This window comes from Amia ocellicauda, chromosome 22, assembly GCF_036373705.1.
Source record: "Amia ocellicauda isolate fAmiCal2 chromosome 22, fAmiCal2.hap1, whole genome shotgun sequence".
In the NCBI taxonomy this organism is placed as follows: domain Eukaryota; kingdom Metazoa; phylum Chordata; class Actinopteri; order Amiiformes; family Amiidae; genus Amia; species Amia ocellicauda.
The window spans coordinates 11070165-11208137 of record NC_089871.1 but is presented as its reverse complement, the minus strand read 5'-3'; the positions used below and the strand labels follow the sequence as shown (position 1 = coordinate 11208137).

The window sequence follows — 137973 nt, the reverse complement described above, 5'->3', positions numbered from 1 at the left end:
GATGCTTGTTTGCATCCAATTGTAGACGTAGACTATTCTGTTCAACCAGGTCAGGCCTTGAATTAGTTTTGTAATCCTTTCCCTTGCTTTGAGATGCTTTTAATGTGTGTATGAGGTGTTAAATAAACTTGATGATGTTTGATGACCTGGATCTGAAGTGTGAGTCCTCAGGCGGGCTGGTGGAGTGTGTGTAACGGTGGTTCATTTTGCAGACTAGTGTCCATTTCCTCTTACTTGTAGCCCTTGAAACTCCAGTGGTGGTTTGTGTGTGCGCATTGCGTGTTCGTTGTAAATTGTGACTCACCCCCCACTTCCTCCAGTTCCTCCAGTTATCTGCGCTACTGTTCCTCAAGCCCCAGCATGTTCGTGTTCATGTAGAGAGGTCAAGCCTGCACGAAAAAATACTGAATTCGGGTTTAAGGAGAAATCTCTGAAATGGTGATGGTGGGTATCTTGAGGTTTGAGGATCTCTCTTGCTACCCCAGTGTGAAATGGAGACATTCACACACTCGGTCCCCCCATGCTGAGAGAATCCTATCGAGAGAGAGAGGGAGAGAGTGAGAGGGAGGGAGGTAGTTGGGGGGGGGGGGGGGGGTGTTCAAGGAGGACTTATTGGCTTTACTCCACCCCCCCACTGCACAGACACCTCCCTGCCTACCCCCTACTGACCCCCAGGAAATGGCCTGAGAATTGGCAACAAAAGACTCCTCTCCCTGCTCCATTCACACCCCCCTGCATTTTCCTTGCTCACCTCTGCAGCTGCTGCCCCCCCTCCAGGCCAGGGTGTGAGGCACAGGAATTGGACACCTTGCCTCTCGCACACCCCACCATCTCCTCTTTTCTCTCCATAGAGACGCGCCTCTCTCCTTTTCTCTTTTTCTGCCGCTTGCTACAAATAACCCTTCTCCACTCCCCCCCACCCTCTCTCTCGCTCTCTCAAGGCCCTGTCCCTGGGGTCTCCACTCACGCCCCCTCTCCGAGTTTCATTTACTGACAATCTGAAACTGAGATTGAGGCAGTATTTTTAGCCCCGGAGAGATCTGGGCAGAATGGCGGAAGGTGGGGGGGGGGGGGTTGCTTTTGCATGAAGTTTCAACTTCAGATGAGTTAAAGAGAGAACAAAGCCACAGAAAGAAACAAGACAATGCTATTGGACTGTACTGGTGTGGCACTGTCTTCCCAGTTTTTGTTTAATTCTGGGAACCAGAGCACTGTGCCTCAGGTCTTCAGTCCTCCTCTTCCTGCACCCCTGTTCAAGCAGAGTTCTCAAAATATTAAATACATTTCTGGCTTGATCTTTGGATTTGAAATTGATTTGCTTTGTTAGACCAGTTAGTCCACAACCGAACAGGTCAATTTCAAGGGTCTTCATTCACTTGCAGATAACTTGGTCTCTGTGTATGTTATATGTATATAGAACTTAATTGATATTATTTGAGCTGCGTCTAAATTCAATTAAGGGCTTCAGTCATGTCTTTGAGCACTTGGTGGAGTTCTGGGGATCAGGACTCCTGTCCAGTGTGACTATAGTGTCTCTGAGTTTTGACATACGTAATTAAATGGATTTCATTAACTGAACCAGTTTGGCGATATTTAAAACTTCCTAACCAGTGTGTGTGTGTGTGTGGTGTCTTTGCCCTGGTGTATGCGTCTCAAAGTTTATGGTCTGTGTCCCCATGTGGAAGTGTCGCTCGATCAGGATTAATTGTCTGTCCCACGTGTACGTGTATGTTTATGCGAGTGTCCATTGTGTCTCTTAGTGTTTATGTGCATTGACTGTGTGTGATGTTTGCGTTTACAGTGTGCGGGACTGTGCGCATGCCGACTTGTCTCCCCCCTGGTGGTGTGTGCGTGACTGTGCGTGTCCCCCTGTGGCGTTGCTATGAGTCAGAGGATGATGGACCTTTTCCAGGGTCTCTGCTCTGTAATTACCAGCCTTGCCTCTCGGGGGCAGTGCTGAGTGACTCACTGTGCTCAGTGGGCTGCTGCCCTGAGGCTGTGGGGCTATTGTGGGGGTAGGGAACATCTACATAACCTCACCTGCACACAATTCTGGGTTCTCCAGTGCTGGTAGGACTGGAGCAACATCTTCAGACAAACGCGTCTGGATACAACTGCTTAGTCACCGAGCTGCTCTTCAGACATTACTTTATCCCTATTGATATTTTATCTCGGGCATAATAACTACCAGCAATAATATTAATGAGTGACGATGTATGCCTCTCCTGGTCACCTGTGCTGCTGTGGTGTTCGCCCCCGTGTGTGCAGTCTGTCTGGCGCTGTGGGGAATGCGCTGTGGTCGGTGGCTGAGTGTTGGGCCTCTGCTTCGGCGTGGTTTGTACTGGGGCCTGGCTTGAGCGGTGCGATGCGGTCTCTGTGACGGGCCTGGTTGACTGCTTAGACTGTAGTTTGCGGGATGGCCATATTTCTGTGTTGCACGGTAGATTTTGTATAAAATAGTGGTGGGTGTCCTGCATCAACCAAGGGCAGCCACATTCAGCCAGCTTTCCTGCAGATTAGATTAGGACCCCCTTGGTAAAGTAGTCTAGAATGACTCTCCTTCTCATAACAAGCTTATATTAATGATTGATATATAGATTGTGTGTGTATATAGTTTTCTGTATTGTGCTCCACTTCCCTCCTCTCTTCACCAGTGAGGTTTTTTTAGTTAAAATGTATATATATAGTTTTTTAATTAATCGCATTGCCCAAATGTTTTGAAGTCCTTTTGGGCATCTTAATAAAAACAGGGGGGAGAATTAAAAATTTAAAATAACGAAGACCTATTGAAATCGCTCTCCCTGCAAATTCTACGACTTTATCTGGTAATCGTATTAGATCTGTTTTAATTAGGAACGAAAATTAAAAAACCTTATGAATATGCATAAGCAGTAATTAATATGCACAATTAAACCTCTCTCTCCCCTCTCCCCCCCCCCCCCTCCTTTTCTCTTCTCTTTCTATCACTCCCTTTTTCTGGCTCTTTCCCTTCCACCCTTTCTCCTATTTTCGTGATTTTCCTTCTCCCAATTTCTCTCTCATTCCCCCCCTCCTCTGCTCTGTACTGGGGAGAGTCTCTGGGTCTCAGATGCTTGGTGCCAGGAGGTCTGTGCATCTCCACCTCTGTTCTTGGCACGGTGGGCAGCCTGTCTGTCACGTCGGCACACCACGCCACCTCATTCCTAATTGCTGCTGCAGTTTGTTACTACACACAAGTGTGGTAAACACTGTAGCTGGCGCGTTCATGTCCCACTGACTGTCCTAAGAACCGATCAATGATGTTGGGTGTTTTTTCACTGCCTCCCTTCCCTTCCTTTATTAGGCTTTTTTGGTGGTGGGGGAAGCGGTGTTTAGGGCGACAGAGAAACTGGAGAGGGGTTGCAGCATTACTGATTAGTGGGAAGAGTGTGTGGTTAGTCTCTAGTGAAGGACACGGTGGTCCTGTGCTGAAAGGCACATCGGTGGGTCAGGCCGGAGAGCGGTCCTGTCCTGCGTGAGCTGTTACGAGTCGGCGCTGTGCAGTAACCAGCAGGGCCCGGTCACACCTTTGCTCTCCTCTCTCCCCATCTCTCTCTCCTTTTTCCATCTCTCCTCTCTCTCCCCCTCTCTCCACAGTTGCTGAACTTGCAGAGATCGACCCCCCTCTTCTCTTTTTAATTAGACAACAAAATCAAAAGAAAATATGAATATTCATAAGGAAGTCACATTAATATGCACAATTATGCAAATCAGTATGCAATTAAGCCTCATCTCTCCAGAGAGGCTCAGCAGTGCTAAAGCACAAGATGGTGAGGGAGGGGGGGAGAGGGGGGGGTTATTAGGAATTTCTGCTCCAGCGATCTTTAAAGTTTCAATTTTTTTCTTCCCCTTTAAAATCCTTTACTTGGAATCGATAACATGTTTAAAAGAAAATAAAGCAAACTAGCCACTTTAGAACTTTTTTTGTGTGAAATTCTGTGGAAACGTCTCTGTACTCCTTGAAATCCTGGCCCAGTGTAATATAAATTTTCTCTATTATCCTCGCCCCCCTCCAGTAACATCTCTATCTTTCTGCTGCCTGCGAGACGAACCTTCAGTTCCAAAGAAACGTTCAAGTCACTCCTGAAACTGAAAGGGGGATAGTGATGGAGAAATTGAATCTATGTAAGGTGTGGAAAGGTGGTGTTCACTTGCGCCCCAGTGCTGTGAGCTGCGGTGATGGGGCCGCTCAGAACTTCGGCCAGGAATAGCAAGGATAACAAAAAAGACTGTCGACAGAAAGATGAAGGCAGAATGAAAGCAGGAGGCAATTGCACCGAGAAACAAGTTTTTAACATTCCAACCCACCCAGCTCCGTAGCCGGATAGGATCCATAGTAATGCTGCTACAGCTGCCTTCCCTCAGCAGTGAAGCTCAGCACCCCCTGGGGTCCTACCCTGGAACTGCGCACCCTTCTCTCTCAGCCCTCAGCAAAGACACAGCTGTCTTATTTTTTCTTCATTTATTTGTATTGATATTTAGAGATGTTTTTGTGGTGAATTTTTTTAAACCAAGCCAGAACTTTGCACTTATCATTAGAAGTCGGCTGTCTTTTGTGCTGTATTGAGTGACTGTCTAATGTGTTGGTCTCTCCCCCCCGCCAGGCCTGGATGAGCGCAGTAGTTCGGGCTCCTGGGGCCCAGGGGAGCAGAACAGCCCCTCCTTCAATCAGAGTCGGGTAAGTGGGGCCGATTTATTTTCTTTTGGATGGTCGTGAATATTCTAGAATGTCTGGATAAACCGAATTCTGCAGAGAACATGTGGCTGGATTTTTTTTTTTTTTTTTTTTTTTTCTCTCCCCTCCCTCCGTCCCGCCGTGGCTGACGACTGCCTGTTTCTCTCTCCGCAGGGCTATGGAGAGGGCTCCCACTACAGCGAACATGAGGGGCTGTCCTCGTCCCCTTTCCTCAGCTCAGGGATAAGTGGTGAGTCTCTCCTGGGGGCCACGGAGACCTGCAAGGGCAGCCGGTCCCCACAAACGCCCAGTGGGCACCGGCCAACTGGCCTTTCTGGGAGCAGATATATATTTTTTCCCCCCCATGCGTCTATATTTTGTATTCTCAAACTGATCCTAGTGTGTAAGGGAAGTGTTACTGCCTTCAGTTCAGACCCAGAAGAAAGTAGTTTGTTTTGGCCCTAAATCCTTCCTCACACCCCCAGCAGGTTCTGTTCTTAATCAACTTAATTAGCAGAGTTTGGGCCACCCTAATTGGCTACCCCCAGAGTGTGCAGGTCAGGAGCTCCCTGCTGTGCATCTTTCCTTTTAATGGTGGTGTGTGAGCTCTGTGCGAGAATGTGTAAGCAAGTGTGGCTGTGGGGAGAGATTGTGCGTGAGAGCCTGGGAGGAGGAGGAGGGAAAGTGGTGGGGTGGCATCGTTCAGGGCAGCCCCTGAGAGAGGCAGAGGAGCTTCAGTGAGAGAGGGGGGGTTGGGGGTTTAAGGGCATCCGAGCACAAATGCTCCCCTGGGGTAACTCTGGTCTGCACCTGCTCCCCCAGCTGATTTGGGGCTGTTTCATTACCCCTGCACAGCCTATAGCACCGATCACTCCTGTCTGTGTGCCAGTGCCTCCCGTCCCCCCATCTCTGTCTTCTGCAAGAGCTCTGCCCTGGATACTGGGGAGTCGTGCTGCCTGCAGGAGACCTGGGGAGGCCGCCTCTCGGTCTTCAGCGCAGCGTTGTGGTTGTTGTTGGCCTAGCAGAGACTTGGACTTTGCCAATAGCAGTTGCCAGCCTGTCCGAAGCCCACAGTGTAAAATTGTTACATCGTACTACTTTTATCCAGAGTTTTTTTCCCCTCCTTTTCCTTTGAGTCTGTAAGCGTGGTGTGCAGGTAGGCCGGCTCCCAGCTCGTGTCGGTGGTATCGCACAGCTATCGGTGTTCAGTTCTTGGGTCTCGGTGCAGCAACTCTGCTGTGACTTTGCTGCTAGGTGGGGGTGTAAACTGCAACTGATGCCCGATCCTTCTCTCTCCCCCTCACAGGTAAATCTGAAAGAGTACCTTACCCCTCTTTTGGGAGAGAGGGAACGATGCCCGGTATCACTCAGGTAAGACCCAGCACTTTGTTTTTCCCCCTGCAAAGCCACTCCACACTGGACAGCTGTGCCCTCACCATCCAGCTCAATGGCCTGGCCGTACTTTCCACTGGTGGCTTTTCTCCCAAGGCAATCGTAGAAGGGTTTCACCTGGGCATCATGCCCAGCACACGTCCCTCCTGGCACAGGTCTGCATCCCTGACCTCTGCTACACACGATGCACTGCAGCACTAAAACACACCAGGCCCTCCCCTCCCACTGCCATTTGTGTGTGTAGACCCTATGCAAGCAGCCTAGTGATGGCACATTACTGTCCTGAAAATAAATTAATGCACACTTGCTGTCTGATTTGGCAACAGACCTGGCATTTGTAACTAAGTTTGTGCTCTACTTGATGTATTAATGTTTTCCCTGATTCATGTTGATGCTATTTTTTGTTGTGCTGAGTTCTGTACTCTCCTTAACTCTGTCTGGGGGGGGCTGGCCTTCTGCAATATGAAGAGCTTTTTTTAAAAAAACAAGCTTCTTCCTCTTCCTGTTGTGCCGTCCCTGTGTCACACTGCTAATTTAACTCGCCCAGTCTGCCCCAGTTTCCTCACATTGTGCTGTTGGGAGTTTCCTGCACAGTCGTGTGTGTGTGTGTGTGTGTGTGTGTGTGTGTGTGTGTGTGTGTGTGTGTATATATATATATAATATACACAGAGTTGTCCCCTGCACCTATACCCTCTGAATGCCACACACACACAGTCCCCTACACACTCGTACGCACACTAGCATAAACGCACACCGTGCTCTACCCCATCTGCCACAAGCATGTGTGCACATGCCTGACTGGCGTAGACTGACATGCACTCCTTCCACTGTAATACTGTAAGAAATGTACCCCAGAAACCAACACCCACCTCAAACAAACCCTCGCTAGCTTTGAGTGTAACAATGTGGGTCTGTCACCCTTAATAACGAATACATTTTGTTTATAATGTGCTCTTCTACCCAGAGCACTGCAAGTCAAGCAAAAAGTCAGACAGTAGGAAGACAGGTAGTACAACCATAGCAGCTCAAACATAAGAAAATACAGCAAACCGCACAGTAGCAACAATTAACATGCAGAAAAAGGGATTTTTAAAAAAAAGTGAGTTTTAAGACGCTTCTTAAAACTAATAGGTGAGTTCTTCTCACAGCCGTGGAGCATTGCTGCAGAAGGCTGTCGCCCATTGTTTAAAGTCTGCCACGGGGCTGCGGAAGAAATCTTGACCTTATCTTGTCATCCCCTGCTTGCCCACTACCCTCCAACAGTTGAGGACCTTTCAGTCCAGCCGCCCCACACCGCTCCTGTGTTGTCTGTATATTGTATTCTGTACACTGTCAAGTCAGTCAGGTATTCCTTCCGCTGGACAGAATCGGTGTCTCTGTTGGTGTGGTGCTGACTCGACTCCTCTCCCTCTCCCCTCCCTGCAGTCTGGTTTCCTGCCCAGCGAGATGGCGATGCCCAGCCCCGACGCGCTCTCCCCCTCTGGTATGAAGTCTGCCTCTCAGTTCTACCCCTCCTACCCCAACAACCCCCGGCGGCGGCCCACGGAGGGCAGTATCGGTAAGGGCAGGGGGGTAGTTTCTAGTCCAGTCCAGTGACTCTATACCCCCTCCAGTCCAGTAGCCATTGCTGATGCCGTAGCTCTCGCCAGGTATCTGTGATGTACTGTAGATATAAACGTGTATGAAATAACTAAAAGGTCATTTATTCTCTCCAGATGGCCAGCCGAAAAAGATCCGCAAGATGCCTCCAGGCCTGCCTTCCTCTGTGAGTACCCCAGGCCCCCGCATCGCTTCGGTGCGTTGCTGCTCAACCTCTTCCTAATGAAGCATGTGTTCAGGGATTGACGGTGCCAGGAACGGGAGAGGCATTGCGTGGGCCTGTGACCCCGATCCTGAGCCCTGTGCCTGTCTGCCGTCCCCGTGAATTCACACGGCTCTTGTGGGATTCTGGAGTAAAAGGGTGGTGTGGGGGGATGCTGTTGATGAATTCCAGAAAAACAAAATCGGTATTTAACACGGGTGCATTGTAATGTGATGTGATAGTGAAACTGGGCCTTATAGGGGGTATATGCTGTGGCTTGTGTAGCTGGGTTGTTACATAGCAGTCCGTGTGTCGCACACACACTATGCACTATGTGCTGATTTTGCACCCTGAGCGCGCCCGTCTGCTGGCGTCCTCGGTCCCAAGCCGACCTTGCCCTGCGTCTGAGCCCAGATTAGAACCCCAGACCCCTCCCCCCCGCTTCTTTCTCTCCCTCGTTCTCTCCTTCCGATTTTATTTAGGTTTAGCCGACATCTTTTGTCAAGTCAAGTTAAACTGAATTAGTTTTAAACTGAGCTTATCCACCCAGCCCTGCCAGTCCCCCCCCGCCAGACACCTGTAATCCCCTCTGATTACAGAGCGCTCCCCGCCCCGCCCCTGGCTGTTGCATTCTCCTGACATTTCCTGTCGGCGTCCGTGGGACCATTTTAAACGCCTCTATGGACAGGTTTCTCTTGTAGTGCCACCTGGGCGACGGACCTGGCCCACCACTCTGGAGCAGTGCTGCTCTGGTGTGTTAAGGGTTAAAAGTTGGGTGCTGCCGTTTTACTGGTTTCCTTTCCTGGAGAAATCCTTTCCCCCCTGTTTTTTGAGAGTCAATAGTGTTTCTACTCATTTCGTAATGGCGTCTGCTGGATTTATTTATTTTTTAATTAAAATTGTATTTATTAACTTCAGTTTCAAACGGATATATATATATATATAAGAAATTCCCTAAAATCCAGGAATAGATGCCAGATCGAGGCCTGTGCTCCTGCCGTGTGCTGGGGACACTCTTTCCCCCGGTCTTTGTCTCCCTCCCTCCCTTGCGTTCTCTCCTTCTCTCTCTCCTCTCCTGCACCTTCTGCCCGCCTCTTTCCCCCCTGCCCTCCCCTCCTAACCTCTCCTCCCCCCCCTCACGCTCTCGCGGTCTCTCTCTCTAGCTCCATGGCCCTCCCCCTCTTCCCAACTTCTCGCTCGTCTTTCTCCCCTACCCCCCCTCCCCCCTCTTTCTGTTTTTTCTCAACCTCTCTCTCTCTCCCACCCCCTCTCTCTCAGCTGCCTGTAGAGTTGGATGGGGTCCAGGAATGGGCAGATGGTGCTGTAATGAGAAGTGCATCTCCCCATTCCCTCTCCACTTCCCCCTGTTTAATCAAATTACAGAAAAAAAAGTCAATTTGCTGCATTTGCATTCTGCACTGCCGCCGCGCCGAGGCCTTTATTTCTTCACTCATGCAAGAAAGAAGGGAAAAAGGGGGGAAAAAAAAGAAAACATTGCAGACAGAGCTGGGGTGGAATGGGGGATGGGTATGAGGGGCTAGGGGGAGGTGTGTGGCGGGGAGGGTTAGGATTTTGTCTTAGGGTCTTAATGTCTCCTGGTGCATCCTGGGTTGCTTTTGTGAAGTCCACCTGTGGGGGGGAAATGGTCTCTGGGTGCGTTCTGTGCTTCTGCCAGACCCCCCCCACCCCCACCCCATCCGTCCCTGTGGACTGTGGGAGATGGGAACTGGTCTGGGCAAAATGTTTCTCTCTCACACTCGCTCTTTCTCCTGCAGGTGTATGCCTCGACCTCTGGAGAGGAGTACAGTCGGGACCCGGCCAGTTACCCCCCCTCCAAAGCGGGGGCGGTGTACCCCGGATCCTTCTACATGCAAGGTGTGTCCTGCGGGGCGAGAAACGGCAACGGAACATTTTAAAGCAGTTGCCGATGCTCTAGTCAGACTCTTTTAGTGCTATTAAATTCTTGTCTGCTGGTTTGTGCTGACTGTCTCCTCCCCCCCATGCTCAGAGGGCCTCCACTCCTCATCTGACCTCTGGAGCTCATCCGGTCCCCTCGCCCAGCCCGGGTACACTGCCATGCTGGGCAGCTCCGCGCACATCGGCCAGCCCGGCACCTTCACTGGCATCAACCCTCAGGACCGCATGGTCTGTGTGTGTCTGTGTGTGTCTGTGTGTGTGTGTCTGTGTGTGTCTGTGAACTGCACCACAACAAATGTCTCTCCCTCCCCTGCAGAAGCGGCAGCCCCTGTCCCTCTCCCCACAGAACTACCCTCTGCACGGTAGCGAAGTGAACGGCACCCTGCCCTCTGGGTTCCACTCCACCTCGGGGGGATACGCAGTCTCTAACCACACACCCCCCATCAGCGGTGCAGACAGTATCATGGGTATGTCCAGTCTCCCTTCTCCCCCCGTTTGCAAGAGGAGTTGGTTCTGTCTTGTATCTACTCTTGGTCACTTTTTGAGAGCTTGTGGACAGTTCTATTTCCTGCTTAGGGGTGTGCGAGCAAACAAAGGCAGAACACACACAGTGATGGTTTCACTGCTTTCTCACAAAATATTAAGTTTTTGTTCTTTCTCCTGTCAGCCAATCGCGGCACCACGACAGGCAGCTCTGGAGATGAGATTGGGAAGGCCTTGGCTTCTGTAAGTCCCGTTTTTAGTGTGTTCATGGATTTTATTTTATTTCTATTACTGGGGCTCTGGCGAAGAATGCATTTAAAATGTCAGTACACATGTATACACACTAGTGGGGTTGGGGAGAAAACACATGCACCACTTCTGAAAAATATACACGCACACACGCATGTTTAAACTAGGTCAGTGAAAAGCGCACACTGAACAGCAGCCTGGGAGCAGGGCTCAGTCGCAGGCCCATCGGCATCTACGCACAACACAACTGTTATCTGTATCATTAATCCCCTCCCCCACTGTTCAAGCCACTGCTAACTCTTCAGATTGGCCTTGTCTGACCCGTCTGTCACTCTGTTGTATAGATCTACCCTTCGGACCACAACAGCAACAACTTCCCCTCCAACCCTTCCACTCCAGTCGGCTCTCCCCAGGGCATCCCAGGTGAGGGGGCTGGGGCTCACATGGGGGTTATGGGAAGTGGATTTTTTAAAAATATATTAAAAAAAAAAAAAAAAAAAAAAAAAAAAAAAAAATGTAAGCAAACGCTGTAGGGAAATATTTATAAGTAAATAATCCTTTTGAGTTTTGCATTTAAATCCCCATCGTGTTTTCTCTGGGGTGTTTGACCAGCTCTCAGTCCAGCCATCGCCTCCTAGAGTCCACATACGCTTTAATCTCCACCGCATCTGCCTTACTGGTCCTGTTCAGTTCCTATGAGGACCTGCAGCTCCACCTAGTGGTAGAAAGTCACTGCAGCAGCATTACACTTCAAACTACTTGATTTCCAATCTCAGTCTTGAATGGGCAACTGTAGTTGTATGTATTGATACTGTAGTGACTTGAATTGCTTCAGTAGTTGACATTGTAGGGATTATTAATGTTGTCGTTGTTGTAAGGGCTGTTTTTTCTCTCCTCCATGGCAGCCTCCTCTCAGTGGCCCAGACCCTCCGGCCAGGCTGCTCTATCTCCCAATTATGAAGGAGGGCTGCATGCACTGGTAAGCTGTCAGGGTGGGGGGGGGGCTGTGTTTACAGTTCAGTCTTGTTCCGTCATTGGTTTAGAGTTGTGTAGAACTGCCACGCTGACCGTCATTCTCTCTGTCCAGCAAAACAAGATGGAGGACCGACTGGAGGAGGCCATCCATGTGATGCGCAGTCATGCAGTGGGCCAGGGGGGGGCGCACTCCGACGTGCAGAGTCTGCTCAGTGCCGCCATGCAGAACGGGGTGGGGGGCCTTGCCCAGGCCTTCTCCAACGCCGGCCTACTTGGCAACCGGCACTCTGCCATGGTAAGAGCCCAGTACACCAGCGAGATCAGTAGTAGTTACCAGTTGTATGGCAGTCGGAGTAGAGGACAAGGGCTTGAGCTCCAGTTTTGACCCGCTCTTCTCTGCATGTAATTGCTCAGTTCTCCACCTGCACAGAGCTGTGGGAGTCTGTGGTTTAACACTTGTATATCGATATCTGCAATTCTTCTCTTTTGTTCCCCCCCCCAGGGCGGTCACCATGAGGATGCAGCCGGCCTGCCCCCCAGCGCTGCTCTGCTGCACGGTCACCACACCCTGCCGCAGTCCGGTGCCCTGTCTGACCTCAACCGACAGCCAGAGGGCTTCACCAGTATGTACAACCCCTGAACACAGCCCCTCTGCACCCAGACAGGAAGCTGAGAGTGTGTGACAGACATGTGCAGAGACTTGTGACAGACATGTGCAGAGACGGTGGTGGTGGAGTAAATCTAGTTGGGCAACACACCGAGCGATTGGACGCACCTGTCCCTGCTCACCCCTATGTATCCATATTGGCTACAGTCTCCCTTCCTTCTGTCGACCTTCACACTTTCAAACTCGTTCTCTCCCTCCCCCTTGCAGGTCTGTCTGGGGGTATCTCTCGCTCCACGCTGTCCTCCAGCAGCTCGGACATCAAGCGCGAGGACAAAGATGACGACGAGAACTCGTCCATCGCAGACAAGTCAGACGATGAGAAGAAGGAGAAAGGGTCTCGCACCCGAACAAGGTGCCCGCCCCCCTCTGCACACACGCGTGCTGCCTCGCAGCAGAGCGCAGTGCGGCCGCCGTCACGGGTTTTGTAGGGTTTTGTTGCTGCTAGAGCGAATTAACATAAGGGGGTGGGGTTTCCATCAGCTCAGTAGCATCAGACCCCAAATCTGGCCTTTGACGTTTTCATGGGGGTTGACTTCAGCGGAGAAGTTGTTTGCAGTCAACATGCAACTGAATAATACTGATGATGACTATTAAATTCGCATCTGTCTTTTGCCCCGGGAGGCTGGGGCCTGAACTGTAACGTGCCTAACTGTGGCTGTGCTCTCGCCACCTGTCCTTCGAACCCACTTTCAAGGCCTTCTGCCGGCCCTCCTGGACTCCGAGCCTCCCCACATGGGGGCGTTTGCTCTTGGGCACACTGAGTTCTACTTCCCTATGGCTGGCAGTAATTGGCACCACGGGGATCGAGTCCAGAGAGATGACATATTAGCAGTAGTAGCAGTGTGTGTTGTGAGATGCCTCCTTCATCTAGGAGTGTTTTTTTTTTTTTATTATTTTCTGTTTTGGTGCACATGCCGTGTATGTTCCTCTACATGCGTGTGGGGCCTCACTGCGGATCTGGCAAGCGCGCTATTGCGTGTCTGGTGTCTGTGAATATTTATCCCACATAGGTGGAGAATAAATATGATTTTAAATGAGAATTAAAAAATCTCTAGATCACTTGCGATTACCAGTAGTGTCCAGTGACCTGTATTTGTTGACCCTGATTGATAAATTACATAATGTGTTCAGAGTAATGCTAAACCTTAACAGGGGTTGGTTCCAACACATTGAACCTGTAGAACACACACACACACACACACACACACACACACACACACACACACACACACACACACACACACACGCACACATTATCACAGTAGTGTTGAAATGCTCTGTTGGACACCTGCAGTGCTGGCTGTCCTTGTCACTCAGGGTCTGATTTGTCATCTTGCTCCCCATTGTCACATTGTTTTCAGAAAAGAGACGTTTTCCTTCCAGACCAGCTCAGGCCTCTCAGACCAGGGACTGGAGTAAGTGTCCTCGCCCGCTCGCACGCACCTGAGCTCTGGGCAAGCACAGGAGGAGGAAGGGGGTGGGTGGTGGGTAGTCTTTGTTAGGCATACGTGTGAATATGTAGGTTGTACAGCATCCTGACACATTACAATGAGCAGCCTCCAGTCCATGCAAGTGTGAAACAAGCCCAAATTGAGTGCAGGTTTCTGTCTTTGCCAGCTGGATGGAAAATGGTAAAGATGGGCAGATTTGGGGAAGGGCAGGACTGTAGGTAGTTTTGTATTTCCACAAATGCTCACTTGAGGCTGTTGCTTTTTTTTTTACACTTTAGTGATCAGATAGTGATTTAGTGAGGTCAGAGGTCAAAAGCCACAGTTCTCATGACCAGTAGACATGGATCCAAGGGACCGAACCCCTCTATAAATACACAACCCTGTATACATCAACCTTAAACTTGATATACTGTCCATCCTATGTGGGATAAATAAGGGAACTTGGGTTGGCAGTGTGCTGGGTGCAAAACAATGTCAGAGCTGCGCAGACACAGAAGCCTGCAGAGCAGCCAGCTGGGGCCACAGCTGCGCTCTCTGGGTTGGAGGCCCGGGTGTTTGTAGACATGGGCAGAGAGGGGGAAGGTGCTGTGTTCTGGGAAGCCATGGCAGGGGCAGATCAGTCACAGCAGCAGGACGGTCAAGAGACTATTTGGTTGGTTTTCTCTGGGTTAAGAACTTCCACAGGACTGGGGAGGGACTGGACAACTGCAAACACTGCGTCCGTCAGGCTGCTCCAGAGCACCACCTGCCTGTGAATTTATGGCAGAACACACTTTTAAGAGGGGGAGGGGGGAAATACAAGAGATATACTGGGGTTGTGCAGGTTGTTAACAAGAACAACCTCTCCCAGGTTTTGGTTCTGACTGAGTTCCTCCAGTGGCTCTTCTAACGGGCTGCCTGTGTCCAGGATCAGCTGTCCAGAGTGGCTGCCGATTCTAACACGGCAGAGTCAGTGTGTCCGAGCCAAGGACAGAATAAAAGTCCATGAAACGAGCTGAGGAGAGCAGCCCTGAGACTGGGGCAGCTCAGCCAGCCCCTCATATTGTGTGTGTGTTTGTGCGTGTTCAGCTGCAAGTCTGCATGTCAGTGGTAGAATGGATGCGATTGTTTACCTGTAGCTCAAGAGTCAGGGGTACTCCTCTGTCCCCCTCACTCGTGTGTGTTTATAGATGCGTTTGTATATAATTGTGTGTGTGTGTGTGTGTGTGTGTGTGTGTAATATATATAATTACACACTCACCTAAAGGATTATTAGGAACACCTGTTCAATTTCTCATTAATGCAATTATCTAACCAACCAATCACATGGCAGTTGCTTCAATGCATTTAGGGGTGTGGTCCTGGTCAAGACAATCTCCTGAACTCCAAACTGAATGTCTGAATGGGAAAGAGAGGTGATTTAAGCAATTTTGAGCGTGGCATGGTTGTTGGTGACAGACGGGCCGGTCTGAGTATTTCACAATCTGCTCAGTTACTGGGATTTTCACGCACAACCATTTCTAGGGTTTACAAAGAATGTTATGAAAAGGGAAAAACATCCAGTATGCGGCAGTCCTGTGGGCGAAAATGCCTTGTTGATGCTAGAGGTCAGAGGAGAATGGGCCGACTGATTCAAGCTGATAGAAGAGCAACTTTGACTGAAATAACCACTCGTTACAACCGAGGTATGCAGCAAAGCATTTGTGAAGCCACAACACGTACAACCTTGAGGCGGATGGGCTACAACAGCAGAAGACCCCACCGGGTACCACTCATCTCCACTACAAATAGGAAAAAGAGGCTACAATTTGCACAAGCTCACCAAAATTGGACAGTTGAAGACTGGAAAAATGTTGCCTGGTCTGATGAGTCTCGATTTCTGTGGAGACATTCAGATGGTAGAGTCAGAATTTGGCGTAAACAGAATGAGAACATGGATCCATCATGCCTTGTTACCACTGTGCAGGCTGGTGGTGGTGGTGTAATGGTGTGGGGGATGTTTTCTTGGCACACTTTAGGCCCCTTAGTGCCAATTGGGCATCGTTTAAATGCCACGGCCTACCTGAGCATTGTTTCTGACCATGTCCATCCCTTTATGACCACCATGTACCCATCCTCTGATGGCTACTTCCAGCAGGATAATGCACCATGTCACAAAGGTCGAATCATTTCAAATTGGTTTCTTGAACATGACAATGAGTTCACTGTACTAAACTGGCCCCCACAGTCACCAGATCTCAACCCAATAGAGCATCTTTGGGATGTGGTGGAACGGGAGCTTCGTGCCCTGGATGTGCATCCCACAAATCTCCATCAACTGCAAGATGCTATCCTATCAATATGGGCCAACTTTTCTAAAGAATGCTTTCAGCACCTTGTTGAATCAATGCCACGTAGAATTAAGGCAGTTCTGAAGGCGAAAGGGGGTCAAACACAGTATTAGTATGGTGTTCCTAATAATCCTTTAGGTGAGTGTGTGTGTGATATATAATTTAAAGTGTTAATATATACAGTTTGTGTGCATGTATATTTATATATGATGTGTGTGCATGCGTCTATGTATTTTGTGTGTGTGTATTTTATGTGTGTGTGTGTGTGTGTGTACACTGTTGCTGCCGTGAGGGTCACTCAGCTGTCTCTCTGTCCCGCCCCTGTCAGCCCGGACGAGGAGGACGATGAAGACCTCCCAGTAGAGATCAAGGCGGAGCGTGAGAAAGAGCGGCGGGTGGCGAATAACGCCCGCGAGCGGCTGCGGGTGCGAGACATCAACGAGGCCTTTAAAGAGCTGGGGCGCATGTGCCAGCTGCACCTGAGCAACGACAAACCTCAGACCAAACTGCTCATTCTGCACCAGGCCGTGAACGTAATACTCAACCTGGAGCAGCAAGTGCGAGGTCAGTGTGGGAGAGTGGGGATGTGTGCCCCGTCTGCCCCCCCCCTCCACCCCCAGGCCCCCCGAATCCCTCCGGTCTGCCCCCCCTCCACCCCACCCCACCCCCCATAGCTTCTGTTTTTTTTTTTGTTTGCTGTAGAATCAGACGCACACCTGCATCACGTGTGAATTAACAAACATAGTGGCATGGGGCTCGCTGCACTGTGTGAGGTGATCATGTGTGTTTGTGTGTGTGAGTGTGAGAGCTGCATGTCTTACTCACACGCCCCCACCCCCTATTTTCTCCTCCTTTTCAAAATTGGCACCCTTGAGTTGCTGCTCTCTTTAAACACTCCTGTCGCTATCCCTCTGCTCCCCCTCCCCCCGTGTCATGTCGCCCTGTCTCCGTTGCCGTCCAGTGGGGGGGGTTGTGTGCAGCTGTTAACCTGATATTTCCTCCTTCCCCCCCAGTGTTAACTTGTCATGCTTAGGCTTATTTGTGGTGGTTTCCCTGCCGCTGTGCCCTTGCCCTGCGGTCCTGCTGGCCATGGTGGTCTGTTCTCTCATTTTCCCCTCTGGTTTCCTTTACAGTTGTCAGCAGAGGTTTTGTTGATTTTTATTTTATTTATTTTTTTAACTGCGAGTCAAGTCTACCTTCAGCTCTACCCCCCCCACCCATACCTCGACTTCCAGCTTTGTAACACCTAATGTGTGTCTGCCTTTCATATCTGGCAGGGGTCGCTCTTCCTCTCTTGCTCTTCCCCCCTCAACTTCTCCTTTCCTAGCGCTCTCCTTTTTCTTGCTTTTCCCTCTGTCTTTAGACAGTCCCCCATTGACCCGTCGACCCAAACGCTTGCTGTAGTAGTTCAAACCCCCCCATCACAAGGATACACGTACAGATGATGTGATTTTGTGGCCTGCGTTCACTCTGTGCTATTTTAAAAACTGTAAAAGACGAATGAACAAACTAAATCGGCCACAATAAATAATGGCGCCTAATAAATACAGAAGCAGTCCTTGATTACAACAAACCTCTGCTCTCGCTCGCTTTCGATACTATTAAAATAAGTAAACGTGACTGTTACATTATCACAACTCCACAGAACATCCAGTGTTCTTCAGCCCTACCCCCAACCCCCCCCTTCCCCCAGCCACACTAGGAGTAGCATCTCTGATCAACAATGATCATATCTGGACATCCCCGAAAGGCGTGTGATTTGTGTCCAAGGAGGTGGCATCGGAGTGCAACCATCCCCTCTCTCCCTCTCGCTCGCACTTTCATTCGGATCCAAAAGCAGTTGGTAGTCGCTTTCTGGTGCCGTTGTCCTGGTCGTGCCTTGGGCTGCTCCACCCCCCGCTCTCTCTCCGCAACAAAAACGCAAACTCTGATCCGGCTCCGGAGGTCTTCCTCGTCTCTCCCTCCATGGTGGAGCTGTCTGTCTATGTGCCAGTCCAGGATGTACAGTATTGAATTAGTCGGTCATCTGCCCTGACGGATGGGATGGGTTTCACTGGTTCTCCTCTGTTACCCAGTCAGGCTTTGGAAACCCATTACAATTACTATGGGCCTCTCCACATCCATCCTGCAGCACAGACAGACCAGCACAGACTGACAGTCATGATGGCAGAAGTGGCAGCTCTGGGGGTCCGCCTGGGGAGTGAGGGGCTGCCGTTAAAGCTTGTTGAAGCCTCTGGGGGTCCTGGGTGCAGTCTGCGCTGTTGAAGGGATGGGCTCCGTCCTCGTTGGAGCAGGGGACACTGGCTGTGCCGGCGGCCCACACGACCACGGCCCTGCAGCGCTGACTGCCCGTTCTCTGTAACCAGTCCATGAACTAAAACCACGCCCCTTCCCCCCTCCCCCCTCGGCAGCAGTGCAGCAGAGGAGGGTCTGACGCCGGAGGAGAAGGAGCAGCGTGACCGGGAGCGGCGCATGGCCAATAACGTTCGGGAGCGGGTGCGGGTGCGAGACATTAACGAGGCGTTCAGGGAGCTGGGCCGCATGTGCCAGATGCACCTTAAGACCGACAAGGCCCAGACCAAGCTCATCATCCTGCAGCAGGCAGTGCAGGTGATCCTGGGCCTGGAGAAGCAGGTGCGAGGTACGGCTCCGCTGACCGAGCTAGCTGCTGCCCGCCACGGGGGGCCGCCGTGCCCCCGCGATGCTCCACCACTCCACGCAACTCCACACAACTTCCCTCTCGCTCGCCGCTACTCCTGCTGCCGCTTGTGCCCCTGTCTGGCTTCGACGCTTCCCGCTCTCCCTTGTTCTGTCCTTTACCCCCCCCACAGAGAGAGTGAGGTGGGCTTTAGTGTGTGCTGCTGCCGCCGTCACCCTGTCTGCTCTCATTTACATCTCCCCCTCTCTCTGCCCCTCTTCCCCTCTATCCCCCTCTCTCTCTCTTTCTCAGTGAGCCCCACTGCCATTTGATTCTTGATCTTTATTTGCAGTTCATGTTTTTAATTGCTGGTCTTTTGTTTTGCTTGATGTGCTCCATCTGTCAGTGAACCCCCTCCCCACCTGCACCCTTAGCTCATCCTTCCCCTGTTTTTTGGTTTGATGTTTTTATACCCGTGAAGCAGTTTGAGCAGTCATGATGTCACAGTGTCCCTGTGGGAGCCACTCACAGATTCCTGCTCCCCAGGGAATCCAGTAGTTTTTATTTGAATTAAGAATTTGGAAAACCTTTGTTAAAAAGGACAATATTAACCAGTCTGCGTTCTTCCCTCAGAGCGTAATCTGAACCCCAAGGCAGCCTGTCTGAAGCGCAGGGAGGAGGAGAAGGTGTCGGGGGTGGTGGGGGACCCCCAGATGCAGCTCTCAGGGGGGCACCCTGGCCTGGGTGGCGAGGGTCACAACCCAGTCAGCCATATGTAACACCCAGGTGAGTGGGATGGGGGGATGCATTTGTAGACCATGTGAGCAGCCCTCCCTGCAGCCCCTGCAATGTGCAGACCAGTCACTGACGGCTTCTCTCTGCTCCTGCAGATCCTGTGGGGTTTCCTGGGCTCTCGGAAGATGTGGCCTTATTTTCTTCTTCCATCGCGACTCTCCTCCGCGTCTGTCTGCCCGTCTGTCTGTGTGTGTCAGCCCTTCACACAGAGACGCGCACACAGACGCCCAATTACTGCCAAAACTGACACAGCCGGGCTTGCTCCTCTCCACACCCGACCAGCGCTAATGTGAAGAGAACAGATTTTTTTTATTAATGTATATCTATATATCAATATATCTATAGATAGATATATAGATATATATAGATATATAAAAGTGTATTTGCTTCCATTATATCATATGGAACAGGAGTGTCCTTCAGAAACCGCAGACCCTTTCACTGCCGCGAGAGAGAGGTAACGACCCAAACAACAAGGATTTGTGCCTAATACTCATTGTTTGTTTGTTTGTTATATATATATATATATATATATATATATATATATATATATATATATATATATATATATATATATATATATATATATATATATATATATAAAATGTAATATGAAAAAGAAAACTCAGACATAAACATTTACCGAAATGTTTGGAACAAACTTCAATTTTTATTTTTCTTGTGGGGGGGGGGAAAAACTTTACTCCGATGTGTAAGTAACTGACTCTTACGTAATACTACTTTTGTAAGTCTTGTTTGGTTTTTTTTTTTTTTTTTTTTTTTTTTTTTAATATAAACTTTTCCCCATTTCCTGCCAAATGGAAGGCTGGTCTTGTTCTTACATAACATGGACGCCCCCAGCAATGCAGACTCCTGATTGAGAAGGTCAATAGAGACTGAGACACTAGACCCCCATGATTCTTGGTGCTGGAGAGGGGAGGGTGTTGGGGATGGGGGGGGATTTTACTCAACACCCCTCCCCACCCCCCCAGACACACACACGCAACCAGAACTGCTGCCCCCCCACCCCCCCTCTCCCCCAGTAGATGAGACAGATGGTGGGGTTGGTTGTTTTTGTAGAACAGCTGCAGTTCGGTTGCCAGTCCTGGGGGGGTGGGGGAGCTGGACGAGAGAAGAGGAGGAATGAGGGAAGGAGGGTAGACTTTTGTATGCGTTCCTGTAAACCCCTCCTCCCCCAGTGGTGAAACTGGACTGGAGCTCATGCCAGTGAGATGCATTTGAAGATTGCAGCAAAAATGAGCAAGAGAGAGATGGATGGGGGCGAGGAAGAGCGCCTGCAGGGGAATTGCCGTCTTAAAGCCTGGAGATCGGTGACTCCGAGGCCTGTCTGCAGGGGGCTGTTTACATGGGGGGCTGCTGGGAATGACCCATCCTTGCCAGCACCCTCGGAGGAGGAGGGCCACCCAGACATCGACCCTCTCGCCTCCCCTCTCTACAGGAGTTCGACCAAGGCCCTCTGCATGGGCTCCCTGAATCCCTTTTCCAGACAACCCCCAGTGACCACCTCGACAATGCACCACCCCCCTTCCCTGTGCTGGACTGCCATTTGAAGACCACTTTGGAGAGAGGGGCTGGGGGAGGAGAGGGGTGGACACTGGTGCCAACACACACTCCCTCTCTTTCTCTTTTGCTCTCCATCTCCCTCTCTCACTCGATCACAATTTCAGCTGTGGAGGGACAGGCTGGATTGAAAAGACTGGGCAGGATGACAAAGGGGTATGAAAATGGACCGCAGGAATGATGGAGAAGTTTATTTTCTTATGGACTCAAGACTGTTGCATGGAGAACAGCTACAAACCCACCCCCACCCCCACAACTCCCTAGGCATCAGTGCTGGATCCCAGAGACCACAGGGATGCCGAACTGGTCTTTAATTTTATTACATTTCTTTGCATCTGGAAAGATTTGAAACTGAAATCTTAATGCAAAGCAGACAGTGGCACCTTGCTGGTTCGTGTCCTAGTCCTTCCTCCCGCTCCCCTCTCCCTGCTACACTCATGTTTTGTTTCTATCCTCTGGCCTGTTGTGTGGGCAGGTTGGGGAGGCGGGAGTGCAGAATAAGGTGGGAATTTCATTTCAAGTCCAGTCCAAGACTTTTGGGCTGAGGGGAGGGGGCTACTTTATGTAAGATGAGCAAAAAAAGAAAAAATACAAAGAAACTAAACAAGACAAAACTATATTTTTTATTAGACTATACAGTGTAGATTTTTTAAAATAAAAAAATAATAATAAAAAAAAAAATAGTTGGGAGTTTAGTGTGTAATGTAGGAGATTAAATGAGAAATAAAGACAAGGCCTCTTAATGAATTCTCAGAACTGCCCCGAGGGGGACAGCTGTATCTTTTTAAGAAAAAAAAGAAAAAATACAAAAAAAAATAATTGAATCCTAAACCTGTTATTGTGTACAAGTGTATAGGCTGTGTGTGAGAATCTGGGGTGGGAGGGGGGCAGGGCTGTTTGTGTGTGTTTGTGTGTTGGGGGGGGGGGGTGAGAAGTGCTCCTGTGGTAAAGCAGATGGTTAAATAGTGGACTGACCCCCTCCCCCCCCCACAGTGTAATCTTTGATAAAGTGAGGCGCGGCCTGAGAATCGAGCGGGACGCTGCAGTCCTGTGGAGGGGCTTCCGCAAAGTCCGAATAGTTGTCGATCTCTGGATTCCAGTGAGGTGGGTGCCCTGGTTAGTGTTATTGAACCTACTTGTCCTTTAGTCAGCTCCTGTGTGCCCTTTCATTGGACAGCCCTAATCAGCCAATAGTAGTGTGTACAAACTCAGAAATACACCCTCACATATCAAAACATGCACACCCATGTCCCCCCCTAGCGTGACCACACGCCGCTGCCCCCCATGTCTCTCTCTGGCCTCTGGAGTCAGAATTTAGTGTGTAAACAGTTGGGGGTTTTCTGTCCCTCAGTCGAGGGAAAACAAAGTATAAAAAATGATAATTTTGTCCCTTCACCCCACGGCACCTCCTCCGTGCCCTTATTTACCCCAGCTGTAGCCTCCAGTCCAGAGTGGGGGGAGCCAGCGTTGGACACCTCTTGGGGCGGGGGTTCAGTGTTCCTAGAAGAGCTGACTATAGCAGAACAAATTGTTGGACCTACAGTATGACAGGCCTGTCACAGTGACTGTAGTGTCGGTTTCCTGTAGTACTGTCGTTTTACCACGGGGGGGACACTTCCAGCAGTGGTCAATCCTAGCGATTCCACTGCACTCAGTGCGAGCTCTAGAAAGTGTTTAATTTTTAAAACCGAAAAAAGAAAATCATTAAAAATAAATTAAAGCAATAGCGTGGCCTTTTCATTCTCAAGACTCCTGACGTCACGATAGGAGAGTGATACCTTTATCAGTGCCTGACATAAAATTTTGTTCCTTTTTTCAACTTGAGAATAGTTTTGTGTTTCGTTTTTTTGGGGGTTTCGTTTTTTTTCTCAGACGTGAGACGTGCTGCGGAGATGCGCAGCCAACCCTGTGAAATGGTTTTTAAATGCATAAATAAATGGGTAAAACAGAAGGAATTTAACGCAGATATAAAATGATAAATTAGGCATATTTTTCAAAGCATCATTTTTTATATAAATGTAAAAAAGAAAAAAAGAAACACACTAGAGTAAGAATGTTGTTTTGTAGATTATTTTTTTGTTTTTTATTTTATTGTATTTTTAAAAATAAACTGTGGATTTGAGTTTCGTGTGCTACTGGTCCAGTAGTGCAGTGGAGTATGTCTGTCTGTTAACTGTCTTGGCAACACCGCAGTTGTTGGTGACAACGCTGTACTCTGTGTTCCCAGGGCAGATGCCTGGCTCTGTCTGCAGACCTCTTACCCCTGCCCCCCCAACCCCCCACCCACTTACCCAGTAATCTCCGGCTGAGCCCAGAGGCGCCAGAGGAGAGCGAGCCCAGCCTCCCCCTGCACACACCCTTTCTTCCCAGGTGATGCGTCTGTGTGGATGGGTGCTGTCCGCCACGCGTACACACCCCAGTTTACCTGCGGGAGCCCCGTTTATTCTGACCCCCACTTCGGAGACCCTTAGCTGCCTTCAAGGACTGATGATTCTCTGATTTTGTTGTTTTTGTTCTGTCCCTGCTGTGAGGGTGGCTGCGTGGTGACACTGTGGTCAGCAGACAGGGAGGGTCGATCTGTAACTACGGGCAGCAGCTTAAGCAGCTCTGTACCTGCACAACATTTCTATTGTAGCAACTTATACATTTTCCCCCCCTTTTTTTTTACAATTTTCTCCTGATAGTTTTATTTAGTATGAAATATGTGGGTGTCAGTGAATGTAGGAGTAATTTACAAGTGCAGTGTTCTGGTGCCAAACCGGACACTGCAGGCACAGAATTCCTTGTTTTTTGTGGAGGGGGGTTGAGAATGAAGCCATGGACCCCCCCCTACCCCAACCACCCCCCCCACACACACACACACACACACACACACACACACACACCTGCCCCGCCCTCCCGCAGCAGACTGTGGCGCCCGGCCTCTGCGTGGCCCTGGGGACACTGTTCTCAGAGTGCCTCCAATTCCACACTTCTCCCTCTTGGTTTTGTTTGTTTTTTGTTTCGTTTTTTATTTTTTTATATATATAAAGTAGCTATTGAGAACTGTCCTGTATATAACAGTAATGTAGCAATAAATGTGCCATTTTTAATAACAGAAATATACCTTTTTTTTTTTTTTTTCCAATGTCTGTCTTTTGAAACTTGTATACTTAAAAACAAAAACAAGACAAAAAAAATGATGAAAGAAAAAAAACAAACATTGTAATAAAGGTTGTACCTTAACCTGAGCCTTTGGCGTCCCCTCGTCGTCATTTCACTGAGCTGCCCATGTCGGCTGTCCCTGTGGGGAGGCGTTAGTGGCCTGACTGGGGTCAATGGGGTAGAAGTGAGAGAGAAAGAGGGGGAGGGTGGCAGTGTGTCCAATACTGGTCCTGAAGTGTCCCTGTCCACTTCGACTCATATACATCACTGATTTGCTCTGTCTCTCCTTTCAACTGCTGACCATTACCATGTCCACAGCTGACAGACTGATGACTCTGGAGTCTCGGCTGTGCAGAACCACAGCTCCTGTTCAGGGATTAGTGTGTGGTTAGGCATTGCACCAAAGCTGATGGTGATTATGATGTGTGTGTGTGTGTGGATATATACACTCACCTAAAGGATTATTAGGAACACCTGTTCAGTTTCTCATTAATGCAATTATCTAACCGACCAATCACATGGCACTTGCTTCAATGCATTTAGGGGTGTGGTCCTGGTCAATACAATCTCCTGAACTCCAAACTGAATGTCTGGATGGGAAAGAAAGGTGATTTAAGCAATTTTGAGCGTGGCATGGTTGTTGGTGACAGACGGGCCGGTCTGAGTATTTCACAATCTGCTCAGTTACTGGGATTTTCACGCACAACCATTTCTAGGGTTTACAAAGAATGGTGTGAAAAGGGAAAAACATCCAGTATGCGGCAGTCCTGTGGGCGAAAATGCCTTGTTGATGCTAGAGGTCAGAGGAGAATGGGCCGACTGATTCAAGCTGATAGAAGAGCAACTTTGACTGAAATAACCACTCGTTACAACCGAGGTATGCAGCAAAGCATTTGTGAAGCCACAACACGTACAACCTTGAGGCAGATGGGCTACAACAGCAGAAGACCCCACCGGGTACCACTCATCTCCACTACAAATAGGAAAAAGAGGCTACAATTTGCACAAGCTCACCAAAATTGGACAGTTGAAGACTGGAAAAATGTTGCCTGGTCTGATGAGTCTCGATTTCTGTTGAGACATTCTGATGGTAGAGTCAGAATTTGGCGTAAACCGAATGAGAACATGGATCCATCATGCCTTGTTACCACTGTGCAGGCTGGTGGAGTGGGGGATGTTTTCTTGGCACACTTTAGGCCCCTTAGTGCCAATTGGGCATCGTTTAAATGCCACGGCCTACCTGAGCATTGTTTCTGACCATGTCCATCCCTTTATGACCACCATGTACCCATCCTCTGATGGCTACTTCCAGCAGGATAATGCACCATGTCACAAAGGTCGAATCATTTCAAATTGGTTTCTTGAACATGACAATGAGTTCACTGTACTAAACTGGCCCCCACAGTCACCAGATCTCAACCCAATAGAGCATCTTTGGGATGTGGTGGAACGGGAGCTTCGTGCCCTGGATGTGCATCCCACAAATCTCCATCAACTGCAAGATGCTACCTATCAATATGGGCCAACATTTCTAAAGAATGCTTTCAGCACCTTGTTGAATCAATGCCACGTAGAATTAAGGCAGTTCTGAAGGCGAAAGGGGGTCAAACACAGTATTAGTATGGTGTTCCTAATAATCCTTTAGGTGAGTGTATATATCTATATACATCTATCTCCATCTATCTATCTATCTATATCTATATATACTATGGATATATATAGATAACGATCAGCCATAACATTATGACTACCTGCCTAATATTGTGTAGGTCCCCCTTTTGCCACCAAAACAGCCCTGACCTGTCGAGGCATGGACTCCACTAGACCTCTGAAGGTGTGCTGTGGTATCTGGCACCAAGACGTTAGCAGCAGATCCTTTAAGTCCTATAAGTTGCGAGGTGGGGCCTCCATGGATCGGACTTGTTTGTCCAGCACATCCCACAGATGCTCGATTGGATTGAGATCTGGGGAAGTTGGAGGCCAAGTCAACACCCTGAACTCATGATTCATCAGACCAGGCCACCTTCTTCCATTGCTCTGTGGTCCAGTTCTGATGCTCACGTGCCCATTGTAGGCACTTTCGGCAGTGGACAGGGGTCAGCATGGGCACCCTGACTGGTCTGCGGCTACGCAGCCCCATACGCAACAAACTGCGATGCACTGTGTGTTCTGGCACTTTCTATCAGAACCAGCATTAACTTTCTCAGCAATTTGAGCTACAGTAGCTCGTCTGTTGGATCGGACCACACGGGCCAGCCTTCAATTTGGCCCTTGTCAAAGTCGCTCAGATCCTTACGCTGTCTAATATATCCCACCCACTGACAGGTGCCATGATAATGAGATTATCAGTGTTATTCACTTCACCTGTCAGTGGTCATAATGTTATGGCTGATCAGTGTATATGTCGATAAATACAGACAGATCAGTAGATAAGCAGGATCACCAAACGGCCGAGTTCATGATTAACGATGCATATTTTGGGTGCCCAACAGGCTCCCAAAATAAATAATGAAATTATCGTGAAGTTGCATTAAAAACAATCTGAATTGACTTCATTTTTTCGAAATGAATGTTTTTGAGTATGTTTTTGAGTATTTGAGTATTAGTGCAACTGCAGGTCCCGAACCTGTCCCGAGGTGTCCGGTGTTACAGCTCTGATAGACGGGTATGAACAGACGACAAAGTGACCAACAGAGACAGACAAGGGGGTAAAACCTGATTTCACATTTTACTAAAAAAATTAAAAAACAAATAGATGTACTCAGTTAAGGTGCATTGTGGGTATAATTTGTTCATTAATTTACGTCATCCGACCGCTGAGAAGACCTAAAGGACCCCACTTCCGAGATGTGTCCTGATTTCTGCCTGCGTGCATTTAATCACTTGGGATCCATAAATATAAAATAAACTATCCAGATTCTTATTTTATATTTTATGTATTATTTTAATTGGAATAAATCTATTTTTAAAGATTAGACAATTACACTACTTCCACACAGGCGCTAGTGAGGCCGATGGTCCTCAATCCGCCATTTAAATCTGCTTCGCTGGTCAGCGGAAGGTCAGGACAAGTAAGATGCTCACCAAACTGATCGGGCCGAGATACGTGCAGATCGCCAAGTCCTGGTAAGAAGCGACTGGGCCGGCCGGTCGTGCAGCGTGAGACGAGCGGTAAACTGCGGAACCGGGTCAGGCTGAATATCTGTGTGTCCTATAATGAGGCCGCTGCTGTCCCCGGTGTCGCTCTGTCCTCGGACACTCCGCTCCAGTAGCACCGGGTGACTCGGATCCGCCGTAGAAAGATCACCGGACAGTGGGCTTACGATAATGGGTGGTTTCGGATTGGTATTTAAACCGTAGGTATCGACTACGACCTTCGCAGTCGCTGTATAAGTCGTCCAGGTGCCCTTTGAACGGTACGGTGGCCTGGGTCTGCTGGTACCACACCAGCCAATGCGTTTTCAATGAGTCCTTTTGAGTCAATAACTACAGTACAGTAACAATCCCCGCAATTATGTAACCTATTCTAGGCGTTTCCACAGACTTGTTCTTTAGATCAGTTTATTCTTCTGTCCTGGCGCTGTGGAGGGGATGAGGTGTGTCCTGTGTTCCTGCTGGGGGTTTGTGTCGAGAAAATTGCGGTGTTGGATTGTGCAGAGATGTTGACTGCACCCACAGCTGGTGTGTGTGTGTGTGTGTGTTTTTGTGTATGTATGTTCGTTATGACTCATGTGACAGTCCTGTGTGCTCTTGCGTTGATGGACAGTTGAAGATTGTCACAGTGCCAGAGCAGCGACCCTGCCAGCCTCCAGTCCTGCCCTACTGCAACAGCATCGTGCACCGGAGCGGACTGGCAGGCCCTGGGTTCGATGGGCAGAGCACAAGCAGAGCTGTGTGCCTTTCATGTTGCCCTGAGAAGAGGCATCTGGCCTGCGTGACACCTCTCTCTCTCTCTCTCTCTCCCTCTCCCTCTCCGCAGGGCTCCCACCCTGGCCGGCTGGGGCTCGGTGGGCACAGTGACGCTGCTCTTCGCCACGGACTGGCAGGTGATCATGGGCTATGTGCCCTACATCAATGGCAAGTTCAAGAAGGACGAGTAGCTGTGGAAATGGCACGGATAATAACATTAAGGTATTATGTGGTTTTTGATGATGATGATGGTGTTTTGGCTTCCGGAAGGGGGACTGCAGGGGAGGACGCAGAGCTGGGAGTGGACAGACCTGGTCCTGCAGAGTCCCCTGTGTAAATAGTGATGTGGCCCTGGGGCCTCCCTGCCCTGCTGGCCTGTGTTTGAATGGATCTCTCTGGTACCACATTGAAACCTTAATTGTATTGAACTGTAATTGTATTTTTATTTGTAATGCTGGCCCTGTACGTTCCTGACCTGTGTGTCCTTCTGTCTGTGTGCAGGTGTGCGGGTCGGAGCGGGCGATGCTGGAGCAGGGGCAGGGGGACGGGGACGATCGGCACGGGCCCAGCCGGGACATCCTGACCACAGAGACTCACTCTCTCCTGAGGAGGGGGGGGGGGGGCATGGCTTTGTTTTCTACGTGCTGTATTTTGGGGGGGTTGTTTTATTTATGTGAATATTAAAATTTTCAAACTATACCTGTATCTCTGGGCTCGTCTGGTGTGTATTTATTAGATTGTTTCACCCCCCAACCCCACTCCCAGTCCTTTTCTCCACTGTGAGCCAGTGGGGCTGCAGCCTTTGGAGGAGCTGAGATGCGAGACTTCGCTTTTGTTCCTGCTGAGCTTGAGGAGGACTTCAGTGGCACGATTATTGTTTTAAAAACGTATACCCCCCTCCCTGGTCTGTGGCATGTTGTATGTATGAGTCAGTGTGTGAGTGCATTGTCGGTGTTAGTGTATGACAGTGCATGTATTTATGTGGTGCTGTGAGTGTGTCTGCCTTCATGAGACTGTGTTTTTGGTGTATGAGTGCAGGTATTTAGATGTAGCTGAGAGTGCATGTTTGTATGTGCACGTCCATGTGAGTGCATGCATTTATGTTTGAGTACATGTATGTGTGAGTACCTGCATGTATGTGCAAGTGTGTGTGAGTAGATGCATGTATGTGCGACTCAGTGTGTGTGAGTGCATGCATGTATGTGGGAGTCGGTGTGTGTTAGTGAGTGATTGCATTTATAAGGTAGTGAGAGTGTATGTATGTATGTATGTATCTTTGAGTCCCTGTGTGGGAGTGCATGTATGTATCTGAGTCAGTGTGTGTGTGTGAGTACATGTATGTATGTGCGAGTCGGTGTGTGTCAGTGAGTGATTGCATTTATAAGGTAGTGAGAGTGTATGTATGTATGTATGTATCTTTGAGTCCCTGTGTGGGAGTGCATGTATGTATCTGTGAGTCTGTGTGTGTGTGAGTACATGTATGTATGTGCGAGTCGGTGTGTGTCAGTGAGTGATTGCATTTATAAGGTAGTGAGAGTGTATGTATGTATGTATGTATCTTTGAGTCCCTGTGTGGGAGTGCATGTATGTATCTGTGAGTCAGTGTGTGTGTGTGAAGTAAGCAGTTATATCAGTGATAGTTTAATTCCAGCTGTGCTAATCCAATTGTGTTTTGTCTGTTAGACTAGTCTTCCTTTGTGGCTGTGTATTAATAATTCTTTGAGTTCCTATGTGTGTATTAATACAACGTTGTGTGACGCCGGAAAGTCCCGCAATCCACAACTCCTCCCCCTCCCTCTCTCCCTCTCCCCCTCTCTGTTATTACCAGGCCTTATTAATCTGCCATTGCTTTACTGTGTTCTCACTGATGATGCCCTTCATCTCTCCACGCAAAGGGGGAGGGGGAGAGAGCGCTTAAAACACACACAGGCGCACAGACACAGCGCCGCGGAACGGGATATACCGAGAGAGGATGCAAAATGGACAGCGCGGAGTGAGTATCAAAACACACACACATGCAATGCAACGTTATAGTCAATGAGATGCTTATGCAGTTCAAAATAAATCAAATCAATATTAACGTGAAAAAACACTCAAGGGTAGATGTAAAATATCAAAGACCTGCGGTTAGTTGACATGATCTCAATTTGAATGAGTATATTTTGTTCTTGAACCCGGGCGGGCAGGGGGAGAAGGACCGGGGCTTGCATGTCTAGGGAAGCCGAGGGGAGCAGCCGGGGCTGACAAAGCGCTGTCTCTGCCCGCTGCATGCTGCGCGGCCGCCGTACGAGTCGATGTGCATTCGCCCAAACAAAGGGATACATGTGTGTGTGTGTGTGTGTGTGTGTGTGTGTGTGTGTGTGTGTGTGTGTCGGGGGGGGGGTATTAGTGCATAAGCAGAGGGCGAGAGACAGCTGCCACACTATTCTAATAACCGTGTCATTATTATTATTATTATTATTATTATTATTATTATTATTATTATTAGTCTCCGTGTTGTTATTGCAGAATGAGATATCTACACACCCGGCGTGTCATTCGTTCACAGTGTGTAGATGTATAATCAATGGGCTCATGCATATTTGTGTACCGGTAATGTGTATGCAGGGTAGTGTAGTGTATAGTGTGTGTGTGTGTATGTAGTGCATTCTGTGCGGGTGGGTGTGCACCTTGTGTATGTAGTGCGTTGTGTGTGTGCACTGTATGTATGCAGTGGACTGTGTGTATGTATTTCATTGTGCGTTTGTGCACTGTGCGCTGTAGTGTAGTGCATTGAGTGTATGTTTTTAATTGTGTGTGCAGTGTGTGTATGTATTTCATTATGTGTGTGTGTGTGTGTGTGTATGCAGTGCATTGTTTGTGTGTATGTAGTATCTATGTGTGTGTTGTGAGGGAGTGTGAGTGTTTCGCACCCATTCCCAGATGTCGAATACATTCTCACTAAGTTCCAATGTTGCACCGGTGGCTTAGAAAGTAACTTAGTAACTATGACACATTTTATTTTTGACTCTAAAATTCGAAAAGTTTTATATTTTGTGTTATTAGTGTTTTTATATACTAGTAAATGTATGTATGTATGTATGTATTTATTTATTTTTACCAAATATCTCCATTGTTTTAAACAAAATGTACATATTTGATACGATTGAGGATTATCGTCTATATTCAATTCGGACATGTACCTTGCAATGAAAAGACTCTTATTTGAACGCACAGTGTGTGGGAGCTCTACGGCACTATTTCTCGCAATGGCCTCTGTAGTGTACCCTCTCTGGAGCGGATGTATCCTTCTGTGCCCCCGGAGTGACGACCGAGGAGTGATGCGGCTGCGAGGGGGCGGAGGGATCTCCAGCGCGACAAAGAGAGAGAGAGAAAGTGATGCGAGAGAGAGAGAAAGAAAGAAAGAAAGAAAGAAAGAAAGAAAGGAAGGAAGGAAGGGCCTTACATGACAGACAGACAGACAGCGAATCAATGAACAAACACAGAACATAAAAACTGGCTTTTTGTTTGTTTTATTTAAAGGGGAGGAGGGTCCCGTTTTATGATTAATAAATAATAATAACAATAACAACAGTAGCGGGGGGACAGAAACCACACAGCAACAAGAACAGCATCAGCGTCGCGTCCATCTCGGCGGAGTAAAACTGACCGAAAAAAGAAAAGAAAACAGAGCGAAAGAGAGAGAGAGAGAACCCGAGTGGCGATGGAGCGGAAAAGGTGGGGATGTGCGGGTCTCCCCCAGGGCTGGAAAAGGGAAGAAGTGACCCGAAAGTCCGGCTTGTCAGCGGGCAAAAGCGATGTCTATTACTTTAGGTACTGAGCGGAGGGGGGGAGCGAGAAATGGAGGCGGGAGAGAGAGAGAGAGAGAGAGAGGGAGAGAGGGAGGGGGAGTGACTTAGGCAGCGGCGCCGGGTTGGACGCGCTGCTCTCGGCGCAGACACGCAGGCAGGCCGGAGTTTCACACAATGCGCCTCTGTCTCCGTGTTTAAGCCCGCGTCGTGAGCCTGGCTGCCGTGCTGGCCGAAGCCGGTGTGGGTCTGCATTGTTTCATTTCCCTCCGTGTGAACGCGTTCAGGCGGCAGCGTGTGCGCCTTTGTTGTGTCTGGGAAGCGCCCCGCCGCTCTCATGAGGACTATTTTGAAGTAAGTAAGACTAAGAAGAGGGTCGTGGGGGCTGTGTGTGTTTCTGGTCACATTTTCTGTGTGCGAGACCGGGGGGAAAATGGAGGGGCCACTGCAGGAAACACGCGTGTATTGTTCTGGACACGGGGGAGGAGGGGCGGTGTTTATAGTATAATGTAAATACCCGGCATGCTTTGCGCTGTTTTAAGTGGGCTTTTAGACCGGCCAAGCAGATGCGGATTGAATAACGTCTCCATCAAATCCTGCTGATCTCGTTTTCCGCACGGAAGCATGGCCGTGGAGGTGGGTGCAGAGCTGGGGGAGATGGATTAGACTCACGACTCACTGTCTGGCCCGGCCCCCCCAACTACGATTTGTTGTTGTCTTTTAAATGCACCGCAATGGCAACGTTTTCGAGCCTGAAACCAGCATCTCACAGTTGCTCTGCGGTTGCATTGTTTTCCCCCCTCCATTGTAGTTACTCTGTTTATGTCCAATGTGCGTATTTCTCATTGAGCGGTTGTGTAGTGGACTAGTCTTGATCCCTCCCACTGACAAGTAAGTCTTTGAGGTCTTGTGTGTTGTGACGTCAGTGCTTATGTTACCCAACCGTCATTTGTAACTTTGCACATTGTTTCAGTCTATTCCTGTTCTTCTCTTTGTATAAACCTGCAGGAGTGTGTGGTGTAACACAACCAGTACAGCACAGTAAGACACATGTGCATAAACATGTCTAGAAGTCTGTCACTTGATGCTACTCTAATTGTAGTTCTTGTCTTCAGGAAGGAAGTCATGTCATCTTTTTGTTTGTAGATCAGAAGCTGACATCTGTTCTTCAGTGTAGTTGAAGACAACAGTGGCAACAACACAACCAGTGTTGTAGCTGCTGCATTCACCGCTTTTTACTTATTTCTTATTACTTCTTTCTGGGGGCTGGGGGGGTTAGTGGTGGTAGTTGTAATCACAACCTTCATCTTTGACTGGGAAAACAAACACCTGCATTTGTATAGGTCTGGTAAAGTGAAAAAGACTCCTTTTCCAAGTGTTGCCTTTGTCACTGCTGCCTTTGAACAACATCAGTCCACTCGATTTGTAATGGCTGTGAATACTGTATGGTACCACTGCTGTAATATGAAACTGTATAGTATTATACTCTATGACCCTTGACCTCTGGGCTTTGAATAACCATCTACTTAGTCAGCTGTGTGTTTTTTTTCTTGTTTTTTTTTTCTTAGTTGTTTAGAGAGCACTTGTGTAGATGTGGAAGAAAGCTTTCTCACTCATCTTCTGCTTACCTGTGCTTCTACACCAGAACACTTTTTTTTTTTTTTTTTCTTCTCCAAGTACCCCCACTACTCTGTTGTACTCTTGTATTGTACTGAATGGGGTCATTATTTTTCCCGACGCAAAAGGCTTGCGTACCAGTGCTCTAGTGTCACTTTCTAATGTTGTGTGTTGATCCAGGGAGAGTGTACTGATGATCACATTTGAATAATTTCTCCATGCTGTGTAATTTCCAGTCTGTCCCAGTGGTCTGTTAGGCCTAATTAATAGTCTAAACCTGTATCGCTGCCATGGGGTTGTCCTGTCCAGACACTGCACTTTGAATTGACCGTGACATAATGATGCTAAAACTGTATAAATATAATCTACAAATCTCCCCATACCTTTATAAACTCGGCACCCTGATGCTGTTGTTAAAGACCTACAGCTGGAAAGTGATTCCAAATGAGTTAGAAGCTCAAGCAGAGGAGGCAACAGACCCTGAGCTGTCCTAACAGCAAGTCTTTGCAGGCACCTGTCTGTTTGAGTCACTAGTGTCCGTCAGTGCACCCTCCTAATGTGTCCCCCCTCTGCTCTGGCTCCCTCAGCCCCACGGGAAAGAAGTTCCGGAGCAAGCCTCAGCTGGCTCGCTACCTCGGCAACTCCATGGATCTGAGCTCGTTCGACTTCCGCACGGGGAAGATGCTCATGAGCAAACTGAACAAGAACCGGCAGAGACTGCGCTACGAGAACAACAGCCAGACCAAGGTCAGAGAGGCAGGGGGGAGCGCGTGCCACCGAGCGCGGTGTGTTCGGGGGTTAACGTCTCTTTCTTTCAGTGCTGTTGTCCTTGTGTGTCGTTAGTGTGTGTTTCTCCGTGTACGGTTCGTGTGTGCTGTTGTGTTAATGTGTGTGTGTGGTTGTGTGTTCCAGGGTAAGCCCGATCTGAACACGTCCCTCCCAGTCAGACAGACGGCCTCCATCTTCAAACAGCCGGTCACAAAGGTCACCAATCACCCGAGCAATAAGGTGAAGACTGACCCACAGAAAGCTATCGACCAGCCGAGACAGGTGAGTGAGTGAGTGAGTGAGTGTGTGTGTGTGCGTGTGTGTGTACTGAGCGACGCTGTGTGAGCCGACTGTGCTGATTGTTTGTGTCTGCAGCTGTTCTGGGAGAAGAAGCTCAGCGGTTTGAACGCGTTCGACATTGCGGAGGAGCTGGTGAAGACCATGGATCTACCCAAGGGCCTGCAGGGTGAGGGAGCTCTCTGCCCGCCTCTTATTCCCCCCCTCTCCTCTCTATCTGCTCCCCTTCCCTTACCTGTTATCCCCCTCTCCTCTCTCTTTTGCACCCCCACCTCGCTCTCCTCCTCTCTCTCTCTGGCGGAAGATACTGACCTGCTCTCGCTCCTTCTCCCCTACCCTGTCCCCACCCCTGTCCCCCAACCAGCAGGCGTGGGTCCGGGCTGCACGGACAAGACCCTGCTGTCGGCCATCGCCAGCGCCCTGCACACCAGTGCCGCGCCCATCACCGGCCAGCTGTCAGCCGCCGTGGAGAAGAACCCGGGCGTGTGGCTCAACACCGCGCAGCCGCTCTGCAAGGCCTTCATGGTCACCGACGAGGACATCCGGTACGAGCCACCTTTCCCCCTCCCTCTCTGTCCCTTTCCCCTTATGACGGTGTCTCTCTTCCTCTCCGTTTTCCTCTCTTGTCCTTCCTTCCATCTCCCCCCAGCTTCTTAATGCGATCACCTTCAGTGTCAAATACATTGAACCAATTAAAGCCATTTCCTTCCGTCTCTGTGTCTCTGTCCCTGCAGGAAGCAGGAGGAGCTGGTGTACAGTGTGAGGAAGAAGCTGGAGGAGGCCCTGATGGCAGACATGCTGGCCCATGTGGAAGAGGCGACAGGCCAGGGGGACGCGCTGAGGGAGGAGGACAACGACAGCATGGAGGAGGTATAGCGAAGGTGAGAGAGAGCGAGAGCGAGCGAGCAGGCAGTGTGAGTCAGTGGGGAGAGGGAGGGAGGCAGTCAGTCAATGACTTAATGGTGAGGATAGGAGAGGGAGAGAAATGGAGAGAGCGAGGGATGGATTGAGGGAGAGATTGTGGTTCAGGCACAACAGTATGTAGGGAGAGGGGGATTCTGTGTTAGAGGAGAGGGATGGCGAGGCAGTGTGTCTTTGTGGTCAGTGGAGAGGGATCCGTGTGTGTAAGTGGTTATAGTGGGGGGGGTGGGTACCTGTATCGCACTGCTTGTTCTGCCCTGTTGTTGTTTTGAGCCCTTGTCTTAGCCTGGCCTCTTTCTGCCCTGCAGGGACAGGGGGCGCTGTAGAGCAGCCTGGATCACACAACCCCCCCAATGGCCGCACCGTCACCTGACCTGCGGATGACCCACCCCCTCTGCTCCTCCTCCAATCTCCTGCTGTTGCTCACTCCTCGAGAAAGAGACACTTTTACTACAATCTTCGTCACTGATTGGTTAATTGAATGGTTAGTCTTGGTAACGGGTTCGGGAATCGTGGGAGGAGACGGAGTGATGCAGGTTTATAAAGCTATTCCCTTGTTTTATCTAATTTTTTAAGCTGTATTTTTTTTGTTCCTCCTGTTGATGTTTTGGCTTTTATACTTGTTTCCCTTTATGGACTGAGGAGAGAGAGTGTGTGTGTTTGGAGAGGTAAGAGAAGAGTGACCACCCCCCAACTTAAGTCACAGGAGTCCTGGGCTTTAAAAGGTAGAAGAAGGGAAGCAATGACCCAAAACGGAAAGAACAATATTTTCGCTCTGGCTGCACCTGTAATAGCTCTCTCTGCTGCTCTTCTCTCCAGTGACTGAGCCCCCTGTATAACTGAGGGGTTAGCTGAGGGCTCTTCCCTCCCTTAAACACACTCCCCCATCTCCTCCCACAGCGAGGTTTTCTGGGATATAACCCCGTCTTCAGTTGCCCATTAATAAAGGCACCTGGACCGTACACACACCCACACTAGATCAGCCTCCTGCAAGAAACAGAGCAGAGCCTGGGGGGTGGTGGTGGCGGCTGGGGGGGTGCCGCAGTGTGAGGGCAGTTTTCAGTTACAGTGGGAAGGGGGTCAATACACCAGCATCACAGTACTGCCCCCACCCGCTCATTGGCAGGTCTCGGGCGTGTCCTGACTGGCGTCTCTGAGGTTTGTTTTTTTTCTTCCTCGGAGCTCTGCATCAGTGCGTCTGAACTCCACCTCCTCCTCCTCGCTGCTGTGTCTGCATTTCCTCCAGGTAGATCTCCTCATGGCTTTTATTTTAACGGTCTTGAAATCACAATTGGGTGCACTGGCGCAGGATTTTAAAACTACAGCCGAACGCCGGTCCTAGCTGTGCCTCCGGCCGCCAGTGTACGGCAGGGACAGACCCTGGGTCCGGGCAGCTGCTCGTCTCTGAGCCAGGTCTGGTCTCACGTCTCTCTCAGACGGGCAGACGCATGTCGATGTGCATGGTAATGAGCTTTGCGTAACAGTTGCGTTGTATTAAAAATGAAAACGCAAGCAAGGTGCTTTTTTTGTTTTTGTTTTTTGTGCTCGCTGTCCTGTAGAGAGGTTAAACGTCATGTTGATTTAGTTTATTTTGTGCGGTTCATGGAAATTCTGTACAAGAAAAAAAAAAAAAAACTTAAATTCTTGTATTTTTATTTTTTCCTCTTTCCAAGTGCAGAGCATTCTCTCCCTCTGTCTCAGTCACTGAACTGTTGAAATTCACCCGTCTCTGAACTGCTCCTCCGCGGGGGCAGATGCGGAGACCACTGTAGCCCACCAGCCGCCCGCAGCAGCGGTGCTCGGTGGGTGAACAAACCACTGTCTCTGTACAGCACTGTGTGCGTGTAACGTACATGTTTATAAAGCGTGTTGTCCCAGTTAAACAGCTGTGTGGTGAAAGCGACACTGTGGAGCAGTGACACCTGGTACCCCCTCTCTCTCACATGGGACCCTGGGGAACGGCACACCTCAACAACTGGGTCTGCCTGTGGCCCAGTCTTTACCAATACATAAACGGTATCTGTGAGTCACACGCACACGGTTATATGGTTCCCCACCGGGCTGGTGTCACCGCGGTGGTCGGGCTGAGGGAAGCCGGCCCAACTGCAGCCTGCTAATGATGAATTTTGTAAAATTAAAAATCTAAACTTTGATACAAAAAAAGGTGTTTATTTGTGCTTTTTTTATGTGAACTTCAACTGTGAATACGTTTATCCCATTTCAAAACTCACTCAAGTGCTTTTCCTGGCTGTGGGGGTGGGAGTATGTTGTGTGCATGGACTGAACGTCCCAACACAAACCTGCTTTGGAAAAGGTACAAGTGCACACACAATTAAAAACTATACATCCCGTCCATATACACAAAATAAAAAGATTCACAGCTGGTTTCACTGCTTAGTCCTCCCCTCGGGCTCCCTCAGTAGACGCATGGGGAAGGCCGTGTGTATGCAGAGACACTGTATGAGCTGTAGTCTGTGTTTAGATGGAGGGTCTGTGCTTATTCAACCCCGGTCGCCTATCTGATCGTATTCATAGTCTCAGCTCCCAGAGACGCTGGATGAAGTATAAGGCGGGCGTGGGCGACATCAGTTGGCGGCATCGAGCAACTACACGCCTGTTTTCATCCGATGAGCCCAAAATATTCCCAAATCTACAAAGGCGCACTACTAGCAATGGCCACGTTTTTGAGCCGACACAAAACGGCGTTGCTTTGTCAATCATAATAACTTGAGAATGATGTGGAGAGGGAGAGAGAGAGAGAGGGGGGGGGGGTAGGGGCAGATTCACATGGAAGGGCGGGAGACCGACAGACAGATGGACAGACGGACAAAAATGACATCAGGGAGAAGCCACGCCATGTACGTCCCCCACCCCTATTCCTCCCCCTCCCTCCCGTGAAACGACGTCGTGCGTGCCCGCCCGCCCGTATGCGTGGCCTTTGAACCCTTTTGTTGTGTCGCGGCTGACGTCACGCTGTGTGCGGGAGACGGACGGAGCGGCGTGCGCCCAGGCTAGACAAAGGAGGCAGACGGGGCGAGAGAGAGAGGGAGAGAGAGAAAGGAGGGAGAGGTAGACAGGCTGAGCAGACAGACAGATAGGTAGGTAAACACAGCGGGAGGGGAGGGAGCGGTAGAAGAGGGGACCCAGAAAAACAAGCGGCAACGCGGACCGAGACAGCCGGGTGACTCGGCTCCACACACACACACACACTTTCTTTTTCCAAACGCCCCCCAAAACCAGCCGCATCCCCTTCTTTTCCGGACTCGGGGAAAGAGGTAGAGCGGAGAAGAAAGGGGACATAAAGGAAGGGGAGGGGGGAGAAAGAAAAAGTACAATCCACCCAAAAAAACGACAGTACCGCCAAGGCTGACCCAACACCCCCAGTTGTAAAATAATAATAACTCATCGGGTCAGGAGTGCCAGAGCGGCGCCGCGGTGGACGCGGTAGCGGGGATTGATTTTATGCAACCAATACCGACAGCTGCGGAGAAAGGACGCCAGCCAGTTGATCCTTCTCTCTCTCTTCCCTCCTGTCTTTTTCTCTTCTCCAGTTTCTTTTGTGTTTTTGCGAGGGAACACAGCCACGGCCGCCCAGCACCGACACGGGAACTGCCGGCGTGACTTTCTCTCCGTCTTCGATGAACTAAAGGACCCAAAGAGCAACTCTGGGCTCCATCCCGCCGCGCAGGAGCCCCCGGAGCCGCAGCCGCGCAGGCGTGTGTGCATTCGAACGATGACCGCAGATTCCAGAACGGCGAGGCGCACCGTTTGAAAGGACGATTTGAAAGAAAAGGAGAGGAGGAGTATCCCAGCGAGGGCAGACACGATGAGCACACAGCCCGAGACGGAGAGAGGGAGACACTAGGAAGAGGAGAAGAAAAGGGGTGAGTGCGGGGAAGAGGAAAACACGCCAAAAAAAAAAAACTACCAGGAAGTACCGCGATCTAAACAAGAACCACCAAAAGTGCAGCATTGCCCCCGGGCTTGTGTAGCCCTGTCTGGGACAGCTTGCCAACGCTAGCGTCACCGGGGTTGAGGAGCATTGCGCCCCCGACCCTATGCCAACACCAGGGCACGATGCCTAGCCCCCTCTTCCACCCAGACATCATGGATGCCGAGGCAGGGTTGAGCAGCCCCGACCCCGAGTCCCAGGACCCCGAGGGCCAGCGGGAGGCTCTTCGCTACGCCCTGGACCGGCTCTCGCTTCTGGCCGGGGAGCGGATCGACTGCGGCGGCGGCGGCGCAGGGCTGGACCCGACCCGTGTCCAGGACCCCGCTGTCCACGGGTCCCCCTGCGGCGGGGTCGGGGGAGGAGGCTTTTCCAGCCTGCAGATGCTCGATCACCACGGTGGCGGCTCCCCCGGCTCGCCGAGCTCCTGCTCCCCGCCGCCGGACATCTTCTGTCCCACCGGTTACCCGATGGTTCATGCCATGCTGGCGGACGGGGGCCGCAAGAGGAGCGTGAACATGACCGAGTGCGTCCCGGTGCCCAGCTCCGAGCACGTCGCCGAGATCGTTGGCAGACAAGGTAAGGACAAATTATTAATGTTCGTAATAAACTAATAAATGACCCACGGAGGTTAATAAGGGCACACCGTCCACACGGTTATGTTACAGAGCATTAATACAATGGGCTAGATCTAGATTTCCTCGTGTTTTTTGCACGACTTCTTGCACAGTGTGGCCCGGCTGTGCTCCAGACCGAACCCCGAGTCGAGGCATCTTTCCGGGCTGGTGGTGCTGATCGTGTGGCTCTGGCACGCCACCGGTACGGGCAGCATGGGCTGTTGTGTGGCACGATACTGCTAACAATATAATTGGTATTGATGTTGTCTGTACACAATCGTCTAACTCGTGCAAGCTGGTACAGAGAGCAACTTCTTTGTGTGCATGCGTGTCTGCGCACATCTCACTGCACACACAAAGAGTGTACAACTAACATTATACAAAAATGCAACTGCATAGCTTCCTTTTTGATTAGTTGTCATTTAATCGTCGTTATTATTAATATTTATGTATTGATCAATTTTGTAACGGTTTTCTGGTGAATGGGGCTGTCCTGCCCTTGTTAGGTGTCATTTCTTCCTCCCCACAGTAAATGTCTGACTGTTATTCAGGGTGAACTGGGGCGGCTGATAGGTTTATAAATAAATGCATGGCTTCGCTCTTTGTCTGCAGTTGTCTGGTCGGCCTCTGTATTGAAAAGTTTGAATGCTTATTCATCGGGCCCACCAGTGCTCGTGTGAGTGGCGTGTTTTTGCAGCAGGCGAAGCCCCAGTCGGGCTCCTGGAGGCAGGGCTGCTGGACTGGGCCGAGTCCTTTGTGACTCGGTAGTGATGCCTCTCCGCACGGAACCAGCCCTATAACGGGGAGGGGGAGGGGGCTGGCAGACGAGCCAGACAAAGCGGCAGATTGTGGGAGTCTAGGCATGTCTGCACTAGCCTGCCTAACAAAGGGAACAGACACGCGTGGAGCTTCTCCCCCCTTCCCCCCGGATATTGCCTGCGAACTTCTAGAGGCAGACTGGTTGCATCTTTTATGATAAGATGGGGTGTATTTGTGCGTGTATAGAGCATGCATTTTAAATCATAAGCCATTTGAATATGGTGGTGGGGAAAAGTTTTTGTGCATCTTCGCTTCAGTGCAGAACACTGCGCCCTGATCCGAGCGCTGTGCTGAGGCGGTCAAAGGAGCTGGGGCGGGGCTGTAACTCTACAGCGGGAAGGGCAGCCACGCCGACCCCCAGCCCCCGTCCCATCCTCAGCACCGCGATCGGCCCGTCTTCACTGTGAATGTCAGATCGGCGGAGAGCTCCTTGGTGGTGGAGCTGCCATTGTTCTCTTTGTTTGAAATAACCATGCTTGCTGCCTGCCTGGATGACATCACAGGCTCGGCGCGCCATTGGCTGTCCCGTACGCCCCGCCCATTATTTAAAGGCGAAGTGTTATGTGTACGTGTGCGTGCGCCGCTTTTGCGTCTGACGTGGTGATGCGTTCACGTCTGGCAGTCAAAGGAGACGTCCCTCTGTGGGGTTTTGCTTTAGTGAGAAATAGTGTACAAGATCGTCACTGCAAGTTTTTTTTAGTTTTTGTATAATGTCTCCACTTCTACTACAGTGTATCAGTATGAGAGTGTGAGTCTGTACTGAACTGACACCTACCCCCATGTTTTTCTTTCCCCCCCCCCCCCCCTCAGGCTGCAAGATCAAAGCCCTGCGCGCCAAGACCAACACCTACATCAAGACGCCGGTGCGGGGCGAGGAGCCTGTGTTCATCGTGACCGGCCGGCGGGAGGACGTGGAGACGGCCCGGCGCGAGATCCTGGCGGCCGCTGACCACTTCTCTATGATCCGCGCCTCGCGCTGCAAGGCCGGGGCTGGAGGGGGCGGCGCAGGAGCTGCTGCGGCAGGAGGTGGGGGAGCAGGAGGCGGCGGAGGAGGAGGGGGCAGTGGGGGAGGAGGCTTGCCAGTGCCTCCCAGTTTGCCCGGGCAGACCACCATCCAGGTGCGCGTGCCCTACAGGGTGGTGGGGCTGGTGGTGGGTCCCAAGGGTGCCACCATTAAGCGTATCCAGCAGCAGACGCACACCTACATCGTGACGCCCAGCCGCGACAAGGACCCCGTGTTTGAGGTGACCGGCATGCCCGAGAACGTGGACCGCGCCCGCGAGGAGATCGAGACGCACATCACACTGCGCACCGGCGCCTTCCTGGACCTGGGGGGGGACAACGACTTCCACAGCAACGGCACCGACGTCAGCCTGGAGGCGCTGGGCGGGGCACTGCTGGGGCTGGGCGGGCCGGGGGGAGCAGCGGCCGGGCTGTGGTCCAGAGCTCACCACACCGCCGCTGCAGCTGCTGCCGCTGCCGCTGCCGCTGCTTCAGCTTCTGCCCATCAGTCCCAGCCGCCCCCCCCACCCCCACCGCCACTCCCCGCTGCGCTGCATCACCTGCAGCACCACGCCACGCTGGGGGCCCGGACGGGCGGGGCGGCCGTCTTCCACAACGGAGAGGCACAGTACAGCGGAGGAGGTGCCGGGGGCCGGGCAGGTCTCCCCGAGAGCGGCAGTCCGACCAGCCCCTTCAGCACCGGCAGCGGGGGCGGTGGCGCTGGGGGGCTGGAGGAGCTGGGGTTCGAGTTTGGCAGCGGGAACATCTGGGCGCCCTTTGTGAATGGATCCGGGGCGGCGCCGGCGCAGCAGCAGGCACAGCAGCAGAGACGCAACAGCAGCGGCCTGGCTGGGGGGGGCGGCGCCCTGACGCCCCGGCTGTCCCCCACCCTGCCGGCCGAGCACCTGGAGCACACGCTGGCCCGGCGCGCCCAGAGCGACCCCCTCAGCGCCCTGTGCTGGCTGGCGGGGGGCAGCACGGCCTCCTTCTCCGGGGGCAGCAGTAGCAGCAGCACCGGCTATTCCTCCTCGTGCTCCGCCTCCTCACTGCCCGGCGGCTCCCCGACCGACTCCGAGGGGGGGGGCAGCTGTGGCGGTCTGGGGGGGGCACTCCTGGGTCGACTGAAGGGCCCGGGTTCGGGCCTGACGGGCGGGGTGGCTGGCAAGGACTGCTGCCTGTGCTTCGAGAGCGAGGTGACAGCGGCGCTGGTGCCCTGCGGACACAACCTGTTCTGCATGGACTGCGCCGGGCAGATCTGCCAGTCTGCCGAGCCGCACTGCCCCGTCTGCCACACCCCTGCCACGCAGTGCATCCGCATCTTCTCCTAACCGACTTGTGGGGGGCTGTGGGAAGGAATGGAGGGAGGGAGGGAGGGAGGGATGGACAGATGGACAGATGCAGGCTTTGGCTCTATAAAGACACTTTCGGACTGGGACTCTTTCTTGCTTTCTTGTTTTTCACGCCTATCTCCCAGATGCTGGAGGGAGTGAGTGAGTGTGGGAGTGTTTTCGGGGGAGGGAGCGTGACCGAACAGCAGGAGCGCCGTTACAGAACCGGGGCACAATCCAGGGTAGCGGGATCACAGCAGTGACTCTTGGGACAAAGCCGCCACCTGTATTGATTTCGTAGAGAATATCCATAGTGCTGATGCTGATGCCATGTGTAGCAGGTGTTCTGCTTCAGATCTGATAAACAAATGAGTTTCTTAAACGCAACAGGTGTGCTTATTGGAGAGAGAGCCGGTGTTTCACTGCCCACACCTCCATATCAGTCTGAGGCTCGGACTTCTGCTTATTTTGTTTGAATGTTTGTCTATATAAATGCATCTATACAAATGTATTCTGTGCAGTAGATCTCTGCACATGTTCAAACAGGAGTTCCATTAGTTCACCATGTTTCTAATTTTGTAGGTATTTTTCTAAATTTAAGATGCAAAAGATGTTTTTTTTTTTTTTAATCTATAAATGCTGATGGGGGGAGGGGGTTGATTGATGGGTGGGGCTTTAGGAGATTTAAACATCTCTTATTTTTAAGCGGAGTTCTATCCTGTAAAGCTTCTATCTGTGTGTATATACATATGTGTATAGATTAATATTTATGTGTATGTTCAGCGCTCTACCGTGTTAAAATGAGCAGTTTTGATTATATATATATATATATATATATATAATATATATATATAAATATATATGAGAGAGAGAGCTAGATCTATATATGCAACACAACCGCAAGCACAAACCCGAGCAGACACTAAACACAGCAGTACCTGGTGGATCGGTCCGGACTTTGTTTGTCACGCAGACGCTAAACGTACAGGGCTGCCGTTTGCACTAAGGATGCAGAAAAGGTTGGGGGTGAAGCAGGTAGCGTGCTCATTTTATTGTGGCAGGGCTCTGTCTATGCATATAGAGCAATGACCGTTTTTTATTTTATTTTTTATTATAAACTGAATAGAAAAATCTCTAAAGATAACTAGTGATGAGAATCAGACCACAAACATCACTAGAAGCTTTTTTTTTTTTTTTTTTTTGGTATTATGTGTTTGTGTGTGTGTGTGTGTGTATATATATATAAAAATCTCTGGGGGGGAGCAAACGACAAAAGTTTGTTTTATATTCTAAAAGTATATCTGTATAATTAATTTTGTGTAGTAACGGGGAGGCTTATTTCAACAGCAGAGGGGGAGGGTCTTTTTATTATGGTTCCATCAGTTCTGGCCTCCCGTGGCAGGGGGCAGCGTCTGTCTGGCAGGCAGTGTTGCAGTAGTGCAGTCTTGCATTCCCTCGTTTGACGCAGATCCATTCTGCAAGGTTACATATTTCTACACACTACACACCTCCTTCTCTCTCCCTCTCCCCTGCCTTTCTCACTCCCTCATCCTTCTCAATATCATAATTGGGTTTAAATGCACCGCTAGCCCTGTCCCAGCCCCTCCCTCTCTCTCTCTCTCTCTCTCTCTCTCAGCTTTCAGAGAGCTTGTCTGTCACTCTTATCCGCCCCTTTCCCGGCTCATCCTGCTGCAGTGTGAAGCCGAAGGCAGACTTTTGGCCTCCGGTGTCACTCGGAGCTCCGACTCCACAGTCCCTGAGGTCTCTGTTCACCTCATTAAATACGAGTGTGTGTGTGAACAGCCGTGAAAAGCTCTCCTCTCTACAGTCCCATCTCTCTTTCTTTTTTCTACTAATTCAGGGCTTCCTGATCCACAGGTCTGCCCAGTACAGTCTGGCACAGGTGGTCTTAACTGCAGCCCTGAAATGATGGAATTTAATAATGTACTAGTAATAACAACTAATAATTTTTGCAGCAAATAATTAAATGGCAAAAGCAGCAGCTAGTTCACACAGGGCTTCCAGGATCCTGACCTCTCGAGGCCGTTGGGCTGGTGTACAGGGAATGGCAGCTCTGAGCCACTCAGGTGTTTGGTTCCTGATGTTTCGGGGGCAGTCGGCCCTGTGTCTGTCGCTCCGCACCGGCACATAAACATGGCACCCAGACGGGCACACCGTGGACTATTCCCAAAGGGTGGAGAGAAAAAAAAAAAATCTTGAGGTTTACAGTGTTGTGCTGAAAAGTGATTTTATATTTGACAGTTTCTCATTCTCTCCTTTCGCTCTTATTGTTCTCGCTCGATTTCAGCCCCTCCTGTCGCTTTGAGTATTTTATACACATATTTTGCTAGGTCTTATTTTTTTATTTTTAGTTTTTTAAGGGGACGTGTGTTGGGGGGGTGGGGGGGAGGGCTCTGGCCCAGGTACACCTGAGTCACAGCATGCTCACCCGGGCGCCTGCGCAGGGCTGTCCGTTCTGACGGTGGGGAGGAGGACTGTATTTTAGGTGTTAAGCTCACTTCTGCATGTCACGAAGCCATTGGGCAATAACTAATTATTTTTTGTGACTTTTTATATTTTTTGTTACTTCGTGGCTCTGCTCACACTTTGAGATATCCCAGATGACAATGTGACTCTTTATAATTATCTAATTACCTACACTAAGGAAGTGTAACAATAACTGTACAATGCTTTATTTTGTTCACTGTGTTTTTTTTTTTTTTTTTTTTTTTTTCTTTCCTCGGTTTCCTGTGTACAACATTGTAGGTGATTTATAACAGAAAAGAATACTTTATTGAAGAAATTAAGAACGAAATATATTTTATTTAAAATTTTATGGACCTTTTAACCTTTAGGCAAAGAACATATATGTATGTGTAATATATATATATGAACTGACTCAATGGTTATGAGAAATTGTATCAAGAGTTTTATTTTTTATGCTTCTTTAATAAAATAAAGACTTTTTTTTCGTTTTTTTACTGTAAATGGTCTCCTGGATGTTTGTGGTCTTTGCCGTTGTATTTTCTCTTGGCTCTCCCCCTCCCCAAGATGGTCTCCAAAACCCACCCCCCCTCTCCAACATGGCTGCTCAACTTTCTTGTGAAAAGGCTCTATAGCAGTGTTCTTCATCTTGGCTGCGCAAGGGCCTTGGACTGCTTATGGAATTCACTCCACCCTGAGCTCTTAATTGGTTAATTGAGCAAGCGATTTCGTGCACAGCCAGTCCAGTGTAACCCTTCCCCCTGGTCTAATGCAGTCTACTAGTTTCCAGTAGACTGTTTACAAAGCAGTCCAGTCAGTGACTCTACAGCAGTCTAATCCATTCCCGTCCAATCAGTGACTCTGCAGCAATACTGTACAGTCCCTCTCTCTCTCTTCCAGATCTTGCTGAGAGTTAACAGTTAACTTGCCAGTCAGGGACTCCCGCGTGTGTCACACGGTCTCTCCTAGCGGTGCAAAGGGCACTCTCCTGACTGCACACCTCTCTGCAGAAGAGACGGCGAGAGAGAGACTGAGGTAGGGAGTCCTAGAAATATATACATTTGTTGGTAAATTTGAAAAGCCTGCGGCCCTGTGCCCCCCCACCCCAGATCAGACCAGTTTCCAGTCTCGCGTATTCCCAGACCAGACTGACCCGAGCAGACTGGACCTCCCCGCTCCACAGTCATCATGTCTGGCACAGAGCTCTACACCAGGGTAAGACCCAGGTTGTCTTGTCACTGTCTGTCTTTCTGGCCATCTCTCTGTCTGTGCCTGTTGTCTTGCTTGTTTCACTGTCTTTCTCCTTATTTCTCTGTTATATGTCTGTCTTTCTGTCTGTTTTTCTGCCTCAGTCTCTCTGTCCGTCTCTGCCTGTCTGTCCTGTTAGAGCAGTTCTCTTGTTCCCTTATGACACTTTTAAGCTGCCTTCTTGTCGCTTCCTTATTGGGCACGTATTTCCATATTAAAAACGGGTAATGAAATAAAAACAGCTTCATTATTCTTGGGGTTATTGCCATTGTATGACTAATACTAATACTTACATATATTTATACTAACTGACATAGTAGCTTGAATATACCTGCTATTGAACTACAGCTGCTAACCTACTAACTTTTACATACTATTCCTGATGCACACAACTCCTAACCTGAATTATATAGTACTGCTGCTACTGTGATTACAGACTATCACTGATTGAACCTGCACACTACCATACAGTAATCATATCCATAATACAGACAATGTATCTTCAGACATTTTAGATTCTAGTTCATTAATGTAATAGGCAGGGCCCCACATTTTGTGTGTCTTGGGTTCTTAAGCTGGATTTCAGTTTCAGGTGCTAGTATAGTAATGGCTGGCTGTTCATGATTAATCCTGGGTTTGACAAGGGTTAATCAGGGATGAATGAAACAGGCTTTCTTCTGATGGGCTCCACATGGACTGCAGGGCCTCTCTGTGACATTAACGCTGACTACCTGTCAGTGTTTCTCTCGGTCTGAGTGTTGTGGGGGGAGCTCCTCTTCCATCTTGCAGGCAACTGCAGTAACCTGAGCTCTGAGACCGGGAGGGACAGGGATGACAGACGTTTAATTTTTAACGAGAGACGAGAAATTTATGCTGATCAGAAGCCAAGTGTGTGCAGGGAGGGGCCACCCTGACCTCTGACCCCCACACAGAGCATGTGTGTCACACTACCAGGAAGCGTGTGTGTGTTTGTTTTTCATGTTTGTGTGTGGGAGAGTGTGGGTGTGTCACAATACTGATCTGCATCGCCCCCTCTCCTGTCCCTCAGGGTGCGAGGGTGTGGCTGCCTGACCCGGAGGAGGTGTGGGTGTCGGCGGTGATCCTGCAGGACTTCAGGGGGGAGGGCAGCCTCCTGCTGCAGCTCCCCGATGGTCAGGTGAGGCTGGGGGGCCAAGGGAACACCACACATAGTGATGTGCTGTGGAAGGGTCACACTGCTGTGGCGCTGGCACGACTGATACCAGCCCTGCTACTGATATGGATAAGTGACACTGCTTCTGTCGCTTTTGCAGCTACTCAACCACTACTACAGCTATTCTTACTCCCTCCATCCCTCCCCCACGACAGGAAGTGCAGTACCCAGTGGCCCCGCCCTCAGCCCTGCCCCCTCTGGCCAACCCCGAGGTGCAGGAGGGGGAGAGCGACCTGACGGCGCTGAGCCACCTGCACGAGCCCGGCGTGCTGCACACCCTGAGACTGCGCTTTCTGGACTACAGCTGCATCTACACCTACTGCGGTGAGGGGGTGTAGAGCTCAGACCCTGACCCTTGACCCCTGACCTCTGCCCCCTGATGCACTGTTTGTGTTGTGTTTCAGGTATTGTGCTGGTGGCCATTAACCCCTACGAGGATCTGCCCATCTATGGCGCCGAGGTGATCGATGCGTACAGCGGGCAGGATGCTGCCCACATGGACCCTCACATCTTCTCTGTGGCCGAGGAAGCCTACCGCCACATGGCAAGGTCAGCCACGGCCTGGGCTAGAGTTCCAAGGGGTCAGAGGTTCAGGTAGAGGGTAAAGGGACAGGGAGGTGAGCGCCCTGCCAAGCACAGTCAGGCTCTAACACTGCCACAATGTTTGCCCCTCTGCCTCTCATCCTTCATCCCTTCTCCCTGTCCCCGTCCCCCCCAGGGAGGAGCAGAACCAGTCCATTATAATCAGCGGGGAGTCCGGGGCGGGGAAGACCGTCTCTGCGAAATTCACCATGCGGTACTTTGCGGCGGTGGGGGGGTCGGCCCAGCAGACCAGTGTGGAGGAGCGGGTGCTGGCCACCAATCCCATTATGGAGGTGATGGGTGATGTGCTGGTGGGGGGGCGTGGCCATGCAGACAGTTACGCATGTTTTTGTTTGACAATTTGAGGCGTGGGAGGGGTTTGGTCAGTGTGGAGTGAGGCCAGGTTCTGACCCGTTTGACCCCTGCGTGACCCCCAGGCCATCGGGAACGCCAAGACGACCCGGAATGACAACAGCAGCCGCTTCGGGAAGTACATCGAGATCGGCTTCGGCCGTCACGGTGACATCATCGGGGCCAAAATGAGGACCTACCTGTTGGAGAAATCCAGGGTTGTCTTCCAGGTGCCTGACCCTGACACAAAACAGCAAACAGAACATTAATTAAACTTCACTGATTGATTATAAAGAATGTGGCCAATTATTAATTGAAAGGATTCTTACCCCCACCCCCTCCTCTGTCCCTCCTGCCGTTCTGTCCACTCATTCCTTCCTCCGACCCCCCCCCAAGGCCTCTGAGGAGAGAAACTATCACATTTTCTACCAGCTGTGCGCCTCCCGGGACCTGCCTGAGCTGCGAGAGCTGAAGCTGGGTGAGCAACCCTGACCCCTGACCCCTGCTTCTTTGTGTCAGTCAATCAGTCAGTGTGATGCTGACCTGGTGTCTCTGCAGCTCTGGCGGCACAGTTCCGGTACTCGAGTGGCGATGGGCAGGCGCAGATCCCCGGCACTGATGACGCCGCGCAGCTGGAGCGCACACGGCACGCGCTTACCATCCTGGGTCAGGGGCTGTCAATGCTTAATTGACCGTTAATTGCCTGACTGATCATAAACTGCTTATCTGACAGACATTATGAATGGACTGGAATTCTTTGTGTTTTTGCCTGCAGGTGTGCGTGGTGACCAGCAGATGGAGCTGTTCCGGATCCTGGCTGCGATTCTTCACCTGGGGAACGTGGAGATCAGAGCCAGCGGGAGGGACAGCGAGAGGAGCAGTATCAATGTGACTGACACTGTCCCCACTGTCTCTCTCCCTCTCTCTCCTCCTTCTCCCTGTCTATATTTCTCTCCCTTCTCGGTCTATCCCTTCTCTCTCCCTCTGACTAATGTCTATGCGTCTCTGTGCTGATGTCTCCGTGTCTCTGTGTCTCTATGTCTCTGTGCTATCAGGCGGACGATGTGTCCTTGTCTCTGTTCTCCCGGCTCCTGGGCGTTGAGCGCTCTCAGATGGGCCACTGGCTGTGCCATCGTCGCCTGGTGGTTGGCGGGGAGACAGTGGTGCGGCCGATGGCGGTGGGGGCAGCGGGGGGAGCTCGGGACGCCCTGGCCAAGCACCTGTACGATCGGCTGTTCACCTGGACCGTGCGACGGCTCAACACGGCTTTGCGGGCACATCGGCGGATGCCTAAAACCTTCATCGGGGTCCTTGACATATATGGGTGAGGGAGCGGGAAGAGGCTATAGTGGGTGTGGCTATAGTTGGGAGGAAGAGAGGGGTTGTGAGAGAAGGTGTGTGTGAGAGAGAGAGAGAGTACAGGGGAAGGAGAGAAGGATGGAGGGTTTAGGAAAATAAATTCACACATACTGACCCTCTCTCTCTCGTGCAGGTTTGAGATGTTTGAGAGGAACAGCTTTGAGCAGTTCTGCATCAACTACGCCAATGAGAAGCTGCAGCAACAGTTCAACCAGGTGTGTGTGTGTGTGTGTGCGTGTTTGAGTATGTGTGTAAGTGTGTGTCTGGGTCCCAATAATTCTGTGTGATTCTCTCCCCTCAGCGTGTGTTTCAGCTGGAGCAGGAGGAGTACGTGCGGGAGGAGCTTGGCTGGCGGCGTGTGGGGTTCAGTGATAACGGGCCCTGCATCGCGCTTATCGAGGGCCCGCTTGGCCTGCTGGACCTGCTGGACGAGGAGTGCCGGGTCAGCGCCACACACACTGTCACACTCTGCCATAATCACACATCCACGCACTGACTGCCTGGCACACTGAGAGGGGCACAGGGTGACTGACTGTCTGTGTGGGTTCTGCCCCGAGTCCAGATGCCGCGCGGTTCTGATGACAGCTGGGCCCAGAAGCTGTATGAGCAGCACCAGAAGCACAAGCCCAGCCCGCACTTCAGCAAACCCCGGCTCTCCAACACGGCCTTCATCGTTGTTCATTTTGCCGACACGGTAAGCTCAGGCTACCCACCACGCCAACGACACTCCAATGACACACTGATGCCATGCGTACAGTATGCAGTGTACAGCGTGTCGGTTTGCGTGTGTTTCAGGTGCAGTATGAGTGCGAGGGATTCCTGGACAAGAATCGGGACACAGTGTTTGAGGAGCCCATCAACATCCTGAAGGCCAGCCAGGTACTGCCTCCCTCCTCCACCTCCTCCCTCTCTCTCCCTCTCTCTCTCTCTCTCTCTCTCTCTCTCTCTCTCTCCTCCTCCTGCCTCTCACTCCTCCTCCCTCTCTCTCTTGCCCTGCCATCAAGTAACTAGAAATTTAGCATCACTGTCTCCCACGATCAAAAGTGACTTATTGATTAATTGGCTAATGAGCTAATTGAGCCTCAGGTGAGCTGACTGACACCTCTCCGCCCCTCCCCCAGTCTGAGCTGGTGGCGGAGCTGTTCCAGGAGGAGCCACCAGAGGGAACCATCTCCCCATCTGGATTGAAGTCCGCTGTGCCCAATGGGAGCCTGCGATCGGGGAGGAGGGGCGGGCTTTCGGCACACAGGGAGCACAAACTGACAGTGGGCTGCCAGGTGAGAGGCGTGTGACTGCAGTATGTACCTGCACCTTACCTCAGAGAGACATCCTCGACTGATCTCACCTGTCTGTCTGTGTGTCTGTGTGTCTGTCTGCAGTTCCGTCAGTCCCTGCAGCTCCTCATGGACACTCTGAACTCCACCACGCCGCACTACGTCCGCTGCATCAAACCCAACGATCTCAAGAGACCCTTCCTGTGAGTCCTGAAAAAGTGTGTGTGATTGAGTGTTTGTGAGAGTGTGCCTGTGTGTGTGCATGTGTGTGTCCCCGTGTCCTGGTCACTCAGTCACCAGTCTTGTTGTGCTCCAGGTTTGACCCAAAGCGGGCTGTGCAACAGCTCCGGGCCTGCGGGGTTCTGGAGACTATCCGGATCAGTGCTGCAGGATACCCCTCCAGGTGAGCTGGACCCAGACAGAACCACAGAGCCACACTGCCTCCTGGTGCTGCTGGAAAATATCCTCACATACACACACACACACTCACTCACACAAACTCAGACCCAGATTAACCCAGTAAACTGCTGGTGTGGTACTGTGGCTCTGTCTGACTGGTGGTGTCCCATTTTCAGATGGACCTACCAGGAGTTCTGCAGCCGGTACCGGGTCCTGCTGGGCGGTGGGGGGGTGGGTCCGGATGGGGACCAGCGGGCCGCGTGTGACCGGGCCCTGGCGCAGCTCATCCCAGACTCGGATCAGTACCAGTTTGGCAGAACCAAGATCTTCTTCCGGGCCGGGCAGGTGGCGCTGCTGGAGCGTCTGCGGGCTGAGCGTCTGCGCTGGGGGGCCGTGGTTCTGCAGAGCCGTCTGCGAGGCTGGCTGAGCCGGCGCCGGTACCAGCTGATCCGCCGGGCCGTCCTCACCCTGCAGAGGTACACCCGGGGAGCGCTGGCCAGGAGGTGAGAGCCAAACCGACCCGAACCCACCCAAAGCACACATCTTACCGCAGTCATCTGTAGACTGACCGGTGCTGTGTTGCAGGTGGGCGTGGCTCCTGCGCGTCTCTCGGGCTGCGGTTCTGCTCCAGTCCTGGTTCCGCTCGGTCAGAGTGCAGCGCCTGTACCTGCGGCTGCGCTCCGCTGCAGTCACTGTGCAGGCCTACACCCGCGGAGCCATCGCACGCAGCGCATACAGACAGGTACAGAGGCGGGAGGACACGTGTACAGACATGTGACAAACACTGTAAACCAACATAACAGCACTTTCATTCCCCTCTCCTCTCCCTCTCCCTCTGCTCTCCTCCCTCTCTCCTCTCCTCTCTCTGCAGCTGCGGAGGGAGCGCGCAGCGTGCGTGTTGCAGGCCCGTGTGCGCAGCTGGCTGTCCCGGCGCTCGTTCCTGCGCATCAGGGCGGCCACGCTGTACCTGCAGTGCTGCTACCGGCGGCGACAGGCGCAGAGGGAGTTGCGCAGGAGAAGGCTGGAGGCGAAGTCTGTGGAGAGGTACCGGCAGCTGCACCGCGGGCTGGAGCTCAAACTGATCCAGCTGCAGCAGCGCGCCGACCAGCAGGTGAGACACGGAGGGGCGGAGCATTCAAACGCACACACCCTCCGCTGCAGGTGAGTGTCGTGAAAGAAGTGGCGGCTGGAAGATCACAGTTACAAATGGCAACAAAGTGTGGCAAATCTCCCGAGAGCAGGGAGACCAGTGCACCCAGCACTGCACAGACAGTGTGTTCATTATCTGTGTGTGTGTTCTCCTTTCCCCGCCTTCTCTGACCTCCCAGGCCCAGGAGTGTGCAGAGCTGCGGGGGGTGCTGTGCTCAGAGCGTGCATGTCACTGCGCAGAGCTGGCCCGCCTGCAGGGGGAGCTGGAGAGGCTGCGGCACCAGGACCAGGCCCGGCCCGCCCTGGTCCAGCTGGAGGGGGAGAGGGAGCGCGAGAGGGAGGAGAGCAGGAGGGCGCAGGAGAGGGACGTGCAGGAGATCGCCAGGCTCACACAGGTATCCCCACTGCCTGCTGCTGCTGATTGCTTACTGGACCCAGGCCTTAAATGAGCCAATTATCTGTCAGTTATTTCAATTAGGCTGCACTGCAGGGGATGTGAAGAGGAGGGTTTCTAATTACGCATTTTTTAAATATTTTTGTATTTATCTATTTCACTGGGACGATGCACATTAAACATTTAAATGTGCCCGAATTAGCCAAGTGGCAAATTTTCATCTGTTGTCCCTCGCCAGTTTTTAAAAATGAAAAGTGAGGTGCTCACTCTCTTTCTCTCTCTCTCTCAGGCGCTGCAGGCCCTACAGGTGGAGAAGGTGTCTTTTCAGGGAGAGAGGGATGAGCTCCACACTCGTTTACTGGAGCAAGAGAGAACACTGGAGGGTAGGTTTGTTTGTCTGCCTGTCTGTCGGTGTGTCTCTTTCTTTGTCTGTTTGTGTGCTGTAAATAGTTTAATGAAATGGAAGGATGCTGATCTGGTAAGATACAGGCAGAATGTGGCAATGGACAAATTGATTTCAATTTATCATTACAGTTATTGTTTTATTAGTAAGTACGTTCGATTGGTCTAGGACTTTAAACTGGAGTGTGGCTTGTTTATCTGGTATCGTTATCAGAGGAGATAATAATTGCTGAATAAAGTCCTGATATCTAGTGACCCCCACACAGACAACCCACAGCGGTCAAATCCTCTGAAAACGAGACTGGGTTGATTCACAAGTTACCACAATACTTTACTAATACGAGCTCAGATTAGTGGTGAGGTTGATCTGCATGAATCCCCCTTTGAGGCTGTTTCGTTTTATACAAGGTATAGGTCAATTAAAAGTGTAAATAGACAACATGTATTTGCAAAGATATGATAGAGACAAGCAGGGTGGATAATATTAAAAGTGAGAGTGAGAGATCTATCCAATACTCGAGTTTTGACTCGAGGCACAAAACATGGAAAATAACAAACCTGTTCCTACAATTTAGATCTCATACACAACTAGGTTTTATGTAATTGTGATTTACCTAATTCTTGACTAGTACACAGAATATACTACCTGTGTGGTTTACTGAGAGACGGTTATTCGATAGCCTGGCAGATTGATTAGACTGGAGGACGGTTGCAAAGCTTTCAGGTTTTTGCTGGAGAAGTTCTGGTTCTGGTTCCGTTCAGTCTTCCTGGATTTCATCTCCTTGGTTTCTTCTCCCAGGTTGTTCCACTCCAAATTGTGTATTGGGAATGGCTTTGAGGAATGTGAAAAATGGTTCAAACGTGACCTGGAGTTTCTAACTCTCTATTGTCGAGTCTTAGTTCTATCAATTACATTTTCAAGTCCCTCAAAGCATGACCTTACAGTCGATACCAAACCAGCCAGGTTTTCTTGCTCACTGATGTTAAATTTGAGTCTTGGAGTTCCAGGGGGGGATCTGATGCTCATGCCAGTGGCGGATCAATTAGGATGTGTGAATAATTATCTTACCAAATGTTAATATTGCATTGTATGTGAAATATAAATGATCCAATGGTTGTTGTAGCTAATGGTCTTTCTTTTAAGACCAAACATGGCTTATTCATGTTTTGGTTCTGAGGTGGAATAACTTAAGTGTCATTAAGTTAAGTTTAAGTCACCTTTTATCTATCTATCAAACTGAGGAAGAAGCTGCGTAACACTTCTGTTAGCAGCATGTAGTTTGTATTTGGGTTTGTTGCCCTGGTCAATGGAATATATTAAGTACCTTAATGTTTGGGTTTCACAACATAAATCTTCAACTGGATTGTGGTGCTGGTCTCTCTGGAGACGGGGCATGACAGCCCATTTGTCAGTTGGGGGGTCTGCAGGATGGACGTGTTATCTGTCGTACTTTGTTGAGCACAGGCCTGTGTCGTAAAACACAGAACTTCAAAATTGTCTCCTGTCATCCTGACCATTCTTTTGCCACAAACCTACATTTCTCAGTTAGGAAGGTATTTGAATTTGTGTTTATATTTGCCAAAATAAGGTGGTATGATTTACATTATATATATTTTATTTGTTCTTTGTAAAATAATTTCATGTGTGTGTGTGTCGCAGAGCGTGTGGCCCAGCAGAGCAGCAGTCTGGGGGCGGAGCTGGAGGAGCAGAGGCGGAGCTTCCAGAAGCTGCTGCGAGAGTTCAGCCGCCTGGAACAGCGATACGACAACCTGAAAGAGGAGCTCACACTAACACAGGTAACAAACACACACACTGACACAGGTAACACACTCACACACATACACTGATACACAGTCATACACTGATTCTCTGCAGGAGAAGGCTTGGGGGCTGCAGTTCAGTATCTGTCACAAGGTGGCAGCAGAGTAAAGCCAAACAAGGAACAATAATAATAAAATATCACTTTGAATGTGTCTGCATATTCTTGAGTCTATTACCACTCTAGTGAGCTGGAAAAGAGACAGGGTGGTTCTGGTCGGGTCCAGTGTGTGACGTGACAGCTGTGTTGCCCTGTGCAGCGCTCCTGGGGGCACCGGCGCTCGGACTCGGCCCAGAGTTTGGTTTTGGATCACAGCCCACCACTGTCTCCCGTCTCCTCACCACCCCCTGACCGGATGGGCTGGACCCCCACAGCACCATGGGTAATACCGTCTATGTGTCTGTCTGTCTTTGTGCATATGTGTCTCTCCATGTTTCTGTCTTTGTGTTTGCCTGTCTGTTGATCTGTCAGCTGAGTGGGACTCTTGCTCTCTGATTGGTCCTCAGGAGTCCCTGATGGAGTCGCTGGGTGTGGCTAAGGACAGGGCTGAGCGAATGAGAGGAGAGGATCTGAGGCACGCCTATGATGCAGTCCGAGTGGCTAACAAGTGAGTTCCTCCCCCGAGACTGGTGTAGGGGACAGCCATAGAGCGCTACTGTACCCTCATAGGGGACTGCTGTAGAATAATTATACAACTCTCTCCCTCTCCCCCCCTCTCTCTCTCTCTCTCTCTCTCAGGTTCTTGGAGTCCCAGCTCCTCTCACAGCGAGAGCAGTGGGAGAGGGAGTTGTGTGCTCTGCGGGGGCAGGGCCAGGGGGGACGTGGCCTGGCCGTGGCCCTCGGACCCCCACTGGACACCCCCATCCCCCCCGCAGTACAGGAGCAACTCAGCACCCTAGTTTCAGAGAACATGGTGAGAGAGAGAGAGAGAGAGATTAAAAGAGAGAAACAGTGCCTGTGTTAATGAAATGGACTGTGCTCAGTGTTTCTGTGTTCAGGACCTGCAGGAGCAGCTGGAGGCCAGAGAGCGGGAGGCCGGCAGACTGAGGGAGGAGCTGAAAGCTCAGAGACACACACTGGCACTACAGCACGCACCCACACACACAGGTCTGTTTCACAGTGTCTCCCTCTACACATCACTCACTATATATACCTCTCTCACAATCTCCCCTCCTCTCTCCCTCTCTCTCCCAGGCTCCGGGGCTGTGGTGACCTCAGGGGAGGAAGCCCTGCCCGTCACACAGAAAGGGGTGGAGCTGCTGGGGCTGCTGGAGTGCCAGCGCAGAGACGAGGGCCGGCTGATCCGCAACCTCATTACAGGTTTGACGCACTGACACGCTGGCATTGACACACTGACACACACCCGACCCACACTGACACTCTCTCTCCCTCTCTCTCCCTTTCCTGTGTCAGACCTGCGGGCTGAGCCGGCGCTCTCTCTGCCCCTGGGTCTCCCTGCGCGGCTGCTCTCCCTGGTGATTGGCCAGGCAGTGGTCAGTGGGGAGGAGACCCGGGCGCGGTCGCTGTGCGCCTCCACCATCGCTGGCCTGAAGGGGGCGCTCAAGGTACCGTCATAGCCCTGCCTGCTACTGCTGGCTCACTCTGCCACTGACTGTGTGTTTGTACCTGACCCTCCCTCCGTCTCTCTCTCTCTCTCTCTCTCTTTTCTCTCTCAGAAGCACAGTGCTGATGTGGGGATGACCGCTCTGTGGCTCAGTAATACCTGCCTTCTCTCTGACCTGCTGATCCAGTACTGCCCAGCCACCCGGCCCGCGGTGAGAGAGGTGGAAGGAGAGATGGAGAGGGGGAGGGAAGGAGTGAATAAAATGAGGGGTGTGGGGAGAGAGAGAGAGAGGGAGGGTGAGCGGCGCAGTAAGTATGTCTCACACACACTGATTCCCTGAACCCCAAACCTTCACCCTGATCTCACTGTCCTCCCCCTAGGACTCGTGTGATTGGTCCGAGGAGCCAGCACGGGTGACCCCTGACCTGAGTGAGGCTCGGCGGGCGCTGGCTGGCCTGTCCATTCAGGCCTACCAGCAGCTCCTGGCCATCACTGAGAGACGCCTGCAGCCACTGATCGGTGAGCCTGTCTGTCCGTCCATTTGCCTGCCCGTGTGTCTGTCTGCCTGTCTGTCTGTGTGTGATTGTCTCACTCTCTCTCTCTCTCTCAGTGCCAGCTCTGTTGGAGAGTGAGGGGATCGCAGGTCTCTCCAGCTCGTCCACAAAGACCCCGGCGTCCCGGCTGCGGGGGGTGGTGGAGGGGCGGGGCTCGGGAGTGGGGGGCCCCGGGGTGGCTGCGGTGCTGGGAGAGCTGGGTGTGCTGGAGGCTGCCATGGTGCGCCAGGCGCTGCCCCCCACCCTGCGCGGGCAAGCGTTCAGGCAGTTGTCCCACCTCCTCGCCGCCACTGCCCTCAACAGCCTGCTGTTACGGCGCGACGTGTGCTCATGGAGCCGCGGCCTGCAGATCCGGTCTGTGTCTGCGTGTCTCTCTCTGTGTCTCTGTGTGTCTCTCTGTCTCTCTCTCTCTGTCTCTCTCTGTATCTCACTGTGTCTCTCTCTGTCTCACTCTCTCTCTGTCTCTCTCTGTCTCTCACTCTCTCTCTGTGTCTCTCTCTGTCTCTCAGTCTCTCTCTGTATCTCACTGTGTCTCTCTGCCTCTCACTGTCACACTCTGTCCCTCTCATCCCATCCCAGGTACAATGTCAGTCAGTTGGAAGAGTGGCTGCGCAGTCACTCCCTGCAGCTGGAGGGCGCTGTGGATGCTCTGGAGCCGCTGATCCAGGCCGCACAGCTGCTGCAGGTCAGCAAGAGGTCAGAGGGCGATGCTCAGGCCATCGTGGACACCTGCACTGCCCTGAGCAGCCAGCAGGTGAGTCTACAGAGAGACGTCCGCTTTGTGCACAAACACCTCATTTTAACAGCACTGGTGCAACTCGTGAATTAGAGAGAAAAGAATTTATATCTATGTATCTTTCTGTCTGCTTATTTATAAATCTGTCCATCTGTTTTTCTGCCTGCCTGTTTGTCTCTCTATGGGTCCAAAAGTGTGGCAGGAATAAAACTCTCCCTCTCTTGCTCTGTTTCAGATAGTAAAGATCTTGACCCTGTACACTCCACACAGTGAGGCGGAGGAGCGCGTCACACTCAACTTCATCCGCTCTGTGCAGGTAAGACACACCTGTCCTTTGCCTGTGTCCTTTTCATGGGTTAGTTAATATTGAGTAACAGAGGATGGACTCCAGTTGTTTGATTGTCAGCTATGACTTGTGAGTTTATACTGCCTGACAACTGACTCTGTCTGTCTGACTGTCTGTGTCCCTGTGTGCGTGTCCGTGTGTGCCAGGCGCTGCTGCGGGCGCGATGCCAGGGGGAACTGCGGCAGCTACTGCTGGATGTGCACCGTGTTTTCCCCGTCACCTTCCCCAGCCTGCCCCCCACCCCGCCGCTCCGGGCTGACCAGCTGGACATCCCCGCCGGCCTCAAGCTCTCCTTCCTGCGCAGAGTGTAGCCCCCACAGCACCCCCTGGAGGTGCTGAGGATGACAGGCCGAAGCTCTCAGGATTAGCATTAGGAAATAATAAAATAGGAAAATATAAAGTGTATTATTCTAATAGAAATAAACAGATTTTAGTTTAACACCCAAATTCCCCCGTGTGTTTGTTCTTAATCCTGCCACACTTGTAGTTATTTTGGCGCAGATTTATAAACTCGGTACTGCAGATAACTGTAGCTGTGTGGGGGCATATTTCTGTCACAGCAGAAGGAAAATGAAGAGACTCCTGCATTTTTTAATTGATTATGTCAAACTTTAAAATTAGTTTTGTGTTTTTTTTTTTTGTCAACACAGTGTGTGTGTGTGTGTGTGGAGTCTGTAGACTACAGAGGGGAATATTGTTTAAACAATGAGGTTATAAAATTACGTGTGCAACTGCATTCAGGAGACACGTTTACAAATAAGCAACGACACAGGATCAAACGTTTCAGTAAAATAAATGGGGGAAAAAAAACAACTAATAATGAAATATACTGCTGTTGTGGGTGCAAGATAATATGACTGCAATGTCCTACAGCTGACATAAGCTAAAAATAAACAGGTCCGGATCCTGATGGTGATACCGAGACATGGAGAAGTCATGTGATCATAATGCAGAGATCCACTTTCCTTTACTGGTGTGGGTCTGCGGTGAATCGCTGTAAAACCCCCGGGACAGGACCAAAACGAAACCAAGCAACCAGAAAGGCAGGACACATGGACACATCTTCCACTTAATTGATTTGCTCTCTCTCCCCAGATTTGTTTTAAAAGAGGCGTGTCTTTTTATTTAATTATTTTATTGGAAGCAGAAACTCAGCCAGGCTGCAGTCCCCTACCCCCAGTCCCCAATAATAACAACCATAATCATAATTAGAATATTAAAACAAAAAAATTATAAACATCTTCAGTATAAAAAAAAAAGTGTTCTCATGCGAGGACCACTACACATCGGTCATTATATCTGTATATATATATATATTCACAAGGCTGAGAAAAAAACATAAATAAATAATTATTTCTGGAACAAATGCAAACCAAGAAAAGTTCAGGAGAGAAAGACGACGGTCGGCTCTTGACGCGTGCTGCCACACGGAGGCATCTACCATCATGCACTTCTTCTATTTACAAGGCGTGTGTGTCACTGTGTGGACCTATATCTGTGCGGGCGTGCATGTGTGTGTCCGTGTACAAAAGCCTCGACACACACTCGGTCACTAGATGGGGGTCAGAAGAGCATCGCGGGACAGTGCAATCATCATTAATGCCGCTGTAACACACTGGACAGCTCACGGGTGCAAAACATACACAACATAAAACCATAAACACTCTTCGTTAGAAAAAATACAGCAGAAACTGGAGGTCTTACTGCAGAATTATGAGATTGAGAATTGTTCTGTGGATGCATCTCTCATTGAAGGGGGAGAGGGGCAGGAGAGAGAGGGAGAGGCGGAAGTTGCAGATGACATTGCAGGGTTTTGTGTTATTGTGAGTTTGGAGGGGGAGGCCCAGGGGAAAACAATTGAGCATTCCCATACACACACACTCACTCACTCACTAACTCACACACACACACACATTAACCCTGAACTGTTTACACACCAGCAGGACAAGGCTGTGTTTTTCCTTCTTCTATGTATTATTATTATAATTTCTAAAGTTATGGCTTTTGATGTGCAGATTGAAACAACGTGCATTAAGTGTCGCTGCAAACTGGAGGCTGACACAGATACACACACTACAGCGCAGGAGAAATGCCCCCCCCCCCCCCCAACACACACACACACACACACACACACACACTTTCTCTCTTTCCCGTGCTTTACTCCAAGGCTGCAGCTCCCAGGGTCGCCCACTAGGGTGGCACCGATGGTCATTGTCTGTATTAGAGGTTTACGGGGGCAGCACTGCAGCCCTGACACCAGTCTGTTAGCAGTCCGTCCCTGTGCTGCCCACCAGGGTTGTGATGCAGGCGAGTTCCTCCTCTCCGTTCGGTGTGTTTTGTTGTCGTGGTTTGTTCTATTGGACGCTGTTCCCTTCAGAGCCAGGCAGGGGGCGCTAGTTGTGCTTCTTTCCAGTGGAGAAAGGGGGGATTGACTTGGGGTGTCAGGCAGGATTGGGGGTAAGGGGGGGTCACCTCTTCCTGCTCCTGTTTGAGTCTTGTTGGAGGTCCGACGTGTTTGGAAATCCAGCCCAGCCCGGCCCGGCTTGCTCTCCAGTGGAATGTGTTTGGGTGGAACGGACTCACAAACAAACATACAAAATATCATAAACAACCCCCCAACACACACAAAGCCCCAAGAAATATAAAGACACTTTGGCAATTCTAAAATAAATAAATATGCAGGCTTATTATTCACCCAGCCTCACTATTGGCATGTGTGTGTGTGTGTGTGTGTCACAATCACACTCACACACAAACAGGCTGAGTCTGCCAGTCCACAAGGGGGCGATAAAATTAATCACAGTGCTAGGAGGCTTCATTTCTTCATGCAGAACTGAGACTATGTACAGAGCAAACTGAGCCGGGCCGGTCAGACAGACAGACAGACAGACAGACAGACGTGATCTGCTGTGCAGGAAATGGGGGCAGTGTGCTGAACAGACAGACAGTTGATCAAAGGTAGTTACAAACCAGAAGACATCCCACTGGTAATGTAAAAAATATCAAGTGCAGAATCTCCTCCTATATGTATACATATGTATACATATATATATATATATATATATATATATATATATCATAAACCAATCGATCAATCCTTTGATCAATTCATATCAATACACCAGTAATTAGAATTGCCTTTTTTTCCTTCTTTCTTTTTCTTCAAATTATCTTTTGAATGAAACACAATTTGCAGAAGGAGAGAGGGAGGGAGAGAGCGGGCGAGTGAGAGAACGAGAGAACGAGAGGGAGTTGGCTCCTTTCATGGCTATTGAATCAACGACAATAATTCAGAAATCCACGTGTCAGCCCCCCCAAGACACAGGAGCAGGGTGACCAAGGGCTCCCAGCAGGGGTGCAGGGGAGGCTGCTGGGAAATGGAGTTCGGAGCCCCTCTGCTGGTGTAGTCCTCCATGGTGCTGTTCTGTTGCCCATGCCCTTGGGTTTGCATAACCTGGGGGGGGGGGGCAGGGGCAGGGCAATGTCCCAGAGCACCTTACTGGTGATCAGTCCTGTATTGGAGCTGCATCACTGATGGCTTCTGAATGGGGGAGGAGCAGGGTGAGAGAAGGGCAGGGATTGGCCAAGGAGAGGAGGGCGCTGCAGTGGGGTGGCAGCCTCTGATGTCATCTCTGTGACAGCTGTACAGTTTTTGTGTGTTTTTTTTGCATTTCAAAGTCTTTTTTATTGTGTTTCCTATAAAGTTTTTTGTTTTATATATTCTTTCTTTTTTTCTTTCCTTTTCTTGTAGATAAAATTAAATAGAAAAATGGTTTTAGTGTCATATCGAGCAGGTTTGTGTGTGTGTGTGTGTGTGCTTCAGAGACAGCCTCGGGGGGGGTTGTCTCAGAGAGAGACAGAATGGCGCGTGGGGGGGGGTGCGTGTGCAGCAGTAGCAGCGAGGCCGGTGGTTGGAGACCATGGTTGTAGCTCCGCTGGCCGTCCCTCTGTCCTGTGGTCTCTAGCTGCCCTCCTCTGCCATGGCTTGTGCGTTGAGTATCCCTCCCTCCCTCTATCTCTCTATCTCTCTATCTCTCTATCTCCCCCCATCCCTGGCGCCCTCTAGCTGCCCTCCTCTGCAGAGCGCGTGTCAGACTTGAGCTTGACGAACTCCTTGGCAACCTCGTCATTGTTGCGCTGGGACAGGATGCGCAGCACCGTCAGCCCCGTCTCGTCCATGTGGATGCGGCGGCCCAGGGGGAGCCAGCAGGCCACGCTGCCCCTGGAGGCCAGGTCCCGCAGCTGCAGCACAGCCAGCCCCACCGTGCGGTCCTCCCGTGCAAAGCAGTAGTCCTTCACACACACCTGCAGCTCGTAGCACTCCGGCCCCGCCTCGCTGCTCAGCGTGCTACAGTGGGGAGAGGGAGACAGAGACAGACGTGCTTTAATCAAACCTCTTCTACAAGAGAGCAAGAGACAGTCAAACACACACACTCCCTCTCTCTCTCACTCACAAGGGGAAAGTCTCGTTGTATTTGGGCGCCCAGCTGTTGTTCTTGGACTTGGTGGCGAACTTCCTCTTGCGGTCGCTGAGGTGCGGCCCGATGATGTGCGTCTCCACGAAGGGGCGGAAGATCCCAGAGGTCTGCCAGCGCAGGTCATTGGCTGCCACCACTGAGAGAGAGGCAGAGAGCCAGAGAGGGGGTGGTTAGAGACCCAGACACACATACAAGATGGACAGTCAGACACACACACAGACAGACAGACAGACTGACTGACTCACCCTTCACTGTGATCTTGTGCTCCCCAGTGTTGGGGTGAGTGAATATCTCCACATGGATTGACACCTCACCCACTGGGTCGTCTACACCAGAGCCTGGGGGGGTGGGGTTGGGAATCAGAAGTCAGAATGATTAACCTCCTACAACCAGCTCTCAGCCAATCAGGACGCCTCCTTCTCCTCCTGCGTGATGCACCACTCATGCCACCACGCCCCCCGCCAAGCCATGGTCCGCTTCATCATTCGCTATTTGAATGTCTGTCTGCCATTGGCTGGCACACTGTGGGAGGCGTGGCCAAAAGGAGGCGTCCTGCACTGCCATTGGCCTGTTACAGGGTCATAGAAAGGTCAGGGCTATAGATTGGGCAGCTTTTTAATTTATTTATACATTGTATTTTATTTGGAAATTTCAATTAATTAATTCACTGACACAGGATAGAAAAAGAGCAACAGAAGTTAAAAAAAAAACACACACTTAAAAAACTTAGACCCTGGATTATTAAGTGTTAAATATTGGTCAGGAGTTTGTCAGCAGACAAACACAGGCGCCCAATGCGTAGCCCTTGATTGATTTCCACCCCAGCCAATCGGTGGCCTTGCTAGGTGCAGTGCAAGGCCGGAGGAGGGAGGGAGGGAGGGAACAGGAGGGAGGAGGAGGAAGGCAGTCGGTTGATTTTGATTAGGTGTTGGGGGTTGACCATAGTGTTTGTTTTTATTTTATTTTATCCCCTGCAGGTTTTCCCCAGCAGGCAGGGTCACGTCACATGCTCAGACATGTCCAGTATGTCCCATTCCTGGGGTCCCCTGCCCAGAGCAAGCACCCAGCAGCAGCCAGCCTCCAGGCTGCCAGTCCCGGCCCAGCCTGACCCGACCCAGTCCCAGCATGACCGGCCCTTGGGAAGGGGGACTTGAGTGGAATGGACTGGACCGGATGACAGCTGGATGCTGCTGGTTCTGGGGGCAGGGGGAGGCATGCAGTGGCCCAACTCGGGGGCTCGGGCTCAGGCAGGAAGACTCAGTTTACCCGGAGGAGGAGGGTCTGGTCTCAGGCTAGCTGGGCTCACAATGGGAACCAGGCCCGCTCACTGACAGCACACAGCAGAGTATGTGGAGGTGAGGGGGGGCAGTGAGCCTGGGACAGTGGCCCCCTCCAGACAAACTGAGCAAATGCATCATCATCATCAACATCAGCAGGAGCACTCTGACATTCAGGAAGGATTCAGGCAAATCTCTGCTTCCAAGACCTTGCAAGAGACAGACCCAGGGAGAGCGAGCCCCAAGACATGGTCACACACACACACAGCTTGTGTAAGCATGTGTGTGCATGTATGTATGTCTCAGCGTGTGTTTCGTGTGTGCATGTATGTGTGTGTTAGCTGTGTGAGAGTGACTGTGTGTGTGAATTAGTCTGTGTGACTGTGTGTGTGTATTTGTAAGTTGGCGTCTCGGGGGCAGGCGTGGGTTGTCTGCTCTTGGAAGCCGGGTGTGGGGCCCAGTGTCCCCGTGCGCACATACCCTTCTCGGGGTACACTTCCTCGCTAAGGGTGTACCGCACCCCCTTCCCTCCGTGAACTAGCGGAGAGAGAGAGGGAGAGAGCGGCCGAGAGAGAGAGACAGAGGGAGAGAGAGAGAGATAACATAAAGAAGAAGCAAGAAAAAGAGAAAAAGAACATCTGTGTTTCTGTGGTCCTCCGTTCATCCCAGACACTTTCAACATCACATGTTGCAGTTATTATGTCTGATTTTGAAACGCATTGCTGCACACTGCAGGAGGAAGACATTGTGTTAAGTAGATACAGAGAGACACAGTAAGAGAGACAGAGAGGGAGACGGGTGTGAGATAGAGAGAGAGGGAGAGACAGACAGCCACACAGAAACCAACACAAACAGACACAGACAGAGGGGCAGGGTGGGGCAGCATTACCCTGTGCATTCTGGGTCTGCACAAATGTCTTGATGAGGGTGTCAGTGGCCTGTGTGTACAGGGAGAGGGCGTATCGCAGAGACTGCAGGTCAGGGCTCTTCTCCAGGAAGGTCTTCTTCAGCCCCACCCCCCCTGCGTGGAAGTATTGCTGCGGAGACACAGAGACAGAGAGGAAGGGAGGGGCACAGTCAGAGTGTCCTTCTCAGAGATGTAATGACTCGAGTCCCTGCAAGAAAAAACTTGATTGCACTGCGGTGAATGGTAGTGTTAAACTGTATGTTCAAATACGGAAGGCCGCACGCTAAAAAATATTATTAACACTGAACGTATGTGTGTGTATGTATGTGTGTATAATGCATCTGCCTAGTCTCCTGTTTTAACAATTTCTTTGTTTTTTAATATTCATTCAGAGGCAACAACAGCACAGTACTGCAGGGTTAATTTTAGTTGGAGGTGAACAAGAAAATTTCTGTTGATGTTAGCTTGTTTTTTTTGTTTGTGTGTGTGTGATATGCACAGTAACACACACACACGCACATTTTATTTAATGTTGAGAGAATGTCCCCCCAAGCAATAATTGCCTGGCTCCATAATTGTATTATGTTCTGATCTGTACAGTATTATTGCACTTTTAATGCTCTTATATTTTGTAAGTCACCCTGGATGTCTGCTAAGAAATAAATAATAACAATCACCAGCTAGGATGCACCAGAAGGGGGACACCTGTTTGGGTGTCTATTCCCAGTTTCACAAATTGCTCCCCAACATAAAACTACTGTACTTTAGAAGGGGACCCTTTCTACTATCAAAGGGAGCAGGAATGGTTTTGGGGACTTTCTTTTAAATATTAGAAAACAATCCTCAGAATGCTCACATTGCAATACAAGACACTAAATTGTGGCATGGGGTAAACCACTTTGGGTGTGCTTTCCGTGCTGGTGAATTGAAACCGGCGACTGCATTTCTCATGGATAGAACAATACATGGCATCTAAATCCCCTTTATTATAGAAGTTGCTTGATCCGTGTATCTTCACAGATAGAACAAAATAAACTGTAGTCTTTATAAGCATTAAACATACTTACAATTTACAGGTAAGTTACCTATTTAAGTTTTCAAGAACATGTGTTTCTCAATATCAGTGATTAGCAGAAAACTGAAACCAACGCCTGCATTAAAATGACTGTGAAACATAATACACCTTCTTTGACATTAACACATTATGTCTGATTTGTATCAAAATGCAGTTTCACTTGTTTAAAAACACATACACTACTACAAAATGCAAAGTATAAATATGCAAGAACATTAAACTGATGCAACTCTTAATTACCATTTTAATTGTTTGTACTGTGGATAAAAATAAACAATTTCAATACGTCATCCATATTAGAATGTGAAGTACATTTTGTTTCACTTCTTGAACTCGTCTGCTTTTGTTTTTTTATAAAGGAAAAAAAGTATTCCAAAAGTAATCTAAACGTATTCTGATTACATTACTGACTTTATTATGAGTAATGTATTGGATTAGGTTGTAGTTTATTTTCAAAACAGGGTAATCAGTATCCTGTAATCGAATACTTTTTAAAACTAACCCTCCCAACCCTGTATATATTGTTGATTGTCGGAACTAATGACTCGAAGTGACTCGAGCCAGATAGGTGTCTCGACTCAACTAGACAAATTCAGTGACTTGACTCGACTCAACTCGAATTTGGCACCTCACTGACTCGACTCGACTGGAGTCTTTACTTCTAGATGACTTGATTCGAGTCCCAGTTTTAGTGAATTGGTTACAACTCTGGTCCTTCTGTCGCTGTCAGTCAGTGTGTCAGTGGGTTTGTTTGTGTGTAAGTCTGCCTGTCACTTAAGTCAGTCAGTGTGTCAGTCAGTCAGTGCATCCGTGTGTTCGTAGGTCAGTCTGCCAGTGTCTTGATGGTGCCCTTACCTTGATGGTGTCCAGTGCCAGCTCCACCACAGCACACTGCTTAGGAGAGAGAGACTTGGGCTCCTCTCGCACCATATGGTCCTGAGAGAGAGAGAGAGAGAGAATTTTGTTTCGCATCCAACACAGCTGGCACCTGAAGGATTCAGGATTTTCTGCATACATTAAACTAAAACAAATAAGTAAAAACAGGAGAGTGAGTTCTGTACCTTGAGTTTAGAGAGCTGGCCGAGCTCCTTGGCTGCATTGAAAATCAGCTGAGTCCCCTATAGAGAGGGAGAGAATGAGAGGGAGGGAGAGAGAGAGAGGGAGGCTGTGAGATGACTGCTATTTGTGTGCTGCAGGATAATATCACAGTTACACCACAGCACAGGGAGAGGAAGCTACACAATGCACAACAGAGCCACATTCACTCTCACACAGACACACACACACACACGCAGGAATCACACCCAGCGACACACACTCCTCTCCCTCTCCCTCACAGGCTTCCAGACCACCCATAGATGCACACAACCCTGCCCACCACCCCCGACACACACACCAGGGGGCGCCACCCTCCCCTGTATTATCCAGACTGAAAAACCGGACCGGAGTGAGACACCTCTGAACTGAAACTGATGCAGATTGAGCATCAATCCACAAATAAACAAATGACCTGGAGTGACCTGCAATATCTGTATCTTCTTTATTATTATTACTAGGACGATGATAATGATTATTATTTTCTGGGGCTGGGTTTGTCCCTTTCCCTCTCCCTCTCCCTAATTCCTGTGGACTAAAGACTGCGCTCAGTGTCTGTGTGTGTCAATCCATTTCAGTTCAAAGGCAACTTACAAAATATACACATATATGTGTATTACAACCTTGTCTGATCTCACTAAGTGTCCAGTCTCTCACCAGGTCAACTGGCGACCCCGTACACAGTGTGCACATACAACGCACATGGAGAATTTACACATTCCTACACGCCAGCTACACACACACACACACGGACGCAGAGAGACACACACACACACACACACACAGACGCAGAGAGACAGAGCCAAAGGTTTAAGAAGTGAATCCAGTGGAAATGCAGTGATGTATCGCGTATCAGCCTGTAACAGGTGTGGAGTGCTGGTGTTGGACACAATTCCTTGGGGGGGTGGGGGGGAGTGCTGGTTTTGGACACAACAGTTCCCACTGTACCAAACATAGCAGGTTCACTTCTGGGGCTGTTTTCACTATTAGACAGAAATCATTCTCACGTATTGGACTGAGGCGTCCTCCAACAGCAACCCGCACTGCATTGTGGAGGACGATCTGACACTGAATGAAACGGGTGAGGTCATTAACACCCCTCCACCGCCAGCGCAAACAGTGATGTCATCAACCAGCGCCAGAAAGCCAACCCTGGGCGAGCTTTGCCTGTCCGCAGAGAAGACGCCGGGCCGGTCCGAGCCGAGCACATCGAGAGTTCAGACACTTTTCACCGGCCTGCATTTAATCGCTATGAAGAGGAGCTGTCCTCACTCTGCCATGTACAACTACACCAGTTTAATCTGAAACAGTAAAATCAGAACCGCAAGGCAACCTGGGAAGTCTTGCACATTTGGGAGCGGTTGTGTCCCACATTGAATATATCCAATGTGACTAGGTGTAGAAGAAAAAACAAAACAAGAACATGAAAAAGAACAAACCAAAAAAGCAGCAAAATAAACAATATATATATATATGTATACATATCTCAGAGTAATAAAATGCTAGGTCTGTATTAAGAAGCACATAGTTCTGTCACTCTCTCTTCTTTGACAGGCTTTGTCTGCCTCAGGATGCCCCTGGGGAATTCTACACAGCTCAGCTCACTCTCTGGACCGGACCGTCTGCTTGCACTGGGACCTGACTACAGGGTTGTGCCCCTCGTCCCTCTCCTGCTGTGCCTCCGCTGTCAGATAAGCGGGGAGAAGTGAGGGGAAGGTGGTTTGTGGTGGCAACTGGGGGAGTGGGGTCAGAGATTTATCGAGCACTCACAGTTGGATGGGGAATGGGGCAGACTAACAGGTTTTTAAAAAAATATAAAAATAACGGCTGATTGTCTCCACCAGATGTTCAGCTCTGCGGCTATCAGGGCCTGTGTAAAGGCCAGAGGGCCAGAGAAACACAGAGAGAGAGAGAGAGAGAGAGAAAGAGAGAGTGGGGGGGTGGGGGGAGATGGACACCGAGAGAGAGGCTGGCAGAGAGGGGTGGGGACGGACGGACTGACGGACAGGACATATTGAGCTATGACAGTGTCAGTTCTTACATCGCTGTGACAAGCGAGCTTCACCCTGCCCTGCAAAGAGACAACAGTTAATGACATCTTAGGAAGACAGTGGGCCACGCCTCTAGGGGGAGGGATTTGGGGGCTGTGGTGCAGCTGATTGGCTGACAGGGGATTATCCGGGTCGGGCTGACCTCTGGCTGCTGTCATAGTCCAGCCCCTCCATCATCAGCACCATGTCGGTTGTTTTCTCAGCCAATCAGAGCTGCACTTGGGTCAGATCAACCAGTAGGCACTGGGCTCTCCTACTAGTGAGTCAGATCAGCCAATCAGCAATCTTTTAGTTCATGAGACTTGCTCAACAGATGTCATAAAACAACTCCTCTGTCTAATTTATATATAAATATATATATATTGGTTCAGTACACTTATCCTGCAACAATCAGATGATTATGAAAATTATTTATATTATATATTTTATTATAACACCACCACCCTTCCAGATCCAGTGAGAGAATAGATAGATTGTACGTTATTAAAAAAACAATCCCTGAGTAAAAGAAAAAAGTGGTGGAATGTAAACAACTAACCAAAAAATGATGATAAAAATCCAAATGAATAATGATTTAAATTGCATGAAGCTTTACAGAGAGTGGCTGGGGCCAGATCTTAAATTCAAAGGCTGCATGAGTGTGTGCACGTGTGAGTAGATGTAGGTGTGTACACACGTGTGTGGGTGTGTGTGTAGGTGTGTACACTGTGTGAGTGTATCACCAGCCCGTGGAAGAAGAGAAAGACACAAGAAGGAACAAAATATTCATAGTCATACAGGCAAGAATTCATAAGTAAATAAAACCATTAAGACTTTTTCCAAAAATGTGCATTGTGTTGAAAGAGAGAAACAGAGAGATAGAAAGAGAGAAACTAAAATAAAAATAAAACCTGAGAATCCAGAGCAAACATTTCTCCATTTTTATAAAGTGCAAATAAATGTCAATTAAATACATAAATAATAAGAATACTAATAAGAACAACAGTAAGAAGAAACGACCAAACCAAACCAAGACAGATGACACAGCAGGCCTCGAGTCAACACAGACTGGCAGAAAACAGTGGAGTTCAAAGGTCATACGCAAGCAGCGGATCCACAGAGAGGCAGCGGTCAAACAGGGAGGAGGAGAGGCGGAGAGGAGGTGGAGGAGGAGAGGAGGTGTGCGGGTGGGGGGGCACTATAAAATCGAAACCACAACATTGGAAGTAAACCATCGGAGAACAGGGAACCCAGTGCACACAATGCAGAGAGCAGAGGGCAGAGAGAGAGACAGCGAGAGAGAGGGAGGGAGAAAAAGAGACTTTGGAACGAGGGAGTGGTGCGAAAGAGGAATGAGAGGGAGAGATAGACAGGGAGGGAGGGAGGGAGACAGAAAGAGAGAGAGACAGAGAGAGAGAAAGAGAGACTGGAACAAGAGAGTTGAATGAAAGAAGAATGTGAAGGACAGAGATGGAGAGAGAGAGAGAGAGAGGAGTGGAGGGGGAGGGGTTTTGTTCGGGGGGGTATTTGCAGCCACATATAACAGACTGGCCACCTGTACTGACGCACTGCAGACAGACAGACGGACACACACATGAGTGCTGTACTTACAATCATCTGTGGAGTGAGCGCAGAGGAGCAGGGTGTAACAACCAGAGATAAAGGTCAGTGACGCTGTTAACGGCCCCCAGGTCAACCAACCAACCAACCAACCTAGCAACCGACTGACCAGCTGACTGACCTCCTGACCAAGAGATACAAACTGAGCAATCACCAGAGCCAGAGAGGGAGAGAGAGGGAGGGAGCTTGGTCTGGCAGTCTCCCTCTCCCAGATGCATGGGCTCTCTCTCCCTGCTCTTCTCAACTTCCAATAAATAATAATAATAATAATAATAACTAAGATCAGTTAGGGAGGGATATGGGTCTCTTTTATTAAGCAGAAATATAAAAAAAACAATATAAATAAAAAATAAAGGCTGGCAGTGATGGAGTTGCCAAGTTGCTTACTGAGTGGAAACTCGTCCGTTTCTTGCTTGGCACTGGCAAGCAGAGTTACAACTGTGGCAAATGAGTATTTATATTATCATTCTATCTATGTTTGGATAATTTTTTGCACTGAAATCTAAACTCAGAATCACACGTTTAGCTGTATATAGAGACAGTGATAGGGTACAGATTTCCATCTCCAGTGCGTCGCCAAGTTCAAACCCACCCCTTCCTAAACATCAGTCACACTGAGTGACTGACAGCGGAGTGGGAAGTGGTGGGGCCTTCTAGGTTGGAATCTGGAAACACACTCTCACAAATGCACACACACTCTCACACACACACGCACACGCAAACTCTCACACGCACACGCACACGCACACACACACAAGCAGTCTCACATGCACACTCTCACAAGCACACACACGCACACACAGACACACACAAAGTATCGGTAGAGGATTTCAAACAATACTAGGAAAAAGAAAAAAGGTGAAAACAAAAATTAAACAGCTAAACCAGTGTCACCATCCCTCCCTCTCTCTCTCTCTCTCTCTCTCTCCCTCCCTCTCTCCCTTCGGCCTCTCTGTAGCTGGTCAGAATCAGGCGGTTTGTTAACGGTCTGCTCCTCCGGATTACAGCCCCCAGCACTCCTGACCCTGGCTGTGGGCTGCAGGTCTGCGGTCTGGGAGGTCTGACAGGGAGGTGGGTGTCCCAGCCCTGTGCAGGGGACAGCGGAGGCAGCACCAGGGGGTCCTGTGTGTCTGGGGTGCAGCTGTGTCCCGGTGTTGTGTGTGTGTTTGTGCGTGTGTGCGTGTGTTTCCCTGCCGGTGGATGTGAGCTGCAGAGCACACATGGGAGTCCACAGCGGCAGCCTTTACCTGCAGGACGTTCCCAGTCATTTCATTCTGATCTGGCTTATGCCGACAATATCAGTGTGTGAGTGTGTGTGTGTGGCATCAGTGTGTATCAGTGTGTGTGTGTGTGGCGTCAGTACACACCGTCTGGTCAGTGAGGGGCGGCAGCACGATAGTCTTCTCCATGGTGTTCATCACCAGCTTCCACAGCTCCTTCAGCACCCGCTTCAGCACCGTCTTCTCACAGATCTTGGCAAACAGAGTCAGGCTGGAGGAGGAGCCGGGAGACAGGCAGAGGAGAGAAGAAAGACAGCAGAAAGAAAGAGAGAGAGAGAGAGAGAACACAGGAGATCAGAGCTCAGGGTGCAGGGAGACTAGGTGTGATCTGTAGGAGGTCTGTAGGTCACTGGTGGGAATGGGACCTGTGAGCTGGTCTGTGCCATTTTTCTACGTGTGTGTGTTTCTAAGCATGTGTGTGTGCGCGTGCTCCAGCCCTCACTTGCTGTCCAGGAAGTCCATGATGGGCTGCAGCACATTGTCGGCGTCCTGGGCCACGCTGCTGCAGGCGCTGGCGGGCACATTGCCGGTGCCCTTCACCTGACTCAGGATATCGCCCATCTGCTTCACACACTCCTCGATATGCGGCTGGAACCTGCAGCGAGACGCAGAGACAGACGTGTACGGAATAAAACCACTTATTAATAAATACCGAGTTAATAAAATGCTGATTGTGTTACTGCACTTTTTGCAGTGCTTTAAATATTTCTTGTGTACAAAAGATTCATTTTGAGAGAGACAGAGAGAGAAAAGAGAGCAAGAGAGAAAGAGAGAGAGAAAGAGGGCGAGCGGCTCCCTCCCTTACCCGGTGGCAAAGACTCTGCTCAGGTCATCCAGCACATTGTTCAGTTTCACCTGCAGCTCCTTGAGGATGTCACTGGCCTCCACGTTCAGCTGCAACACATAGACAGAGCTGCACTGAGCGAGACAGCGACAGCGAGACAGCCAGACAGCAAGACAGCGACAGCGAGACGGCAAGACAGCGAGAGCGAGACAGCAGACAGCGAGACAGCGAGACAGGGAGAAAGGGAGACAGTGAGACAGCGAGACAGGGAGACAGTAACAGCGAGACAGTGAGAGCGAGACTGCAAGACATGGAGACGGGGAGAAAGAGACATGGAGACACTGAGACCGTGAGAACACGAGACAGCGAGACAGTGAGACAGTCAGACAGCAAGAGCGACACAGTGAGACAGTGAGATACGGAGAGAGCGAGACAGCGGGTGAGTGCGTGAACAGGGAGCCGCTCACATCTTTGCCCCCCATGGCCTCGAACATTTTCTCCAGCTGCACTCTGAGCTGCTGGATGTTGTTGATCAGGATACAGGGCTGCAGAGAAACAACACACAGTGTCAGAAATTACACACACACAACACACACACAACACACATAGACACACACAGACACAGACACTAACAGACACTAACAGACAAACAACACAAACACACACACACAGAGCACACACAGACACACACACAACACACACACACACAGACATACACACACAGAGAACACACACAACACACACGGTCAGAGGGCACACACACGGTCAGAGGGCACACTCACACTTAAACACAGGCTCAGCACACACTTGTGAGTCAGTAAGTGGGCGAGCTGTGCCCCTGCTGGAGAGAGACCCACCACTTTTTCCTTGGAGCAGTAGTTGGCAAAGTCCTTGGCAATGATGTCAGCATAGGATAGCAGTACATTACTGATAGTCTGTAGTGAAAGAGAGAGGGAGAGAGATGGGAGGGAGAGGGAGAGAGAGAGGGGGAGAATGGTGGAGAGATGGAGATTAAAGACTTCAGCCAAAATAACAGCTGACAACAGTAATAACAGAAACACAGTTAAAACAATAAGAATAACCTTTGCAAATCGCCTCATGTAGTGGCCAACAATCTGGGGGTCAGGACACTCCAGCTTCTTGATGATCTCGAAGCTCTGGTTCAGCTGGGAAAAGACGTCCACCACCGAGCAGGAGAACAGCGCATGCTCCGAGGTTTGTTGGAACTGAAAGCAGAGAGAAAGACAGAGCGAGAAAAAGGGAGGGGGAGAGATGGAAGAGAAAGAGAAACGGAAGTGTGGATGATGAGGTGAGAGAAGTAGAGGAAGAGGAGCAGGGGGAGGGAGAGGGAGACAGTGAGAGAGAGAGAGGGGGAGGAGATCAAATTTCTCAACGTTAACGAGAAAAAGAGGCAGAGAGAGAGAGAGAGAGGAGAGGGGAGAGGAGGGAGAACAGTGAAAGAGAAAGAGAGAGCAGGCTGGAGCTCCAGTTTACCCCATCCTTCTTGTCTCTCTCCAGCGCCCCGTGCAGGAAGTCTCGAGACACTTCCTCGTTCTCATCCAGCCACTGGATCACGAACGGCTCGAACCACCTGAGGGAAACCAACCAAGCGGTCACTGCGGTGGCAGCAGCCGGGGGTCTGTCCTCAGGCTGGGCAGCAGAGGGGTACTCACGCGGGGTACTCGGGCACGCGGCTCTTGAAGAAGGGCAGGTCCTTGACGTACTCGTTGTAGAGCCACTTGACCTTGAAGTGCAGGTTCATGTAGTCCGCGCTCTTACACAGCCGGTTCTTGTCGTGCTCTGAGCAGAAACACACGCACACCCAGGAGAGGAGAGAGGCGAGGGTTAGGAGTCGAGATATCACAGGGAGTGAAAAACAGCAGATTAAGTTCGCTGCACTGCACTCACCCTCCATGGCATACTTCATGTCCTGAGCAAACAGGTTCCACATGACCTCCGCACTTATCTTCCCCACGTTCAGCTCCTGGGGGAACCTGGAGGATGGGGCAGAACACAGCAGAGTTACTGTGGGGAGAGCTCTGACTGGGCCCTGGCACTGGGGGAGCTCCGACTGGGCCCTGACACACAAACTCACTGGTTGAGGCAGGGTGTGTACGAGTTCTTGTCCTCCTCAATGATGGACACGATCAGAGTGATGAGTTTGGACCAGAAGTCCAGGTTCTTGATGCTGGGGCCCTGCTCCTCGGGGGGCAGCTCGCCTTTCTTGGCCTGGCGGGGATGGGAGATGGAAGGGGAAGAGACATTTCAGCAGAGCACAGAGCCAGTAAACAGACAGGGAAGGATGAAGAGAGACAGAAAGAGATAGGGAGATTGAAAAAGACAGAGAAAGAGAAGGAGAGTCAGGGAGACAGAGAGAAAAGACAGAGAGTAAGAGTGTGAGAGACAGAGACAGAGATACAGAGAGACAGTGGGGGGCTCACCGGGTCGCTCTGGTACTCTCGGCTATACAGCTCGTGACAGTTGTTGAAGATGTACTCGTAGGTGGAGTTCAGGCAGGCCTTCACACAGTCCTTCACTACCTGGCTTGCCCGGGGGGGGCTCTGCAGCTCCTGGACCTGAGGGGAGAGAGGGGAGGGGGACACTAAATATATGTAATAATTAAAAACAATAGCCCCTTTTATATTTTTACACATTTCTCAGTGAAAACAGATGAATAGATATAGTGAGAGAGAGGGAAGGGGAGAGAGAGGAAGAGGAAATCATTACCTTCATTCTGAAGAAAGTGATGCTGGTCAGCAGATCCACTGTGGACTTCAGATCCTGTAGCCGCTCTGGGCTGCTGGCTGGGAAGTTATTCTGTGACGTAAATAAATAGACAAGTGAGGGTCAGGGAAAAGAGACATTTGAAATCTGACTCCCTCACTTGACTAACTCACCAGAGCTCTCCCACCCCCTGCCTGACCCCTGGTGTGTGTGTGTATGTATGTGTCTCGGGGGTGTAGCTTCACTCTACCCTGTACATGGAGAGGTCAATCCTCAGGGAGTTGTGTAGCTGGTCCAGGAGCTTCACAAACCTCTCTTTCTGCAGAGGACGCACAAAACAACGTACACATTAAACCCCACATCATCGACTGCTGTGCTAAGTATCTGCATATGAATGAAAAAAGATTGTCGATGTGGCTGTGGTGACCCGGCGTCAGGAGTCGATGCGACGAGCAGGTGTTGGGGCTCCTCTCACTCACCCCGAAGTTGGAGGCGGAGAAGCGGTCGGAGGCGGAGACGTTGGTGGAGGCGGTGGTGTGGGCGTAGTAGGCGTTGATGTTGGCGAGCAGCGTGCTCATCACAGCGGGGACGCCCGGGCACATGTACTTCGAAGACAGGCAGGCGAAGTGTCTGAGGGGGACAGGTGTGAAAGACTGTGAATTACTGCAGTAGGGTGATATGCGCACATGGAGAGAGAGAGGGCGGGAGAGGGAGAGAAGCAGTTACCTTGTCTCTCTGAAGCAATTACAGCTCCCTCTCCCTCCCTCTCTCTTTCCCCTTTCTCTCCCGTCCCTCCCAACCTCCCTCCCTTTGGATGGCAGCGCGGCGGTGCTCACGTCATGGCCTGGTAGATGGACTCCACGCCATAGCGCATGGCGAACTCGTCCACGATCTCCTGGGCCGTCTCCTCGAAGTACACCTTCCACGCGTCGTCCCCCTTGGCGTCCGGGATCTTCACCACCCCCGTGTTCTGCACGTCGGTCACGTAGTGGAACAGGTTCTGTAGGACGGACACACACAGACAGACACACAGGCGCCACAGACAGACACACCGGTCAGAAGACACAGGAGCAGGCAAAGACACAAACGCATTACAGCCACACAACAACACAGAAAAACAGACAGGCAGCCACATGGACAGAGACAGAAAGGGGACAGAAGAACAATAGCTGGGTTACAGACAGGAGGAGGGCAGATTCTCTCAGCTCAGAAAACAAATAAAAGGATTGATAACCAAATAAAATAAAAATAAAATAATATAATAATAATAAAACAACCTTAAATACACACACGATTAATAATAAGAGTAGACAAGGAAATAAAATAAAATGCAGGATTAGTATGAATAATATAAAATATAAACATCCAATTACTAAAATCATGAACAAGAAGGAATCAAGCCCAAACTGAGCAGAGCGGTGAGGTCCCTGTGGAGACCGGGGTGGGGGGCCACTGACCTCGTGCAGGCAGGTGTACTGCACATGGTAGGGGGCCACCTTCTCCTCTCCTTTGATCTCCACACTGATGTGCAGCCGGATCGCCCCCGACACCGCCGACTTATCTGTGCGCTTGTCTGCGGGGAGGGAAAGGACAAACTCAGCCCTCCATCCTCTACCGCTCCATTTCCCACGCCTGACTGGACCCAACCAGCTTCTTTACTCTTTCTCTCTCTCTCTCTCTCACTACCCTCCCCCCTTTCCTCTCCCTCCATTCCTCCCTCTCTGACTGCCCTCAGTACACTGACCCAGGTTGTACCACACGTCCATCTCCCCGCTCAGCGTGCGGACCTCGATGATGGTCTGTCCCAGGAAGTCGTCGGACTCCCTCTTGAACCTCTGCTTTACACGGGACTTGATGTCGTCGTCCTCGTCCCACACTCGCACCTTGATCCGGTCCGAGGAGTTGTGGCACTCGCTGGGGGCAGAGAGAGAGAGGGAGAGAGAGTTATATTGGTAATGTATTATTATTATATGTATCACCTCTGTATCTGTGGTGTGCTGTACTCACAAGTGGAAGTTCTCCTCCCACACTGGGTTGAGGTTGCCGTAGATGGTCTTTGTCCTCTTCTTGGTCTTGCCCACCTGCACGGTGACGTAGGGGTCGCTGGAGCCCGTCTTATCCTTGGCCTGGAGACCCTGGGCACATACCACTGCAGGAGAGAGTGGGGGGGAGGGCACAGATCAAACATACATCTCATCCCTTCCACCCCATTCTTAACCCTGCCTCCTCTCCTCCCTCCCTCCTTCCCTCTCTCTCTCTTCCCTCTCTCCCTCTCTCCTCCTGTCCTCACCGGTGATGCTGATCTTGGCTGACCATTTGGAGGTGCCGTCCAGGACGCTCTGCTTGATCTGCTTCATCTGCTGGGCATGGGAGGCCTTGGCCACAGCGAATACCTCCTGGATCAGCTCGAAGATCTCCGGCTTGTTCCGCTCCCGGATCTTCATGCGGTCCTTCAGAACCATGATGATGTTCTGGGTCCTGTCCTCCGCCCCGTGTTTGGAGCTCTTCTCCGCCGCCCCTGAAAGAGAGAGAGAAAGAGTATAATTACTGTGTGTATTGCTCCCCATGGACCTGTTGTCAGCGCTGTGGCCACACTGATGGACCAGTCAGGCCAATAAAGTTTATTAAGTTGAATTGAATTGAATTGAGAGAGATAGAGAGAGAGAGGGAGAGAGAGGGAGAGGGGGGGGTAAGGAGAATTAAAGAGAGTGGGTGAAGGTGAGGGTTGTACCAGTTAAAGATAGTTTGAATTTGAGAGGGGGAGACAGAGAGAGAGAGAGAGAGAGAGGGAGGGAAGGCAAACGAGAAAGAGAAAGACAGCAGCAGGAGAGGTGAACAGAGTAGAGGAGACAGGTGGTAGGGAAAACAGAAATGGGGCTGAGGAGAGAGGAGAGAGATATAGGAGAAGGGCAGTAGAGACAGAGGGGACGGGACGGGACGGGACGGGCTCCCTCACTCTGCAGGCAGTCGGCGTTGAGCAGGTCTTGGCACTTCTCGTGGCACTTCACCCCGCACTCCGTGCAGCGCATGCCCTGGCGCGCGATGCCCCACAGCAGCCCCTCACACTCGTAGCAGTAGGTGGGCGTGGTGGCCGTCCACACCTCAAAGTTGTGTGGCGTGGTGCAGGAGATGGGGTAGATCAGAGCCTGCAGGGTCTTGCGGTACACGTGCGTCTTCTGCGGAGACAGAGAAGATGGACAAATGGACAGACGGAGGGTCAGAGAAACAGACAGGCGGTCAGAGAGATAATCAGTCAGACAGATGGACAGATGGACTCACCAGCTCCTCATTATTCAGGGTGCTGGAGGCCAGGGCTGATGTGATTCCTGCCTTTCGAGACTGGACCAGAGACTGCAGAGAGAGAGAGAGAGAGAGAGAGAGAAAGAGAGAGAATGAGGGGGGCAGGCAAGTCCGGTCCTAGTGGGGGAGGGGGTTACTCTGAGCTTTTTCAATTACATGATTAAATTCATTTAGTTAATTGAAGCCCAACAGACAGGTGTATGTGATCTAAAGAGACCTATGAACCCTGAACTGGACTGGACTGGACTAGATTGATATGGCATAGACTGGACTGAACTGGATTGAACTGGATTGATCTGGATTGATCTGGACAGGGCTGGACTGAATTGATCTGGACAGTTGACATCCAGAACCAAGAGCTTGGCATCAGACCCATTCTTCCATTTAATTCAAAATCTATTTACAGAACTTCAGCTGACCAAGGGCTACCCTCCACCCTGCTGCCAAGGGCCTGGTGCCAAACCCGCCCCCAAAGACGGCTTCATCAGGACACATTGGAACTGATTCCTCAAGCTTGTCAACATCCATCAGTTTAACTGCATTTCATTCTTCCTATGAAACCATTTATGGCATTGTTACCAATCCGGGATACTCACCATTGCCTGGGGAGTGCCCGGGAGAAGGAGGAGGAGGGAGAGAAACAGGAGTTAGAACTGTTCAATTGTTTTTTGGATTTCTACAGCTCAATCAGAACAACATCGACAACACAGACAGAGAGAGAGAGAGAGAGAGAGAGAGAGAGAGAGAGAGAGAGACAGAAAGAATTCAAGAAAGCTAAAAGATTTTCAAAAAAAGAAGAGGACAAATGTGAGTCAAGGGAGGAGAGGGACAGGAAGAGACGGCGTGGAAGCTAGTGACGGTCAGAGGGCCAGAGGCAAAGTGATAGGGAAGAGGAGGGAGAAACCTAACTGAGAGACACACCAACACAGAGACAGAGACTGATGGAGAGATAAAGGGGGGTCCTGTGCCTTACAAGCTTACTGCCCCTGTATGCAGATATGTTGACTGAACTAAATGAACCACTAAATGAACATCTTCATCATATTTTTGTGTGTGTATTTTTTTGTTTTATAGTTATAAACCTGTGCACTATCACATGAACACGATAGCATGTCTGTGGCTTTCAGGGCAGGGCCTTGAGAGGCTGGGGCCCCCTAGTGGAGAGAGGAGTGAAGCTGGAGCCACAACCAGGCCCTGCAGGGCACTAACACTGTCAGGAGTCACTGAGCCACTGAGAAAACCAGCTACTCCTTGTGGTTAAACCTCATCTCTACTATGAAATCTGCCTCTTCTGAGAACTGTGCTGCTACCAGAATAGGTCAGAATATGTTATTTTTTTAATGTAATTAATTACTTCAAACACAATCGGAGTTGCAACTTTTGCCAGCAAAAATAAACAACAAAAACAAAACAAAAAGCTAGCATTTGCTAGCCAAGGAACAGCTAGAAACAATCAAAAACAAGAGGGAAGAGGGCTTGTGGCTCCAACTTCCTTATCTCCAGAACGTACCAATCAGCAACTCTGATGACCCAGCCAATCAGAATCCATTTCCTGTCCTGGGACTAAGAAGCCAATAGGTACCCAGTGAGGGAGGCTGTCCTGGTTAGGGGGTTCCTGTTCACACCCTGCCTTCTGTCCCTGTGTTCTCCTTTTATTTTATTTTTGGGTTTGTTTGTGGTTTTTTTGACAGATTAAAACAGTGTCAGGTTCGGTTTGGTTCTGGCTCTGTGGAATTTAGATTCTGGTGGCCACGGCGCCAAGTGCCTCAGTGGAGAGATTGTCTCGCTAGACGATGGCACTTACCAACTTGTAATTGATTCATGGTCTGATTTCTCAATTAGAAAAAAACTGTGTCTATTTCAAGAACCCCACACAGGAATGCATTAGTATTGTAAACACTTGGTTGGTACTAAATGCGATTGAGCTGTGGTATTCTGAAATATACATATTCCACTATATATAATATGTATATATTTTGATAATGAAGATGCAAGGCAACACACTGTGGCCAATTGCACAGTTACGGCACAGAGAGCACAGCGGCACGGGAAGGAGAAGAGCTGAGCTGAGCCCTCCTTCAGAGCCCCGGTCTCTCTCCGCTCCATCTGTCTCTGTGATATCCAGCCACAGGAGCCGGGGACTGGGACACAGCCAGCGCTGCCACACTGAGCACAACACACACACGCACACTGCAACGCACACTGGGCCTCTGAGCCAGAGAAGGCAACACAAGAAAAGCACAGACACAGAGAGAGGGAGGAAGAGAGGGAGGGAGAAAGAGAGTGAGAGCACGAGAGGGAGCTTGGGTTCCAGAGTTCACACTGGTTTGGGGTTTGGCAGCAAAAACTAAAAGAAATTCGGACTGAGACACACGACATCAGTATGTGAACAGAATTTCAAAAAACAATAAATAATAATAAAAAATATATATTTCAAGAAAAATAACATATTTAAATTGAATAAAAACAAGGAAAAAATGTACTGAACTTAAATTTCATGAGATCCAGGGAAATCTGTATCCCCACAGAGGAGCCTGGGGTAATAATGGGGTGAGCACTGGAGTGAATGAAGAGAGATGAAGTGACGCTGCTATTGGCCAGCCTGACCATTGGCTCAGTTACACCAGTGAGCTGTCGTGTCTGTCCCGCGTTCACCAATTCAACTGCATTAAAATGAGTCAATTTTGGGATGGAATTTTTTTCCCACATTTCTTTTTTTAAAACAGCTGGAATCCAAACTTCCTGCGAGCGTGGCCGAGACAGGAAGCTCAAGCCAGTGTGCATGGTGGGGGCATGTCCTCAGCTCTATAAAGGGGCAGGCTTGCCGATCTCTGCAAAGAGTCTGAATGGACCCTCCTGCCCCAACTCGCCAATTAACCAAAACCAATTAAGCACGCCTCCTATTGAGTGGGACGAGAGGGATTATTCTGCCTGCACTGTGCCTGAAAAATGTATGGTTTAATTCACTTAATAATTGATTTTTAAATTTATTTCCAAATGTGTGTTGCCTCTTTCCCAGACCGAGGCAAAGAGAGAGAGACAAGGCCTCGCCCCTTTAACACTAAGCCCCTCCCTCCTCCTCTTCCTCTCCCGCGGCAAGCTCACCAGGTCGCTGACAAAGGGGAGGGACTTGCGGCGGGGTTTAATGTCTGGCATGCTGTCAATGCTACGCAGGAAGTTAACCGCGGCTCCACTGCAGCGCGAAACCCAAAACCAGAGACACACAGAGACATCCACAGGGTCAGACAGGGCAGGCCCCACACAGCCTGGGAGACCAAGCTGGGGCCCCCAAAAAGGAATAAACCAAAAAATATATACATACATACATCTATAAATAATAAACAAACTCAACCATTTCAGCAACTCCAGTGAAAACCAACAGAGATCAACAAAGCAAAATAAGTACATACATAAATAATGCATAGCAGGCGACAGCACTGGTTTGGGGGAGAGGGGTGAGGCAGTGGGGGTTGAGTCTCCCCCACAGCAGCTATTTCAGCAGAGGAGAGTCAGGGAGCCAATCACAAGGGGGGCAAGGAGCCAGAGAGCCAATCTGGAAAAGGACTGGGGTTGAGTGAGGCAGGGCAGGAGGAGGGATGGGGCTGGGGGGCTGGGGGGCCACTGAGTCCACCAGGAAATAAGAGGAGCATGGGGGAGTCAGGGAACCAATCAGAGGAGAGTGCAGAAGCCCTTGAGCCAATCAGGACTGATGGGGGGGAGGGGAAAAGTCTGTAAGCCAATCACTAAGAAAAAGGAAGTTAGGTACTGAGTTCACTAGTAATCAGGGGAATGGGCAAGGCAGGAAACCAATCAGGGGAGAGGGGAGGGGCCAATGAGCTGTTAATGAGCAGAGGTGGAGGAGTCAATGAGTTCCTCTGGAATTAATGGAGACTAGGGCCAATCAGTCAGGCGGCCAATCAGGTAGCTAGTGGGAAGCGTCAATTAGCTAATGAGGGCTGAAAATGGTGTAGTCAGCCAGCCAATGAGAAGGCAGGGGAGAATGTGAGCTGGCTTCTAGAGAGAGCAGGAAAGAGAGAGGAAGAGAGACAGAGAGAGAGAGTGGAAGAGAAAGACCAAGCAAGAGAGGAGAGAGAGAGAGAGAGAGAGAGAGAGAGAGAGAGAGAGAGAGAAAGAAAGAGAGAGACAGCACACAGAGCACAATCAACAGAGAACAACAAAAACAAACAGCTGAAGACAGAGGAAGTGTCTCGGTGATGGAAGAGAAAACTGGGGCAAGGAAATCTGGGGGGAAGGAGAGAGATGAAGTGAGAGGGAGAAAGGATGGGCCGAGAGATCATAATGGGAGAATGAGGTCTGTGTGTGTGACGGGGGGGTTGCCACAGGGGCAGGTGGGGCATAAGTGAGAGATTAAAGAGAGAAGGGTGGGCACGAGGGTAGTCTGGGTCAGTCAGGGAGGGGTATTCCTACACACTAAAGGGAAAGAGAGAGAGTTATTTGCTGGGTGAGAGAGAGACAGGGGTATGGGGGGCAGGGGGGGCGCAGTTCTCACCAAGTCTCTAACTAGAGGGATGGCCTTTCTCTTTCGGAGATCCGGCATGCTGTCTATGCTATACAGCGCCCCTCCTGGCCTGCAGAGACATAGCAAGAGTGCTGTGAAAAACAAGAAAAGGGAATCCCAAACAATCCCCCCAGCCCCGGGGCAAACCCACCCAGCCAGACTGGGGTAATAACTGGGGGCAGTTAGGAATAGATGGTGGCATACTCTGTGGTCTGTTTCCAGCCATTGCAAATCTGGCCTCTTCACACTGAAGGGCACCAAGTCCAGACTCTGGGGCAAGAGTGGGGATGTGTTTGTGGGTTTCTTAGTTAGGGGGTAGAGGGGTAGAAAAGGCATTAAACGAAATCCACAGATTTGCCCCGATGTACAACTGCCCCCCAGCTACAAGAGGGCATTAAGCCACCGGTGCTCCTGGGAACAGCTTTGACAAGTGAGCTGCAGACTTACCTGAGTCATGACACACAGCCACCTGCAGGGAGATACACACACACTCTCTCACACTATCTCTCACACTCACACTCATAGGAGTTAGTGACCAGTCAGTGTTAGTGGACAGTGGGAGGTGTGAGCAGGAAAAATCTATTTGGCCAAAACACTGAATCACAAAATGTAAAGACCCTCAAAACGATTACTATCCTGCCAGCATTTCACTTGAGTCAGACATCCCTCAGCAAAGAGAAAGAAAACAGAGACAAAGAGAGAGAGCTGCCCCCATCCCACCCTCCTGGGGATGTAGCACATGAAAAATATAGAGAGAGGGAGGAAGATCAAGCACCCCTGAGGATTCTTTCCATATCTCCATCAATCCAACAACAACTCATTCAGAAAAGCATCTTATAACCCTATAACCCCCCCTCTCCCTCTCTCTCTCTCTCTCTCTCTCTCTCCATGAGACTCTCTCTTGCCCACTCACTCTCATTCACCTCACAGAAAAACCATAAACACCACCAAAAAAATAACAAAGGAAGAGAGAGAGAGCTACACAGCCATCATTACAGCAATTTAGAACTGGAAAATAACACAATATTAAATAAAATTAAAACCCTGCTAATTTAAAAAAAAATCTCTAGCATAAATTCCCTATTGGGGATAAAAGGTAACAAAGTACACTTTCAAGGTGCATCGTGGGACTGTAATTCATTAATTATGCGGTGTATCTGTGAAGAAAGCAGTTATAAAGCAATGACTAACTGCAAGCAAGGACTAAGTCTCTGAAATCAATAGGGGGAGAAGCAGAGGATGCTGGGAGAGATGCTGACAAAGTGGGCAGGGCGCTGGAGACACAGATCTGTGAGTGGCCTGGCACTGGACCGCAGCCTCTCCAGTTATCGGAGTCATGACCCAGCGGCCCGCGTCACACATGCAGCATCAGCAGAGACGCGCTGTAGGGTCCTGCTTTCTGTCAGCTCGCTGTCTTTCTTTCTTTAACTTAGTGTGTGTTTGAGTCCCGGTAAGGAGTGAAACTGAACACTTACCCGCCTTTAAACCACAGAGACTGGCCACCTCCACTCTCTCCTCGAGCCTGCAGAGGGAGAAAGAGACAGAGAGAGAGAGGGTGTGTTATTCTCAGAGCAATTTAAGTGATGTTCTATTCCTTGGGTTTCTACCCAGGGTTTCCTTGGCACTGAAATCACACAGCGCAATGTTATCCAATGAAGTGCAATACGATGCAACTGGCCTGTTAAGTAACACAGACATTATTCCACACTTTTAATTTTAAGCAACTTGCCACTCAGGGAGAGAGACACTCCGCAGCGCCTTGAACACACAGCAACTCGCACACACACACTCACCCACCTGTCAGTCTGCTCGGGCGGCCACCGATCAGAGAGGACAACATGAAAATCGCTATGGGAACGGCAAAAAACTGAAAAAATACAAAAATCGAGATGGGACACAAAAAACGAAAAAGCAAAATGGAGTGAAAACAAACCAAAGGAAGGTACAAAATGACAACATCATATAATGCGCATAACAACAATAATAATAGTAATAATAATAATAATAAACAATGAGTGTAATTAAATCATAACAACAGCAATGCAGGAAATAATGAGCAAACGTTTATGACAGAAAAATTAAAAACACCGCACAGACGGACGCCGCCGAGCCGCTACAGAAACAGGACTGAATGGGCATGATGGAGGAGCGGAGGGGCGGCACCTACCTCCTGTAGCTGCACACGGACCTTGTTGAAGACACGCAGCCAGTTGGCTTTGGCCCGAGTCATGGAGTCCTGTGAGACATCGCCTACGGGGTAACTGAGGGAGAGAGAGAGAGAGAGAGAGAGAGAGAGAGGGGGGAGACAGTAGTAAGAGGGAGTACAAATATAAAATAGTAAATATGATAATACAATGAGAACTTGGAAGACCACGGGTGATTCTGCGCTGGCACACAGCGGTGGTGGTTGGAGCGCAGTGCCCACAGTCCCAGGCCATGGTCCTCACCTGTCTTCCAGGGGCTCTGTCCGCTCCGGGGTGGGCATGGCGGGGGTCGGCAGCACGGGGGGCTCCTCTTTGGCAGGGGGCACTTCGATGGAGGCTTGGGACTGGAGGGCGGTGGGGGCAGGGGGCTGGACAGGGGTGAGGATGGCGGGTGTCTGAATCTGGGTCTGTGTCTGGTGCAGGGAGGGCTGTTTTTCCAGTGGGGGGCGGCCGGCGGGGAGAGGGGCCTCGGGGACGGAGGGCGGGGACAGGGGGGTGTCGCCCGGCGTGGGGGTGTACGACGACTCCTCGCCCTCCTCCAGCTGGGCCTCGGGTGGGTACAGGTCATCGTCCTCCTCGTACAGCTCCTCGTCCTCGTACAGCTCCCCCTCCGGCTCGTACAGTTCCCCGGGCCCCTCCTCCAGCTCGTCATACAGCGCGCCCTCCTCCCCGCCGTCCTTGGGGTACCCGCCCTCGTCGCTGTAACCCTCCACCGGCTCATCAGGGTCCCAGTCGGGCGAGTCCTTGCCATAGCTGACGGAGCTGTGGCAGGAGTGGTAGGAGTCCTCGGGGTCGTCGTACAGCTCGGACCCCCGCAGGCTCTCGCCGTCCTCAGGGCCGAACTCCTCGCTCAACTGGGAGCTGCCCTGGCTCAGCTCCCCGGATGACGCGTAGCGGCTGCTGCCTGTGGGACTGTGCCGGGGTGGGGGGGTTGGGGGTGTCGGAAGCAGGAAGGGTTGGGTGGTTTGGGTGTTGGGAGAGAGAGAGAGAGGTTAAGTTTGGGTAGAGAGAGATAGAGGTGGGGGAGGTACTGAGGGATGAGAGCAAGAGATACACACAATCACTCACACACATACACACACACACACACACACACACACACACACACACACAGACACACTCACACACACGATTACTCTCTCTCTCTCACACACACACACACACACACACACACACACACAGAGTAGAAACCCTATTATCTAATACAGTCTTCTCTGACAGAAAGATAGAGGGAGAAGGGGATTGCCACTAAAGCTGACAGACAGAAAGAAAGCAAGAAGGATCAGATCAGAGGAACGGATCACTGAGAGGAAAACAACCCAACTGGAAAAATATTTATCGATTGTGACTGTGATGAATTAGGCTATTAGGGAAAAAGGTAGAGAGAGAGATGTAGCACACACACACACACGCTCACACACATTTCCACTGTATTGATTCTCGGTTAAGTTATTAATAATGCATAGAACCCATTGAAAAAGAAAAATAGAGAGAGAAGAGAAGAACCAGCAATAAAGCACAAGACAGCCACAGCTTCTCGTTAAGGGCAAAGCTGCTGACTGAAGCTGTGTCTGGACGTCACATTGAAATGTGTCTACTACTGCTGGTCAAACCAGTACTGACCGATCTCATAAAACACGTTAAGTAATGAGTAACCCTGCGGCATAATTACAGTACATGTTTATATATGTTTTCCAGATATATAAACAATATATTAATGTATATTGCACATATATGAGTTATGCGTATGGGGAAATCCAGGTATTTCCCTTTTTGTTTTTGTTACTGCCTCCTAGTGGTCTTGTTTTGCAATGATTGTTATGCACATGTTATCTCATTGGAGTTCAAAGGTCAGGGTACCAATCGCCATTACAGAAGTGGACTTTGTGATTGATGCTGTGACACAGTTAGTAGTGAAGCCTGCACCACAGGGCTCTGGCAAACTGTTTCGGCCTGAGGTTCTGAAACAATGTCCCCTTGGTTCAGACAGGTGGATCGTGGTGTTTCCACACTGTGGCCCTGTGGTCATCAGAGCCCTGTGGCAAACTGCACTCAGTCCCTGTGCTTCACTGAGTCTGTGAGCTCGCCTTAAAGTGCTGGTCAATTCACTGACAGCTCCGAAGAGAGTAGAACAGAATAAAATAAAAAAACAAACACCGCTCCCAGATTTCTCCTGGGTCCTGGTCCATATGGAGAAATAATGCCTCCCCCCCACACACACACACACACTGAGGGGAACAAGATTATAATAAATAAATAAACGCATGAAACGCCTCAGAGCTCCAGTGCCTATTGTCTCCTGCAATGCAATCATCCCAGAGGGCTCGACTGCTGCTGTTTTTCAGCGACGGGAAACCAAGAACCGTCTCAGTCTTGCACAACACAGCCTCACAGCCTCCCTTCCCATCATCCTCCGGGTCCTAGTGCTCCCCATCTCCCCTGTTCATACACACTGGTGTTATCTTGTCCCAAATCCCATTCCCCATGTATTGTGTACGCAGAACCCCCCCAGTCCTCTCGCACTGCCTCAATCAATTAACCAACCAATGGATCCTAAAATCAATCAGTCTTTACTTAATATAGCGCCTTTCACACAGAAATCGCCACAGAGCACTGCACAGGGAACAATGCACGGCCTGACGCACAAGTTCAAGTCCAAATTACACTCTCACCAACACCCTCTAACAAGTTCCTAAGTCTTCCTACCCGTCAGACTGAGCGCGCTCTGTACGGTTCTGCCGGATATCGCGTCAGAAAAACTGAAGCCCCACCTGCGGCTCACCATCCACACCTGCACACAAACCTCACACGCGTATTTACAGGAATTCAGGAAAACTTAAATTACTCTATTGAAAAAGTTTGTGTCCAGAAATAGAAATATTATACATTATTTCAAAGCTATTTTTTGTTTCCCTAACCATTGCCTCTCAGATAATTAGACCTGCTTATCCCTCCAAAAAATGAAAGAAAAACCACTTTTGCATTCTGATACTGACACAAACAATCAGAGAGAGGATAGACATATAAATATATAAATAAATATATTTATTTACACAAAGAGAGAGAGAGCAGTATATACAGGACATTAGATAGGTACAGTTACAGAGATACAGAGGATTAAACTGGGTGCCGGCAGGAAGGACTGGGGCGGGAGGAGGGGTGGCGAGCGCATGCAAAACACAGCGAGGACGACAACTTCCACCAATGACATCACAGCGGTACGGAGTCACAGGCTGGAGCGGGGGCAGGAGGGAGCGGCAGGGGGTGGGGGAGGGGGCGGTGCGGTAACCCACCTATCAGAGAGGGAGTGCCTACTGTCTAGGGAGTACTGGCGGCTGGTCAGGCGGCTCGAACCCGAGACGGACTCGAGGTCGCTGCGCCCGTTGGTGGCAGAGTCTAAACTATCATAGTGTCTGGGAGAGGGGGGGAAGGCAGGAGAGGAGGAGTGTCAGTATCTGCTGCAGGCCAGCGGGAGCGCCGGTTCTCTCTGACTGTTCTGCTCGGCTTCTCCCCCCCAAAGACAGCTTCACGCAAACCGGTACGGCACGGCCGCCCCCGGGGAGCCCAGCCGCCACAACAGCACCACTGCACCGAGACTGAAACCCAAGCTCAATACGGGCTTTGCTGGCACGCCGAGTTGACGCAGGTGTTACAGATGCAGCAATAGAGTGGGGGAAACGTACAGAAAATAAATGTTGATAAGATATGATCAACTTCACAGGCGCACAGAAATCCTACATAAACACACAGACATCTGCGTCCGGCCGGCACTCAGGGAATGCCATGGCAACCAATGCTTTTAACACCTGATCTGGGAGCGGAATTGTTTGCCACGGCGTTTCTCTCTCCGCTGATTTATTTATGTAACACTTTGCTGTGTTCTGCGGTTTTTATCTTTTTTCTCTCTCTATTGTTAACTCTGTACATTATAAAGGTTAATGTTTCTATCACGCATCATTGTGCTTCACATTGTGAAACCAATCGTCAGCTTCCACCCCCCCGAGTCTCCATGCAGTGGCGCGTTGTGCCGAGTTTGTGTGAATGGTGTCTTTGAGCACACACACCATGGGCACACACACCTGTACTTTCTTGTTGCTTGTGTTGAGCAAAACCAGCAGCACCCCTCCCCTCCCATGCACCCCCCACCCCTCCACAAAAGCCTCTCCCCCAGATGCTTGTACACAGGGCAGGGGGCGGGTCCAGGGTGTCTCCTGGCGTGAGTGTACGGATTCTATGGAGGAGGGCAGCTCTGTGCCGGGCCGGGAGTCAGCACTTATTCCCAGAGGCTCCTGCTGGGGGAGGTGACCTCGGGGGGAGTGAAGCTAACATCTAATTGAAAGTAAATTTGCTGTATATATTTATTAGGCCTCTGGTACAGTATCAGGGGTCAATATATGACTAATGTACAGTGTCAGAGGTCACTACAAACCTATATAGAGTCAGAGCTCCCTGAAAAGCTCATGTTGCAGTGTTAGGGTTCACTGCGCGGCTTGCATACAGAGACAGGGGTCACTATAGGACTCAAGTGCAGTGCTGTAAACAGTGTTAGAAGTCGCTATAGGGTTTGGATACAACACCAAGGTAAATTAAGAAGTTTAGAAGAAGCAATGAGAAAATCCACTTAAAAGAAAATGAGAAACAAAAAGCTGTCAGCTTTGTGGCACCGCTGTCTGGCTGTGTTCAAAGAGCGCTACTGGGGGGGTGAAAACACCTATTCTCACACACCCTCCACCGCAAAAGGGCCGATTCCCAATCAAAATAAAAAATCAAAAAAATCAAATACGTCATTGAGAATCAGAATCTGCTGCATGTGGTGCAGAGCTGTGGGAGGACGGGGGGGCGGGCAGCTAGAGTCAGATGAACTCCTCAGAGTCGGGAGCAGCGGCATTTCTTGGGGGTGGGGGGGCAGGCTTACCTCATGGCCCGGCGGTGGTCGGCGTAATCCAGGTCGCAGCTCTGCATGGAGTCTGTGTAGGAGTCGTGCGAGCCCTGGTGCGGGGGCCGCATGGGGTACTGGTGCACCGAGGCGTTGGGCTGCGAGGTGGTGTAGTAGGGCGGCGGGATGCTGTTGCTGGTCTCGCTGCGGTAGTCACTGTCCCTATCGTCCACCGCGCTGTCAGGGTCATCGTCTGACCACCCCAGGGACGGGAGACAGGAAGACAGAGGTTAGAGACACTGCTCTTGTTTTTATTTCTGATCGATTGATTGAACAAATTCTACCGGGCACAAAATATAAAGCAACACATATAACAATTACGAAATATAAAATGATGCACTCACTCTGCTGGTCTCCCCATAGACTCCAGTTACCTGCGGGAGAGGAGAGAGCACAAGATCAGCCGGCGCCGCTCTCCCCCCGCCTCCCGTGACAAGCACAGCACTGCTCACCTCGCCCTCAAACATGTCTACACATGTGCATTCATCAAGAGCAGGGGTTTTCAAACCAGTCTTGGAGTACCCCCTGCCCTGCTGGTTTTTGTTCCAACCTAGGTCTTAATTACTTAATTGAATGCTATATTGCTTTGTTAAGTCAATTAAGGATTCCATTAAGCAATTGAGACCTCAGTTGGAACAAAAACCAGCTGGGCAGGGGGTACTGCAGCACCGGTTTGAAAACCACTGATCTAGAGTAAGAGCTACAGTCCAGCTACCAACACAACATCACAGCCTGACAGAGCAAGAGAGACACAGACAGAAACAGAGAGAGAGGGAGAGAGAATGCATGATGTAGAGAGAGGTAGACTCTTTCTTTCTCTTCCTCTCTTCCTCTAGGAAGAGAGACCAAGAGGAAGTTAAAGAGGGAGAGAGATAAACAGACGAAATAGAAAAGACCGTGGAAGAGAGAGATTGAGGGATGGAGGGATGAAGGGAGAGGAAAAGAGAGGGAGAGGATACTCACAGCATTGTGTGCCTGGGACAGGTAGCGGTCTCTCCTGCTCCTCCTGGTAGGTGTACTGAAACAAACACACAGGTAAACACTCACCTGCACAGGTAAATACAACAAACCACACCAAACATTGCGGTCTCCATTGTAGCTGGATTGGTATTTGAATCTGTATTTTTGTTTATTGCTGTATATACATTTGTAAAGGGTTTTAACATGACAGTGGAGAAAGTGACTTACATCCTGGTCTCTCATGGCATTCAGCTGCTCCAGTTTTTTGGCCCAATAGCGTGCCTCCTCCTCAGGGATATCTGAAACAGATGCAAAAATAAAGAGGTCAGAGCACTACACTGCACCACAGGTTCATATAAGGTAATAAGATAGTAATAACAATATTATTAGTAATAGCAGTAGTAAAAGCAATAGCAGTAGAAGTCGCATATCGTACCCAGTGGCAGCTCGAAGCGAGTGTCCAGCAGCACGCGGTGGAAGGTGGGGTCCTTGGTGCCGCAGATCTCGTTGTCCGTCATTATGACCTGCGAGTCGAGGGTCAACCATTCCCCGGGGCCTTCCTATTGGATGACAGACAAAGACAGAGACAGAGACACAACCCCCTTAGCACTCCAACTGCAGCATAAAGAGGCATAAGCAGACGCACACAGTATTGGTGGCGGGGGGACGATGTGGGGGGCCGTACCTCATTGGACTGTCGGATGCTGCGCAGAGGGATCCACACTGTGCCAACCATGGTGTCCCAGATCAGTCCTTTATTCCACACCTCCACCGTCAGCCCCAGGTCCAGCCGATTGATCTCACTGAAAACAGAGAGACAGAGGAGCAGAGAGAGAGAGAGAGAAGGAGAGAGACAGAGAGGGAGAGGGTGAGAGAGTATACAACAATTTGATGTTAAATGTCTGTAAATACATGTTAAAGTGTAAAATGTATAATTGCTGAATTTATGGTTCCCCGTTGCCCTGTTCCTGATCGCTGGACACATCTGTCAATGCCTTGGCAACACTGTCAATTAGTCCGGCCAATAAAGCTTATGAATTTAACTGAATTGACTTGAGAGGGGGGATTTATTGTTCTCTATATCCTGTGGCACTTCAGCACTGGACCTCCCTGTACATGCTTGTTTTTAAATTTGAATTTGAATTTGAAAGAGACACAGAGAGGTTGGAGACACAGAGGGGGAGAGAGAGAGTGTTAACATACACACACGCACACACAGTGAGTAATGTACACCTTGATAAATTCAACTTTGCCTCCAGTGTTCCCAGAGACACACAGTTCTACCCCAGGAAAAACAGATAAATAATATGCTAATATAATAAATACATAAAATAAAATAAAACACCAAAGAGGGGTCTCAGAGGCCGGTGTTTGCCAAGCCTGCAGCGGTGGCTGAGCAAGATCAGCAGGAAGAAAAGATAAAAGCAGAACAGTACAGCCTAGGTGAGTAATAATCCGAGCGGTGAGCGCCTGCTGTAGCACACAGCCCTGCCTGCCCGTCACCCTCTCACTGTGTCAGCTCTAATAATAACACACTCACTGCGTCATCAGCATCAACACTTCCCTCTCACTGTTTCTCACTTGCACTCTAACTCTCTCGCTCTCTCGCTCTCCTGCTCTCTCTCTCTCGTGCTCTCACTCCCTCTCTCTCTCTCTAATGCTTTCTCTTGCACTCTCACTCTCTCTCTGCACATTAATGATTGATAGAAAGGTGATCTATAAGTGTGACCTTACCTTACCAGCCTGATTGAAGCATCAGTGCACAGCTACCTTGAAGGTATCAGTCTGTCAGTCAGTCAACCAGTCAATCAGTGTGTTGTGTGTCAAAGATTGAGTTAGTGTGTCGAGGGCAGAGTGTCACTCACAACATGAAGTCCTGTTCCCAGCAGGGGTGGCTCCCGCTCACTGCGATGGTGGTGCTCTTCACATTCTGGACCTTCAGGGTCACATAGGTGTTGAATTTCTCTGTGCCACAGAGGGAGAGAGGAGTACAATAGTTAGTAACACAAAGTGAGGCTTTTGTTTATCATCTACAAAGCTCTAGTTGATTAAAAATGGTGCACATTGGCAATCCAACAACAGGAAAATAAATAAATTAATTAATTAATAAATAATAACAATAACAATTGTGTCTGAGCTGTGTCTGGAGAAAGGGTGTTGTGTTGTTGTATTGTTGTATTGAGAGTGACTGACCTTGGGCTCCATCCAGCTTGGCTTTCTTCACTGCAAAAGAGAGAGAGAGAGAGAGAGAGAGAGAGAGAGAATCAGTGGGGGCAGAGATGCAGGCGGTTGACACTCAAGGCTCTCCGTGACTCAGAGACGTCCAAGAGTCAGGATTCAGGGTGAGAAATCTGACCCGTGCACAATGACCACGTTGACCGCCCTGACAGGCTGGCATATCAGAGTGATGCTGCAACACTGAAGCCCACAGAGTGAGGGGTCAGAGGGCAGCTTCTTCAGCAGAGAAAATGCACGGCATCCCTTCTCACCAGCTGGACCACATGATAACAGTGAAGACAGACAGAGAGAGAGACAGAGGGAGAGAATGAGAGAGAGAGAGAGAGAGAGAGAGAGAGAGAGAGAAGGCATAGTGGGGGGGTGGATTGGACTGGTTATCTTGGAGCAGCTGGGAGCTGTAGAGCTATAGTGGAGAGGCAGGAGGGCGGCAGACTGGCACACAGTGGAGACGGGCCCGGTAAGATCCAGAGTGGAGGGGGAATCCATATTCAATTGCTCTCTTAAAGGATGTGTTCTCCCACAGCGGCACCCTGACACAGCCCCGGCGCCAGCTCTCCCTGCATATTTAATGCCTGGCACTGGTGATGCCCAGCCACCCACCTCCACGGGGGCACTGCTATTCAACCCCTAGGATTAAAACCCCCTCTCAGGAGATCGCCCTAATCTGTCAACACACTCACACACACTCACACTGACACACACACACAGGACTGGTGGCAAGGAGTAGGTGCATACATGTATATATGTATATTGCAAGGTGGCACTCAGGAGACTGGAGGCTAGACACAAGGATCTTCTTTCTCTCTCTCGCCTCCTTTATCCATCACACAGTCTCTCTCTCTCTCTCACCTCCTTTATTCATCACTCTCTGTCTCTTCTCCTCCTCCATCCTCCATCATTCAGTTCAATTCAAGGTGCTTTATTGGCATGCCATATATGATGTATTGCCAAAGCATTTACAGAGGGAGATACCAAAGATAAATAGTCACAGGAATAATATGGGGTGGGAGGGGAGAAAAAAGTTTCTCTCCCTACCTCTCTTTTTATCACCTCCCTCCCCCATCATCTCTCTCTCACTCGCTTGTGCTCTCTCTTCCTCTGGTTATTTCGACCTCTCTCTCTCTCTCTCTCTCTCTCTCTCTCTCTCTCTCTCTCTCATCTCTCTCACACGCCCACGCTCTGTTACTGCCATGTGGCATTCTGGCACGTGCTCAGTCCCCGTCTCTCTCCCTCTCTCTCTCTCCCTCTTTCCCTCTCTCTCTCGCTCTATTAATCTGTCTGTTCAGTGAGGCAGCAGGCGGAGTAGCGCACTGCACTCCTGCCACTAAAAATAACCACCAAGCTGCAAAACGGAGAGGAGAGAGGAAAGGAGAGAGAGGAGAGAGGAAAGGAGAGAGAGGAGAGAGAGGAGAGGGATGTGGGGTCAGAGGTGTAGATTGGGGTGGTCAACCAACTTCTGGGATGCCACACACAGGAACCCCAGACTTGCTTTGTTGTTATCCAAAAACACAAATGGCGCTAGTCCACTCCACATCTCTCCTCTGCTTCGTTTTCTTGTATAAAAAAGAAAATCAGGAACTCAGTCTTTTTCCAACATTGTACTGCAGACCACCCCCTGCCACCTCCTGTCTATACAGCTCAGTTTTGGATTATGACTAGTGTGCATTTTTAAAGCCACTCTGATATACATAGCGACTGACGCACGTAAGCCATGTCCTAAATTCTGAAAGAAAGAGAGCAGACTCAGCGATTTACAGAGCAGCCCACTGAACTGCACAGTGTAGCTCCACACATCAAACACAGACCCCCAGCAGGGCCCCCCACGGCCACACGGATGTGACATCCTGGCAGGGCTGCATCACAGTGTTTCCCTGCTCTAACTGTTCCCTGTTTCTTGAAGTGAGTTTGTTTTGTGACAACTGTAAGACGTCTGGAATAAGGGGGTTTTCACTGAGAGGTGAATAATACATTATTATCATTATCATAATCATGTGATAATTATATAATAACATCAATAATAATAACAACAACAATAATAATAAACTGCAGATAATCAAAGCTGCCCCAGGCTCACATCACATCAGAAAAATTCACTGTGAAGCGGCACATCGATGCTTACTGGGAGATCAATGGATAGCGAATTGAATTACACAGAGCAGGAAACTGCTGCTCAAAGAGCCGCTGAAAATAACAAATCACAGCCGGCGCGTCAGTGTGAAAAAACAGTAGCCCACCGCCAGCACCCAGACCTCATGAGCGCCCGACTGCACAGGGCAGACAGGGAAGGAGGGGGAGAGGGAAAAACAGAAAAAAGAAAAATAATTACATTTAATTAAGTACCAAATTACCTGAATGAGCAAGAATATGTAGAATAATGTATGTCATTAATTAGTATGTCATTAATTTAGGTCTGATGCAAAAATGTTATGTAAACATTATAAGAATGACAGAAGGGTAAGAATGATAAGAACCTTAGAGGGAAGAATGCGAAACTGAAGACGGATTGAATAGAACCACTAAAAACAGGGGCAACCGGAGGAGAATGGGGGAGAGTGGGTGCTGAAAAAGGAGAAAGGAGTATTAAAATACAGATTTAAAAAAAGAAAGAGGGAGGAGGGCAGGAATTCAGAGAGGGAGGAAAAGGGGTGGTAAAGTGATAAATGGCTCCATGTATTTGAAGCCAGTGCTGCTTTCTCTGCAGAACAGCAGCTTGTTTTCATGAGCATTGGCACCGCTGCTTCTCACTGAGAGTGAGAGAGAGAGAGAGAGAGGCAGAGGGAGGAGAGAGGGAGAGATGAAGGGGGGTGGAGGGGGCGTCTGCGACTGGTTTTTTATTTATTTTTTTTTTTCTGAATGAATACAGCACGCTCCTCTCAGCTCTATTCACAATAAACCACAGCCTGGGATCTGTGCGGAAACTGATGCAGATGTTTGGAATGACGCATCCCCCATTATACAAAACAGGGATAAATAATAATAATCTTAATTATAATCATTATAAACTTAAACCACACCACACAGACGGACACACACACAACAGACAGGGACACACAACACACACAGTCCAGTATAGACACTGTAAAGTGTAGTGTGGTGTACTGTTGTAAAAACACAGTAAAGTGGCGTGTTGTGAGGGATCACGACCCAACTGGACTCAACCCCTCAGCCCACACTTTTTCTGTGTTTTCCTTTGGGCTCATATTTGCATATTAAAGGATTTAATTATTCTTGAGTGCTGTTTTTTATTTTTTACTGCAGGTTCAGTTCAGCTGTAGAATAAATATTCTAGGTTTTCTAGTACTGTAGTGTTGTATAACAGTGTCGTGTAATATACTGTAGTGCAGTGAGGTAGTGTACATCCACCAATGCAAAGTTATTTGTCCTATTAATTTGAGACTTTAATTATGATATAAAAACACTGTTTGCAGTTGACCCTCTGCAGACACATATTAGAGCCAGATACTGTCACGATTCAGTCTTGTAACAATATACAGCAGTAATACACTGTGTGCCGTGCGGGACCAACATTAAAATGTCTTATTTTATTAAATTCACTGCTTCGGCTGCAATGGAGGTGCTTCAAAAAACACCAAACCAGCCATTCCGGCTGGCGGTGCCAGCAGAGAATGAAACTTCGGGAAACCCTCTTAAATTGACATTCACTCAACAACTTCCATTTCTACACACTTCCCTGCGTCTCTATTGCAGGCTGGGTTTTGCATTCAGATTACAGCACTGCGATGCTTCTGTGTCAGATTGGCACCTTTTCTCCTGAATAACGCCCCACAAGATGAGACAGCGAACATTTCCGATACACAAAATAAATTCCGTTTTTTACTTTCGCTGCCTCTGTGTCTCGTTATCCATAAATAGCCACCAAAGCCGCAGCAGGCAGCTGGTCTGTTTCACACGGACAGGTGTTTGTAAGCCAGCGCACAGCCTGCGGTCGCTATACCGATCAAAACAGCTGGTTTAGCTCAGTTCGGTTCGACTCAGACACCTGTAGAGAAAACACACCGTGCGCCAATGCACTGATGCTGGGTGCACATATATAGATATACTTATCAATCTCACTCCAAATCTAAGACTCTGTACAGACTGCAATCTACAACCAGTCTAGCTTCTCAATAATCACAAGAATAATTATACAATGAAGAAGGCGATGATGAAGATGATGAAGAACGAAATTACAGGGATATTACGCTTGATAATAATCCATTAATTACGATGCCACGTTCTCCAACAGACAACACCCCTCTGCCCACCCCGAGGATTCCCTAAAGAGAAAGTCCGGGCTAGACCCCTGTCTTGGCTGAGAAGAGGGGTGTGGGTGGAAGAGAGGGAGGCAGATTGAGAAAGAGGATCCCCCGCTACGACACGACACAACAGCCCACTACACCACGCCACCCATGCCACACCGAACAGCGGTTAGCAGCGCCTGTGAGTCACAGTGACTGGGGGTCCTGTCTCACACTCACACCCCGCTCCCCCGCTCACCGTCCCTACAATCAGGATAATAACGATCCTAAAATCATAAACCTAATAATGTCCCCGTTGGCGAAACACTGTGTGAGCCCCGCCGGCCACAGCCCTGCAGCGCTCGGCTATAGTCTGCATTGACTTCCAATGCGCATTCAAACATATGAGAGCAGATCCACACATATACACACACAGACACAATACATATATACATTATATAAGAGCATGCAGCATATCAATCGAGCCACTAAACTAGCCAAGTAACCCGGCCAGGTCTATAGTCAATCTATGTGTCCATCTACACACACACACACACACACACACACCATCAGCAATGTTAATTTCTACAATAATACCACTGGCATGCACGGGAAACTGAAATAAAGCTGATGTTAACGATGCCACGCCAATATTGAAATATATCAATAAATACAAGAGGGGAAGGAAAAGACACGGTCAGCAATTTGCGTATGTTTCCAGCGAGGAGGCTGCACGCACAGCTGGCTGCCCGGGTATGAAACACGCACGGAGGGACGGGCACGGCGCTTACCTCCGACACACAGCAGTGACATCTCCGCCGACCGGGTGATGGGCGCCAGCTGCCCCCCGCTGCCCGCTGCCCGCTCGCTCCGCACTGGACCTCCACGGGGATTGATGTCCCAGCCTGTGCGCCTCCACCACAACGACTGATTTACTGGTGTGTATATACAGATATATTAGTGTATACTGTATATATGTATAAATCAAAATGTTGTAATAGAAAAATACATCAGCAGTGATTGCAATATAATGTGTGTCAGCTCGCACGGAGATAGGGTAGGACTTGTGGTGTCGGTGTTTCACTCAGTTTGAGTCTCTCTCTCTCTCTCTCTCTCTGTCTGTCTCCTCTGTCTCCGTCTCTCTCTGTCGCCTCAGTTCGCCCCTCTCCGGCGCTCAGCCATCTTGTTTCAGCACCACACTCCGGAGGACAGCGCCTGCCTGCCTGCCGTGACGTCACGCCGCGGTGAGGAGGTTAAATAAGAGCCGCCACACCCACCGAGGGCCTGACGTCACGGCATCGATTCGGCGTAGCGCTCGCTTCACCCGGTGCGGAATAATTAGGTGCACTTTTTAATGTTACAAAATGTACCGATTCATCTTATTTAAAGAACCCGAAAACTATCGTGTTGACAAGTCGGCAGCTCCTATTAGTAGTTGTACTGGAGTAATAGTAGTAGAAGCAGTATCAAGTCAGCTATGAAGTAGTCTATAGCAAACACAAACACTATTAGAATAAATAATAGTTGGGTATAGTTATTATTAATTATAGGATATTATAGAGTGTGAGTCTGCGGTTAAGTGTTGCAGGAGAAGTGCTGCAGAATGCATGGCCGTTTAGTTTAGGTCCCCTATCTGTCCATCTGTGTATCTATCCATGCGTCTACTTAGAGTACACTTTACTTTTTTTATCAATGACAGCGCTATGAGTGTTAACATTTAAATAGGAGCTCCACGGGTGGCTGCATTTCTGATCAAACATCAATAAATCAATATTCATTCATTCCTTCATCTGTCTGGGACTGAGTCCAGCTGTGCCGTGTGGAAAATCCGCAGCACCCATCTGTGAAATCCGGTGAGTCACCGCGCTTCCCGGACGAGCGGGGGTGGGGGGGACACGGAAGCAGAGACGAGTGGAGGGAGTGGGGGGGGTAATGGAGAGAAAGTCAGGCAGAGAGAGGGAGGGAGGACAGATGCGGGGAGGGGTAGTAAAGGAGAGGAAGTCAGAAATAAAAAGAAAGAGGGAGAGAGCAATGGGGGGGGGGCAAAGTACATTCTGCCGATTTCTGCACCACCTCCCGTCCAACACTTCACCGCAGGTCCGAGAATAGAAGCAGCCGCTCCATTATGGAATTGGATCCGTTATCAATGAATCACCGATCAGAGAGCAAGCCCGCCCTCAGCACCACCCTTCCACGGGGCTACTAATGATTAATTATAGAGTTCATTATGCTAATTGAATATGGTGCTCAATTACAGTAAGTGAGCATACAAGTAAATTGGGTGGTGCGGATTCCCCCGTCGCCGCAGCAGAGGCCGCAGTGGGAGCCAAGGGAGAGGGCGCCACCTGGCGGAGAGTACGGGGAACTGCCCACGGAGACGGTGTGAAAGGCCGGTGAGCATAACAGTCTATCAAGCAAGCCAGTCTCAGAATCATCCGGAAGACAAAACCCACACCAGAGGCAAAAATATTTTTCCAAAATGTTTTTATTTAGCTTTATATGTTAGCTTTCAGTTCTGATATTTCTCCAGTATTACTAACTCAATGACTTAATTTGGTCACCAGGGTACAAAAGTTAAATAACAACAGAAACAATAATGGTCATTATTATAATTAAAAAATGAGAATAATAAATGCATGCAGATCTTTATCAATAGACTAGTTATACACCCTCCTCTCTCCCTCGCCCCCCATCCCCTCCCTGCCCATCTACTACCCAATGTGAATAACTACAGCTGCAACATAAACATCATGACATGATTCAATTAACAGTCAAGAATTAATCACTTGATTGAAAAAATCTGAGAAAAATAGTGTGTGTGGCAGGAGGAGGTGGAGGGGTTAAAGCAATCTGAGGCAAAATGTGTAGCTGAATTCCTGTAAAATAATTCATTGATTTTGTTTATTAATTAATTCATGTATATTCAGGAAAGTATTTTTAGTTTGGCTTCTTAAAGCCACCCTACAACAGCTAAATTAATTAATAAATAAAATTAATAAATAGAAATGAAGAAACTGTACAATTTCATAGAGTGGTTTGACTGACCGACAAAGAGACCCACATGAACCCTGCCGGACTCACCCCCAATAGCAAAGGCTGATAGACTATGTTTAAATTAATGTCTTTTTTCAGTTGCATCTCCACTCTATTAATCTCTCTCTCTCTCTCTCTCTCTCTCTCTCTTTTCTGCACCTGTAAAAAGAGAGCGGGGGAGTGGTGAAGAATACAATTGTTTACATGTATATTTAAAAGCCTGTCTTCATATCTTAGTGTTGGACCGATAACAACACCCCACCGCCCAAAAAAACGAAACAACAACCTGATTACCGATTATTGATTACTGATTATCGTTATCGCTGCGAGGCCAGGCAGCCGAGAGGGGCGGCTCCTTCACCGAAACACACAAACAGACGCCTGTTCTCCCCTCACTGCACACAGTAGCACCAACAACCACAGCGTCTACATCATGTGTGTGTTATTTATACCAGTGTCCTTGGTAAACAGTCCTGGCGAGCCAGAGAGCTCTTAAGATTCCAAAATCAGTTAATTGAACCAATTATTCAATTAACTCAAGCAATTAAAGTCCTTTCCTATGTCTGAATGCAGATATTGATGTAGAAAGGCCTCCTGCGACCCACCAGGACCGGACTGGAATTCTCCCACTGCTGTGGAGAACGCTCCCTCCGGTTTACAGGATGGTACTGCCGGGTTCAGGGCAGGAGACGGGAAGGATGTGGAGGGGAGGAAGGGAGGAAAGGAGGAAGAGCCCACATGGTCCACTCACAGCTTGTCACTGCAGAGAGAAGCAGAGGGGGGAAGAGGAGAGGAATTTAGATGGTCTCGGGTGTGCGCGGCCACAGCGACAGCGGTCTGTCTCAGGTGTGTGAGCACCTCACCTGTCCAGATGTGCCAGCACGTCCTGCAGCTGCGAGACCAGGCCGCGGTGCTCGTGGGGGCTGCTCTCCAGGGCGCTGCACAAGCGGCTCATGTACGAGTCCAGTGTACCCAGGGAGGGGGTCTCTCCAGAGCCTGGGGGGGGGGGGGCAGGGACAGGCTGCACTCAGAATCACAATCTTGCACAGTCACTTATAGCGAAGAGACAGACACAGGGAGGGAGGGAGAGGCGAGACAGACAGACGAGAGGACACAGGGGCGGGACAGACACAGTGTACAGACCTGGCAGGGGCACGGAGGCCAGGCTGGCAGTGAGGGAGTGTCTGATGGAGAGCAGGCGTCTGTGCAGGGCCTGCGTGCGCCGCTCGTCCTGGCCCAGCTCCGCCTCCAGCCTCTCCTTGGCGTTGTGCATGTCGGCGATGTGCTTCTGCAGCGCGGCGTTCTGCTCCTCGAACTCCACGTTGGCCTTGCGCAGCCGCCGCAGCTCCGCCTCCCGCGCTGAGAGGGGTCGGGGGTCAGACGGGAAGCAGGTGTCAGAAAGGACTGACAACGTACTCACACAGACACTCTGCATCAACATCACATAACTGCATCTCACACACTCGACTAACGGACACACGGAGCATAACACACAACGCACGGCACACAGCAACCACCACACTAGGACAATTCCCAGCTACCTTTGTTCTGGTCTAGGAATTCCTCCGTGAAGATGGGAACGTCGAACTTCCAGAAGCGGTCGGACAGCTCAACGCCCTGCGGGACAGACGGACACTCAGACACTGCTGCTCAATAAACACAGCCCCCTCCCCTCCCATCGCTGCTCCCTCGCTCAGTGTTTACCTTCTGCCCCGACCCCGAGGCGTTGATGATCACAGATGTGGGCTCTTCTGGAAGAAAAATAAATAAGTAAGGAGAGATGGAGAGATGGAGGGACGGGGAAAGTTACCGAATTTGTAGAGAGACATCCCCGCTTCAACTAGAATGCCAGCGGTGTGTGGCGGGGCTGACCTCTCTTGACCTTCTTGTCCTGGATCTTGGCCGCAGTGAGCCGGAAGGCCTCGCTCTGCTGGTACTCCTTCAGCTCGCGGACGTACTGCTGCTTCTCCCGCTCCGCCTCGTCCAGGTACCGCTGCACAGGGACACATAGGGACAGTATGAACAGAGAGTATACTGTTTATTTGGTATCGTATTTTACATTTTGCATAAAAGAAAAACAATTCAATTTTTTTAATACTCATGATTAAAATCTTTAAAAATCAATCCTTAAAATCACTTAAAAAAAATTAAAATCTTTGTGATTTTTAACAAACAATAAAACAATTAACTTCAAATTAAAAGTGCCCAAAACAACTAAACAAACGTGATAAAAGCAAAAACTGCTCACCAACATAAAAGTCAAATACATTGAAAATAACTGAAAATGCATTGGACAAAGTAAAAAAACAATTAAAAGGTAAAAATAAAAAACAGAGAGTATAAGCAGTGTTTATACTCTGTATCTCCATCTCTCAGCCCCTCAGTCTCGGTCTCCACCCCCCCCCCTCAACCCCACCCTCCGGCTCTGTACCTGCTTGTCAGGGGGGGCGAGGTGGCTCCACTCGGCCCCCAGTCTCTTGGTGATCTCTGGGAAGGGCAGGTCAGGGTGTTGGGCGCGCAGCTGCTCCCGGCGCTCATTCAGGAAGCGCACGTAGCCGGTCACCGGCGCCTTGGGGCCGTTGGGCAGCACCTTCTTCCTCTTCTTCCCCTTTGGCCAGCCTCGCTTCTTCACAGGCTGGACAGGGAGAAGGGCAGAGTCAGCGTGTCAGCCAGTCAGTCAGCGTGTCAGCCAGTCAGTCAGCATGTCAGCCAGTCAGATTGTCAGCCAGTCAGCGTGTCCTGACCTCTTCCTCAGCTGTGCGGACGGCATGGCTGCCTGTGGCTCCCTCTGAGTGGTGGGTGAGGTGGTGGGGCCCCCCCTCGCCCTGCTCCACCTTCACCCCCCCCACGATAAACACCCCCCCGTTCAGAGCAGGGCTCCGAGGGGGGCTAAGGAGAAAGGGAGGGAGAGAGAAAGAAATTGAAGTGTAAGTACTGACAGAAACAAAGACTCTTCAACTTGAAATTCCTATTTAAGTTTAATAAAATAAAGTGCAGCCCGCCCCGTGCTGTACTCACTCAGCAGCGCCGCCGTGCTGGTGTTTAGTGTTCTGGGACATGTCCGGGTCACACAACCTGTCGGACAAACACAGAGCCCAGGATTAACGCCACACTCCTCTCCGTATCCCTCTCTCTCAGTTTCTCTCTCTTCCCCACTCTCAATGTATTCCTTTGTTCACTTCTTTTTTCATTCCTCTCCCTGTTCCTCTCTCTCTCTAACCTGGTTACATAGAAACTATTGCTTCCTGTGGCTGTATCTCAGAGATACAGTGCATGTCTGTCGTCTGCGTGTCCTGATTGAGATCAGTCTTCTGTTTGTGTGGACGAACAGCAGTAAAGCCAGCCTGTCAGCTATGTGATTAAAGAACTATAAAGGCATTAAAGACTGCACCCCCACCCACACACACACACACACACACACACACACACACACACACACTCTGTCTCAAACACATCCACTTTCACTTTCACTCTCCCACATACACACCTGATTAGGTCACAGCCTGTCATATTACAGACCAACACATATGCGCTGCGACACCAAAGCTCACACCACCACAACCCCGGACAGGGGCCAGGGCATAAACTCGGGACACTGCGCATGCTCAGTAACATTCCTCAAACCTGTGTGCCCCTATTATACTGGCTGTATGCGGGCTACACTAACAGTAACAATAACAATTTGTAATAATAACAATAATAATAATAATAATAATTAACAACAATAATGTTGAAAACAGCATATGTCATAGAAACAGCTGTTATATATTAATATATGCAATGAATAGTATTATTATTACAGCTGTTGTTGTAATTAGTAGTGTTGGTTAGCTCATTATTAGAGGCTTAACCCGTCCCACTGGCACCACGGTAACAAAAGCCTCGGATCCCTCCTCCGTCCGCCTTCACACGGGCTGTGTGTGCGGCCAGACCGCCGCCCTCGACTCCCGGACATCGCACTGTGGGGAAACCGGGTTCATTATTACAGACCACAAACAAAACACAAAAGTTCACAGTTACCTCCGATTATACTGCTCGTCTCTCTCTTTCTCGGTGCCCCCTCAACCAAACTACCATTAATGACCCGCCCCAGTCTCCTGATTGGCTCACAGGGAGATCCTAATGCGTGATTGGCTGATATCCACAGAGCCGAAAGTTAGCCTCAATAGTTTATTGGTCGGTGGTAGGAGTGCTCGCCTGCCATTGGATTATCCGCCGTCAATCACAGCGCTAACAGTTTCCGTTGTGTTGTCGCTCTGTCGCCATTGCTTCCTCTCCATCACATTTAATTGCCTCTTAAAGGGGAAGTCATATATTTATATTGAAATCAGATTGAACATGGTCCTATCTGTCACATCTTCAAAAAGCAGTGTTACACACACGTCTCTTTATACTTGATTTTACTGTAATGAGGACTTTTACTGTATATTGTTGTATTCAGTAGGCTAATTACTGTAATTTGTCAAGATTTTGTGAAAAGTTTTTTTTTATACACATTATTCATAAGTAATAATAATAATAATAATAATAATAATAATAATAATAATAATAATAATGTTAAGGTCTATTTATTTACATGTATATAAATAGGTCCCAAAAACAGCCCAGGTGTGTGAGGGACACTGAGAGAGTGGACAGGTAACTGTGGCCATGGGGGCTGGACACACAGAGTGGACAAACACACAGGTCAGGGTTGGGCTTCAGGGGTGGTGGAGTGGACCCCCAGAGATGGAGAACAAGAAGAAGAGCACAGGGGACATAGTCTGGCCTTCATTCTGCACTGGAGCTAGTGGAGAGACTGAGGATGAGGATGAGGATGATTTTATATATAAAATAATATGTTTATATACCAATGATATCTTCTCAGGGTTGGATTCACCCCTGGAGAGGAAAGTGTGTCAGTTGATCAAACTGAGTTAAACAGAGATGTGTAAAGAAACACACATGACAGACAGAATGTTTGCAGAAAATGCTGGACACAAACCTCTATTTTTCCACTTTTTTATGAGTAATAGTTTATTATTATTATTATTATTATTATTATTATTATTATTATTATTATTAATAATAATAATAATAATAATAATAATAATAATAATAATATTTTGTGATGCATGCCATTGATGCATAGGCTAGGAAGAGGGAAACAGACACAGTTACACATAAGATATTTAAACTTCTAACACAAATAAACTCCGATATCTGAGTGAACGGGGAGCCTAACCCTGCCTCTCCCTCCCGCCTTGGCTCTCTCCCTGGCCGTGCGGGGCCGTGCGGGGATGCGCTGCTGTTCTTGTTTATTCCAGCTCGCCCCGCAGTGCCCTCAATCCAAGATGGCTGCGGGAGGGAGCGCCGGCGGAGCTCCGTGTCTCAGCTTCTCCAACCCCGGCCCCCTGGGCAACGTCCAGCCGAGCAACAGCGCTCAGGCCTCGGCCAACACCACCGGGGGTCAGGCGGCGGCGGGAGCGGCGGCGGGCGCAGCCGCAGCCGCAGGGGGAGCGCCCGGCCATCACGCCAACCCCCAGCCTGGAGGCCCCAGCTCAAGCAGCGGTGCGGCAGTAGGGTCCAGCCCGGCGACGCAGAACGCTTCCTCGCAGTCGGCGTCCGCTCAGAGCGCCGGGGCTGGGGTGGCGGCTGCGGCCTCCGTGGGCAACGACAGCGCGACAACAGCCACCACCGCCCCCGTCACTCCGTCCTCGCTGCCCTCCGCCCCGGCTGCAGCGGCCGTGCTGGTGTACCGGGAGCCCGTGTATAATTGGCAGGCCACGAAAAGCACCGTCAAGGAGCGGTTCGCCTTTCTCTTCAACAACGAGGTGCTCAGCGATGTGCATTTCCTGGTGGGCAAGGGGATGGGCGTGCAGAGGATACCTGCGCACCGGTGAGCCATCGCCTCCGTGTCCGCGGCGCAGGGCTGTGTGCAGCGGGTAGAGGTCACAGCCGTGCGTAGCTGTTCATAATAATGCGATTTCCCTCTCTTGTTGTGCTAGACGTACCCGGTTGTCTGTTTTCAGTCGCTACTGTACCGTAGGTTTGTTTGCATGATTATTATTTGATTGTTATGATTTATAATAATAATGCACCTACTTATATTAGTAGACGATATCCCTGTTATGTTGCAATGTTATTGTTATTGTTCATGTTGTTATGACGATCATTTAAAAGTGTTTCCAAAATAGTGCATTAGACAGTCATTTCAAGATCTTCTTCCTTGAAGTTCCTTGCAAAACAATACTCAAATAGTGCTGGTATTGTCATTGGGTCATTATATTATTATTATTAAAAGGGACCAGTCACAGCGCACTCCACTGCAGTCATGTGTCTGTATTGCCAGGCCTGTCCTGGGAGCTGCAGCCGCACAGAGTGAAATCACTGCCCAGTGTCTCTCTGTTAAATCCGGAGCAGCCCCCAGGTTTGTGTTGGCAGTGGGCAGCGCAGCGTTTGATTCTCTCTCCCTCTCCCCCTCTGTGGCAGGTTTGTGTTGGCCGTGGGCAGTGCGGTGTTTGATGCCATGTTTAATGGGGGCATGGCCACCACCTCCACAGAGATCGAGCTGCCTGACGTGGAGGCCGCAGCCTTCCTCGCCCTGCTGAAGTGAGACGCGCTTACTGACTCAGACACACCAACTGACTGAATGACTGACAGAAACACTGACTGACTGACGCACTGAGTGACCTGCAAGTGTGTGGCTGTGCGTGTGTCCAGCTGTGCTCTGTGCGTGTTGCAGGTTCCTTTACTCGGACGAGGTGCAGATCGGGCCGGAGACGGTGATGACCACGCTGTACACCGCCAAGAAGTACGCAGTGCCGGCACTGGAAGCGCACTGCGTGGAGTTCCTCAAGAAGAACCTGAGAGCTGACAACGCCTTCATGCTGCTCACACAGGTACAGTCTGTCTGTCTGTCTGTCTGCATTGTGGTGTTGCACTATACAGTGTTATATACAGTGTTTCTGTGCTTTGGCCCGGGATGTTGTTGTGTGTAGTCTTCCTGTACTTATGACCCTTGTTGTTCCTGTGTTGTTAGTGTGGTATTGACCCGTGTTGATGGCGTGTTGCAGGCGCGGCTGTTCGACGAGCCGCAGCTGGCCAGCCTGTGTTTGGAGAACATTGACAAGAACACGGCCGACGCCATCACAGCCGAGGGCTTCACTGACATCGACCTGGGTGAGCAGCACACGCCACTTGCCACAAACACGGCAAACTACCCATATGCCACGCACCACATGTGGCAGACTGCACACGCCACACGAGCCTCGCTTAACCCCTCTCTCTCGCTCTCAGACACGCTGGTGGCGGTGCTGGAGCGCGACACGCTGGGGGTGCGGGAGGTGCGTCTGTTTGGCGCGGCGGTGCGCTGGGCCGAGGCCGAGGCAGGGCGGCAGCAGCTGCAGCCGACGCCCGAGAACAAGCGGCGTGTCCTGGGCAAGAGCCTCGCCCTCATCCGGTTCCCCCTCATGACCATCGAGGAGTTTGCAGCTGGTAATACAACATCCCCCCCCATCTGTGTGTGTGTGTGTGTGTGTGTGTGTGTGTGTGTGTGTGTGTGTGTGTGTGTGTGTGTGTGTGTCAGTGAACCTGTTGGACACTGTCACAGTCAAAGAGTGTTTTCAGGCATTGTGTCATTTAATCTCTCTCACTCCATCATCCCACCCTCCTCGGCAGGCCCGGCCCAGTCGGGTATCCTGACGGACCGTGAGGTGGTGAGCCTGTTCCTGCACTTCACGGTGAACCCCAAGCCGCGGGTGGAGTTCATCGACCGGCCACGCTGCTGCCTACGGGGCAAGGAGTGCAGCATCACCCGCTTTGCACAGGTGGAGAGTCGCTGGGGCTACAGCGGCACCAGTGACCGCATCCGGTGAGAGGAGGAGAGGAGAGGGGAGGAGAGGCAGGGAAATGGAGAGGGAGAATAGATCACTAGGCCAATTAAGCAATTTCTCACTCTCACTCTCACTCTCTCAGGTTCTCAGTGAACAGGCGGATCTTCGTGGTGGGTTTCGGGCTGTACGGGTCGATACATGGGCCCACAGACTACCAGGTCAACATCCAGGTACGTTTGTGCTGCGTGTGTGTATGTGTAGTACATGTGTGTAGCGTGTGTTTTGTGTTTCTACCTGCGTTTTAACTGTCTCCCTCCCTCAGATTATCCACACAGACAGTAACACAGTCCTGGGTCAGAATGACACGGGTTTCAGCTGTGACGGCTCTGCCAACACCTTCCGGGTCATGTTCAAAGAACCAGTGGAGGTTCTGCCCAACGTCAACTACACCGCTTGTGCCACACTCAAGGTAAGACACCGCCACCTGCATGTGTCTGTCTGTCTGTGTGTACGTCCAACGCCTCAGTGTCCACTCTTGGTTCTGACCCGGGTGTCTGTCTACCCGCCCCCCAGGGCCCAGACTCTCACTACGGCACGAAGGGGATGCGCAAGGTGACCCACGAGTCGCCGTCCACCGGCGCCAAGACCTGCTTCACCTTCTGCTACGCCGCTGGCAACAACAACGGCACCTCAGTGGAGGACGGCCAAGTGCCCGAGATCATCTTCTACACATAGTGACCCCTGACCCCTGTTCCCCACGCCCTTCTCCCGCCAACGCCCGCCCCCTCCTCCCCGGCGCAGTGGTGACCTATGGCTGACCTCGGGGGGGTCCTGCACTTCGCTGAACAAGCTGACCTCCCTGGTGGCAAGAGGTCAGCCATAGGTGTCAGGTCGGAGGGGTGGGTCAGGTTACTGGACTACTGAGAGAGCGAGGATGGGACGGGGAGGGTGAGTAAGTGAATGAGAGGGGGAGCAAGGGATGGAGGACAGGGGAGGGAGGTCAAGGGTTGCGTTGTACACAGTGACCGACCCCCTGACCTTGTACATTACATCCCCCCCCCCCCAGGTTAAGGGACATGTGCCGATTCTGACCGGGGCTGCTCCCACACTCTGCGCTTTACGGTGACGGCATGCAGGGTCTCTAACCCCGAGGTTCGCCGACACCACCCCACCCCCCTCCGCTCGTTTGCTCGTTTTTATTTCCCGGCCTGCTCTGGGTATGGCACAGGGGTCCCCAGAGGTGGACAGATGTGCCTGGTGGGGGTTGAGAGAGGGCGGGGGTTGACCTGTGTAAAATACTGTGTAAATGTGACACAATGCAGTGTTTGTAACTGTGGCCCCCAGTGGGCTGCAGCGCATGCCTTGAAGACGTTAAAAGATGACTCGTTATCACTGCAGTTCTTGTAATTAATACATCCGTGTGTATGAGCAACTTTAACCGCCAACTGAGGGGGCTGGGGAGGGATACAAAAAAAATTATCCTGACGTCTCCCATCATAGCACTTGAGAAAAAGTAAAAACTTGAACTGAACTGATCTGGCCAGGGAGGGAGCAGCAGAAACCAACTCCGATTCTTCTCCATCTCATCTGATCCCGCCTGGATGCATCAAGAAATCCATAAATTAAAGAAACTAATGAATAAAGTGAATATACGAACACCAATGAATGTACAAATCGAGCTAGTATTGCGCAGATCGATGTGCTCCCAGTTCTGTATTATCTTGTCCCTTTGTAAATGCTTTTATGTGTGCTTGAAATAAAATGTAAATACTCATGGCAGACATTAAACACATCTTTAAATGTCTGGAGCCTCCTTATGTGATTGACACCGTACTTCAGTTTATATCTGTAGTGGTTTTAGGATTAACCTACCCATTCACAAAACATACAGCCATTTATCCCCACACCCACCCGTAAAAGATGTGCTGGCTGAAGGAATGGAAGATTCATTCACAATGTATGCATCTGTAGTGTAGAAGCAACACCTTATTTGCATAATCATGTCATTAACCAATGAATCTCAGCCAAGAGCTCCCACAGACCCAGAACTCAAAGATACAAAGATGTACTTTCATCCACTGGAATACAAGCTCTATGACCGGCTGCTGTTGAACACTTCTTAACCAATCAGAAAGCTGGTTGAGGCAACAGGACACCAAATGGCAGCCAACAGGTGGCACAGTGAACAGCCATCACCAAACTCAGCAGTGTGGATGTGCCTAGTGGGAGATTTGGGACCTTCCTCTCAGTGTAAAAAAAAAAAAAAGGGGTAATTTCTGTATGTTGTAAACTAGCACCTGTGGGACTGAACACACCAGGTACCCCCTACAGAGAGGGTGTAGGTACAGCTAGAGTCCAAGGTCATTACCTGAAGGACACTGAACACCAGGCACCCATGTCACCTGGAAGTGAAGGACATCACCAGATTCTCCACCCACCCCAACAAAAGCTCAAAATCGCACATCCATTTTTATTTTACTTTATTATCATTATCTTTTTTCAGTTTTTTTTATTTTATTTTTTTCCATAACTTTAAAGACTCCATTAATTATTTTCTGTAGTTAAGTCGATGGTCGCCGAATCCGGTCTGCGGTGTTTGCGTGCGGGGAGGTGCAGTGTGGTGCTCTGTACAGTCCCGACCCCCGTTCCGGGTTTAGGGAGGAGAGGAATGAGAAGGGTGCTTGGTTCCATTTTGGTAGTCCCTCCTGATTTCTCTACAGTTTGTCCAGGTAGTTGTCCAGGGCAGGGATACCCTCCTTCAGCCCCTTGCGCTTGCGGGTGTCGGTCACCACCTGGGCCGGCTTGGTGCTGGGGTCGCTGGGGTCTCCGGGCAGGATCTGCCAGTGGTCGAACACGCACTGCGGGAAGGCCTGGCCACCGGTGTTGGAGCGCAGGTCAGCAGTGAAGCCTGGAGGGACAGGGGAGAGGAGAGGACAGTCAGACAGGAGGTCCAGAGGGAATGTATGCAAGTGTACAGTATTTTGCCAGTGTATCGTAGAGTTTCGGTGTGGGTGCAGGCGTCTCACTCACCGAAGGACTCGTTGACGGGCAGGAAGGCCTTGACGATGAACATGGGTGTGCCAGTCACCTGGGACTCCTCGAACACGTGCCCTCGCTTCCTGTTCAGTACACCATAGATGCCACCCACCACCTGCTCCGGGCACTGCAATTGGACAAGACAGGAGTCAGTCAAAACTGTAGATTCCCCAGTTGTGGGGTTCAGAAGGAAGGCTCAAGATTGGCAGAGCGGTGCGGTCAGTGAACGGGCAGGGCAGACACTCACCTGGATCTCCACCAGGTAGACGGGCTCCATGAGGCGGGGCTCGGCAGTGAGCTGGCAGGCGTACAGCACGCGGCGTGCCGTGGGGATGATCTGGCCACCACCACGGTGGATGGCGTCCGTGTGCAGCGTCACATCGTGGATGTCAAAGCGAATGGCACGCATGTTCTCCTCGCACAGGGCACCCTGGGTAATCAGAGCAACATGCATCACACACAGGCCGAGTCCCAAGTGTAAATACTTCTATACCAGCCTACTCCTCTCCCTGCCGCTCTACTCACCTCCTTGGTCGCCCACTGGAAGCCAGCCACCACGCTATCCTTGATCTCGTTCAGGTACTGCACTCCCTTGGTCACGTCCACCAGCATGTTGGGCCCGGTACCATCAGGGCCAAAGCACCAGATCTTACGGGCCTCGGTCACGTCCCACTCGTACTTGTCAGCCAGGTAGCGAGCACGGGCCTTGAGCTCCTGTCGGGAGGAGACGTCGCCCTTCTCGATGTCCTCGGCCAGGCCGTCGGGGAAGGGGCGGGCGCGCATGTACAGGCGGTTGTGCTTGTTGGGGGACTTGGACAGGCACATCTGGTTGGACTCCTCACTCACCGTCTCCCTGTAGGACACCACCGGGTCAGATTTCTGCAGAGCGCGAGAAAGAGAAAGGAGTTATCTGCGGCCCACATCCCTGGCGGTGAGACTGCTTCCCCTCTCCCTCCAGTGCCCTCTCTCCCCATACCTTCAGTGGGATGCAGGCGTGGTCCTCCTCCAGATCCTTCAGGCAGATCTCCAGATGCAGCTCTCCAGCACCGGCAATGATGTGCTCACCAGACTCCTCAATGATGCACTGCACCATGGGGTCAGACTTAGCCAGACGCTTCAGACCCTCCACCAGCTTGGGCAGATCGGCGGGGTTCTTGGCTTCCACCGCCACACGTACCACGGGGCTCACACTGAACTTCATGACACGCATGTTGTGCGCCTGCTCGTAGGTGGTGATGGTGCCGGTCTTCACCAGGTATTGGTCCACTCCCACCAGCCCCACGATGTTTCCGCAGGGCACATCCTCGATGGGCTCCACATAGCGCCCCATCATCAGGATGGTCCTGAGGGGGAGAGGGGTTTAAGTTAAACAGAAGACAGTAGTGGAAAGGGAGGAGGAGGAAGAGGAAGACGAGAGTGCATGGGCTGGGACTGACCTCTGAATGGGTTTGAGGTAGAGGTCCTCCTTCTTGCCGGGGGTGTAGTTTGGTCCCATGATGCGCACCTTGAGGCCGGTGGACACACAGCCAGAGAAGACGCGTCCGAAGGCATAGAAGCGGCCCTTATCCGTGGTTGGCACCATCTTGGAGATGTACATCATCAAGGGGGCCTTGGGGTCACAGTTCTTAATACCTGAGGGGGGAGGAGGTATAAACTGAATACTTCAGGTTTCGTTTTAAATCTTGGAAAAACAGATTTTCGATCAGAAGAGAATCAGATCTATCCCACAACCAGGACCCCCGACTCACCCATGGCGGCATCATCATCTCCGGGTCCCTCGTACAGCAGCTCGCAGCGGTACCTCTGGGCGGTGACGGGCGAGGGCAGGTGGATGGTGATCATCTGAAGCAGGGCCTCACCGGCGGGCAGCCAGCGGCGCATCACCGCCTTCAGCAGAGGCTTGCCCTCCTTCTCCTTGTCCTCCACGTCCAGCTTGATGTCCAGCTTCTCGATCAGCTTGGCAGTCTCGTCCTTCTTGAAATTCATGATGGCGTCGAACACCTGGGGAGGGCGAGAGGGGCGTCAGTGTGTGTGTGTGTGGGTATGAGAGCGGTGCCGTGTCTGAGGGCGCCCCGTTGCCGTGCGTCAGACTGAAGATGCTCATCACTGGACAGTCAGGTCAAAGTGAAGAATGTTTAGGTCATCACTGGCAGGCAGGCAGTTGTCACTGCAGTACAGAGGGGGACCTCACCTTGAAGATGGGGTCCAGGATGAGCTGGGCAAAGGTACGTGGCAGCTTCTTGCCATCTGGGGTGTTGGCAGACTTGCTGAACTTGCCGTTGGAGGGGTCAAAAAACCTGTATTAAGGGAGGGGGGAGAGAGTTGGGATTTAGATAGTTCTTAAATCGGGTTATAGGCAATTGACAGGAAAGGGAGTTTAAGTGATTTTCAAGCCCTGAACTACAGCTGCCTCCAGTTCCACAGCTCTCGTTTGCCACCCACCTGTCTCCCCACAGCTTCTTCATCATCTCCTCCACCTTCCTGGCCCTCTCAGATGGTCCCAGCTGCGCGTCACCCTTGGCAGCGAACTTGGCAACATACATCTCGGCAAACTGCTTCAGGGTGAAGGCCCAGCCGTGCAGACCTGAGCCAAACCCCACAGTACCGATCACTGGGTCAATCTGGGTTGAGGAGAGAGAAAGACATTCATCAGTACACAATTCTCCCACAAACCCGTCTCACATCCAGTTGGGGCAAATTTAACCACTATAGGCTGTTCTCCAACACTGCCTGGCCCCCCCACCGAATCCCACCACAGCCCCCTCACCATGATGTTGCCCATGGGCCCGCCCTCGTCCTCCCCGTAGGTGGAGATGATGACGTTGACGTTCTCCACAATGCGCTGGAAGGTCTGGTACAACTCCTCAGGCTCTAGCTGCAGCTCCAGCAGGGCACGGTCCATCTTGTTCATCATCAGCACCGGCTTGATGCGCTCGGCGATGGCCTGACGCAGCACGGTCTCAGTCTGCACACACACGCCAGACACGCAGTCCACCACCACCAGAGCGCCGTCCGTCACACGGAGCGCGGCAGTCACCTCCGAGGAGAAGTCCACGTGGCCGGGGGAGTCTATCAGGTTGATGAGGAAGCCGAAGCCATCCTTGCACTGCTTGATGAAGGCCATGTCGTTCTCGCACAGCTCATAGTACATGGAGATGGCACTGTGGGGGGGAGCAGTAGGTCAGTCTTGGCACAGATGCCCTTTAGTCCTTAGAAACTCAATGTGAACTTTAAAATTCATTAAAAATCAACTGTATGCATGAAAATAAAATCCAAATCAAGACAAACACCCACACAATCCTCACAGCTAGAAATCCACTAGTGTCAATAGCATGTACAACACCCACCCCCCCCACTTTCACTCATATTGCTGTATGTCAATAGCGTGTCAGCAGCGCGTTACTCACGTAGACTTGATGGTGATGCAGCGCTCCTGCTCATCCTTGCGGGTGTCGGTGAAGCGGGTCTCTCCGGCGCGGGACGAGGCAATGATGCCAGCCTTGGACACCAACGAGTCGGTCAGCGTGGATTTGCCGTGGTCGACGTGCGCAATCACAGACATGTTACGGATGTTGGACTTTTTGTCCATGATGGCACGGATCTGGTCCACTGTGAAGTTCACCTGCAGGCAGAGAGCGAGAGGGGAACAGGGGGTTACCACTGAGCTGGGTTTTACCATGACATTACTAGCAAGACACCAGAATTGAGTCCTGATGCACAGCAGCCCGATCCGCTACAGGGGTTGGTTCCATCTTCCACACTTTTTACATAAACAGCCACGGGACACTGAACAAGCTGCACCGGCTGGGCAGGGAAAGCAAATAAAGGGCTGGTACTGTAACTGCCCCCAGGTTGGACAAGTTGAAGTGCACTGACAAGGGCAGGATGCAGGGGACCGCCAAACAAACGCATGACAATGAGTGTTGCAAGGGCGAAGTCTAGCCAAGGGCTGTATGGAGCGCAGTGCCAGGAATGACAGTGCAGAGTCAAAGGCAGGGTTACACACCAGAGCTCTGAAGTGCCCTGCTGTGGCAGAAAGATTAATTTCAGTATAAAATGGTGACTGTTTCTATATGTACAACTTCCTAAAACACTGGAAGCCAATAGGGCAGGAATGGGCCTCAAATAATCCCCAGATCTTTAAACTCATGATCAGGTCTTCTCCAGCTGCCTATCGAGAACCCCCCCACCGCACGCGAGTCTGAAGCGGCTCACTGCACTGGGATGGGTACGGTCGTCAATAGCAACTGGCTCTCTGACTGTGCAGTGGCTCGTTCCCTCACAACAGCTGCGCAGCAGCATCTCTCCTCGCTGGGCTGTGCGCACTGCAGCCTGGCCAGCACAGTCTGACCCGGGCACCACTGGGCAATGTCCAGTGAGGTGGGACCTGGCTCTCACTGCTTTTGGTTTCATTAAAAAAAATGTTACTCTAGATTATTATTTTTTTACAAAACACTTTAAGGGGGGGTGAAATTAGATTAAATCCACTATATTTAAAAATGTGGACACTAATTCTCCCAAAGGTGCGTGGGATGTAGAGGACATTCACGCATTAGCTTTTCAGCAACTGGGCACAAATGGTAAGAGGGGGAAAGAAAGGAAATGTTCCAGAGCAGAGGGGACATAATGAAAGTGCGTGTTCCACAGCTTTCCACAATGGGCTGGTGAGCGCACGCCGGCGCCAGCACAATGAGGAGATCTGCTGCAGAGGGTGATGCAACGCCAGTGACAGGCCGGCAAACCGCTATGTCTCAGCAAAAACGGACGGGTTTTTAAAATGTTAGTTTCCACTGTTTTAAGCTAAGTGGCGCCTCCTTCACCCTCGTCTCTTTAACTGTGACACCAAGAACACTGCCTACACTACATTGCCGGGGCTTTCTAGGCCTATTTTGTCAACGTAGGAACGGGACAAGAGCCAAGCCGGGCCTGTGCTAATCCAGATGCGTTTATCGTTATTTGATGGTTGTTCTGGGGGGGGGGGGAGGCTTCCCACATGTTCACCCCGTCCAAACTGGCCTGCTCTCCTGCCACACCGATGTAAATTTCGAGCGCATCCGCCTGCCGGTTCACCTCTCCCGGGCACGTCCTGCACTCGAGCGCGGAGCCCAGCAAGGCCACGTGGATCAACAGGGGCGCCGACACACTCGCCCCGGGAGGATTTCATACAATGTTTCTCACTCGGAAGAAAGGGATACACTCGCCGCGCCATCTCCTTTTATCTTAATAACGGCAACAAGGACTCAAGTTTCCTCTCGGATCTGACGCAAATGCGACACTAACAGTGAAACAGACGACCTACAGCGGTCAGACGCAGGATATCATCCACGTCAACCTGGAGCCCGACATTACGCTGACAAACGCATCTGCCTCCCTCGGCCACGGGGAAGGTGTGCCACGTTATGCAACCTCCCAGCATTTAAATAGGAGAAATGTTGGTCAGTTTAAAGTAAACAACCTTAAGACTAAGATCGGATACAACATTATATTATCCTCTACCCGCCTCTCACACAAAGATTGGCCATTACGAAATTAATTGCTCTCCCAGCCGACCGGCTTTTACAGCTACGCCTTGCCCTGCCCGCGTCTGCACAATAGCTGCCATCTTGTTCCAGCACACCAGAACCGCTGGCCTCCATCGCCTCGGTCTCGGAGCCCTCCACCCCCCAGAGCCCACATACCCGCCCCGGGGGAAAGCCGGGTTACTCGGCCAGCCGACCCCCTTCCTCAAACCCAGGTTTTCACTCACCATTTTGGCGGATGGTTGTGGATTCTCGTTGCAGGAAAAAGGGGGCGCTTGAGAGAGCGATTTACACTGCCTACCACGCTTGCGGAGAGGCAGGGAAGAGAGAGCTGACGTCAACAAGCACGCTTATATATCGCCGGTCCTTGCGTGCCCTGCGTGCCCTGCGTGCCCTGCGTGCCTAGCGCACAGAGCGCAACGTGGAGCCCAAGTCCCGCCCACCCTCTCCTTTGCCGGTGCTGCAGATGCGCATGCGTGTGTGTGACACATCTCAGTTTGTGTGAGTCAGAGCAGTACAGTATAAAGTGACGACACCCATATATATGATTCAGCCTAAAGAAACCTGTTAAGATCCTGGTTTATTTAACTGGACTAAAGGCTCGGGTTTCTAGGACATTAGCTAGAGTCACAAGTATACACACCCCTGTCCAAACTCAGCTCAATCGGCTGGATTCTACTTTTTTCTCAATGGGGCAAACTCCGAAAATACTGATATATACGTACATTTAAATGTACGCATCTATTAAACTAAACCAATAGAGGAATGTTATTATACGGCTCTTCGACCCGTCCAAGCCCATGAAAATAAACCTCCACAACCCAGCACACACACGCAGTGCACACAGTCGCCGGCGGGGGGCGCCATTGCACTGGCTTCCAAACGCCTGCAGAACAGTTACTGTGCTAAAGAGAACATACTTGACAGATACAGTTATTAGTATTAGTCTGCATGTTGAGAACACGCTGAGTCTTGTCCTCTTGCCAAGATAAACGGGTTTATCCAGCGGGTTTAAATCCAGCGCCGGCGGGTGGGATTAATAGAGAATAGCAGGCAATTATATATGTATATTTACCTCAGAAGCGGTGACATTACAGTATGGAGTTAAGTAATAGTAGTGGCGTGTCACAAGAGTTCAGGCCACACATGTTTCCATGGTACACCACACTGTGTTTTTACCACAGTACATCACACTACACTATACTGCATGTTAACCACAGTACACCACACTACAGTCCTGTACGGGACAGAAATGTCACAACCTCATATTGGCCCCCTGGACCCGAATGACATTTCTTGTTAATAAAAATAACAAAAGTGTATGCAGTATTTTAAAAGTTAATTATTTTTACAGGTGCGGCCTCAGTTGTTCAATTTGTAATGAACTCTGCCCTGACCTGCCACTTCACACCACCCTGGAGTCAATGATGTAATGCGATTACAAATTGTCTGGGCGCCGGGCCAGTGTGATGCACCTCCAGCAGGTGGTAGCACTGGCAGGACAGCAGAGCCGCATTCTGTCCAGGTCCCTCTATCTGTCCATCTCTCACTCCATCTGTCTGTCTGTCACTGTTTCAATGTCTGTCTCTCCAGTGTATTTCTCAACCACTACTCCTGCCCTTTGCCCCGGCTCCTCATCTGATAATTCAGTGATAAGCCAGTGATTATAGTGCTTTAATGGACCTCGTTAGACAAATTGGACCCCAACAACTACCGGGGCATCTGTGTGAGCAGTAACCTGGGGGAGGTGTCCTGCGGTATCATTGACGCCTGGATACTGGCCTTCCTTACCGAGCACGGTGTCCCGAGTCAGATTGGCTTCCTCCCGAAACGCCACACTACTGATCATATTTATATCCTACACACCCTCATAGACAAACATGTAAAACAAAAAAGCAAAGGAAAAATATTTGCCTGTTTCATTGACTTCAAAAAAGCTTTTGATCCCATCTGGCACAGGGACTATATTACAGAATTCTTCAAAGTGGTGTAGGGGGTAAATGTATAGGAGAAAACAAGTGCTGAATCAGGACTGGCTACAAAAGGGCAGAATTCTTCACTCAGGGGCGCGGAGATATGGGCTCCACTCAGCGACCAGGACTACACAACATGGGACAAACATCCAACTCTGCATGCACGCTACCCACTGCTCATCCCCATCCAGAAGAGAGCACTGAAATTCTGGATGCATCTCCGGACAAGTCCCCCAGAGTCACTGCAACACAAGGCCTGAGAGCCCAAGAGCTGAGCCCAAGAAAGAGCCCCCTCAGTCAGCTGGCCCTGAGGCTCACTGCCCCGAACCCCACTAATACCACCCAGCCTCAGACCAGCACTGCTCACCAGCTGGAACATTGGGACACAGAAACTAAATCCCAGAGTAAACTGGATTGCTATCAGGCCCTAAACAGAGAACACACCCTGGTAGAGTCTCTTCACTGTCAGAGATACGAAGCAGAGATGGATCTTGACTAAGTACCGGCTCAGTGCCCACAGCCTGGCCAGAGAGACGGGCCGACACAGGCAGAGCTGGCTGCCCAGAGAGGAGCGGCGCTGTGGTCACTGCGAGACAGGAGAGGTCGAGACAGAGATGTACTTCCTCCTCCACTGCAATAAGTATGCCCAGATAAGGGACACGTTCTTCAACAAAATCATAAAATGTCCACCCAACCTTTGAGAAAACACAACCCCCGTGGCTGCCCAATATGTCACCACCTACCACAGCCTGAGGGGCACAGTGACACACGATCACCGGCTGTAAATAAAACGTAAATACTTGTTTGTCACGTATGTCCTTGTATTTCTGTGTTTGAAAAGTAATCTGTAAATAGTAAAATGTGTAAAAGATCATTTATATTTTATTTTATTTTGTTTTTCTGTACTTTAACGCATCTTATAAGGTATTGTGATTTATAATTATATTACTTATTTTCCAATACAATACAAATTTGTTTGTCTTGTCAATAAAGCATCTTGAATTGAATTGACTTGAGAGAGACAGAGATTCTTAGTATTATTATTTACTCTTTCGTGGATGCCTCCCTTCCTCAGACCTGTGAGATATGTGTGTGTGTGGTGTATGTGTGTGTTTTGCTGTTTGTGCAACAGTGATCAGCTGAGCTGTTTGGCTGGGACGCTCTTAAGCTAATGTTTTTGTATTTTATCTAAACTGTGTCAAAGGTCACCCCCCACCCCCCCCATTCTCAGGAAAAAAACAGTTCACTTCGGACCTCCCTCCACTCTGGAAATGGGGGGGGGCTTAATGCCACCAACACTATGCCAATCCCCGTTTGGCCCAGGTGGAGCTGTTCGTCTGGGACCGTCGCTGGGGAGTGGCCAATGGGGGAGCAGGTGTGGGCGGAGCCACCTGGCTGACATGGAATGTGTCCTGCTGGAGTTTAAACTTTGCCCCAGAGAGAGAGGGAGACAGAGGGATAGAGAGAGAGGGAGAGAGGAGAGACAGAGACACACACACCAGCTAATTGAGCAGGCCATTAATTAAGAGGCTCGTTTGAGTGGAAGGATGGCGCTGGGAATAGACAAGGTAAAACTGTCATCTGTTGCCTCAGGCTCTGTTCCCTCTTCTTCTCTCTCTCTCACACCTTCTCTTTTAGTCGGTCTGTCTGTTTTGCTATTCTGCATTTTCCCTCTCCTCCCTCCCTCTTTCTCTTTCCCTCTAGCTATCCCTCGCTCTCTCTTTTCCTCCCTCTCTCCCTTCCTCTCTCCCTCTAGCTATCCCTCTCTCTCTCCCACACTCTCTCCCTCTAGCTATCCCTCTTTCTCTCTCTCCCTCTCCCTTCCTCACCCCCTCTCTCTGTTATCAGTGCTTGCAGTGCAGTCCTGTCCTCTCTCTCTGTCACAGACCAAAGTCCAAGACACCGCTGCACTGATTTACTGTGTGTGTGTGTGTGTGTGTGTGTGTGTGTGAGTGAGTGTGTTTATGTGTAGATGTTTGTGTGTGTGTTTATGTGTAGTGTGTTTATTTGTGTGTGGGTGTCAGAATGAGTGTGTGCGCTGGCGTGTTGTGTGCATCGCAGTGTTTGCAGTGATGAACCACAACAGCACATGAAAACAAGACATGTGGAGAGAGGAAAGAGAAATAATTAAAAACAGGAGGAAGGACAGGTGTCAATTGGATGGCGTTCCCAGTGAAGTGTTCACAGGCAGTTTAATTATCTCATTCTCTCTCCCACCCTATCCCTGTCTTACCCTCTCCCTTCTCTCCCTCCCTCTCCCTCCCTGTTCCCTCTCCTCTTTCTCTCCCCCCTTTCTCTTTCCCTCCCTCTCTCCCGCTTCCCTCTCTCTCTCTTTCCCTCCCTCTCTACCACTTCCCTCTCTCTCTCTCAGGGTTATGATGGGATGGAGCTGTTGGACCTGCTGTTCGATCAAACTGATGGAATCCTGCGCAACGAGGGCTTTGGGCGTCATGGCAACCCAAACTGGCCAATCACAGAGCACCCCGTGAGTGACCTCGCCACCATCCCTCCATCCTCCAGTCCCTCTCTCTCTCTCTCTCTCTCTGAGTGTGCACATCTGTCTGTATATGTTCTTCCCTGTCTGTCTTCCTTCCTGTAGGTATCTGACAGAGGGTTGAAATGTGATAGCAAAACCAAGCCTGTACATTAATAAGGAAGTTATGGCCAATTAAGACTTGGAAAATTATACTATACTTTGTGTGTGTGTGTGTCTCTGCAGTTGCTGGTCCCTGGGGACGGAGAAGAGGAGGAGTTCTTCAATGCTCTTCTCAGTGGCAGTGACTCGGTCTCTGACTCCCCCTTGTGGTCGCCGGCGCCCAGTGACAGTGGGATCAGCGAGGACCCCCAGTCCGACCAGCTGGACAGCCCCCCGCCCTGCGCCCCGCCCGACAGCCCGCCCCTCGACTACCCCTCCGCTGTCCTACCTGCACAGAGCATGGACACCCTGGAGCCAGACGTTTCCATCGACCTGGGTAAGACAGACACACACAGACACACAATGGCTAACAGCCAAATAGACTCCCATAGAGAAATGCAAAAATAGACATTTATACATGCTGTGTGTCCCTGCAGTGTGCTGTGTGTCTCTACACATGCTGTGTGTCTCTACAGTGTGCTGTGTGTCCCTGCAGTGTGCTGTGTGTCTCTACACGTGCTGTGTGTCTCTGCAGTGTGCTGTGTGTCTCTACACGTGCTGTGTGTCTCTGCAGTGTGCTGTGTGTCTCTACACGTGCTGTGTGTCTCTGCAGTGTGCTGTGTGTCTCTACACGTGCTGTGTGTCTCTGCAGTGTGCTGTGTGTCTCTACAGTGTGCTGTGTGTCCCTGCAGTGTGCTGTGTGTCTCTACACATGCTGTGTGTCTCTGCAGTGTGCTGTGTGTCTCTACAGTGTGCTGTGTGTCCCTGCAGTGTGCTGTGTGTCTCTACACATGCTGTGTGTCTCTGCAGTGTGCTGTGTGTCTCTACAGTGTGCTGTGTGTCCCTGCAGTGTGCTGTGTGTCTCTACAGTGTGCTGTGTGTCCCTGCAGTGTTCTGTGTGTCTCTACACGTGCTGTGTGTCTCTGCAGTGTGCTGTGTGTCTCTACACGTGCTGTGTGTCTCTGCAGTGTGCTGTGTGTCTCTACACGTGCTGTGTGTCCCTGCAGTGTGCTGTGTGTCTCTACACATGCTGTGTGTCTCTGCAGTGTGCTGTGTGTCTCTACAGTGTGCTGTGTCCCTGCAGTGTGCTGTGTGTCTCTGCAGTGTGCTGTGTGTCTCTACACGTGCTGTGTGTCTCTGCAGTGTGCTGTGTGTCTCTACACGTGCTGTGTGTCAGTGCAGTGTGCTGTGTGTCTCTACACGTGCTGTGTGTCTCTGCAGTGTGCTGTGTGTCTCTACACGTGCTGTGTGTCAGTGCAGTGTGCTGTGTGTCTCTACACGTGCTGTGTGTCAGTGCAGTGTGCTGTGTGTCTCTACACGTGCTGTGTGTCAGTGCAGTGTGCTGTGTGTCTCTACACGTGCTGTGTGTCTCTACACGTGCTGTGTGTCAGTGCAGTGTGCTGTGTGTCCCTGCAGTGTGCTGTGTGTCTCTACAGTGTGCTGTGTGTCCCTGCAGTGTGCTGTGTGTCCCTGCAGTGTGCTGTGTGTCTCTACACGTGCTGTGTGTCAGTGCAGTGTGCTGTGTGTCTCTACACGTGCTGTGTGTCAGTGCAGTGTGCTGTGTGTCTCTACACGTGCTGTGTGTCAGTGCAGTGTGCTGTGTGTCCCTGCAGTGTGCTGTGTGTCTCTACAGTGTGCTGTGTGTCCCTGCAGTGTGCTGTGTGTCTCTGCAGTGTGCTGTGTGTCTCTACACGTGCTGTGTGTCTCTGCAGTGTGCTGTGTGTCCCTGCAGTGTGCTGTGTGTCTCTGCAGTGTGCTGTGTGTCTCTACACGTGCTGTGTGTCAGTGCAGTGTGCTGTGTGTCTCTGCAGTGTGCTGTGTGTCTCTGCAGTGTGCTGTTTGTCTCCACATTGTGCTGTGTGTCCCTGCAGTGTGCTGTGTGTCAGTGCAGTGTGCTGTGTGTCCATGCAGTGTGCTGTGTGTCTCTACACGTGCTGTGTGTCAGTGCAGTGTGCTGTGTGTCCCTGCAGTGTGCTGTGTGTCTCTACAGTGTGCTGTGTGTCAGTGCAGTGTGCTGTGTATCTCTGCAGGGTGTGCTAGCTGTGTGGCCACAGATGGCTGGGACTCTGGTTTCTTCAATGGGAGGCAGGGCCAGACTGGCCAGACCGGACACAACCATCACAGTGTCCAGATGCCACCCAGCTTCCCACTGACCGTGAAGGACCTGCTGCTATCCGGGAACGCGGAGCCGGTCAGTGTGAGAGTGCATGCGAGTGTGAGAGTGGGAGTGTATGTGGGTGAAGCAGAAAGGAGTAGAATGTGTAGGAGGGGTTCACATGTCTGGGTGGAGTTGGGATTGTTTGGGTGGGGTTTCACTGTTTGGGGCAGATTAGGAGTTTTCGAGTTTTGGGAAATGACAGTGTGTTTGTGTGTGTGTGTGTCTGATATATATATACTCACACGCTCTCCCTCCCTCCCCTCCTCTCTCCCTCTCTCTCTCAGCCCCAGCCACAGTCTCAGCAGCCCTTCCAGGAGCTGGTTCTGAATGAGGATGAGAAGAAGCTGCTGGCCAAAGAGGGGGTCAGTCTGCCCAGCCAGCTGCCCCTCACCAAGGTACTGAGAACACACAGAATCACATACACTCTGACACTCTCTCTCTCACACACTGACACTCTGACACTCTGACACTCTGACACTCTCTCTCTCACACACTGAAACTCTGACACACAATCTCCCTCCCCCACTTCTCTGTCTCTCTCTCTCTCAGTACGAGGAGCGGATCCTGAAGAAGATTCGCAGGAAGATCCGGAACAAGCAGTCTGCGCAGGAGAGCCGCAAGAAGAAGAAAGAGTACATCGATGGCCTGGAGAGCAGGTACACCCTCACAATGACACACTCACACTGATAAACGTTCACCAACACACTCACACTCACACTGACACACTCACACACATTTACACACTGACTGATACACTCATACTCTGACACACTGACTGACTGACAGACCGACGGACTCATACACACACACAGAGGGAAGCACAGAGGGAGGCTGACTGCTTTTCTGTCTGTCTGTCTGTCTGTCTGTCTGCCAGGATGGCTGCCTGCAGTGCACAGAACCAGGAGCTGCAGAGGAAAGTCTTCCAGCTTGAGAAACGCAACACGTAAGATACCTCATGACACAGTTTCTGTATTAAATGCTTTATGCAATTCAGCCTCATGTCTCATGGGACACTTTCTCTCCTCTCCCCCTCCCTCTCTCCCAGGTCTCTGGTGGAGCAGATGCGCAGGCTGCAGGCTCTGGTGATGAACAGTTCTCGTAAGACTGCGCAGACGGGCACCTGCATCATGGTGAGATGCGCAGCTGCCCGCCACCTTGAGCCTCAGTCCTGTCCTCAGCCTTCATTGAATTCTGTCACTCTCCCTCTTCCCCCTCTCCACTTCTCTGCCTCTCCCTCTTTCCCCCTCCCTCTCCCTCTCTCCCCTCTCTCCTTCTCTCCCACTTTATCCTTCACTGCCTCTCTCCCATATTCCCTCTCCCTCTTTCCCTCTCTACCTCACTCCCTCCCTCCATCCCTCCCCATCCCTCATCTTCATTCCTTAACTCCCTCTCTCCCTTACTCCCACACTCCCTTTCTCCCTCTACCTCTCTGCCCTTCCTCTCCCCTCTCTCCTTCTCTCCCCCTTTTCCCCTCTCCCTCACTCCCTCACTCCCTCACTCCCTGCCACTCTCCATCCCTCTCTCCCGCTCTCACCCTCCCTCTCTCACCTCCCTCTCTCTGCCCATGCAGGTGCTGGTCCTGTCCTTCTGTCTGATCCTGTTCCCCAGTTTGCAGCCATTCTCTGACAGCAAACTGAGCCAGGAGGGAGACTTCAGCCCTGTCAGAGGTCAGTACACGGTGTAGCACGGTGCTACACACTACACCACACTACACTATTCTACACTATTAACTGCATACGGCCACATTACACCCCACACTGCAACACTGCACTTCACTACACATTAGTTCACCCTGTAGGTCAATGCAGTAATATTCCCCTCCTCCCTGTCTCTCTGGCGCTCCCTGCAGTCCAGTCCCGGTCGCTGCACGCCATGGAATCCTCGCGGGTGTCTCACCACGCCGTCGCTGTGGACCACGCCTACTCCACAGCTCCAGAATCCTCCGGGCAGCCGGGAGGCGAGGGGGGGAAGGAAGGGGCCGCATTGACATCATTCGACAAGCTGCGAGAGGGGAGTGACTTCCCCCTGCCGGGCCCCGACTCCACCCACCTCAACCACACCCAGGATCTGGAAGGTAGGGGGTATCACCCCGGGGACCCCATCACCGGGCACGTCGCCACAGTGACCTGGACCGAGCGGCACGGCCGGGACACGCGCCTCAATAGCCACGCCGACGAGATGTGACAAAGGAGGCAGGAGCCCTGATGTTGATCAGCACTCTGTCCCCGTCACTGCTCTTGTTAACGCTGTATTCTGTCCCTACATTTCTTGTCTGTTTTTTTATATGATATTATTTTGTATTGGATTAGTCTTTTAGGATTTAGCGAGACACTGAGGTACAGATATGGATTAATGATAAATATGTGAAGTTTTAATTATTTAAAGATTTCTGTCAGATTCAGGGGGACGTTGCTCAGGGGGGGTTTTAGTATTCCTACCAGCGGCGGCCAAGAGGCGTGAGAACAGAAGAGCCATGCTTACAGTCGGAGATTGCCTCTGCAGTGTGTGGGGGTGGCGGGGCACCGATGCCCAGCCCTCACCCACCCGGCCAGCCAGTCTGGAGTCACTGCCCAGCACCCTGGCCACTGGGTTCCTGCTTACAAGAATGAAAGAACAAATCCATCTCTTGATTTGAAATGTCGCCGCTTGCCACGTCAGGCCAGATGAATAAGGATGAATCACTGCTGTTCGATCGTGTGTTCAGTTTGAGCCAACATGGCCCCCGCGGGCCACAGCTTCTTCCCCCTGCAGGCTGTGTGGGCTTCGGGGAGCGCACAGATGGGGTTGCTGTATAAACAGTAATAGACGTTCAAATGGTGGCCGTTGAAGCTGGACCGGGATGAGAATTGACTGTAAAAGGTTTTATTTTGAAAGGTTTTACTTTTTCCCTCTGAGCCCTGTGGCTGTATTCTGTGTTGTGTTTTGTAAGATGTCAATGTCATACACAATACAGTGCCTAAAGAAAGTCTACAGCCTCTTTTTTCACTTTGTGTTGTGTTGAGTTTTATGCATTTACTGTAAATGAGGATTTTTCCCCCCATTTATCTACACACCGTACTCCACACTGTTAAGGGGACAAAAGTTTGTATTGTGGGAAAATATAAATAAAAAAACAACAACTGAAATATCATAATTGGATAAGTCTCCACCCCCCATGAGTTAATACTTGGCGAAAGCACTTTTAGCAGCAGTTACAGCTGTGAGTCTGTTTGCACACCTAGGTTTGGCAATATTTGACCACTCTTCTGTACAAAACTATTCAGCTGTGTCAAGGTCCTTGGAGAGTGTTGATGGATGGAGTCATCTGTCAAGTCCTGCCACAAAGTTTCGATTGCATTCAGATCGGGGTTCTGACGGGGCCACTCAAGGACATTTGCCCGTTTGTTCCTTAGCCACTCCTGGGTGCTTTTGCTGTGTGTTTCGGGTCGTTGATATGCTGAGGGGAACGTCTGTCCCAGTTTCAGCTTTCTTGCACATGGCAGCAGGTTTTCCTCAAGGACTTCTCTGTACTTTGCGCCAGTCATTTCCCCTTCTATCTTGACGAGTGTGCCAGTCCGTCCTGGTGAGAAACATCGCCATAACACGATGCTGCCACCAGCATGCTTCACAGCAGGGATTGTGTTCTGTGGGTGATGCGCTGTGCTGGGTTTACACCAAAAATAACGCTTTGCATTAGGCTGGAGAAACAGAGAGAGCAGGAGAGAGGTGAGAGCGCAGTGTTCCATTTCGCAGAAGAGACAGAGGGCGGTGTTCCAAGTTTCCTAGAGACAGAGAGGGAGGGGGAGGAAAGGAGAGAGAGTGTGGAGGATGATGATTTCCCAAGTTTGCATGGAGAGAGAGAGAGAGAGAGAAAGAGAACGAAAGAATGAATGAAAAAAGGGAAAAAGAGAAAGCAGGGAAGGACAGCGATAGAGAGAGAGGGAGAGAGAGGGAGGGAAAGATAGAGTGAGCAATGCCTTTTCTGCTCGGTTCTGTGCCACCCAGTGCGGCGCCAGGTGGAGGGGGGGGTTGTGGGGTGGTGGGGGGAGTGCGCCGGGCATCAGGTCCAGCTGGCTGCTTCTTATCACCGTGGCGACTGGAGAACTGTGTCTTTGATGTGCTCGGAGAGGAACGCAGAGCGCTGTGAGGAGAGAGATCCCTGGGGCGGACCTGTCAATCACCCCATCACACCAGACAGAGCGAGGGAGAGGGAGAGGGAGAGAGGGAGTGAGGGAGAGGGAGAGAGAGAGAGAGAGAGAGAGAGAGAAAGAGGGAGGTAGGGCGAGGGGGAGGGTGGGAGTAAGACAGGCAGAGAGGCTGCCCTGGCACTCTGTCTGTGTTTGATCAGTGGATTGCTCTCCCATGATGGATACAATCTGACCCAAATAAACAACTAAACTCTCCCCACATACACAACACAGAAAGACTCCCCTTCAACGTTCCTCAGCCCCTCAGCCCCGCGGCCCAGAGGAACACACTGTACTGCTCAAGAACAGGGCCACAGTGACACAACACTGCTCAATAACATGGTCAGAGTGACACAATGATACTGTATTGCTCAATAACAGTAACAATAACACAATTTCTTGAAGATCACATTGTGTGATATAATCTTATTATCTAGTTGCGTATTAAATATGTCACATTCTGTCAATAGCAGCACAGACAAAAGATAGAGGAGCCCCACCGAGTTCAATAACACAGCCCACCAGCCCTGTAAATGTCTGGACACATGTACACTAATTGTACATTTTAACATTTTAACTTTTATTTTGTCATTGTATTTATTCTATTCTCTTCACTGTATATGTAAATGTTTCGGCAACACTGGTGATAACTTGTCATGTCGTTAAAGCTCATTTTGAATTTTAATGTAAGCCACTCGCTGTGCGCATTCATTCACAGACTGGCTGCCTCCTGCACAGTGCCACACAAACGAACGGTTTGAAACTACTGTCTCTCTGTTGTCTCCCTCTTCTGTCTCTCCCTGCTGTCTCTCTCTGTTGTCCCTCTCTGCTGTCTCTCCCTGCTGTCTCTCTCTGTTGTCCCTCTCTTCTGTCTCACCCTGCTGTCTCTCTCTGTTGTCCCTCTCTGCTGTCTCTCCCTGCTGTCTCTCTCTGTTGTCCCTCTCTGCTGTCTCTCCCTGCTGTCTCTCTCTGTTGTCCCTCTCTGCTGTCTCTCCCTGCTGTCTCTCTGTGCTGTTCCTCTCCAGATTATACACACTGAGATTGTTTGGCCAATACTGGCGATTTATGTGCATCAAATTAGAGGAGGGGGGAGAGTATCCTACTGTTTAGACAATAGAGCTTTGAACTGAATTGAATTGAACTGAGAGAGAGAGAGCTAGAATGAGAAAGAGAGAGCAAAGTGAGAGACTGGGGAGAATGCAGGCAGAGATGGTTGCAGGGTGTTGTGTTGCATTGTGTTGTGTTGTGTTGACATCTGCCATGCTCCAGCCCTTCAGTGCCCAAGACATGAATAAATGAAGACGCCCCCTGCATCTTCAACGCAATGATTTCAGTGTCAGTGCTGTGATGTGAGACTGAAGTCAACATTAATGACCTCAGGTGGGGCCGGCCGGTCAACAGCCCCTGCTGGACATCCCAGCCTGGATTGGATCAGTTGAATGTGAAATCAATGAAAAAACGTTTATGTGAATCGTAAGCCGTGTATTGTAGCGCAAGGCCAATGTGAATGTGTGTGAAACAGCTCTAGACAGACAGAGAGGGAGAGGGGGAGAGGGAGAGAGAGAGAGAGGGAGAGAGAAAAGTGAAATGGACATTAGTTCAAAGTCTCTCTCTCCCTCTCTCTCTTTCTGTCTTTTCCCCCGTTGATCCCATTAGCTAGGTCTCTAAGTGGCTTGTTGTTAAAATCAGTCAACCGTACACACACACAAAAACACACATATAAACCCATGCACACACACACTTGCATATATGTCTCCTGGGTCACCTGTCTGTATTATCTGAGAGAGAGAGAGAGAAGAAGACGGGGGGGGAGGCGATGTCATCTGGAGTTTAAACCTTGATGCTCTGGATTCCAGGAAAGCAGGGATGTGTGTGTGTGTAGGAAAGGAGGATGGAAGTTGACAACAGGGATACACATTGCGTGCCACACAGACTCCAGGGATCGATCTGGAAATTACTCACACACACACACACACGCACGCACACACACTCACACACACTGCTGCACTGAGAGAGATGGAGAGAGACAGACAGAGACTGAAAGACTGAGGGAGACTGGGAGACACTGAGACACTGAGAGAGATTGGAAGAGACACTGAGACACTAAGACTACGAGTCGTACATCCCAATTCGCTCATCACCAAAAAACATTCCCTGAAAAGCAGTGAAGTAGGTTTGGTTTCTGAGTTGGGGAGGTACGCACCCAGTATGCCTATGGAGCTGGACATACATTATTGGGGGGGACTATTAAACGTTCTCTCAACACGTTCCCCCCGTCCCCCCCTAGCTGAAAAGGAAGAAATGTACAAAATGAGCCAACATGAAATGACAGTAACTCACGCCTGTGCATGTTCACTCTCATTAGGATTTCAATCAGTTTGGAAAAAACAGAACTGGTGTCAAACATTGAGAAAATACCGCCCAGCCACTGGCAGAGACAGGACAACTGAGAGAGACAGGACAACTGAAAGAGACAGGAAAACTGGGAGAGATGAGAGGAGGAAAGATTCCTCTGCTGCGTTTGCATAACTCCACGGGGACCAAATACCATTACTTGAACACACACACTCCCATACCATGATGTGTATATATGTATGTATGTATTAATTCTGCGTCTCTGCAAATTGTCAATTACTTTCCTGACCGCAGTCTTCAGAGCGCCGGGTCCCCCGCGCCCTTCATTACTCGCCGCTTGACGTGTCGGGCGGCCTGTGATTGGCTGAGACATGAAAGAGCCGCTAATTGGATTAATCTCTTGGGCACAGTCCACGGCTCCGGTTCGCGCTGTCCACGGTCAGGAATACACTATATACAAGTAACAAGAACAGCAATAATAATAAAGTAGTAAAACATTCAATTTAAAACATCAAAACAAAGGCCGGTGCTCAGGAACATGGGGGACAACACAAACAGTGAATACACAATGGCAATTTCAGGCATTGACACACATGATATCCATATCTCTCGTAAGGGGTCCGGTATTGCAGTGCAACCTGTCAGCGCGCAGGACGGACGCACACCGCTCCTCTGGCCGGCATTGAGCGGTTTACAAAATAAATGAACCAATGAAGCAATACATAAATAAATGCATATATAAATGGACATGCCAATTAAGCAATTATGTACTTTCTCGTTTAGAAATTGGTGGGGAGTGGGGGGCGAAACTGATTCTCCTCTGCAGAAAAAAGCAAACTAATGATGACAGCGCACCTCTCTCTCTGCCTCTCTCTCTCTTTCTCATTCTCTCTCTCTCTCCCTCCCTCCCGGTATCTATCTTTGATGTGCGCTTGATACAGTGAGAAACAAGGTAGAAGAGAACGAGGCGAAGTCTGGTCACGGACTGCGTGTTTCAAGTTTGTTAACGTTGATTTATTATTTATTTTAATTTATTATGCATTTGTTATTTTTATTTATTAATATTGTTCGATCCAATGCACTTGAGCCGCACCAGCTATTGGAATACATAACATCTATATATGTATGTATGTATCTATCAGTCTGTCTGTATATCTATCTATTTATCTATGCATCCATTTATCTGTCTATCTGTCTTTCTGTCTATCTGTATATCATGGTATTACAGACCCACACACAGAGTTCTGCACATCTGGCTCTCCCGCGCTCCAGCTGTTTGCGCGCACACGCCGCGGGTATAAGAGCGGCGTCCGCAGATGTCGGAGCTCAGACGAGCAGGAGCAGCGAGAGACACGGCGGAGAGACCAGCCGGGAGACAGAGAGACAGAGAGATACCGCACCGACAGACACGCACTCGCTGGTGGATCCGTGCGGCTCGGACAGGACGCGCTCCAGACGGGAGTCTTCCTCACCGGCCGAGTGAATTTGTAATGTGCGGAATTTGTTGGGTCTCATTTCGGTCTCTGGTCCTGCCTGCTGCTGTGTGTGTGTGTCTGTTGGTATGTGTGTGTGCATGATTGTGTGAGTGTGCTTGACAATGTGTGTGCCAGTAGGTGTGCCAGTGTTTGTGTGTGTCTGAGTGTGTGAGACAATGCATAGCAGGTGTTGAAGAACCAAGGGATCCATGCAGCAACAGCAGCAGCAAGAGAGCCCAGCGGCCCCCACCCTGCTCCCGCTGCCCCCCCTGCCTGTGCCTGGCCTGTGCGGACTGGCCCTGGGAGGGGGTTGGGGCGAGGAAGAGGAAGGGCACCTGAGGCTGGCCAATCAGAGCGAGACGGAGCTGGGCAACAACACCCTGCGCTGCTGGCTGAACTTCCTGTCTCGAGAGACGTCGGCGGAGCTGGGGGGCGAGGGCTGGTCGCTGGGGCTGCGGGTGGCCGTGGCGCTGGTGTACTCCCTGGTGTGCGTGCTGGGGCTTGTGGGTAATCTGCTGGCACTGTACCTGCTGCGCTCCCGGCACCTCCGCCGGTCCCCCCACCGCCGCTCGCCCCTCACCTGCTTCCTGGCGGGGCTGGCGCTGACCGACCTGCAGTTCGTGCTGACGCTGCCCTTCTGGGCGGTGGACACGGCGCTGGACTTCCGCTGGCCCTTCGGTTGCGCCATGTGCAAGATTCTGAGCTCGGTGTCCACTTTCAACATGTATGCCAGCGTGTTCTTCCTCACCGCCATGAGTGTGGCACGCTACTGCTCTGTGGCCTGCTCGAACCGCCCCGCCCGCTGCCTCCTGCCCACTCCCTGCCCCTGCTCCTCCTCCTCCTCCTACCCCTTGGCTCCCTCCGCGCCCTGCTGGGCCAGTCTGGGGGTCTGGGCACTGTCCCTGGCTGCCACGCTGCCGCACGCCATCTACTCCACCACGGTCAGGCTGTCAGAGCGCGACGAGCTGTGCCTGGTGCGTTTCCCAGACTCGGGTGGTGGCTGGGACCCACAGCTACTGCTCGGGCTGTACCAGACCCAGAAAGTTCTGTTGGGCTTCGTCATCCCGCTGGTCATCATCTCCGTCTGCTACCTGCTGCTGCTGCGCTTTGTGCGGCGCCGGCGTGGGGGTGGGAGGGTCGAGGAAGGAGCAGGAAAACGAGACAAAGGACACGGGGGAAGGAGTCGGCAAAGCAAGAGACGCTCAAAGGTGACCCGCTCGGTGGCCATCGTAGTACTAGCCTTCTTCCTGTGCTGGCTGCCCAACCAGGCGCTGACTCTCTGGGGGGTGCTGATCAAATTCGACCTGCTGCCCTTCAGCAAGGCCTTCTACAACGCGCAGGCCTACGCCTTCCCCCTCAGCGTGTGCCTGGCCCACGCCAACAGCTGCCTGAACCCCGTGCTGTACTGCCTGGTCCGCCCTGAGTTCCGGTCCGGCCTGAAACAGCTGCTGCTGCGAGCCAAGCCCCCCCGAAGCACCCTGGTCATCCTGCGCCCTCGCAAGCAGAAAGTGGCACCCCCCCCAGCCCACAGCGAACCGCCCCCCTGTCCTGCACCCCCCGCAGTGGCACTGGATGGGAGAGACTGAGTTTGGCGAGGGGAGGAGAGGAGAGAGGGAGGATGGACAGGTGGACACAAGCAGGAGGACCGTTGGGTGTGGGTGAGAGGTTGTGGCATACTAAAGCTTCCTCTTTTCACACTGTGGAGGACATCTGACCTGTGTGTGGAGGGTGAGGGCAGACAGATCTAGTGGATGTCTCTGTCTCTGTCCCCATCTCCACTAGCGGAAACATGAAATGCAGTTTCAACTGAATACAAAAGCTCTGCTCTCTCCCTCCCTCCCTTATACCAGGAAACTGCATAATGAAAATGTATATATTGTTCTCTACCCTCTTCTTCATCTCCTGGCACGCTTGCCAGGGAACACCATCCAAATCTCCAGCAGAAATGCTCTCCTTGTACAACGAATGGTCCTCCCTGTGTTTGAACTGCATCAGAGTGCAGCACACTGCTCCTCTGGCTCCGGATGCGTTCTGTTAATGTGTTACTGACTGGTTCACCAGCTGGGAAACATCGTCTGCGAGTGCTGGGCTCATGCTGTGCGCTGTCTGTGGCTCTGTGTGTTTGAACCTGCGCTACGGACTCCTACAGAACTGGCAGGTAGAGCATTAGGTATACGAATCATAACCCCTGACATTATACACACACACACCCCACAATCACACACACAGACACCCCACAATCACACACACACATTTCACACACACTCACACTCTCTCTCTCACAGACACACACACTCACTGTGTGTGTGTGTGTATCTGAATCTGAAATCACTGGGAAGCTGCCATTCCATAATTCATGTTTTCTGGGGTGGCATCAAAAGCTTACACACGCAGTTACGCACAGGGAGCTGGGGGGGCAATTCAGCAGGATCTATATAATTCCCACTGAGCTGCCACGTCCTCTGAGTGGGCTCATTATAATTATCCCTCAATTAATGAATTGTGTTACCCCACCATTAATGAGGAACTGAGAACTGTACAACACACACACACAAACTCCCTCCCTCTCTCTCTCCCACACACAGACTTTATCTCTCGCACATTCACACATTCACACACACACACACACACACAGTCTCTCTCCCCCCACCACCCACACACACACACACACACGGTGCCAGTCGCCTCATATTCAGTGCTGTTCAGTTTCCGCGAACTGTTATTTTTGTTGTTACGGCCCTGCGGAGTGCACTGTAACAGCATCACTAATTCATAAAGAAAGACATATTATATAATAATATAAAGATCAAATATGGCTAAATCCACAAAAATGTAAATGTATATAAGGACAAAATAATGCATAATAATAATAATAATAATAATAATAATAATATTGTGAAGAAATGTGATGTTTATTTTAGTTTTATAGTAGATTAATTAATTAACTACATACATAAATGCACAGCTCTTCTTAATGGGTCTCTTTATTATCCTGAACAGGGAGCCTGAAGTAATTTGAAATGCAGTAAAAAATAAATAATTAAGACTAACATGAAAATCAATGCCTTTTCTTCTTTTGTGTCTTTTCTTCTTAATAATGGAGAGAGAGTGAGAGGGGGGTGGGGGTGGCAGGTTCTGGGGCAACAGTCAGCCAGTGTGTCAGTCAGTCAGTCAGCCAGTGTGTGAGTCAGTCAGTGTGTCAGTCAGTCAGAATCTGTGTGTGTGTATCTGTATCCCAACCCCTGTCTGTAATTCCAGCCCATGATCCTGGTGGATTTCTGTTCTACCCTGCCAATGCGCTGTGCTCTCACAGGACCAGTCTGTCAATCCAGACACTGGCTCCAAAAATTACAGCACAGGTTAGCTGGGGAGGTAGGCGGGGGGGGTGGCTGGGGATGGGGCAGCGGATTTAGTAATTGCTTTTCTGGGGGGTGGGCGGGATTTAATTTCCAGCTGTGGTAATCTCTCTCGACCCGCCGAAACACACAGGTCTTGCGTTTTACATATTCTATTTCCTGTGCCAATTTTGTAATATATATATATATATTTAACATGTTACCAGAGGTGAATCAATTTGTCAGCAGGCCCCTGGCTGGTGTCTGTGCTAATCTCAGGCAGCGAAGATTGCACTGCGGTCCCCAGACTCTGATGTTTGCCGAAGACTGAAGCAGGCTTCTGAACGCTCTGATCGCTCTCCCTGACTCCTCCCCCGGGGCCACTTCTCTGAGCTTCTTGCACAAGTGGAAGAAACAACTATCTATTTTTATTTTATTTTCTTCTAGACTCCCAAGCCAGAGAGGGGCATCAGGTCTTCTCTTCTCTGTGTTTGTTTTTGGTGCACTTAATTAGTTAATTGAACTAATTAGACACTTAATTGGCCCATCTCTCATAAGCCTTAGTGGGGTTGCTGAAAACTCCCAGTTAGACAACAGTCTGACAATGTTTTAATCAGTGTAACAGTCAGTCAGTCAGTGTGTCAGTCATTCAGTGTGTCAGTCAGTCATTCATTCAGTCATCACAACGAAGTCACAATACAGAAGCAGATACAGTAACACGAAAGAAAAGTGCAGGAGTATGTACCTGAATAACAATCAGGAGCAACAGAGGGGAGCCTCAGCAAAACAGGAGCATTAAAGCACTAGTGTCCTTGAGGGGGGCAGGAGCGTCAAATGGGCAGTCAGTGTGTGTCAACATCTAATAAATAAATAAAAAAACACACACTCTCTCACACACACACACAGATTCACACCGGCAAATTCTGCAGGATCAGTGAACAGCTGAGACAGATCAGCTCCATCGCAGCTGTGACTCACGCAACCTGTCATCTCGGTCTGCAGTGGCGCACAGCCCGGGTCCGTCCTGTCCCGTCACCAGGGCCAGTGCGCGGCCAGTTAAAAACCAATGCGCCGCTGCCCCCCCATCACTCGCGCTCCCCCCCCCCACCCAGAGACGGCTCTGCACAGGAAGAAGTAACGATTTCTCGCTGACCTACATTCGGAGCTGTACACGCAAGGCAGGCCAACACACTGAGCCAGACAGACAGACACCTCTCTCCCCCAAGAACGGGTGGTGAAAAATTCTGGAATTTAGTAAACTGAAATCTACGAAATGATCCCATAATAAAAAAAAACACACATAAATAAAACATGCAACCAAAACTGAAATGATACAGGTGATGTGTGTGTGTGTAGGGGGGCAATTTAGTGGCCCCTCACACCCCCATCAAGTGACCTGTGTTATTCACTGCAGTTCATCTGATTTGATGAATTTCCCGGCCCTTCACTTAGATTATAATGCTGATTGGATTTTCTTTCTTTTCTATGATCTTTTTTAATTTGCTGCTCAAAGGCAATGTTCAGGAGAAAGAGAGGGAGGAGGGAAGAGTAACGGGATGTGATTCACAGTGGGACCTGCATGTGTAGTGGGGAGAACAAGTACAGGGGAGGGGGGGGGGATGTACACAGTGGGAAGTGCATGAGTAGTTTGTAGGAAGAGACGGAGGGGGGGGGAGAGAGAGAGAGAGAGAGAGAGAGAGAGGAGCATGTACTGATTCCCTGCCACTCCCCTCAGTTGGTCAGATAAAAATAGACTTAAAAAACAAAACTTCACTCTGCAGAGCTGCTTGAGGTTGTGTTCAGTCAGGCAGGCAAATTCAGACTCCCTCCCTCCCTCCCCCCAAG

General features: G+C 50.4%; 10 protein-coding genes and 1 non-coding gene across 24 annotated transcripts in view; 7 read left to right on the top strand and 4 right to left on the bottom strand.

The window, feature by feature from the left end:
* tcf3b (transcription factor 3b) overlaps positions 1-19637 on the top strand; it is a 31653-nt gene extending 12016 nt beyond the window's left edge. For 2 of the 3 annotated variants that reach the window (XM_066695208.1, XM_066695206.1), the window contains 18 exons: positions 4623-4696; positions 4868-4943; positions 6000-6064; positions 7511-7643; positions 7801-7850; positions 9662-9761; positions 9895-10031; positions 10120-10270; positions 10471-10529; positions 10880-10958; positions 11441-11514; positions 11623-11805; positions 12013-12133; positions 12385-12529; positions 13539-13592; positions 16266-16501; positions 19209-19361; positions 19466-19637. In XM_066695208.1, coding sequence (XP_066551305.1) covers positions 4623-4696; positions 4868-4943; positions 6000-6064; positions 7511-7643; positions 7801-7850; positions 9662-9761; positions 9895-10031; positions 10120-10270; positions 10471-10529; positions 10880-10958; positions 11441-11514; positions 11623-11805; positions 12013-12133; positions 12385-12529; positions 13539-13592; positions 16266-16501; positions 19209-19354 — 1883 coding nt within the window. In that variant the 3' untranslated portion in view covers positions 19355-19361; positions 19466-19637. Of the gene's footprint in view, positions 1-4622; positions 4697-4867; positions 4944-5999; positions 6065-7510; positions 7644-7800; positions 7851-9661; positions 9762-9894; positions 10032-10119; positions 10271-10470; positions 10530-10879; positions 10959-11440; positions 11515-11622; positions 11806-12012; positions 12134-12384; positions 12530-13538; positions 13593-16265; positions 16502-18348; positions 18579-19208; positions 19362-19465 lie in introns of all 3 variants that reach the window. The other variant, XM_066695207.1, reaches the window with a different exon arrangement.
* Positions 19638-29870: 10233 nt separating this feature from the next.
* mbd3b (methyl-CpG binding domain protein 3b) lies at positions 29871-37056 on the top strand. Of its 10 annotated transcripts, none has more exons than XM_066695297.1 (7): positions 29871-29997; positions 33997-34156; positions 34322-34459; positions 34553-34643; positions 34839-35019; positions 35209-35344; positions 35704-37056. In XM_066695297.1, exons 1-7 carry the CDS (start codon positions 29984-29986, stop codon positions 35719-35721), a joined length of 738 nt encoding a protein of 245 aa, XP_066551394.1. In that variant the 5' UTR covers positions 29871-29983; the 3' UTR covers positions 35722-37056. The 10 variants fall into 10 exon arrangements, with proteins under 10 accessions (XP_066551394.1, XP_066551388.1, XP_066551387.1 ...); XM_066695291.1 differs by lacking the exon at positions 29871-29997 and adding an exon at positions 31374-31817 and having other exon boundaries at positions 34842-35019; XM_066695290.1 differs by lacking the exon at positions 29871-29997 and adding an exon at positions 31374-31817.
* Positions 37057-38677: 1621 nt separating this feature from the next.
* On the top strand, positions 38678-44369 carry LOC136717713 (RNA-binding protein MEX3B). The gene is made up of 3 exons (XM_066695175.1): positions 38678-39923; positions 41591-41806; positions 41864-44369. Exons 1-3 carry the CDS (start codon positions 39473-39475, stop codon positions 43108-43110), a joined length of 1914 nt encoding a protein of 637 aa, XP_066551272.1. The 5' UTR covers positions 38678-39472; the 3' UTR covers positions 43111-44369.
* A 1896-nt stretch (positions 44370-46265) lies between these two features.
* Positions 46266-59411, top strand: LOC136717712 (unconventional myosin-Va). The gene is made up of 35 exons (XM_066695174.1): positions 46266-46809; positions 47891-47998; positions 48190-48358; positions 48439-48583; positions 48753-48909; positions 49054-49197; positions 49364-49445; positions 49526-49633; positions 49743-49855; positions 50023-50291; positions 50460-50541; positions 50628-50768; positions 50889-51020; positions 51122-51205; positions 51448-51603; positions 51706-51803; positions 51917-52003; positions 52176-52502; positions 52585-52741; positions 52871-53110; positions 53328-53543; positions 53832-53925; positions 55605-55741; positions 56024-56146; positions 56271-56371; positions 56503-56677; positions 56763-56871; positions 56959-57084; positions 57178-57329; positions 57441-57539; positions 57709-57847; positions 57939-58236; positions 58462-58636; positions 58854-58934; positions 59111-59411. Exons 1-35 carry the CDS (start codon positions 46783-46785, stop codon positions 59273-59275), a joined length of 5016 nt encoding a protein of 1671 aa, XP_066551271.1. The 5' UTR covers positions 46266-46782; the 3' UTR covers positions 59276-59411.
* Positions 59412-62092: 2681 nt separating this feature from the next.
* unc13a (unc-13 homolog A (C. elegans)) lies at positions 62093-99442 on the bottom strand. The gene is given in 45 exon segments (XM_066695913.1): positions 62093-63312; positions 63419-63578; positions 63688-63780; positions 65200-65256; positions 65609-65756; positions 67557-67637; positions 67763-67819; positions 69838-69867; positions 71438-71443; positions 72814-72937; positions 73169-73321; positions 73532-73620; positions 73978-74055; positions 74338-74445; positions 74593-74736; positions 75005-75101; positions 75184-75310; positions 75419-75504; positions 75606-75739; positions 75952-76086; positions 76238-76327; positions 76485-76553; positions 76714-76864; positions 77071-77234; positions 77692-77807; positions 77979-78148; positions 78242-78383; positions 78525-78752; positions 79191-79410; positions 79514-79585; positions 80131-80136; positions 84045-84123; positions 85529-85575; positions 86221-86289; positions 86425-87169; positions 89551-89670; positions 91173-91386; positions 91538-91567; positions 92157-92211; positions 92382-92452; positions 92590-92713; positions 92839-92956; positions 94019-94118; positions 94347-94376; positions 99421-99442. Coding segments are annotated over 45 exon segments (5445 nt in total). The 3' UTR covers positions 62093-63026.
* Positions 99443-101096: 1654 nt separating this feature from the next.
* Positions 101097-105749, bottom strand: hmg20b (high mobility group 20B). 3 transcript variants are annotated; one of them, XM_066695770.1, is made up of 10 exons: positions 105683-105749; positions 104681-104737; positions 104407-104551; positions 104094-104297; positions 103535-103655; positions 103367-103413; positions 103204-103279; positions 102806-103021; positions 102526-102658; positions 101097-102422 (listed from the first exon to the last, which is right to left on the bottom strand). In XM_066695770.1, the coding sequence occupies exons 2-10, from the start codon at positions 104719-104721 to the stop codon at positions 102410-102412; spliced, it is 996 nt and encodes a 331-aa protein (XP_066551867.1). In that variant the 5' UTR covers positions 104722-104737; positions 105683-105749; the 3' UTR covers positions 101097-102409. The 3 variants fall into 3 exon arrangements, with proteins under 3 accessions (XP_066551867.1, XP_066551869.1, XP_066551868.1); XM_066695772.1 differs by having other exon boundaries at positions 103367-103410; XM_066695771.1 differs by lacking the exon at positions 105683-105749 and adding an exon at positions 105463-105662.
* Positions 105750-106866: 1117 nt separating this feature from the next.
* LOC136718121 (BTB/POZ domain-containing protein 2) lies at positions 106867-111280 on the top strand. Its single transcript, XM_066695752.1, has 9 exons — positions 106867-107540; positions 108134-108253; positions 108387-108543; positions 108718-108823; positions 108941-109138; positions 109322-109514; positions 109619-109706; positions 109799-109945; positions 110050-111280. The coding sequence occupies exons 1-9, from the start codon at positions 106942-106944 to the stop codon at positions 110209-110211; spliced, it is 1770 nt and encodes a 589-aa protein (XP_066551849.1). The 5' UTR covers positions 106867-106941; the 3' UTR covers positions 110212-111280.
* Positions 111281-111939: 659 nt separating this feature from the next.
* LOC136718364 (elongation factor 2b) lies at positions 111940-118411 on the bottom strand. Its single transcript, XM_066696066.1, has 12 exons — positions 118259-118411; positions 115920-116134; positions 115280-115673; positions 114955-115133; positions 114704-114809; positions 114261-114513; positions 113949-114144; positions 113489-113855; positions 113038-113391; positions 112760-112942; positions 112507-112639; positions 111940-112384 (listed from the first exon to the last, which is right to left on the bottom strand). Exons 1-12 carry the CDS (start codon positions 118259-118261, stop codon positions 112191-112193), a joined length of 2577 nt encoding a protein of 858 aa, XP_066552163.1. The 5' UTR covers positions 118262-118411; the 3' UTR covers positions 111940-112190.
* Positions 114596-114664, bottom strand: LOC136718632 (small nucleolar RNA SNORD37). The gene has a single exon (XR_010805303.1). It is a non-coding gene; the product is annotated as a small nucleolar RNA SNORD37 (small nucleolar RNA).
* A 3017-nt stretch (positions 118412-121428) lies between the features above and the next one.
* creb3l3a (cAMP responsive element binding protein 3-like 3a) lies at positions 121429-127765 on the top strand. Its single transcript, XM_066695848.1, has 10 exons — positions 121429-121572; positions 122376-122489; positions 122724-122976; positions 124670-124830; positions 125082-125192; positions 125347-125453; positions 125672-125740; positions 125843-125927; positions 126368-126464; positions 126647-127765. Exons 1-10 carry the CDS (start codon positions 121552-121554, stop codon positions 126979-126981), a joined length of 1353 nt encoding a protein of 450 aa, XP_066551945.1. The 5' UTR covers positions 121429-121551; the 3' UTR covers positions 126982-127765.
* Positions 127766-132666: 4901 nt separating this feature from the next.
* On the top strand, positions 132667-135610 carry LOC136717861 (relaxin-3 receptor 1). Its single transcript, XM_066695408.1, has one exon. It carries the CDS (start codon positions 133003-133005, stop codon positions 134377-134379), a length of 1377 nt encoding a protein of 458 aa, XP_066551505.1. The 5' UTR covers positions 132667-133002; the 3' UTR covers positions 134380-135610.
* Positions 135611-137973: the final 2363 nt, after the last annotated feature.

Bases quoted from the DNA above. Each gene is read 5' to 3' on its own strand.
- mbd3b (XM_066695290.1), top strand. From the start codon at position 31,708: ATGGAGCGGAAAAGGTGGGGATGTGCGGGTCTCCCCCAGGGCTGGAAA. The intron at 34,460-34,552 runs GTGAGTGAGTGA...TTGTGTCTGCAG, and splicing joins CTATCGACCAGCCGAGACAG to CTGTTCTGGGAGAAGAAGCT. The intron at 34,644-34,838 runs GTGAGGGAGCTC...TCCCCCAACCAG, and splicing joins TCTACCCAAGGGCCTGCAGG to CAGGCGTGGGTCCGGGCTGC.
- LOC136717713 (XM_066695175.1), top strand. From the start codon at position 39,473: ATGCCTAGCCCCCTCTTCCACCCAGACATCATGGATGCCGAGGCAGGG. The intron at 39,924-41,590 runs GTAAGGACAAAT...CCCCCCCCTCAG, and splicing joins CGAGATCGTTGGCAGACAAG to GCTGCAAGATCAAAGCCCTG. The intron at 41,807-41,863 runs GTGGGGGAGCAG...GAGGCTTGCCAG, and splicing joins AGGAGCTGCTGCGGCAGGAG to TGCCTCCCAGTTTGCCCGGG.
- LOC136717712 (XM_066695174.1), top strand. From the start codon at position 46,783: ATGTCTGGCACAGAGCTCTACACCAGG. The intron at 52,742-52,870 runs GTACAGAGGCGG...CTCTCTCTGCAG, and splicing joins CACGCAGCGCATACAGACAG to CTGCGGAGGGAGCGCGCAGC. The intron at 53,111-53,327 runs GTGAGACACGGA...CTGACCTCCCAG, and splicing joins AGCAGCGCGCCGACCAGCAG to GCCCAGGAGTGTGCAGAGCT.
- hmg20b (XM_066695770.1), bottom strand. From the start codon at position 104,721: ATGTCCCAGAACACTAAACACCAGCACGGCGGCGCTGCTGA. The intron at 103,656-104,093 runs GTACAGAGCCGG...GTCCCTGTGCAG, and splicing joins TCGCCCCCCCTGACAAGCAG to CGGTACCTGGACGAGGCGGA. The intron at 103,280-103,366 runs GTAAACACTGAG...TCTGTCCCGCAG, and splicing joins CCTCGGGGTCGGGGCAGAAG to GGCGTTGAGCTGTCCGACCG.
- LOC136718121 (XM_066695752.1), top strand. From the start codon at position 106,942: ATGCGCTGCTGTTCTTGTTTATTCCAGCTCGCCCCGCAGTGCCCTCAA. The intron at 107,541-108,133 runs GTGAGCCATCGC...CCTCTGTGGCAG, and splicing joins CAGAGGATACCTGCGCACCG to GTTTGTGTTGGCCGTGGGCA. The intron at 109,707-109,798 runs GTACGTTTGTGC...TCCCTCCCTCAG, and splicing joins ACTACCAGGTCAACATCCAG to ATTATCCACACAGACAGTAA.
- LOC136718364 (XM_066696066.1), bottom strand. The intron at 113,856-113,948 runs GTCAGTCCCAGC...TCTCCCCCTCAG, and splicing joins TACCTCAAACCCATTCAGAG to GACCATCCTGATGATGGGGC. The intron at 112,943-113,037 runs GTGAGTAGAGCG...CTGATTACCCAG, and splicing joins TCCAGTGGGCGACCAAGGAG to GGTGCCCTGTGCGAGGAGAA.
- creb3l3a (XM_066695848.1), top strand. From the start codon at position 121,552: ATGGCGCTGGGAATAGACAAG. The intron at 121,573-122,375 runs GTAAAACTGTCA...TCTCTCTCTCAG, and splicing joins TGGCGCTGGGAATAGACAAG to GGTTATGATGGGATGGAGCT. The intron at 125,193-125,346 runs GTACTGAGAACA...TCTCTCTCTCAG, and splicing joins GCCAGCTGCCCCTCACCAAG to TACGAGGAGCGGATCCTGAA.
- LOC136717861 (XM_066695408.1), top strand. From the start codon at position 133,003: ATGCAGCAACAGCAGCAGCAAGAGAGCCCAGCGGCCCCCACCCTGCTC.